This window comes from Conger conger, chromosome 16, assembly GCF_963514075.1.
Source record: "Conger conger chromosome 16, fConCon1.1, whole genome shotgun sequence".
In the NCBI taxonomy this organism is placed as follows: Eukaryota; Metazoa; Chordata; class Actinopteri; order Anguilliformes; family Congridae; genus Conger; species Conger conger.
Window position 1 is genome coordinate 35122186 of NC_083775.1, and position 135150 is coordinate 35257335.

At 45.0% G+C, this 135150-nt stretch overlaps 4 protein-coding genes across 15 annotated transcripts; 2 read left to right on the plus strand and 2 right to left on the minus strand.

Moving 5' to 3' along the window:
- Nucleotides 1-22788: 22788 nt before the first annotated feature.
- LOC133114192 (uncharacterized) lies at nt 22789-76395 on the minus strand. The gene is made up of 26 exons (XM_061223360.1): nt 75588-76395; nt 73445-73522; nt 71832-71897; nt 54224-54375; nt 51732-51816; nt 50624-50831; nt 48980-49397; nt 45602-45737; nt 44838-44951; nt 43485-43541; nt 42985-43053; nt 42795-42884; nt 40900-41009; nt 40142-40379; nt 39878-40078; nt 38727-38858; nt 33433-36960; nt 31828-31975; nt 30982-31087; nt 29776-29935; nt 29117-29224; nt 28706-28792; nt 28423-28588; nt 26810-26883; nt 26336-26389; nt 22789-24609 (listed from the first exon to the last, which is right to left on the minus strand). The coding sequence occupies exons 1-25, from the start codon at nt 75708-75710 to the stop codon at nt 26357-26359; spliced, it is 6687 nt and encodes a 2228-aa protein (XP_061079344.1). The 5' UTR covers nt 75711-76395; the 3' UTR covers nt 22789-24609; nt 26336-26356.
- LOC133114270 (DCN1-like protein 3) lies at nt 74539-89758 on the plus strand. Of its 9 annotated transcripts, none has more exons than XM_061223511.1 (4): nt 74539-74623; nt 83790-83865; nt 85596-86156; nt 87769-89758. In XM_061223511.1, exons 3-4 carry the CDS (start codon nt 85717-85719, stop codon nt 88274-88276), a joined length of 948 nt encoding a protein of 315 aa, XP_061079495.1. In that variant the 5' UTR covers nt 74539-74623; nt 83790-83865; nt 85596-85716; the 3' UTR covers nt 88277-89758. The 9 variants fall into 9 exon arrangements, with proteins under 9 accessions (XP_061079495.1, XP_061079492.1, XP_061079491.1 ...); XM_061223508.1 differs by having other exon boundaries at nt 74540-74623; nt 85593-86156; XM_061223507.1 differs by lacking the exon at nt 74539-74623 and adding an exon at nt 75961-76056 and having other exon boundaries at nt 85593-86156.
- Nucleotides 89759-92377: 2619 nt separating this feature from the next.
- Nucleotides 92378-119450, minus strand: LOC133114399 (dual specificity mitogen-activated protein kinase kinase 3-like). 3 transcript variants are annotated; one of them, XM_061223735.1, is made up of 12 exons: nt 118952-119450; nt 109622-109688; nt 109094-109142; nt 104923-105036; nt 103740-103859; nt 102079-102195; nt 100435-100486; nt 99464-99591; nt 97094-97171; nt 96047-96186; nt 95619-95664; nt 92378-93935 (listed from the first exon to the last, which is right to left on the minus strand). In XM_061223735.1, the coding sequence occupies exons 1-12, from the start codon at nt 118971-118973 to the stop codon at nt 93849-93851; spliced, it is 1020 nt and encodes a 339-aa protein (XP_061079719.1). In that variant the 5' UTR covers nt 118974-119450; the 3' UTR covers nt 92378-93848. The 3 variants fall into 3 exon arrangements, with proteins under 3 accessions (XP_061079719.1, XP_061079720.1, XP_061079721.1); XM_061223736.1 differs by lacking the exon at nt 118952-119450 and adding an exon at nt 114375-114513; XM_061223737.1 differs by lacking the exons at nt 92378-93935; nt 95619-95664; nt 96047-96186 and adding an exon at nt 96193-96750.
- A 9011-nt stretch (nt 119451-128461) lies between these two features.
- LOC133113946 (transmembrane protein 11, mitochondrial) lies at nt 128462-133440 on the plus strand. Of its 2 annotated transcripts, none has more exons than XM_061223110.1 (2): nt 128462-128601; nt 132468-133440. In XM_061223110.1, exon 2 carries the CDS (start codon nt 132475-132477, stop codon nt 132982-132984), a length of 510 nt encoding a protein of 169 aa, XP_061079094.1. In that variant the 5' UTR covers nt 128462-128601; nt 132468-132474; the 3' UTR covers nt 132985-133440. The 2 variants fall into 2 exon arrangements, with proteins under 2 accessions (XP_061079094.1, XP_061079093.1); XM_061223109.1 differs by lacking the exon at nt 128462-128601 and adding an exon at nt 129048-129162.
- The last annotated feature ends 1710 nt before the right edge of the window (nt 133441-135150 follow it).

Here is a 135150-nt window from a genome sequence, read left to right on the forward strand (position 1 = left end):
TGGGATAAAAGAGTAACCAGGAAATGAACTTTGTATACAAAGGTGTTGTATGGAGTAAGCTTTACCCTCTGTAGCTGCATACAATTTATCTTTATTTCTTTGTGGATGATTCTGGTGGCACTGTCCCATACAGGGGTCAAACTTCCACTTATCACAGATTCTAAAATGAGAGGCTCGTAATTTGGGAGATAGAAATTAGATCAAAGATTGAAAATATTTCTATTACAATATTTCAGAATCAGAATCAGAATCGCTTTATTCGGCAAGTAGTTTTCACATACAAGGAATTTGCTGTGGTTTCTAGGTGCATGCAGACAACAAAGAATAATACTAAAAATAGAAACATACAGTCAGGTCCATAAATATTGGGACATCGACACAATTCTCATCTTTTTGGCTCTATACACCACCACAATGGATTTGAAATGAAACTAAAAGTAATGGGACAAACTAACAATCATAACTCAAACTTTCACTTTTTAATACTTGGTTGCAAATCCTTTGCAGTCAATTACAGCCTGAAGTCTGGAACGCATAGACATCACCAGACGCTGGGTTTCATCCCTGGTGATGTGCTGCCAGGCCTCTACTGCAACTGTCTTCAGTTCCTGCTTGTTCTTGGGGCATTTGTCCTTCAGTTTTGTCTTCAGCAAGTGAAATGCATGTTCAATCGGATTCAGGTCAGGTGATTGACTTGGCCATTGCATAACATTCCACTTCTTTGCCTTAAAAAACTCTTTGGTTGCTTTCGCAGTATGCTTCGGGTCATTGTCCATCTGCACTGTGAAGCGCCGTCCAATGAGTTCTGAAGCATTTGGCTGAATATGAGCAGATAATATTGCCCGAAACACTTCTGAATTCATCATGCTGCTTTTGTCAGCAGTCACATCATCAATAAATACAAGGGAACCAGTTCCATTGGCAGCCATACATGCCCACGCCATGATATTACCACCACCATGCTTCACTGATGAGGTGGTACGTTTTGGATCATGAGCAGTTCCTTTCCTTCTCCATACTCAATCATTCTAGTACAAGTTGATCTTTGTCTCATCTGTCCATAGGATGTTGTTCCAGAACTGTAAAGGCTTTTTTAGATGTTGTTTGGCAAACTATAATCAGGTCTTCCTGTTTTTGAGGCTCGCCAATGGTTTACACCTTGTGGTGAACCCTCTGTATTCACTCTGTTGAAGTCTTCTCTTGATTGTTGACTTTGACACACAAACACCTACCTCCTGGAGAGTGTTCTTGATCTGGCCAACAGTTGTGAAGGGGTTTTTCTTCACCAGGGAAAGAATTCTTCTGTCATCCACCACAGTTGTTTTCCGTGGTCTTCCGGGTCTTTTGGTGTTGCTGAGCTCACCGGTGCATTCTTTCTTTTTAAGAATGTTCCAAACAGTTGATTTGGCCACACCTAATGTTGCTATCTCTCTGATGGGTCTGTTTTGATTTTTCAGTGTTTGGATCTCATATTGAGAGTTGACAGCAACAGATTCCAAATGCAAATAGCACACTTGAAATGAACTCTAGACCTTTTATCTGCTCCTTGTAAATGAGATAATGAGGGAATAACACACACCTGGCCATGGAACAGATGAGCAGCCAATTGTCCCATTACTTTTGGTCCCTTAAAAAGTGGGAGGCACATATAGAAACTGTTGTAATTCCTACACCGTTCACCTGATTTGGATGTAAATACCCTAAAATTAAAGCTGAAAGTCTGCAGTTACATCATATCTTGTTCGTTTCATTTCAAATCCATTGTGGTGGTGTATAGAGCCAAAAAGAGGAGAATTGTGTCGATGTCCCAATATTTATGGACCTGTCTGTAGATGGTAAATGGTTGGCATTTTATATAGCGCCTTTATCCAAAGCGCTGTACAATTGATGCTTCTCATTCACCCATTCATACACACACTCACACACCGACGACGATTGGCTGCCATGCAAGGCACCGACTAGCTCATCAGTAGCATTTGGGGGTTAGGTGTCTTGCTCAGGGACACTTCGACACAGCCCAGGCAGGGGATCGAACCAGCAACCCTCTGAGTGCCAGACGACTGCTCTTACTGCCTGAGCCATGTCGCCCCAGTCTGGGGACATCCTATCGGGACACTATTATGTTAAAAGTAGATTTATGTGTCATTTTGACCCCAAACATATAAGTTATCATAAAATCTTAACATTACATGAGGGTTAAAAGGAGACCTGAAGGTCAGACTGACTGCCCCTGAGGCAGCAGTCTAACTTGATCCAGCTGACCTTTGGATCAAGAATTTTTGGTCCCTTTTCCTTGGACTGTGGTGTTAGATTCCAAAGCAAAAGTATAAGGCAGGGACTGTGAATAATCAGTACTCTGTGTTCTGCAGAAGGGAACTCCATTCACACAAGATGTACTGTACTATACATTCCTACAGAGGGGCAGTTCTTATGCATTGATATTATTCATATCACATCCCAGTGTTTAATTTCAGTGAACATAACAAAGGATGATTTGCGAAGTCGGTCACCCAAATAGTGAATAAGTGAATTAATGAATAGCTAATACTTATACTTGATCATTAATGTATAGTAATCTATGTTTAACATAGATAACATTAACATAACATTAGCATAACATTAGCTCTGTACTATACAGAGCTAGCCAAGAATAAACTCTGTGGACCCAACTACATTACATTACATTAATGGCATTTGGCAGATGCTCTTATCCAGAGTGACAGACAACAAAGTGCATACCCATAACCAGGGATAAGTGCGCTGAAAGAGCCTAGAGGGAAGTAGAATTTCAACTGCTACCAGTACAACTAAGACCAGGGCCTATTTGATTGTCTGATTTTTATTTATTTTTTGGAAAATCGCAATACCGCAACACACAAATGTATGAATCAACTGCTTAACACGCCAAACACAACTAGCAATCATCCTAGTACACAAGCAAAAACACAGGTAAATACGACAGTTAAGGTTTACAGGGAGGTAGGGAGGGACAGGGAGAGGTGCAGCTTGAACAGGTGCATCTTCAGTTTGCGCTTGAAGATGGCAAAAGATTCTGCTGTTCTGACCTCCATGGGGAGATTGTTCCACTACCGTGGAGCCAGAACAGACAGTAGTCGTGAGCGGGAGGTGAAGGTTCGGAGAGGGGGAGGTGCCAGGGTGCCTGTGGTGGCTGAACAAAGAGGTCTGGCAGGGGTGTAGGGTCTGATGATCTTGTGGAGGTAAGCTGGGGCAGACCCCTTAACTGCTTGGAAGGCTAGCACCAATATTTAGAATTTGCTGCAAGCTATGACAGGCAGCCAGTGGAGGGAAGTAAGCAGGGGGGTGACATGTGAGTGTTTGGGAAGGTTGAAGACCAGACGAGCTGCTGCATTCTGAATATGCTGGGAGGCCAGCCAGGAGAGAGTTGCAGAAGTCCGGGTGGGACAAAACCATCGCTTGGACCAGGAGCTGGGTCAAGTAGGGGGTGAGAAAGGGGTGGATTCTCTGAATGTTGTATAGGAGAAATCTGCAGGACTGGGTCACCACCGCAATGCTCTCGGAGAGGGACAGTCTGCTGTCCATCACCACACCAAGGTTCCTTGCACTGGGTAATGGGGTCAGTGAGGTATCCCTTCGGGAAATGGAGAGATCCAGATGGTGAGAGGTAAGAGCAGGAATTAAGATAATTTCAGTCTTGCCTGGGTTGAGCTTTACATGGTGGTTGTCCATCCGTCTGGATGTCACTCAGGCAAGCAGAGATGCGGGCTGAAACCTGTGTGTCAGATGGTAGGAATGAGATGAAGACTTGGGTATCGTCAGCATAGCAGTGGTAGGATAGAGCAGTGAGAGCAGTGAGAGCAGTGATAACAGGGCCAAGGGAACGAGTGCAAAGAGAGAAAAGAAGCGGGCCTAGGACTGAGCCCTGGGGAACTCCGGTGGCAAGGGGCCGAGGTGGCGATACCGTACCAGCCCAGGTAACCTGGAAGGAGCGACCAGAGAGATAGGACTCAATCCAGTCCAGGGCTGTGCCACAGATCCCTGTTGCTGACAGGGAGGACAGGAGGATAGAGTGATCCACAGTGTCAAAGGCAGCAGAGAACTAAACTTTGGATAGATAAATAATGAGATGTTTTCGTGCTGCTTGAATAGTCCAAGTCAAGAAAGATGCCTGCTTTTGTTTCCCCTGTCGTGTTTTAGTCGCCACTGCTAACTACAAGGACAATGTGTATGTCTCTAATGTTACTGGACTGACTGGATTCTACTGGGAAAAGGGGTGTGCTAATTGCAGTTTTGATGGATCCAGTCGGCAACATGCAATAACGCTTGTTGTGCTGTATAATAAGGCACCACGGGACAAACAGTACACAGGTTCTTGCTTTAATTTCTGGCCAATGTACACTGCATTGAAATAAAAAGTAAATGTGTAAAAGATTTTCAACTAGTTACTTAGCTTCCACAGGGAAGTTGAACTGGACTCAACAAATATACCAGTACAAATATCAAATAAGCCAGCAACATTTTGGTTCTTAGAATGGTATACAGTATATGGTACAGTGCTTTAGTATAACTCACTGAAGACAAGGGTATTTGAAAAATATCTTGATTTACAATTTTACTCATTGCTTTCTGTTTAAAAGGGTTTCCAAATTACTCATCCGAGTTAGCCCAGGGAAAGTAAATTGGGTAAAAAGACACCCAGTAAAAGGACACTCCTTGTTCAATATACATCTGCTGACTGAAAAATCTATCTGTCTAGCTCGTTTGTAGCTATTAAACAGGAAATGTGTGTAACATTAATTACATTATATGTAATATATCGTTCTTATAAAGTAACGTAATTGTGCGTTATGTTGCTTATGGTATTTAGTGATTACCTTTCCTGTAAAGTGATGCAAGTGTACGCATTACTGATATTAGATTATTAATTTACTACTTTGGTTTGTATTGTAGGCTTAGTATGTTGTTAGACTGCCCAGTTAAGTACTGCATGATGGTGTATTCGGTTTGTATACTAAACAAGCATTTGTTGTTTGTTTTGTAGACCACACACACACACCTACGCACCTTCCTTAATTCATTAAAGTGGATGAATTAAACCCCTCCTTGTGTCCTTACCGACGCACCGTGGCGACGACCACCCCCACACCTGAACCCCCATAAAGTCACCTTCAAAGTGGTCCTTCGAGCCAGATTGGGGTTGTTACCATGGCAACGCCAGAGCGCAGTCCCACCGCCACAGGCTATCCAACCAGCCCGACCATCAGAACCCCCAGCCGCAGGGCAACCCAAAGGCCTGCTTACCTGAGACTATGAGGTTGAGTATGGAACCAGGTCAGTCCAGCATTCACCTTGGGTTGAGTTGAGCCCCTCTAGCCGCCACTCAACCCCGATACACGACGTTCAGTCAAGACCACCCAGTAGCCTCATGTAGCTGATCGTTGAGACAGCCAGACAGCAGAGCGAGACAGTGAGACGCCAAACAGAGCTCCTTGAACAGGTCCTGCTAAAGGGCACTCCCCGGCCCTCCACCCAGCCCTCGAGAGCTACATCCCGGCAACCGTCACCTCGGCCCCCTTCTCTGAAATCAGTGGGAAGTACACAGCCGAGCCCCGACGAACACCAGTATCTTCTCTCACCCAGGGCTATGGAGCGACCAATGCAGAGCACCTCAATGCCGCTCATGAATGAGCCTGCTACCCTCCACCACCTCCAATGAGCCGCACAGCGTCCCTGCACTCACGCCAGCATGATGCATACGATAGTACTCCATCCCACCTCAACGATGCTGCTGACCTCCTGCAGCTACCACCACTTCCACCAACGCTGGAACGAAGCCAGCTTCCCAACTCCACCTGTCGCCCAGTGACCCTACAGCCAAAGGTGGTGTTACGAAACGGAAACCCAACAATGTAACAAAGACAAATGGGTGAAAAGGTTCGTAACGTTTAACACACAACCACAGTAATATGTAAAGGCGTGACTGAAACGCAACACGGGATTTATCGGTTAAATAATCATTTAATATTTACAAGTTAATGATCGTCTTAATCCTAAGCTTAAACCTATAACTCTAAACTATAAACTATTTACAGAGCCTCACCAGGCAGTCCATACAGCGGTCCAAGGTCGTCCGATGGTCGGTTCTTGCAAGTCCAAAAGAAGAACCGAAAACGCTGGGCTTGTGAGACTAAATAAAGTATTCTATAGTCTTGATAATTAATAGCTAAAAGTGGTAAACCTAAATAACCAAAAGGGAGAGCGAGAAGAGAATATGGCTCAAAGTAGATGAGTCTCAAGAAGATTATTCAAATGATGATTCGTATGGTGATTCAAATGGCGATTCTGATGAGATGATGACGTCCAGCTGTTATATAGTCGTGCATCTTTTAATCCCACGTCGCGATCCCTCGTCTCCGGGCGTCGTAAAGGCATCCTGGTCTCCGCAGCATCTGCATGGCCAGGTGGTTCCTCCGCGACGGTCGTCATGGACATCCACCAAGGCAGGTCACCCGGCAACAGGATGCACTCCTACCTGTATAGGGAAAAACCAGCACGCGGCAATACCCAGCCAAAAACTCCAAACAGTACCCTTAAAATTACATCCCTAGATCTAACCTTATAATACACTGGGATGTAACAGTGGAAAATCTGCAAACTGATCAGCAGTACTATAACCAACAGGCTATGCCAGCTCAGCTGCCCAGCCCCAGCTATCGCCCAGCAACACAACAGCCAAAGGTGGAAGATCTTCACACTGACCAACAGTACTATGGTCTGCAGACACCACAAGCCCAGCTTCCCCAAGCTAACCATCTTCCACCCACTAAACACCACAACCGTCCAGTGGCAAACCATTACAGCACTACTGACCCAGCCATCAGCTCCAATCTGCGACCAGACGCTCCATGGTACGTCCCCTTCCACGCTTACCACCATGTGGAGGGACCAACCTTCCCAGACTTTGAAAGGGAAGACCGGGCACAGTACGTGGAGCTCCGCCTGACACTGAATAGCCTCCTTCATGAAGGTCAGTCTGAACAGTACAAGTATTCCCTTCTCTTGAACCATGTGAAGGCTCCAAATGCTCACAGACTCGTCCTCGCCCAGGCGGAGTCATCCCAGCCCAACACCAATGCTCTACAGGCACTGGATAAAAGGTATGGACGACCCTACCAATTTGTCCTCAAAGAAATCGAGGCCCTGGAGAACTCACCCCCCGTCCGCGCGGGAGAAGAACAGACCTTCGATGAATTCTCCCTCCGCGTGCAGGCTATCGCAGGTATGCTAAAAGCCTTGAGGGCCGATGGAACAGAAGAGCTGTACAGCAGATCCAACGTGAAGCGCCTGTTGAACAGATTACCCCAAAGCCAACAACAAAAGTTCAGGAGACAACATAACAGAAGGTACCCCGGGCAGCCAAAGACATCACTCATTGAATTTGCAGACTGGCTGCAGTCCGAAACAGAGTGCATGGAATTCGACCCGACAGACCGGTCTACCAAGAAAGACCAGAAGCCTGACAAAGAACATAAGCACCACTCCCAGAAGCGCACGACTACAATCATGCATGGAGCAGTCCAGGCCACCTCTGAAGCACAGCCCGATAAGAGTTCATCAGCCGCACCAAAATCAAAGGGACGGAAAGGGAGAAAGGTATTTTGCCCTTACTGCAATAACACCACCCATTACCTCAGCCAGTGTACTATGTTTGCTGCCCTCAATAAAGAGCAAATTGTCAGCTGGATCAAAGAGAACAAACGGTGCTGGAGGTGTGCTAGGGAGCACATGGCCAAGGACTGTGACCTAAAGAAGCCGTGCCGCATCTGTAATAGACAGCACCTTTCAGCTCTACATGACGTCAACCAGCGGAGCGACGAGAGCAAAGAGGAGAAAGAGAAACGACCGAGTGAGAGCCCAGAGACAACCTCCTCCTACTACAACGTTAGCTCAGAGACTCGATCAGCCTTGCTGTGGTAGCAGAGTGCTCCTCAAGGTCGTCAAAGTCCTCCTTCACTCTGGACAGAAGACGTTTGAAACCTACGCAATCCTGGACGACGGCTCAGAGCGGACTATTCTGCTAGCCCCTGCTGCCCAGCACTTAGGGCTGAGAGGGCAGTACGAGAGCCTGAAATTGCGGACTGTGCATCAGGAGATCAAGACACTCCTGGGTGCCTCTGTGTCCTTCTCAGTATCTTCCGTCAGTCAGCCACGCCAGCAATACCAAATTCAGAGTGCCTTCACCGCCAACCAGTTAGCGTTGGCAGAGTATACCTACCCGGTGTCTGCTCTACAAGAGAGATACAGCCATCTCCCAGGGCTACCCATACCTCATCTCCACAAAGCATGTCCCACGCAGCTCATCGGTTCAGATCACCCAGATCTCATTGTTCCAGTCCTCACCAACCTCAGTTGGTTCCCCAGCTACAGACCTGTACCGCCAAGTAGAAAGACTCTGGCAGCTGGATACCCGGCCATACCTGTGAGAAGGAGGTAACCAGGTCCAAGCAGGACCAAGAAGCGGTGAGCATACGTTGATACGCCACACCACTCCTGCATGTCACAAACATGCCAAGGCTACATGCTCCGAAGGAAGCTGTGATGTCCTATCTCCGTAGCACAGAACGTCGGCTGACTAAAGACCCACAGCTAGCGGCCATCTACAACAAAGAGTTTCAGAAACTAGAGAAGGCAGGCTACGCTACTAAGCTTTCCCCACAAGAAATTGAGCAGTCCCAAGAGTCATGGAACATACCCCACCACATGGTGTCCCACAACGGCAAAAACAGAGTCGTTTTCAATTGCTCCTTCACTTACAAGGGTGAGAACCTAAACAACCTCCTTCTCCCAGGACCTACATTGGGATCCTCTCTCCTAGGAGTTCTTGTCCGGTTCAGAGAACACCGGGTGGCGATCAGTGGAGACATAAAGTCCATGTTCCACCAGGTTCGCCTCCTGAACAAAGACAAGCCGCTCCTGAGATTCCTATGGCGAGACGTGAAGCCGGGAAATCCCCCAGAGGTGTACAAGTGGCAAGTCCTCCCATTTGGCACCGCATGTAGCCCCTGCTGTGCTACATTTGCCCTCCAAACCCACGTCCGCGGTCACAGTGGACCAGACAATGCGGTTCGACACGCCTTAGAAAAATGTTTCTACATTGACAACTGCCTGCTGAGCACAACCTCCGAAGACAAAGCCAAATGTTGCTGGCTCTTGGAGGGTTCGAGATCAGGCAGTGGGCGAGCAATGTGCCTCCGGTGGTCAACCACCTCCCCAAAGACGCAAGGTCAGAGAGTGCAGAGTTAGGGATCTCCGAGTCACAGGCCGAACCTCAAGAACACGCCCTCGGGTTGACCTGGCACTGCTCATCTGACACCCTGCACTACAGGCACCGCTCCTCAGCATACGAGGAAGAGACCATGCGCAACATCTATCGCGTTCTCGCAAGCCAGTATGATCCTCTTGGATACATACTCCCCTTCACCACTCGAGCCAAGGTCCTAGTCCAACGACTCTGGGCCAAAGAGAAGGAGTGGGATGACCCCCTACTGCCCTCCGATCTCCTGGACAAATGGAATGCTTGGGAAGAGGAGTTGCAGCACCTATCTGAGATCAGCCTCCCACGGTGCTACACAAACACTGATGTGGATGACCCTAATGTGTGCAGGGAGTTGCCAAGGTCCTAGTCCAACGTCACCTTCACAGTTGTTTAGTGTTCCGATTAATGATGCAAATGTGTGACTATTCAGAAGCCTAGCCTAATACTTGATATAATTTAGATTGTACTGGACTTAATAAAATAAAATTGCAGATCAAGATATTTAAAAATACTTTCCTGTGAATAAATTCAGCATAAGCATTATCAATGCTAGCAATGTACAATCAAGAACAGGATGTTGCATGAAAAAAAGCTGCAAAACAAATTAGTGTCCGCCCAACTGAAATTCTTTTAACCTGTTCAAACTGTATGTTACAAAGGGAAAAAAGATTTTCGCAGATGCCACATTTTTATGATGACTAGAAACCACTGTCAACCAATGTTTTTCCGTATTTGGATACTACAGCAAACATTTAAGCATGGCTTGAGCTACTTCTTAACAAACGACTTCCATTCATTCATAGCCTTTTTGTATGTCGTTGTGGCATCCCAATCATGACCTCAGTCTGAATTACTGACAAAAGTGTGGAAACATACTTTGGATATGTCAAGTGAAGGGTGTAGTAGTAGGCCATCAATGTAAGCATACCTTTGAAAACTTCTTCCAGGGGACTCACAGGGTAGTTACCAATTGCGAGAATGCAGGCACTGCCGTCGTATAGCAGGACTGGAGAGGACAGTGGGTGTTTCTCAAGGTACTTGTTGGGATCCTCATTTTCCTACAGATTGACCACATGTGAAAAATTTCAGGATGTGGAGTTTAAAAGAGTAAAAACAATGTGGACACTATACAACCTAATTCTCACCTGAAAGGACATGAATTAGTGCTTCACTGGCTCCTCCGAGACATTTTGGTGGTGGTGTTGGTGATGGGAAGAGTGATGGTAATGCTTTCAGAAGGGCAATGGTGAAATCCGCTGGGTGGAAGCAATGGCAGGACAAGAGAAAACTCAATATGCATTGAACCTTACAATAATACTCTACTTCATAGAACTTTAACATTCAACATGGCAAATTTATCACATGAAGGTTACTTCAGTTAACAGCATGGATGAACGGCAAAATGTAACATCGTAACCTCCTCTTTCATTCACTTTATATGGGAACAGATGAATCTGTAGAGACCGGGCATGACCCTTTGGTTCAATTGTTACCACCTGAAGAGAATAGCATGGAAGAGACAGTGGGGTTTCCAGTCCATATATGTCAGATGCACCATGCACATACTCTGCACATGATCTGATAGATTACTATGCAGATTATAATACAGAATATACCTCCACGCATATCCACAGGAATGGGGGGATTTAGGACCTTCTTCCACAGACCATAGAATTGGACATTGGTACAGAAGGTCTCCCATCTTTTCTTGGCATCATCAATGTATCTCCTGTTGGCACCACCAAGGATACGCCCAAGCTCGTCAACTGCCTACAAGACAAAATTTGGCATACAGCAGATTTAATTATTTGGTGTCTGTACTGTGATCAATGGACAACAGCTAAAGGACAATTCCGGCGCAAAATGAACCTAGGGTGTGTTAGTACATCATTACGAGTTTGAACAAATGCAGGGATTTGTTTTTAACATTGGACATAGACAAGACGGCAAAAATGTCTGCTTCAAATGTTTAAGGGTGCAAAATGACTTTAAAACATGGATATGCATCCATAATCTTGGCTGGCCTGTCTTCTTCCTTTGTTGGATCAGAGTCGATAAAGGCCCGTCTGGCCTCAAACTCCAAGTCCAAAATTTGAGCAACATCACTTCCATTTGGCTTAGACTTGGGTTTGCTGTACATGGTCTGTAATGTCTGATAGTGCCTTGCTTGTGTTTTGTGGCTGTCCTGGTCTTAACATACAACACCAAAGAAAAGGCCAAATACAAGGACAACAATTATACATGCCCCTAGAAAGGCTTTAAAAATTTTTTTAAAAAGGGGTACATGATAACAGGTCTTTACAAACAAAATCTTACTGTGGTGGAATATTTTAGCACTCATTTACTTCTCTATTGGCATACCTGGACTGAGCTCATTGTTGCCATCATCGCTGTCTGGCAGCATTACAGTTGAAGCAACCGAAAATTGGTTGAAGCTGTTCAAGCATTACTGTCAGCTTCAGGACTGGATTCAAAGAGAGACCTCTTAGGTACCCCCCGTTGTGGCATTCGTGTGGCACCTTTTCTTGGGGACTTGATGTTTTGCTCACGCTTATACACTCCAGAGTACACAGTCAGCTGTAGGAAAGAAATGTTTGAGTGATTACTCCTCCTTCCACAGCCAAATCCCACTACATTATTTGAAAGAGAAAAGGCACTTACATAAGGCAGGTCTGATGAGTCACGCAGCATAGGGTAATAATCAACAACAACAATCTTCTCAGCCACTGCCCGAATTTCACTGTTTGAAGGGTACATCTTGACATGAACTACTGGCACGGAGGATTGCTACCATGCTGGTTACAGTGTTCCTTATCAGTCTGCAAAACAGGTCTGCACTGTGATGCTTTCCCACTGCGGAGCAGTTCAAGTACTGGCTCCGAACCATGTCAAGTTCTGAATCTGTGTATACCACATACTCAGGAGGGTCTGGCATTTTTACTGTTTTCAGGTGAAGGCTTTTGGGGTTGGAGGAGGTCTGTCTTGGCAACATGGCAATTGTGGATGGCTGATCGATGGCTTCACTCAGAGAATTCTCTATGCTATTATGCTATTAAGGGTTACAGTGTGGTGTCAGAAAAACATCATATATATCAGTTGCTGGTGATGAAACTAAGTAATAGCAGTGTTTCCATCAACAAAATTCAATGAAGTCACAAAAATGATTAAAAAATGTCACATTTTGGGCTGTAACCACCATTGAAAAGTCCATTTCTATGCAAAGATTTTTTTCTTAATTGGGATTCTCAGTTGCCGTGTGTACAAGACCATAACCAGATAAAAAACGGGATGCGGTTAAATTTGCCTAAATTTGGAAAAAATGTATTACAGGAACCCTATAATAATAAGTAATTTTATCAAGCTGTACGTGCATCAGCTGGCACTGAGGGAGTGTCATTGGTAGACATCAGCCATGCCTCTTTACTGTAATCAATCAAAAACTTTCAGTGGGTGATAGGGTTGTTTCACTATACCAGTATTAACTGTTGATCCTCTATTAGTTTTGCCAATTCTCCTACAGACCTTAAAACAGCCAGGGTCTCTCTAGCCATGTATGTGGACATTTACCTTTGGATGAATGCCATCCCACAACTTCTTTCTTCCCATAAAGTTCTGCGGTCCAGGAAAAAGATCTAAAAGATCATCCCGAGAGAGGGTTTTTAATACCCCTTCATCAACATCAGCAGCTTTAAAATTACAGGAAGAGGAAACACAATCAGCTTCACATTAAACCATGATTTTTTCAATTTCTCATTTTACAGCAACTTGCCTATAGTACTCATAAAATGCCATAAATGCCCATTAGAACCAATTAAATGCCCCCCCATTCTATGAACTATTAGCCCAACAGGGCTATGGAAGTGATCCAAAGCCCTGTTGGGCTAACAGTTCACAGAAATAGAAAATTAAACTAATGCTCGATGATCTATTAGGTTGACCTGGCTAACGGTCATTAACAAATTTTATGGGGGCCGCAAAAGGTGACCTTGACCAACAGGGCTATGGATGAATTTACACCAAACTCTCCCTTTAACATTAACATTATTTTGGGATCCACTCCCTATTTGAAAATATGTCTATTTTCCATGAAAACCATTGTATTTGATACAATAAAAATACATTACAAAACTGCTCTCTATGGCATCGGGTAGGGTGGGACATGTGTCATTACAAGTTTATATCCCATCTAGATTACGTAGGCTTTTTAAATAAATCATTTAGGGCACTACGGACCCCTACCTAGAAGGAACAGGCAAGCAAACATGCTGTAGTATTAAATGTAAGTTAAGGTAAATCTTGAGGGGAACCAATTAAAGGAGAAGCATGATCTATCAATGCAACAATACATTTCATGAATATTTCATTGATAGATCATGCTTCTCCTTTAATTGGTTCCCCTCAAGATTTACCTTAACTTACATTTAATACTACAGCTTATTTGCAGAGATAAGCAGCTAGCCTACTTTGTGTAGTAGCATTACTGGGGATGATTATAGTTGCATCCGTTATCCACGACTTGCAGCAAAAGCTGTCTAGCAAACAATAGTACCATTCGGTAACGCACAGGAGATCAAAATAAATTTCTGACAGACTTTGCGTTCTACCAAAAAAAAAAAAAAATCTAACCCTTCTCTCTATATCGGCTTTTGAGCAATATTTTCTGTAGGTTGCATCCTGCACGTTCCTCCACGTTGCCAGCCGAGCCCGCACTCACGGACTTGTTTAAACTTCTCTAGCCTACACGCAGTTGGATTAGCATGCACCCACTAATACTTTATCTAAAACAAATACATTTTACCTTGTAACACAGAAAGTGTTGTGTCATCCAAGTCAGCCACTCAGTAGCAGTTCTCCAGCTCGGAATATCCTTGTCCAAACAAACGGATCAAGTTCAGAAAAGCTCCTCTGGGTTTAGTTACCTAGCATTATTTGCAAATTAGCTATGTGGATGGCCAGCTAGCCATTGAGGCTTTTTTTAACTGTAGCTAGTCGTTACCTGATGAATGTAGATGGAAACAATATTCTCAGTGAAACAACATAGTCCTAAAACAATTTTGCACGACAAAGCAGCATTATACTTACGTTTAAATTACATTCAGTTGAAATTGACGATAAATGTTCCTGCGTGGTCAGTCCGTTGAGGCGCCGAAATTTCTCATTACCGACGTCATTCAGATGTGACGGACAGGCGCAGAAGAAATGATCAAATTATAAATAAAAAAATTTTTTCCAGAGAATCTTGAGGATTGTTTGTGGATGCTACGTTGTCTTATATGTAATATAATATGTCTTATATATACATGTTTTTGGCTTAATATCCATTGATGATTAACCAATCAGGAGATAAGGGGGAAGGCTAAACAGGAAGAAGGGTAGCCAGCACAGGGAAAAATCTGGAACCGCCAAAATCACTGATCAACCCCGTCAGAAGACATGTCGCTGTGGCGCTGCATGATCTGTATCATCTTTGTTGCTTTTAATTTAAAGAATCTTCTTAGCCACATTAATGTCACACATGGTCGTAATGCAGAATTTAGGGTTTTCTGTGGGATTCATGGCTGTGAGCAAGAGTTCAGAGTTTTTAACTCATTTTATCGTCACCTGAAACGAACACATCCCCTGTATTATGTAACATCTGGATGTCCACCATTTGGATGAAGAACGACACCCACACCAGCACCACCTTTATTAGAAGACTTTGGCGTATCGATATTTGGCAATTCTATGACTCCTTCCATGGACAGCTCCATCGAATCATCACCTGACCTTCCTCTCGAACTTGGAACACAGGAGCCACCAGAGATGCCTGAGACCCAATCATGCAATGCAGTAAGTTTGCAGTTGAGCCCAGTTCTGCTATCTTGTCTATGTGTGGGGGAGTGTGATGTGTAGAGGTTGTTAGAATTACATATGAAATTCATTGACAAATTGTATTGGATCTAAGCACTAAGCAGCATAATATAAGCTATCAGTTTACACTTTGAATAGTTGATTTAAAGTTGACTTGCTAAGTGGGATTTAAATTTAAAATCCTATTTGGAACTACAAATGGTCAATAGCATAGTATAGCCTAAGTGGTATTTGTGTGTGATTGATCAGGGAGAAGCTGCAGCTCCAACATCTGTCACCAGGCCTGACATTGCCAGATCTGCCGCAGCTTTTGCCATAAGTGTTTCTGAACAATGCCACCTGTCACAGGTAAGCATTTCCAGATGTCAGATAGACTGTACAATAGTTTATTGGATAGGCTAAAAATAATGGCAATCCCTTGTAACAACTTCAACTTAAAACTTCACCGAGGACTGTCAACAACATCATCACAGGGGTACAGCAATATCAAGCCGCTCTCCTGGAAACACTGAGGAATAAAATGAGAGAAGTATTTCAAGAACACACCGGGACATCTACTCAGCTTCAAGATGTGGCACTGGCTACATTTGATAATTTCATTGATCCCTTCTCCACGACTGCATATGGGCAGGATAGAGCTATTTCAGAACTTTTCAGTCCAGTCAGTCCAGAAGAAGTCATAGTCTCTCAGACAATTTGTTGGGTCAAACAAGGCAGTTCAAAAGTTATGGCCATACGAAACACAGGTTTTTACTATGTGCCACTAATTGAAAGCCTTAAGCAACTTCTTTCTGATTCGAGAATCTTTACCATGTTGAATGCTGTACCACCAAGAAGCCGAGAGGGATACTTATATGACTTTGTTGATGGGGATATTTTAATAAATCATCCATTGTATTCTATGAAGCCTAATGCATTGCAAATAATTCTGTATACAGATGAGATCGAAATATGCAATCCCCTGGGTTCTTAGGCTAGACCAAACAAATTGTTAATGGTTTATTACAGCAGGTAATATTGATCCCAAATTTAGGTCTAAATTAGCAGCAATACGACTCCTGGCTATTGCAAAAGCTGAATATGTGTTAAAGTGGGGTGTTGATGCTGTTTTACAAAGAATTCTGAAAGACTTGGATTTACTCTATAATGGCGTTAAAATTGAAACATTAAATGGTCATATGGACTTATATGGTGCTGTGATAGCTGTATGTGGAGACACACTTGCCCAACATGAGCTTGCTGGGTTTAAAGAAGGGGTTGGTTTTGCATATCGCAAGTGCAGGCACTGCGAATGTACTTTTGAGGATAAGCAGACAAGTTTTGATGAGAATGAGTTTGTCCAAAGAACTCAAGCGAAGCACATTAGACAATGTTTTGAAATAGATAAAGCCAGCACAGATAATTTGAAGGCCCACCTCAAAACCACTTATGGAATAAACAAAAGGAGCAGACTTATTGATTTTCCTGCATTTGATATAATCAAACAAACTCCTCAGGATATAATGCATGTAATTTCTGAAGGTGTCGCACCAATGGAAATTAAGCTTGTGTTGAAAAAACTTATTTTGTCAGGAGAAATAGAATTAGATGCATTCAATTTGGTTCTTCAGAATTTTCCTTATTCACCTCTTGATATACGTGATAAGCCTTGCCCTATCAGTGTGACCACTTTGACTGCTAATGACAATAAATTGAAACAATCATGTGGGCAGATGTTAATACTTTTAAAAATACTACCTTTTCTTTTGAGAGATGTGGAAATAGTACAGATAGTACTTGCTCCAGTAATTTCTTTACAAACAATAACACAGCTCAAAATTATGATCGAAGAACATTTGAATCAATTCAAATACCTTTTTCCTGAGAGTAATGTAATACCTAAGCATCATTACATGTTGCATCTACCAAGTCAAATCAAATCCCTTTGATAAGATGCATGTGCATGCAAAGCAGTTATTTTAAGCAGTGGGCTTCAAAATTGAATTTTAAAAATGTTTGTAAGTCACTAGCTAAACATAATCAATTCCTTGAGTGTTGTCAGAATGAAATTGGCTGTGAGCATCCTATATTTGCGAATGAGAGAGAAGAGGTTGTCTCAGAGGTTACAAATCTACAGTATATTCAGGCTAAATTTAGAGACTTTTTGGGCACGGAGATTTCAGAGAATGTTGTATCAGTTAAATGGCTCATCCTTAATGGAAAATAAATACATAAGTGGGAAGTCTTTGATTATCACTCACATGGAAGATCATTTGCCAGTATTTGGATTGGTGAAAGGCATTTTTATGGTAAATTCCTCTTTTTGTGTTTTTGAAACTATACCATATGAAACTTTAACCTTTGACAAAGATTTGTGTGCCTACAAAGTGACAATTCCCGCTCTTGCCCAAGCAACAGAAGTAGTGCATGAGCTCATTGAGCATACCTCATACCTCATATACCTCATATACCTCATATACCTCATATACCTCATATACCTCATATACCTCATATACCTCATATACCTCATGTTTCTTTCAAAGGAAGTGTGTTTGTCCCAATAAAATATAATCTTAGTGACATAATTGCTGATAGAAATGGCCCGAGCACTTCATGAGATCATCTATATCTGTCATGATGTGATAATTGTTACTTGGTAGTCAGATTTTTTTTTTTTTTTTTACGCCTTTACACCGGCAGAGGAGTGGAAATCAATCAATGGGGTTGTGGTTCTTACTTTTAAAGAAAAAATTAATAAATATCAGTTCATTACTTGCCAAGTGGCAACAAAATATGTAGTGTGAGTGTAACTCCGTTACCCTGTTAGCCTACTTATGTAGTCACATTTTGTTTCAATGCCGTTTCCTTTATGTCAACCTGTTGAGGATCAATCCCTTTGGGGTTGTGGTTCTTACTTTTGAATAAAATTTGTATTTTTCTTAAAAGAAAATGCTGTCACTCTTATATCAAGCAAGTCTGTATCACTGGATCTAGAAACAAGTTGGTGTTGCAGGGGGAATATATGGTAAATGGATTTTATCTTCTTTTAAAGTAAATTGCCAAAATTTAAGATTTTCTGACTAGTTGAGTCATGGAAGAAATATATGTGATAATTCTTAAGATAATACAACCAAATCAGAACTGGTAAGTAGATAATAAATCTAAAAAGAAGATGAATAACTTGATATAAGTTTTTAAATCTTGGCAAGATTAGAGAAATTTGCAGTGCAGCAACTTGCATTAAACATAAGCATGTACTGTAAGAGAATAAAATTCATTTTTCAGTTGCAACAGTGGGCCACACATTTTCTAAATTAAATTAATCAGCAACTACTTGAGAAGCAGCAGAGGAGAGACTGAATAGACTGGCTATACTTTATATTGAGAGAGTCAGAGCTTGGGAACTGAACTTGGGAATGGGATTTCTGATGATTTTTCACAAGGCAAGGCTGCTCGGATGCCCTTCAAATGAGTGAGTAGACCAAGTGCTTTACAAAGTTGTATGGGTTCAGATGGGTGCGCCATGCCAACCTGTTATAATAGAGTTGGCCCACAATTGTGCCTCTCGATACAACAAAACTGCCATGCTAAACAGTAAGCCTTCATCCTTAAATTTCAGTTAGGGATAACGGCAATCCACATGCTGTTTCTTAAAGTGAAAACACAAGATTTTCATGCTCCAAAACTATGAATAGGGTGGTTGACGGTGTGTTGTCTAAAACAGGCCATAGGTGAACCCTTTTGATCTTGACAATTGCTTTTTGTGGATAAGAAATGGTGATGTATGGGGATTCTTGTTGTAGTTCCCATATTATTAGCAATTTTGGAAATTATGCGTATTTGACATCTTGGTGTTGAAGATTGGGGGATATTGACTACGTATTGCCCTCTGTAGCTTTTGAGGTTTGAAGAGGGTCAAAGTGGTAAAGGGTGGATTTTATTAAAATATGATTCATAGCTCGCTAAACTTTGTGAGTTTTTGGCTGCAGCAAAAGGTTACTTGTTGCCTAGCTATGTGGCTAGCAAACTCCTGTCCCCTGCTACAGCCCCTTAGAAACAAGCCATGGTTGATCAGTTCTTTAATACGTTTCACTGCCTGCTCACAACAATGCTGAGATCAAAATTTATGCATGAAGCATGCTCATTAGATTTGAAATTGAAGCCCAACTGATGCACTGAAAATATTTTCCTCAATATTATTTATTATTATTGCAACTCTGCAACCTGACACACACACTAAAACAGATTCACAGACATGGATTAAACCTAGTTCTAGACTACTTTATGTTTTGAACTATGGCTTCATTTGTGTCTGTGAAACTGGTCCTTAAAACTTTTTTCTGAGAACGTAAAAGCAACATTATCTGCAGCAAAGGAAAGTGGACACAAATATTTACAGTGTAGTCTGATGGAAAACTCTCATATCTCATGCCAGTTATATATGGTCTACACATGTGGCTAATTGTATGAATTAGCAGACACTTTCAGATTTTACAGGGCCAGTTTCACAGGCTAGTTCTGGAATTTTGAATAGCGATTCTCCATACTAAGGACTCTCCAGGACTAATCTTTGTCAGAGAAACTGGTCCATAGATTCAGTGGTGTAGGAGAGCAAAAGTCAAACCATTGGGCGGTTCCTGGGAGACATGCAGGACCACGGACAGCAGCACAGTCAGACTACAGGCAGGCAGTATCAGATGTGTTTGAGCCCCACCCACTGCCACCTGATCCCACTGTACATAGCATTTTAGGTTCTTAGGACGCTTTCTGAAGGTTAGTTTTGGTTCCCAGAACATTCAATTTGTCAAGTTTTCTATGAGTTCTTAGGACATTTTTATGCAATGTTTCTTAATGTTCTCACAACGTTGCAAAAATGTGATATGAACGTTCGGTTACCTCACATTTTTTTGGTGCAAATGGGGAAAGTTTCAAAAACACGTTACATCACCAGAATGTTATTTTTGTATTGTTGCAGTGGAACATTCTTCGAACCTACAGAAAACTTAACTGAATGTTCTCAGACTGCCATCCTTGGTTCTGATGCCATCAGGGCTGTGTGGTATATGCTTTGCCATGCACTGTATTTACACACTTAACCGAGGAGACCTGCCAGGCAGGAAATTTCTCACTTCATCAGAAAAAAGAAATTCAGACTTGTCGTCCAAGTTTAAAAATCCATTGTCTCTCACAAAGCCAGAACTGTATCTGAGCAACATGAGGCCAAAGCTAAGCATTCATGTTTTGGATAAAAAATTCATAGAGCAGGTGCTGACAAATGTGTTTGATTTCTCTATTTTCTGTGCAATTATTTCTTTCAGATTTTCATATTTTTGACATAATGCCACCATCAAGCCTCCTTCAACCCGCCACTTCCAAAAGTCCTACCCAACCAGCCCATCAAAAAAACAGCCACCCACATTATCTTTTAAACTGCAGTGAACTACACAACCGCAATCTGTCTACATGATAAAAAATGCAACATGTTGACGACTGTTTTCATCTATGCAATACGTTGTGTCTAATAATTTGTTATTTAGCTTTATCCAAAGCGACTTGTAGTTGATTAGACTAAGCAGGGAACAATCCCCCTAGAGCAATGCAGGGTTAAGGACCTTGCTCAAGGGCCCAACAGCTATGTGGAATTTATTGTGGCTACACCTGGGCTTCAACCACCAACCTTCCAGGTTCCAGTTATGTACCTCAGCCACTAGGCCAGAGGTCACCAACCCTGGTCCTGGAGAGCTACTGGGTCTGCTGGTTTTCACTGTTACTCAGCACTTAATTAATCAATTAGAGCAGATGATTACACAGCTAACTCACCTCACCTGTTTACCTGGGTCTCAACTTGGTGCTGATTTTAAGGTGAAACCAAAAACCAGCAGACCCAATAGCTCTAGGGTTAGGGTTAGGGTTAGGCCCACAGGCTGCACCCTACAGTGTTGTTTCTTAAATGCATATTTGGATTTTTACACATTTGTTTATTGAGAAGAGGCTACAGGGTTTAACTTTTGGTGATTTTAGAGATGAATGAGCACATCTCATTCTTTAGCTTTTGCAGGTGCGTGACTAGACTCTAAAACCAACAGGGTGGGGGCTTGCAGCTGTCATTTCAAAGGTTGCTTCCCAGAACCATTGTGAAATGGAGGATTGGACAGAAGGAGACAAACAAAATATCAACTGGAGAGATAAATGTGACCTATCAGCACAGTTCTATCATACTCTTATTATCCCAACTTGCTGTCCACATTCATGGCATGGTTTTGTTCTTTCCCACATCAATGTCCTGAACCAACAGGCACCGACCTGGTCATAGAGCTCTCACTAAACATAATCTCCATCATCCTGCACAGCCGTATTTGCTCATTGCAGCGCGCATTCCTGTCACAAGTAGACAAGCTCAGCACATCCTGCAAGGGAGTAAGCAACAACAACATAGAAATAACAACCTTCTCCAAACTTTGAGGAAACAGCGACACCTGCAGGCAGACCTAAGATATGCAACGCAAGGACTCCTGCAGGCTCAATCACTGAAACATAGATGCAACTTAGGGACACACATACGACATGGAAAGTGATGTCGTCTTGGTCACGAAATGAAACCATCTCCAGGCTCGAACCCCCACAGGATTTGGCGTTGAATCAAAATCCAGTCCTGGTTTTCCTTTCTCTCAGGTAATTAGTGCTACTGATTGGCCAGACTTCACACCTGACACCCAGGTAAAGGGAAAGTGGAAAACCAGCAGTTCTTGGCCCTCGAGGAGCATGGGTTGCTCATTCCTGCAATAAAGCTTTACGCTTGTGTCAGAACAATCAAATTCAACATATCCATGAGATTTGGATCTATGGTAATCAATTAAAAGATGTCCAGTTGGGGAACGGCGTGTTTAACAATAAAAAGAAACAGCAGACTTTTATTGTGGGCAGCCATCTGCCCTTTGATACCAATAAGTAGATACAAAAATAATAGTTTCCCTGAGTATTTTTTCCATCGAGTTCAATGGGAAAATGTGTCAGGAGAAACAGTTATTTGCATATCTGGCAGCAGCACGATGGTTTGAGGCTCATTTGGACCCTTGGACCCTTGATGACTTTTAACCAACAAATGTGTTCCATACTGTATCAGCATAATTTACAGCTGAATCTAGTCCTACCCCCCAATTCCCATAGAGATCCATTCAAACGCAAACAGTTTTAGTATCGCTTGTAGGCCAACCTGAAAATGAGATATAAAGATGATTTTGATGGCTCACAGATATCAGTCATAGAATGTCTCAAAGGATATGCAAAAATACAAAATAATAAACATGACTACTTTCATTTACATAACAAATATTGTGGTGCCCTGAAAGGGGGGAACTATGTATAAACACTGCTATAATTTCTACATGGAGAAACCAAAATGCTAAATAAATGATGGGTATTTGTCCCAAACATTACGGAGGGCACTGTATATGTACATATATGTATAGCAAGAAAAGTAATTAGGTTGACTTTTATAAGAAACGTTACAAAGCGGAAACAGTGTGGTTCAGTCTATAGGGTGGCCGACACTCAGCCCATAAAGGAACCCCTTTGCTCTGTGCTTTACCCGTCTGATAAAAGTGAAAAACACATAAGGAGGTCAGACTGTCTGTAGCCCACTTAATGATGAAGACCATTACAGGTTTAGGTTCAAAAAAAGCTACATTTATTCATAAAGTTTTACATTCAAACCACAGTATATTCATATGTATAGTGCAAGTGAGCAGGACACAGCTTTAAACTGAAGAATAAAAAATAAAATCACAAATAAATTATGGCAAACAAATATGTACAAGGTATGCTCAGAATACTGAACAGTGCATTTTGATGCAAGATCTAACTTAATATTTAACTTAGTGTTTTTTTTTCCCCTCCCCGATTAGGAAGAGACAATATAGTCTGGAAGTACAGAGTAACAGACTCCGGTGAGAAGTGGTCAGCCTGGCGAGGAATGGCACTGCCACTCAAACCTCTTTTTAACTGACACAGAAGGAAGCACTTGAAGAAAACCTGAAGTGCACAGCATGACGTCATATGTGAGAGGGGCACAATTTTGATGGCGTAGCTCCCGACGGGGCAGTTGGTAATAACTATGAGGTACTACCCTACTAGCCATTTCTTCAGATGAGTATTAACTGCCTTAATATGTACTTTTAGATCAGCGTGTATTCCCTAAATACCACGTTTGGCAACCTGTGTCAATCAGGAAGATAAGTAACGTCAGTGTTCATCTCAAAAAGGGGAATGCCAAAACACCCTTATCAATGCTGCCGAATGGAAGAATGCGTTGAAGTGTATTCGTCCGTTGGACTGAATTCAGTTACAACTAACAGTTACAATTAAACCGAAGCTTTAAACACAAAAGCCTTTTTACACATTTACTTTTTCTAAATATTTACATTTTGGTGAAAGAAAAAGGATCAAATCGGATAATTTATATTACAACAATACACCAGCAATAGTTTTGTTTTGCTGTACTTAAACTGCAACAGATCTCAAGAGTTTATAATTCAAATATGTTTTAGCATATCTGCTGCTGCTTTGTATCCTTGACAGACGCCATTCCCTCATGTTTGTAAGGGTGCAACCCAGCATAGGTTAATCAAGGACTGTAGAGGCAAAGAACCAAAAAATATGAAAGTGACCATCGTGACAAAGGCAAAGTCAAAGGCAAAAATAAATCTTCACCAGTACGCAGCCAAAATACAGAAACCTGTGCACATTCGTCCATGAAACACAAAGATGTACCGCCGGGGGAATGATGGGGTTTAACTGGAAACCTGCTCTACACGCCACACGTCAGCAGTCTTCCCTCATCCGTTGAAACGGTCATATAAAAAGAAAACGTACGCTTAAAATGTGAAAGGAGAAGACGTCAGGGCACTTGTCTTTTCTGCAGATGACGAGGTCAACGTGAATGCACAAACTGCCTTTGGGCCTCTGCGGTGCCACAGGCTCTGGAGCTCGGGAGGAACAGCAGACCCCAAAGACGGGTGAGGACAGGGAGCAGGGAGCGGCCAGTGGGGAAGGGAATGGAGAATTTGAGTCACTTTCATGACTAGAAGAGACGAGTGGTCCAGCACATCAGTGCAGGCCTGCCCCCATACAGGGCTCTTCGGTTGCTTCTCCTAGACGCGCGTCGGTGGCCTCGTTCCAACAGCTCATTTCTCTCTTCTTTTATTCTTTTCCTTGCTCATGACCTGGAGGTCCGCCATCTTAAATGTTCCTTCTAGGAGCTAGAAGTAGAATTTAGGAACTCCCAATCTCGCCTTCGAGTCAAGAAACGAGAGTGCGTCGTTTACGGAAGTTTTTCAGAAAAAGCGTGAGGTATAAATGATATACGTTTTTCTCCTGAGTCACTGGCAGCACGTCACGCTGAGGAGACGAGGAGGTGCTCATGTTCTCCAGGAGTCAAACAGCCTGCCGCGCTCCTCCTCCTCCTCCTCCAGGTCCTCCTTCAGGCTCTGTGACAGAGACAGATGATGGTATCTACAGATGGAAAAGGAAAGTCCAGACCCGCACATGCTAATCATCCCACAGCACACAGAATTACAGTGGTGCTAGAAAGTTTGTGAACCCTTCGGACCCTTAGAATGTTCTGTATATCTGCATACATTTGATCTGAAATGTGCCAAAACTTGAGTGAACCCAGTTCATCAAAAAAAAGCATTATTCTTTTATAATTTATTTATTGATCAAAATTATCCAACATTAAATGCTTTGTTGCAAAAAGTATGTGAACCCCTCGGATTATCAGTTCATTCAAAAATTGGAGTCAGGTGTTTCAATCAATGGAATGACAATGATGTGTGAGTTAAGAGGTCCCTGCCCATATTAAAAAAAACATAAATCTTCACTATCAAAGTCTGGCCTTCACCACACATCTTTCTGGAAGTATGCCATGGCTCGATCAAAGGAGATTCCTGAGCAGCTCAGAAAATGCTGTCGATGCTCACCAGGCTGGAAAAGGTTACAAAACCACCTCTAAGCAGTTTGGGCTCCACCACTGTCAGGCAGATAGTTTACAAATGAAAAAATTTCAACACCATTATTACTCTCCCCAGAAGAGGCATCCAGCAAAAAATCACTCCAAGAGCAAGGTGTATAATATTCCAGGAGGTCACTAAGAACCCCAGGGTAACATCTAAGGATCTACAGGCCTCTCTTGTGTTGGCTAATATCAGTGTTCATGAGTCCACCATCAGAAGATCACTGAACAAGCATGGTGTGCATGGCATGATAGCAAGGACGAAACCACTACTCTCTAAGAAGAACATTGCTGCCCGTCTAAATTTGCTAATGACCACGTGGATGAGCCAGTAGACTATTGAAACAATATTCCATGGACGGATGAGTCCAAAACAGAACTATTTTGGTTTAAATGAGAAGCGTTATGTTTGGGAAAAACCCCCCCAAAAACCCCCACTGCATTCCAACAGAAGAACCTCATCCCCACAGTGAAGCACAGTGGTGGTAGTGTCACTGCCTCGGCACCAAGATGGCTTGCCATCATCAACAGAACTATGAATTCTGGATGGTACCAGCAAATACTACAGGAGAATGTCAGGGTATCCGTTCGTGAACTGAAGTTCAACAGAAGATGGGTCATGCAGCAAGACAACAACTCTAAATACCAAAGTCAACCAAAGAATGGTTAAAGAAGTAATTAAATGTTTTGGAAGTCAAAGTCAAAGGTTATTTCTGCTCGGGGGGGGGGGGGGGGGGTCACACCTGGTACAAAAAGTAAGGGTTCGCATATGTTTTCTCAATAAATAAATTCTAAAAGAACAGTGTTTTCTGTTATACTGGGTTCACTTTATCAAGTTTTAGGATTTTTGATCAAATTTATGCTGATATACAGAAAATTTTAAAGGGTTCACAAACTTCCGAGCACCACTGTATCATATTCCCTTTCTTTAATTTGAAATGAGGCCTGGAGATACAGACTAGAAACAAAACAAACAGTGACATGCATGCACACACAGTGGAAAAGTCACACAAACAATAATACTGCTGTTCCGTTCTTGCTGATTATTGCTATTGCCTCATTACTTTTATCATCGTTATTATTACTAGACTTGCTCGTAGTCCAAATGTGATGAAGTGGCTTGCTCTGTTTAATAATAGGAATGCTCTCTTTTTTATGTGAGGGTCTGTGCGATACCGTACCTACACCTCAGGGAGACTCACCTCCCCATACCCTGGGGCCAGTCAGCCGCTCCAAGAGACCTGTTCGACGTCACACTGCGGGGGCATTACATTACATTACATTACAAGGCATTTACCAGACGCTCTTATCCAGAGCGACGTACAAAAGTGCAGATCAAACACAGGAACAAGTGTGAAGAGGACCCGAGAGGACAGTACGGTTCCGAGTCCTAGCGTGACCATACAGATACAATCGGAACCCTTGAAGAATACATCAACTTCCAAACTAGCATACCACGGTTGGCAGCTAGAATACCCCGAGTACAACAATACAATAGCTAATACAAAAATATGTTTTCTTACAGTGTAATTATCCAACATGTAATCACACTAGATCACCTCCTAAAACCTTCACAGCGTAAGTGCGCAACAACGGATAATGGGTCAACATACAACAGGGACACCCCGATAATCGATAAGCACACAGTCACCTCTGCTTAAAGGCAAACAGCTCACCTTTGACCTGACTGCTCTCAGGACCGAGGGCTCCTTCGGCAGAAAGTCTGGACTGCTTTTAGATTTCAGTATGTCTGGAGAGACCAGAGAGAACATAAAATCAACATCATCAACCTGCCAAAATAAACACGCCTGTCACCCATCTGTGAAGCAGGGTCGCGACGCTGGACTGCAATCTTCAAGACTTTAAGAATCGATGCTGCCGCAATACTCCACCGCCAGGTGTAAAATAGGCTTAACACCCAATGATCAGAAGAGTAGCTGAAGGCACAAGCCAGGTGTAATAGGACAGAAGGCCCTTAGAGTCTGAAATGCTGGGGGACATTCATGTGTAGTTAGAGTGACCCTTGCCCCTGCTGTGGGCTAGAGTACCACTGTGTGTCAGCGTTACACCTCTGTAAGCCTGCAGTCGTGCAGTTCAGCGCAATAAATCAACCTGCTTTTCAGGGGGAAACTCCCGAGTAGGAGGGTCCAAGGGGAAGGAGACGATTCAAAATGGCGACTGCAAACCTCTGTGACAGTGCTAGTGGGTGCGTCCAAATGCGCAAAAAATGCATCCTCCTTTTCTCTACCTGTCCCCTTCTTCTATCTGGAAGTATGGGGGGAGGAGATGAGTGGAGGATGCATTATTTCAGTATTAGGACGGTATTTGGTCTTGTATGTCCACTGGCATTCCCTCACTGCTACAGGAAATGCTGCTAGCGAGATGGCGAGATAGCGAGCATAGCGCTTTTCTCATACCCAAAGTGCTTTACAGTGATGAGGGGGAACTCGCCTCAACCACCACCAATGTGTAGCACCCACTATGCAACGGCAGCCATTTTGTGCCAGAATGCTCACCACACATCAGCTGAGGTAGAAAGGGAGAGATAATGTTTTTTTTGCCAATTAAATCAGGGGATGATTAGGTGGCAGGTTGAAAGAGACAGGTTGGGAATTTAGCCAGGACACCAGGAAACTCCCTACTCTTTGCAAAGAGTGTCATGGGATCTTTAATGACTGCAGTGAATCAGGGCCCCGGTTTAAAGTCTCATCTGAAAGAAGACATCCCCTACAGCACAGCGTCCCCATCACTGCACTGGGCCATTGGGATTTATTTTACCAGAGGGAAGTTCGCCCCCTACTGGCCCAACAACACCACTTCCAGCAGCAACTTAGTTTTCCCAGGAGCTCTCCCCCTTCCAAGCACTAACCAAGCCCACACCTACTTAGTTTCAGCCATTCAGCAGGAGCAGGGTGCATGATGGGTATGGCTGCTGGCTATTGCCCCACACTCCTACAGGAAGCGCTGCTGCCCCTCACTCCCACAGGAAGTGCTGCTGCCCCTCACTCCCATAGGAAGTGCTGCTGCCCCTCACTCCCACAGGAAGTGCTGCTGCCCCTCACTCCCACAGGAAGTGCTGCTGCCCCTCACTCCTATAGGAAGCGCTGCTGCCCCTCACTCCCACAGGAAGTGCTGCTGCCCCTCACTCCCACAGGAAGCGCTGCTGCCCCTCACTCCCACAGGAAGCGCTGCTGCCCCTCACTCCTGTCCCTGATAAAGGAACTGCTGCTCCACACTGTTACAGGAAGTGATGTGCCAGCGCAGTGTCAGAGGAGGGATGTGATCTCACCGTACGCTAGCACAGTGGGCGGGGCCTCAGCTGCCCGCTCTCCCAGGGCCCCCGTGACTGTCCTCAGCTGCTCCTTCAGCTTGCTGATGTCACAGCCCGCCTTGGCCCGAACGATGCTCAGCTCTGTGAAAGCGTCTGCATACTTTTTTGCGGCATACTTCTTATCCTGGTCAGAGCACACAGAGTACACACAGTTCACACACAAAAGGCTCAGCTGGTGTTTTTGGTAATTGTGGATGAAAAAAAGGTTGCACTGGCAGGGGTCAGGGGTCAAGGGTCGTACCCTCAGCACAGCCTGCAGCTCATCTTTCAGAGAGTGGATTTCCTGTTTGAGGTACTGGATTTCTGAGTCCTTCACCCGCAGTAAGACCTGCATAGAGAAAAAACAGAAACATAATTGAATTAATAGACCTGACAATAGGCATTTTCTCCCCCGAGCCCTTGCAGGGGAAATGGCCAGAATCTTTGATTAAATATTTAAAGCTTGTGAATTATTACTGCTTTTGTGTTTATGCCGTGTGGGCCTTGCCTGTGGGGCAGACTGTGTGAAAGACTGGAGGGAGGTGGAGGGTGTGTGTGTGTGTGTGTGTGTGTGTGTGTGTGTGTATGTCTGTACAGTGTGTGTGTGTGTGTGTGTGTGTGTATGTCTGTACAGTGTGTGTGTGTGTGTGTGTGTGTGCTTAGGCTGCAGTACCTCCAGCTCGTACAGGTCCTTGCCCTGTGTTTGGAGGGCTGGGGACCCCTCCCCACTGAGACAGGAGCGCATGCGGGTGATCTCCACTGTCAGGCGGTTATTCAGCTCCTGGCCACGCACAGACACAGACATAAAAATCCACACCCCTTCATTTCTGAAATGTTCACAAACACTCAGAAGGCACACTGTACATGCTGCCTACAGAAGGCACACTGTACATGCTGCCTACAGAAGGCACACTGTACATGCTGCCCACAGAAGGCACCGATAATGTGTATGAAGGTGACGGAGACGCTCCAATGACAGTGCAGAGCAGCATTCATCAAAGTGGGCACCATGGAGGAAAAAACTAAAACAATAGCCATCTGATTATCGTTAAAACTATTGTTTTCTAAATGAAAGTGGAGAATTTGAATCTTTGTTTTAGGTCTCACATTTTCTAATTAACAAAAACAAAAAGTCTGTGTTTCCCACCGCATAACTAAAAAAGATTTTGAACAATATGTCAATGTCCTTTTGTGTTATAGATGAGATATTATGATATTGTGTGATAATACACGGAACATATGCAAATTATATTCAATTTATGGTAATTGAAATCAGTCGGTCTGAAAATCCGGCTATCCTGTATAGGTTATGTATACGGGAGCCTGGCTTGCCTGGATGTGAATGCTGAGCTCCTGGTTCTCGCGCTGGCACTGGGACAGAGCCTGCTTCTCAGCCTCCAGACCACGGGTCAGGTCTGCGTTCTCCAGGCACTTGTGGGAGTACTGCTCCGACAGAACCCCCAGCTCCCGCTGAACAGACTCCACCTCCTCCCTAAAGGACAGTCACACAAAGAGCACTACACTGCAGGGGGTCAGCACATAAAACACACACCACACGCACCAAACACATCACACACAAACACTATACATGTACATCACACATGCATGCACACACACACATCATAAATGTATGTCACACATGTGCATCACAAATGTGCACGCGCGCGCGCGCACGCGCACACACACACACACACACACACACACACACACCATACATGTACATCACACACACACACACACACACACATGTACATCACACATGCACACACACATGCACACACACATTGCACATGCGTGCACACACACACACTTGCAAAAACATACACGTAATTACATGTAATTACAAAAGTAAAGTAATTAGAACTGCAATAAGTACCTTGGTTTGTTATTTATTGGTCATTGGACTTCTTACTCATTTATTGATTTGCCTCTGTACTCCACAATTTTAAATTTTATTTTATTTTTAAATCACATGGTTAAAGTGCACGTTGTCATATTTTAATAAAGGACATTTACATTATACATTTTGGTTTCACCATGAATAAATTACCACAGTGCTTATATATAGCCTGCCCTATCATAGGCACCATAATGTTATGTAACTGAAAGTAGTCATGTTTAGTATTTTGTTGCAAATCCTTTCCATGCACAGTTGCTGGCTGTCTTCTCTGGCGACACTATGCCAGCCCTCAATCCCCATCACTGCAGGTGATAATGTGGATGAACAGTGTGGGGAACGTTGTGATGCTGCAGCTGAGGATGTGGGGAATGTTGTGATGCTGCAGGTGAGGATGTGGGGAATGTTGTGATGCTGCAGGTGAGGATGTGGGGAATGTTGTGATGCTGCAGGTGAGGATGTGGGGAACGTTGTGATGCTGCAGGTGAGGATGTGGGGAATGTTGTGATGCTGCAGGTGAGGATGTGGGGAATGTTGTGATGCTGCAGGTGAGGATGTGGGGAATGTTGTGATGCTGCAGGTGAGGGTGTGGATAAACAGTGTGGGGAACGTTGTGATGTTGGGGTTTCTGAGCCACACACCTGTACTGCTCCCTTAGTTCCTGGATGTCGGCGTTCCCCCGGCTCAGCTCGGAGCGCTGGGATTTTTCCAGCTCCTCCCGGTGGGCGTTCTTCAAGGCTTCAATCGCTGCAGGAGGGGGCAGGGAGACTGTTACTATCTCTAATGGATCTTAGAGACAGTTTAAACCCTTCTCGGATAAGTCTAGCTTAAACCCAGGTGTTGTATGACGAAAATTAAAGTGTTGCACAATGTTTTGCATTCATGCTTCAGCGACGGCCTGTGAAGGCGGTTCTTTTGTCTCTATGGTAGCAAGATGTCAAACAGCTGATGGCAAGCCTATCCATGACCATGAATTTCAGAGTTCCATCTGGCTGTCGAATCAGCAGTGTGACTGAAACATAACAATTCCACAAAGCAACACTGAGAAAAAGTGTTGAACCGCAGCAAAGTATAAATCAGACTTCAGTGTTATGTCATTACCGCAGTGAATAGGCTAGCCCTACGGCAAACCCGTTTCTCATCTGATCAATACATTACATTACATGAATGGCATTTGGCACACGCTCTTAGACTAAGCAGGGGTTTACTGCGGCTACACCGGGGATCGAACCACCGACCTTGCGGGTCCCAGTTATGTACCTTAACCGCTACGCTACGGGCCGGCTACTACGCGACAGGCCGGCTGGTCAACATCAGGAGTGTTTACGTATTCCAGCAATACAGTATTTTAATGGTTTTCATGTTGTCATTAACAGCCTATGTAAAAAAACAGTTTATAATCCGTATAAAATGGGAGTTCCTCTGTATTTAGCTCATACACCTTGTGATGAGCTGTGTGGGGCTCTCCGTCACGCGGCTGATTTTACCGGATATAGTGGCTGCCGTCTCCTCGGCCAGCAGCCTCTCACGCTCCTCCAGGAGGTGGGACACCTCCCTCTGGTGCTGCCGCTGGATCTCCTCAATCAGCTTCTGGTGCATCTCCTCCATCGCGGTGAAGCCTCGCTCGCAGGTAGACTGTGGGAGCGGGGCAGGGTGGGACAGGGGCAGAGCCAGTCAGCTTCAGGTCGGTCAGTAGCTTTGTAACGTGAAATGATTCTAGGTCTGGAATAGTCTTGAATCTTTCACCGTAGTGAAAGTCACCTTGGAATTCACTGCCTTTCAAATGAATTCAATCATTCATTCATTCATTCATTCATTCATTCATTTCACTGCAATGGTCTGCAATGCTCCAAGAAGTCTGCTACACTGGTGATGAGTTGTATATATGCTTTTGGGGTTATCCAGGACTTAATGTCCACAGTGCTTCTCAGTAAAGACAGAGCAGTGAAACCAGACACATCATAGGGAATCATCTGAAGTCAAACTGAGAAGGGGCGTGTAATCTGGATGTGTAGGGTAATGTATGTACATTTTCAAAACATAAAGCTGTTCAGCCTGGAAGTCAAATTTCTCAGTATTTTTTGTAGGCTAAGGAAATGATATTTGCAGTTGATTGTGTAGTTATTTTTGTAATGTTGTACAAAGAGGTTTAGTTTTCCTAATATCCTTTGATTGACTCCTGATTTCTGGAATTTATGCAAAACGATCTTCTCTTAATTTGTCCAAGTAGATATGTATTGCTGATGGCTTAAAAAAAGAAAGAAAACAGCCAGTATTAATAGTGGACTAACCACTGCAACCCACAAAAAAAGCTCAACTACAGGGATAATCAACTCTAGCCCTCCAAATCCAGACCAGGGGCTGTATTACAGAAATGTCTGAAATCCTATTTTATCTGCAATTGTACCATGCCATTTTCTTTTAGGACCCGATTTAAGAAAATAGCCAGAAAATAGAAAATAGTTCCTTTTCCTATCCAGATAAAAAAAAAATGTATTACAGAAACATCCTAACGTGCCAAAATCCCAACTAAACTGTCCTAATGTCATTGTTAACCAATGGAACAAACGGTTAATGTTAATTTAAAAAGTCGCTAAGGCCAGCAAGCTGGCTAACTAAATTACCATAATGGCTGTTCATTAATTAGGCTATTTTTTAAATAGTGCTTGAACCTACAGTTACCTTGTTTAAAATAAACAGCAAATGACAACACTAATGTATTTTAATTGTGAAGGCATGGGAATTCAACAACTAAAATAGTTGTAATTATACTTATAATTTAAGTTACCATTTCGCTTGGCATTTTGACCAGGTTTATGGTTAGATAGCTAGCTTGAAAATGGTAAAATGAGGCACCTGCCATCGCTGTGATTGACATACCGCTAGGACCGGTATGTACACATAAGTTGAGACAGGGACATGTCACCTCCAATATTTTGGTAGGAATTGCTAGACAGTTAGCTAGTGTGCATGTGAAACCTGTGAACCTGTAAACCCAGCAGGGTGAGTTGCTGATCCCTGCTTCTCTGCTTGGTCTAACAGAAACCATCAGGTGGAAAATAGGGGAGGATAATAATAATGAATAAAATAACCTTTAAGTTCTCCAGGTCTTTCTGGTAGTTCTCCTTCAGGCTGGACACGTCTCCCCCTGGGCTCCTGTTCCCCAGCTGGTCCTGCATGGAGTTCACCTGCGTCTCCAGCTCCTGGATCCTCTGCCTCAGCATTGCCATGGAGTTCAGCTCCAATGCACCAGTTTCCCCAGCCTGCCCCTCAGCAGGCACGGTCTGGCCACTGGGTGGCAGGGCCCGGTCATGGGGGGGCGGGGCCAGCTCAGGGAGGGACAAGTCTTCGGGGTGCCTGGCCTGCAGGCTGTCTGGGGCGCCCTGCACCGTGTGGAGGGTCTGCACACGGCCCTGCAGCTGTTCCACTTCCTCCCGGTGGGCCCGCTGCAGCTCAGCGACCCTCCTCTGGAAGCGGGCCTCCAGCTTGCGCACATGCCCCTCGTGGCGGTCCTCCATTCCCTCAATGTCCAGGAGGAGCACCTCCAGCTTGTGCTGGCAGTCCGCCATCTTGTCCATCAGGCTCAGCTCGTTGTCGGTCGTCCTCTGCTCTGCCTCGGAGATCTCCAGCTCACACAGGGCTTTCAGCTCGTCCGCCTCCGCCCGGCGACGCTCCTCCAGCAGCTCGCGCTGCTCCTCCTGCTGAGAGAGCTCAGTGATGTATTGGGACACCTCCTGCCTCAGGGTCTGGTTCTCCTTTTGGAGGCTGGCCATTGCCTGGGAGAGGCTCTGGCATTCCTCCTGAAGGGAGTTAACACACCACTCATGGATGCCGCCTATGCTGTGGCCATTCTCCTGGCCTTGAAAACCCATGCTCTCACAGGCTTTGTTACACTGCCTCAGGTCCCTGGCAGGCTTGTAGTGCTTAGCACAAAATACATTGACCAAACTGGGGTGTAAACTGCCTGGTTCTGTCTCATAGGTGACCACCATCTCACGAGAGAGATGCTGGAGGACCTCTGCTTGTACCTTCAGCTCAGTGGCTAGTCTCTCCTGGCCAACACGTGGGGAATCTATGGCTTCGATGCTGCAGGTGAGCACGTCTATCTGAAGATGCTTACTGATGATCTCCTCTGCTAAGTCACGAGCCTCCTCCACCTTGATCTGCTCAAAATAGGGGTTGAGCTCCGGAGGACTGTTGTCAGCCAGCGCCGTTCCCTGTCTGCAGGCAAGCCCCTCAGAGAGCCCCTGACCCAGCCATGCCTTTTTTGAGGCCCTGATCACCTCTTTCAGTGTGACCTCCCTGCATTCTAAGTTGGCACGTGCTTCCAGCAACTCACTCCGTAGCTTTTGGAACTTCTTGTCATAAAAGGACTGAAGATTGTGTATGGAGTTGGATTGGGTGCAGGTGCTGCTTGAGTCTCTCGCACTCCGGATCAAGTCACCCGGCTCTCCACTCTGGACCTCTAGCTTCTCCACCTCGTCCCAAAACTCACATTCCAGCATCAGCTTCCGAACCAGAACATCAGCATACACGATCGCCATGTAACTCTCATCACCCGTTTTTAAGTTCTCTGCTTCTTGATGAATCTCCCTGAGGCCCTGCAAAACGTCTGTAATTGGGTTCTGCATTGAATAAGCCATCCTTTTTAATACAAGAGCCTCAAATTCAAGCATCTTGGCAGACAGCTTTATTCCGTCCAGTCCGGAAACCTTGTTTTCCTTAATTTGCAGGTTCTGAGTTCCTTGGTGATCCAGCTTCCATTCCTCCAGACAGACCCCTCCTTGTCTGATGTAAAGAGCAGCGTTGAACAACTCAGCCTCGATCTCCGTCAGTACGTGACACTGCATTTCGGCACTACATTCCCGATGACCTCTCAAGATGGCCTGGACCTTCTCCCTACTGAGCTCCAGGCAGGCTAAAGCCTTTGGATATGCAGCATGTTCTAGACCAACATGGCAGCTGGTTTCCTCGGTGGAAGCGTGCCTCTGGTCCAACTTGTCCTGGAGTTGGGTGGAGAGGCAGCGCACTCTGGACATGCTCTTGCCAAGTTGCGAGCGTAGCTCTTCCTCGAGCTCAGCCAACTGGGCACACTGCTCCTTCATGGCCTCTGACTTGAGGCCCTCCTGCTCCTCCAGCTTGTGAGTGATAGCAGTCAGTTTCTCCTCTGTGGAGTATAGTTTGGTCTCCAGGGCGTGGATAACGCTGATGAACTTCTCTGTGTCCACGGCACCACCAGCAGAGGCAACGGACTCAAACAATGGCTCAGAGGAACCATTCTGTTCTGAATGGTTGTGGTTTATCAGTGGGGGGTCGCTGACGTTTCCGAAGCCTTCTGGGTGGGTGGAATCAGTCAAGAGAAATTGCAGCGCTGCGTCAACCGGCAGGTGGTCGTCCTGTTTGCTTGAGCTCCCGTGGAAGTTAGGTTCTCCCTGTACTGTGCCGTAGTCCCTCTGAAGGGCAGTGTAAGCCTGATGCATGCTGCTGAGCTCCTGCTCCAGCCCAGCGATGCGGCTCTCTGCATCTGTCAGTTTACTCTGGAGGTCCCTCTCGGCAGCACACGGCTCTGTGTTCTCTTGCCCGACCCCGTACATGAGCACCGCTTCCGCCTGCAGCTTGAGCTCCGCTGTCTCCAGACGGCTTTCCAAGGCCGCCATTTTCACCAGGGCCTCACTGAGGTCCTTCTCTTTCATCTCTGCCTGCCTCTCACACATCTCCTTGACCCCCTGGATCTGCTCTTCCTTCTCACAGAGGACCCCGTTGATCCTCTGGAACTCCTCGTAAAGCTTCTGGTAAGACTGGTCGAGGCTGTAGTAGTCCGTCTTTTCCTCCTGGAGGCGGGACTGAAGTTTACTCACCTCATTGTCCGCTGCAGTGATCTGGTTGAGAAGCTCCTGGCAGTGGCAGGCGAGCTGATCCTTCTCGTTCTTCAGCTGTTGGGTCATTTCCGTCAGGTCCTGCACGGTTTCCGTCCCGGCGGTGAGCCGTCCCTCCAGACGATGCAGCAGTTCGCAGCGCTCTCCCTGCAGCACCTCCACCTGCAGCTCCGCCGTCCGCAGCTGCTCCTCCAGCCCGCGTCTCCTCTCCTCAACCTCCGCAAGCCGCTCCGTCAGGCTCCGCCTCTCCTCGCCCCAACTCTCATCTGGGAGGTCCAGCCTCTCCTCCTTCAGGCCCTGCGCCTCCTCAGCAGCGATCAGTCTAGCCGTCACCTCCGACAGCCTCTCCTGGAGCTTCTGCACCTCCTTCCCGTGGCCCTGCTGCAGTGCCTGCTGCCGCTCCAGGTCCCGGAGGGCCTGGGTCTTCTCCAGGAGGCTGGTCTCCACACACTTCAGCCGGTCCTCGCTGTCCCGAATCTGGGCTTGATGGGTGCGCTCGCCGTGCGCCTGCTCCTCCCTGAGGTCCCGGGATCGCTCGCGCTCCAGGGTCATCTCCCTCTCCCTAGCCAGGAGCTCGGCGGCCGTGCGGCTCAGCTGGGCGCGCAGGGCCTGGATCTCCGCCTCCCTGAAGCCGCGCTCCTGCCGCAGCCCCTCCAGCTGCAGCTGCTGGTCCCGGGTCAGCTGGTACAGCTGCCGGCAGGAGTCCGCACACTCCACAGAACACTGGCGTGGAGGCAATTCACTCTTTAAGGAAATCAGTTAGAAATGGGATTAGTGGGGATCAGAGCCACACAGTGCTAAGTGGCCCATATTTGGGGATCAAAGCTAATTGGGTGAAAATCCCCTTTTCTTACTCAAAATGCTACAGGTTCGATTTACTTGAAAGGTTTTGAAAGTTTTGCGCTGTGCTTTTCTTTATGGTTTCACGTGTGAAAAATGAAAGGCACAAAAATTTAAGAAATGGAAATTAAGTCATACCGAGAGTATCCACAATCCACATCTTTGTAAAACAATATCTACTTAAATCAGGGTTAATGGCAAAATGCCTTAAAGCCAAAATGCTGCATGGTAAAATTTGTGAAAATAATTGCTGAGAAATATAAATATGTTAAATGAGGGGAGACCATGTGGCGCAGTTTGCAGGGCAGCGAAATCTGTGGTTGGGTGATTGCCCACCATGGTACTTCCTGTACGGTGACCACATCTGTAATCCTCATTTCAATAAAAAGGTCAGAAATACCCACTCTCCTTTAAAAATAGTTAACATATCATACCACCTGAGCATTTAAAAATAGGCACAGACTGAAAATTTGAGCACAACAAAATTAGTGAATCCAAAGGGACAAGCAAGCAAGATGTTAATGAGATTAATCAATATAAAAAATGCACAAGAAAAGCACAGCACATATATCGGCTTGTTGTTTTCCAAATTCACAGAGATAAATCTTAATACCAATCAAAGCATTTCCCCAAAGATGAGACTTCTAAGAAATTAGGCTGGATAATGCATTTCTGACATTTGATTTTTTCCAACTCCTCAGTTCAAAGTGACTGTAAAGGTAAATCTTTCAATGGCTTCAGACTACAGTGTATAGGGTTATCATGGTATGCATTAAGTATCAGCAACAGCAGGTAAATCAATTGTATTGCAATATGGAAAATGACTGGGATACACATGGTCGGTGGTTCTAATCCTAGTGTAGCCACACTAAGATCCACACAGCCATTGGGCCCTTGAGCAAGGCCCTTAACCCTGCATTGCTCCAGGGGAAGACTGTCTCCTGCTTAGTCTAATCAACTGTATGTCGCTCTGGATAAGAGCGTCTGCCAAATGCCTGTAATGTAATGTAATATGGACTGACACTTTTTATTAGGTATTCATGACATCCAGAAATACCTCACCTAATGGCTAATAAATGATTTCGGCTCATTGCATAGCTCCTCCCATAGTTTCATGATATTTGCATACAGATTATATTTTATAGAGATTTGTAGGCAGACCTTTTGTAAGCAGCGCAGTGGATGACACAGTCACTGGATTTGAATCCCAATTGGGGGCTTTCTGCGTTAAGTTTCAGTTTCTCGATAGGTGCAGCCACGTTCGGCACACGTTTCTTTGTTTGTCTTTGAAGAGTTCAGGCAGTCCTGACCACGCCCACACTCTTTTCTTTCCAATGCCGATTTCGTCTGACTTGAAACGTGCGTCATTATAGTTATTGACAAATTTCAATTGATACAAGGTTGTTGAGTAATGGATACACCTATCTGAGATAATTTAAGGTTATCTATAAGGTTTAACTATTTTCAGCCCCTTTGCAGTCACTTGAACATAATTTCAGCACAATATTACAATATATAGCATATCTTCATGAACACAACTGAGCAGAAATATTAATTTAATAAATATAATTAATGAATTCAATAAATATGTTTGGAAAACTGCATAAACGGACACAAAATGGATAAAGGAGCTTTGCTAGTAATGGTGGGAGAGACGCTCCCCCTCGTACCTGCAGCACGCAGGCCTCCCTGGGGCTCTGCTCCTGCGACTGCACCTCCTGCGGGAGGCTGCTCTGCTCCTGAGACTGCACCTCCTGCAGGAGGCTGCTCTGCTCCTGCTGCCAGGACCGCTCCTCCTGCATCTGCACAACGAACACAGTTCTGATGAGCATTTTACATTACATTACATTACATTATTGGCATTTGGCAGACGCTCTCATCCAGAGCGACGTACAGTTGATTAGACTACGCAGGAGACAATCCTCCCCTGGAGCAATGCAGGGTTAAGGGCCTTGCTCAAGGGCCCAACGGCTGTGCGGATCTTATTGTGGCTACACCGGGATTAGAACCGCCGACTTTGCGTGTCCCAGTCCTTTACCTTAACCACTACGCTACAGGCCGCCCCCCTACAGCACTCCCCATCATCCATCAGGGCCGTTTCCGCTGATGCACGCAGGGTCTCGGCCCGCTGCGGTGTCTGGGCCACATCGCAACAGATCTCTCCAGAGACTAGTAAACCCTACTGGCCTCGTGATTTGTCCTGAATTCTGTGTCCTGCTTTTTGGCACGTCCATTACTTTGGGAATGCTGGCTTTGGCAGCCATTAAGGTCCGTGATAAATGTTGTCTAAATAATGAAAAAAAAAAAAAAAAAAAAAAAAAAGAGAGGAAATTCTTGCTTAAATTATTTAAAGTCCAGGATGCACTGGAGGGGAATGAAGCACACCATTATTCTGGAAGTTAAATGAAGAGACAACGATCATTCATCTTCCTCCTTACGGCTGAATTCATTAAAGCCAGCAGTATTCGGTACATTAGTACAACTACATCCTTGTGGAGCAGAGGCCAGGCTTCCCTTACATTACATGGAGTCCTTTGGCTGACGCTTTTATCCAACACGACTTACAGTTGATTAGACTAAGCAGGAGACAATGCCCCCTGGACAATGTGGCTTTCATGCATGGATCTTATTGTGGCAACACTGGGGCTTGAACCACCAACCTTCCAGGTTCCCAGTCATGCATCTCAGCCAATAGGCTACAGGCTCCCCGGGCTTGATTGAGAACGCTATAGGGATGGTAAACACAGGGCTCGCTGGCTGTGGGTTCGAATGCTATATCCAGTGTAATGAGCGTGGACTGTGCTCCGTAACTGAGCGGTACCTGGTTGCCTGTTAGGGCTGGCTGAAGAGGGGGGGTCTCGGGGCCCGGGTCTGGGGCCATGGGGATCTCCTTTTCCTCCCGGAGGAGCATGGTTTCCACCTGGAGCCAGTGCTGCTCGATCTCCACCCGCACGTCTGGGCCCTTTCCCGGAGACTCGGAGCCGGACAAGGGCCCGCCCGACCCCCCGCCCCCCTCCCTGCCCTGAGAGGAGGAGGAGGAGGAGCAGGAAGAGGATTCAGGGGAAGTGATGGAGCCGCCATCCACATAGTCAGTGCAGTCCCGCGGCTGTCCAGCAGGGGGAGCCGTGCGATTCTCCGGCGCCAGTGCCAGGTGGAGTTCCGCCCGGTCACCGCCACGCCGCCGGTCCCGGAACCTCTTCCGCTGCTCCGAGCCACCGCCACTCCCTGCCCGGGCGCTTACCCCCTCCGCAGGGCTCTCCGGCGAGGGCTGGGGGCACGGTCCAAACGCAGCGCGCACTTTGGCCTTCTCCTCCGGGAGGGTGCTGTCACACGGGAGAAATGCAGTTGTTCAACTGACGAGCTTGATGAGCTCTAACAGGACAAACGCCTTAGCGTCATAGAGGGATATATATAGCGGCATAGAGGGATATATATAGCGGCATAGAGGGATATATATATATAAACCTTTATTTGATAAAATTAGCATAAAATTTGAAAATCACAATTATGAGACCATTACAATACAATACTATACATACATATGTAGATATATACAATTCAAAGTGCATTACAATACACACAGTATGACAGAACATAACACATGGCAACAGTGAAATAAACACAACAGTGTTACAGTTGCAGCAAAACATGGGAACATCATTCTCAATTTCAAATCGTTTAAAGACATGAAAGAGAATCAAGTTTGAGCTTGGCCTGCAGCTTGTTCCTGGACAGAGGAGGACTGGGGACAAAGAGCCGAGAAGAGAAACAGGAAGCGCATTTCTAACGACTCAAAAGGCAGGAAAAAAAGGTTCACGTGACGATAACAACATCCAGTCTCACCGGGTGACGTCGGGGGCGTTGGAGGCGTGCACGTTCTTGGCGATGGCCTGAATCCAGTTACGGCGGATCCCCGAGGTCATGGCGCAGAGGGTAAACGCGCCTTCTTTCGTCTAGACACGAGGGGGCGACACCTCGTGAACCAGGAACACACCAACACACAAGCCATCCCAGAAATCTGCACACAGCTTATCTCTTGATGGCCAATTCCATGATAACTGATGGATATTCGGTTGATGAAGCCCAATACAGCTACATAAGAGACTGAGAAGAGTCATTTCCTCCTGAGAGTTTTAAAGCACATTTTACATTACATTACATGGCATTTAGCAGACGCTCTTATCCAGAGCGACGTACAACGAAGTGCAGATCAAACACGTTAGTACAAGTGCGAAGAGGACACTCTTATCTAGCTGTGTTGGACCACTAAATTGTAGTACTCGGGGTATTCTAGCTGCCAACCGTGGTATGCTAGTTGGTAAGTTGATGTATTCTTCAAGGATTCCAATTGTATCTATGTGGTCACGCTAGAACTCGGAACCGCACTGTCCTCGAGGGGCCTGAATGAACTTGTTCCTGGATTTGATTCGCACTTCATTGTACGTCGCTCTGGATAAGAGGGTCTGCTAAATGCCATTAATGTACTGTAATGTTTTAATGACTAAAATATCCTGCAGTTGTAATGCAGGTGACAGTGGAATTGCTGTTATGATGATATAGAATTGACGCATATAGTGTGTTCCAAAACCGACACCAGTGCATAGAGAAAATAATATATACTGTGGTTTGAGTGTTTAACAAAGCATACTTCACACGAAGACAGACAGGCAAACAGCCAGACGGTTCAGTAGTCTTTGTCTTGGGGGATGCGTCAGGCCACACATTGGGAGTAGGGGTGATGTTACATGCGCGCCCCAACAAATTCACACTCAGCTGCTCTGGTAATTTGGCCGCAAGCATAAAGCATGCCTGCTGTGAACTCCAGCTATGACCAGTTCCCAAACCCAGCTTGAGCTGGTCAAACAATGTTAAGCAGGGAGCTGGTCTGTGCTGGTCAACCAGCTACCAGCTATTTCAAAACCTAGCTTGAGCTGTTTTTTTCAGCAGGCATAGCTCGCTATAAGGACATTTCAGTGTTCTATTCTTTTTGCGGTGACACTGGAGATTTCACTAATGAGTCAACAGTTTCTGGTCTCAAAGCCATGTCTGCCTGCAGCATTTCAGAAATGCCATTTCTATTTCAGGAAAGGGCCAAAGGGCTATTACAGGTGACCTTTGACCCCGCACATAGCAGGGAGGGCTCAACCCCGGTTACCATGTGGCTGAAGGCTGGTCAACCTCAAATGAGTAACGAGACCTTCAGAGAGCTCCTGAAGCCCCCTTTCAAACAGACAGGGACCCCCCTGTCACATCATTCACAAGTTCACAATCAAGTGTACGAAAGGTTACTGGTTTGAGTAGTGGCCAAGGTACGTGACTGGGACCCGCAAGGTTGGTCCTTCGATACCTGGTGTAGCCACAATAAGATCCGCATAGCCGTTGGGCCCTTGAGCAAGGCCCTTAACCCTGCATTGCTCCAGGGGAGGACTGTCTCCTGCTTAGTCTAATCAACTGTACGTCGCTCTGGATAAGAGCATCTGCCAAATGCCATTAATGTAATGGAATGTTTGTTGATAAACGTGTTCCTATATATAGCTGATATTACATTTGTTATTTAGCTGACTCTTTTATCCAAAGCAACTTACAGTTGATTAGACTAAGCAGGGCCCAATCACCCCTGGAGCAATGTGGGGTTATGGTGGCTACACCGGGGCTTGAACCACCAACCTTCCAGGTCCCAGCCATGTACCTTAGTCACTAGGCCCTGCAAATGCATGTGAAGATTCTGTTCCACTCACGTGGACTTGGAACCCGTAATTCCTCTGCACTGGGAACTCAATGACATCATAGCAAGTGGACAGGTCTATCTCCCCATCCAATTCGCCAGCCTGAAACGGTACAAATGAGTTACTGGAAGGAAACAAGAGGACCAGCATTTTGCTGAGCGTGCACACAGGAAAGGAGGCAGGAGATGCATCATCTGCTCACCTCCTCTGCAATGGAGTCCCTGAAGAAGCGCAGGCCCTGGTCTGTGAGAACAAACCAGTGCTTCTTCCACTGTGAGAGGAACAGGAAGGCAAGAGGCTTTAAAAGAAAATCGTTGCCATGCACGGACGCACACATGCACACACACGTGGGCGGTGCACACATGCACACACATGGCTCAGGCAGTAAGAGCAGTCGTCTGGCAGTCGGAGGGTTGCCGGTTCCTGAGTGTCCCTGAACAACCTAACCCCCAAGTGCTCCTGACGAGCTGGACGGTGCCTTGCATGGCAGCCAATCACCGTCGGCGTGTGAGTGTGTATGTGAATGGGTGAATAAGAAGAATCAGTTGTACAGCGCTTTGGATAAAGGCGCTATATAAATGCCAACCATTTACCATTGACACACACACACACACACACACACAAAAGAGCAGGCAATATACATACACACTAAAACTCTCACGCGGACACAGACACACATATATATCCGAGACCGATGCTTACAGTTCCGTCTTCCTGCAGTTTAGTCATCCATCCTTTCTTGAAATTCAACAAGTCGGGCTGAGAAGAGACCATAATGCAGCACTGGTATTAAGAACACTGCTCGGACAAATAAGACGACACAGTGTGAGGCCACATTGCCACCACAGAACACCATAGTATAAAATAACCATTTCTGATGGCCTTTTAGCCCTTGCACACAAAATGGAAAAAATAGAATAATATGTGGAATGCATTGTACACACAGAAACCAGGAGAGGTACCACAGAGCTCTAGTAATCACACAGTCCACCTAAAAGGAGGCGCAAAATCAGCATGCAAGTAAAAAGCTCTAAATTATAATGATCATTTTGTATTATTAAAATAAAAAAGCAAATGGAGCACAGCTAAATAACTAATGAATGAATAGATACATCCAGTAAAATGACTAAAAGTAAGCATCCTACACAAAAGAGCAAAAACAGCGAATAAATTAAGACATTAAAAATGATAAATAATTGCAAATATAAAGTTAAGTGTGGTAACCAGGCACACAGCGTGAATGAGAACTGGCTTGGTTGTATAGGCTTGTATAGGCGAGTGAGAGTTTCTTTACCATCAGCTTCACTGGACAAGAATTTCACCTGCCTCTGCATTCCTCACAGTTAACAGAACCAAACAACAAGCTGTACCAACCCGTAAGACCACACGACACAGTCTTACCAACACATTGAGGCAGCAATATAAATACAACTGAACCAATCAAACCACCAAAAATGCCCTTGATTAGTTAGATCAGGTGTGTGGGTGTGTGGGTTCTTGGTCACAACAAAAACCAAGTGGGTCCCGAGGACTGGAGTTGAAAAACACTGCCTTAGAACATCTTCTTACATTGCGTGCAATTCCATTAGCAAAGAGCACCTTTGCAATTTAAATGAGATTTTTGCAACCCTTTAACCGATCTGGTCATATGCTATATCCTACCTTGTTTCGGTTCGGCTTCATCGGACACAAGAATTGGGAAGACACCCACAGCCTCTCACCACACAGCAAATTCACCCAGACCGGACCACACTCCCACCGCAGGCACAAGGCATGCACCCGTCTATTTATACAGCGAGCGGTTCTGACAGTCGCAGCTGCTTCTTACGAAAGCTATAATCTCCTCAGCGCAGAAAAACACAATAGCCCATTTTCCAGTCTGTTACCATGGTTATATACAGAACTGCACAGGCTTCAGTAGCCTGAAGTCAGGAACTTAGAACGTCAACAACCTTGACCTCAGGTGCTCTTTAGGGCAGGGGTTAGACAATCCTGGTCATCTAGTCTTACAACACTGTAAAGTTAAGAGCCTGACAGGTCCGAAAAACAACGGACCGTGATGGAGGACTCCTGGGCCTTCCGGTCGAGGGATTTTGTTCGCCGGTTGCTGGACAGAGAAGACCAGGAGACATCAGGCATGGAGCGTTCAGCAGCGTCTAATGACACCTCCTGTAGCAGCCACGGAGACAGAGAGAGACCATCAGCCAGAGAGAGAGACCATCAGCCAGAGAGGGAGACCATCAGCCAGAAAGAGAGACCATCAGCCAGAGAGAGAGACCATCAGCCAGAGAGAGAGACCATCAGCTAGAGAGAGAGACCATCAGCCAGAGAGAGAGAGACCATCAGCCAGAGAGAGAGAGACCATCAGCTAGAGAGAGAGACACCATCAGCCAGAGAGCGAGAGACCATCAGCCAGAGAGAGAGACGAGACCATCAGCCAGAGAGAGACGAGACCATCAGCCAGAGAGAGAGACCATCAGCCAGAGAGAGAGAGACCATCAGCTAGAGAGAGAGAGACCATCAGCTAGAGAGAGAGACCATCAGCTAGAGAGAGAGAGATCATCAGCCAGAGAGAGAGACCATCAGCCAGAGAGAGAGAGACCATCAGCTAGAGAGAGAGACCATCAGCTAGAGAGAGAGACCATCAGCTAGAGAGAGAGAGATCATCAGCCAGAGAGAGACCATCAGCCAGAGAGAGAGACCATCAGCCAGAGAGAGAGAGACCATCAGCCAGAGAGAGAGAGACCATCAGCTAGAGAGAGAGAGACCATCAGCCAAAGAGAGAGACCATCAGCCAGAGAGAGAGAGAGATACTGCACCTGGTTCTTGGCGAGGTGGCGCCTCTCGTTTCGGCCCTGGCGGGTGGTAATTCTGGAGCAGGAGGAGGAGCTGGTCTCCACGTTGTCCACGTTGTCCCCCTCCAGCGACTCAAACTTCTCGATCACCTGGGACCTCCTGGCAAAGGGGAACCAACACACAACCAGCATAAGACACTAACACCACACCAAACATCTGGCACACAATGGGAGACTGTTCTTCCCCAAGTGATTCGGATACAAAGGAGTAATGAGCCGGTCCCAAACATCTCCCATTCGTACCAAGTGAATTAGTCCAGTGGCCTTTGACTCATATGGTAAAAGAAAGCCAAGGCTAGCACTTCCGATGGCAGTGGGATACACAGTGAAATAGGACAAAGAAAGCTGCTAAGCATGCTGGGAAGAAGAGGGTGCTTGAGCACTGCAGTCTGGAGAGGTGTGCGTTACAGTCCTCAGAAGCAAATCCAAAGAGAAGTCTTTTAGACCCTCATATCAATCCCTCTATTGAGGCTCTGAAGGGGAACATGTATGTGCGTGTTTGTGTCTCTGAGGCAGAGACCAATATACACAGAGACTGAGAGCAGGAGCGCGAGTAAGAGAGCAAGAGAGCAAGACAGCAAGAGAGCAAGAGAGCAAGAGAGCAAGAGAGCAAGAGAGCAAGAGAGCAAGAGAGCAAGAGAGCAAGAGAGCAAGAGTGACTGAACCAGAGAAAGAGAAAGTGTTCCTTGCTCAGATTTGGAGGAGGAATGAAATAAGCAGGATTCAGCAGGGCAGGGCAGCAGGGCGGGAGGAGCAGAAGCTTTGAGGTTGGGGGCAGGTTTCCCCAAGACTCCTAAAAGAAAATAAAGACAAACAGAAAAACCAAAGGCCAAACTGAGGAAAGTCTGAGATGACAACAAAGGACAGTACTAAAGTATCAACGAGAAAAAGCAACATTACTTCAAATGACATGATTAGGAAAAGCAAAAATCGTAACAGTTCTTTTGGGGAATAATACTTGCGAGGGAAAATAAGGGAACATGCCTTTAACCAGTAATGATCTGGGTGGTTTAAAACAAATGGGTTGAGTGGGAAACTGGTGATACAGGACATTTCATGTAGTTCTAAGAATATGTTCTCATGGTAACTTGTTTCATGTACAGTTCTGACTTTTTAAACAAGTAACATCCTAAATAACCACCCTGAATGCCACCAGACGATGGGACTAGTTCAGGGGTTTCCCGACCTTGTCTGAGTGTTCCTGTGTACGCTGGCTGTGTTCCGGTGTACGCTGGCTGTGTCCTGGTGTGCTGGCTGTGTCCCGGTGTGTGCTGGCTGTGTGTGCTGGCTGTGTTACAGTGTGTGCTGGCTGTATTACAGTGTGTGCTGGCTGTGTTACAGTGTGTGCTGGCTGTGTCCCGGTGTGTGCTGGCTGTGTTACAGTGTGTGCTGGCTGTGTTACAGTGTGTGCTGGCTGTGTTACAGTGTGTGCTGGCTGTGTTACAGTGTGTGCTGGCTGTGTCCCGGTGTGTGCTGGCTGTGTGTGCTGGTTGTGTCCCGATGTGTGCTGGCTGTGTGTGCTGGCTGTGTCCCGGTGTGTGCTGGCTGTGTTACAGTGTGTGCTGGCTGTGTCCGGGTGTGTTCCTGTGTCCCGGTGCATGCTGGCTGTGTCCCGGTGTACGCTGGCTGTGTGTGCTGGCTGTGTTACAGTGTGTGCTGGCTGTGTCCCGGTGTGTGCTGGCTGTGTCCCGGTGTGTGCTGGCTGTGTTACAGTGTGTGCTGGCTGTGTCCGGGTGTGTTCCTGTGTCCGGGTGTGTTCCTGTGTCCCGGTGCATGCTGGCTGTGTCCCGGTGCATGCTGGCTGTGTCCCGGTGTACGCTGGCTGTGTGTGCTGGCTGTGTCCCGGTGTGTGCTGGCTGTGTTACAGTGTGTGCTGGCTGTGTTACAGTGTGTGCTGGCTGTGTCCGGGTGTGTTCCTGTGTCCCGGTGCATGCTGGCTGTGTCCCGGTGCATGCTGGCTGTGTCCCGGTGTACGCTGGCTGTGTGTGCTGGCTGTGTCCCGGTGTGTGCTGGCTGTGTTACAGTGTGTGCTGGCTGTGTTACAGTGTGTGCTGGCTGTGTTACAGTGTGTGCTGGCTGTGTTACAGTGTGTGCTGGCTGTGTTACAGTGTGTGCTGGCTGTGTCCCGGTGTGTGCTGGCTGTGTCCCGGTGTGTGCTGGCTGTGTCCCGGTGTGTGCTGGCTGTGTTACAGTGTGTGCTGGCTGTGTTACAGTGTGTGCTGCTGTGTCCCGGTGTGTGCTGGCTGTGTCCCGGTGTGTGCTGGCTGTGTCCCGGTGTGTGCAACATGTTTCTTTTGCGTCATTCCACGACAAATCTACCAGAGGAGTGGGGGTGACCACTCAAATTTTGCTAAAACTTTGTGTAAATGTTCTATATATGTTCAATAGAGAACACACAAAACATTAGCTTCATTGAATTTGTCGTTCAAGAGATCAAAAATCATCTCTAGACTTTCTACCTTACCATGTACTTCAATATTCAAGACCCAGTCTGCCTGGACCCATCTTTGGCATTGTATAATTTAATGAATTACTGTATCTATTTGACTTCATTTTGATCTCGAAACAGACAAATTCGATGAGGCTAATGTTTTGCTCAAAGTTAGTGTAAATACTCTTTATATATTAAATGGTCATATTCAAAACATTAGCCTCATTGAATTTGTTGTACTCGAGAAATGAAGTAAAAAACATACAGTAATTAACTAACATTAAGTATAATTACTTAAGTATATACTAAGGATATACTTAACTATATACTATAAATATATATTGTGTGTGAGCGTGTGTGTATGCGTGCGTGCGTGCGTGCGTGTGCGTGTATGTGAGCGTGCGTGCGTGTGTGTGCGTGTGTGTATGTGAGCGTGCGTGCGTGTGTGTGTGTGTGTGTGTGTGTGTGCGTGCGTGTGTGAGCACGTGTGTGTGTGTGTGAGCGTGCGTGCGTGTGTGTGTATGTGAGCGTGTGTGCGTGCGTGCGTGTGTGTGTGTGTATGTGTGCGTGTGTGTGTATGTGAGCGTGTGCGTGTGTGTGTGTGTGTGTGCGCGTGTGTGTGTGTGTGTGCGTGTGTGTGTATGTGAGCGTGTGTGCGTGCGTGCGTGTGTGTGTGTATGTGTGCGTGTGTGTGTATGTGAGCGTGTGTGCGTGTGCGTGTGCGTGTGCGTGTGTGTGTGTGTGTATGTGAGCGTGCGTGTGTGTGTGCGCGCGTGTGTGTGTGTATGTGAGCGTGTGTGTGTATGTGAGCGTGTGTGTGTATGTGAGCGTGCGTGTGTATGTGAGTGTGTGTGTGTGTGTGTGTGAGTGTGTGTGTGTGAGCGTGTGTGTGTATGTGAGCGTGCGTGTACCTGCGCTCCAGGCCGAACAGCCGGGCGACCTCCTCCCTCCCCGGGCTGCGGGCCCGCTGCTCCAGCCTCTTCCTGTGAGCGCTGAAGGCCTGGCGGTGGCTCAGCCGCTTGGCTTTGGGCACGTCGGCCAGCGAGGCGTAGCACATGGGGCCTCCCCCGCCCTGCCCAGTGGGCTCGCCGACCAACCCGACCTCGTCCTCACGGCTGGGGACGGTCGCGTCCACCTCGGAGTCCGGGGAGGTTAGGGAGGTGAAGGAGGGGGAGGTGCAGAGGGAGCCCAGGAGCTGCGGGGAGGTGAGGGGGTCGGGGTCGGGGGAGGTGTACCTGGGGGGCGGGTCCGGCTTGATCTTCTCCAGGGAGAAGTACCCACTCTCCACACGCTTACTCCTGCCTCCACTCAGGGAGCCCTGCTTAGGGTCTGCAGGAGAGGAGGGGAGTCCACATAAAAACACTGCCCACCACTCTCACCTTCTGACCCCATCCTGAGTAATACCCTTCCTTGCCTGCAGAGGGCACACTAGGCCCGTGAAATGGCACACATGCCTAGATGCGTTCTTCGTTCCTGGTCCTGGAGAGCCGCAGGGTGCGCTGGCTTTTGTTGTTACTCAGCACTTAATTGATCAATGAAAGCAGTTAATTACGCAGCTAACACACCTCATCTGGTTTCTTGGGTCTGAATTGGTTGCTGAGGAGGGAAAAAAATAAAATAAAAATCAGCACACCCTGTGGCTCTCCGGTACTAGGAATGAGGATCACTGCTGTAATAAGTAGCAGTAAACAATAAAAAGTAACATTATGGCATATGGGCAAAAAACAACAGAAGTAGGTGACCGGAGAGTATTGATCACTGAGTACCAGATACATTTTTTTCAATCTGACCCTGATGGGGTCCCGACACCTTGTGTAAGGGCCAACTCTCGTTACGCTGCCCAGTCACCACGGGTGGCCAGTAAATCCACCAAAACCCAGGAAACTGTAGATTGCCACTTTAAAGGGGATTTTCCATGTGGGATTAAGTGAGCTAGCCTCGCCATCTTGGCGCTCCCCCTGCAGAACGCGTCCCTGCAGACGGGTGCGTGCGTGAATCCCACGCAGTTACGCCATTAGCACACGCTAGCTGAGCAGGGCGGGGACTGGAGTGAGAACTGCCGCTCTGACACAGTTCAGCCTCCTCAACGCCCATGAGCACAGAGACACACTCCAGAGTACTGATACAAATGTAGTGTAGTGGTCAGCACTGTCGCTTTCTACGGCTGGTAAAGTATATTTGATCACAGTTGTGATCTGGTCAAACCAGTGACCACAGTGCAGTCAGTGTGCAAGCCTCAGCCAATGCAGCCCAGTCCTGGCTCTCGCTCACTCCCATCCTCATGCAAGCGGCTAGGCATACACACTCACACAACACAAAACACACATAGAAACTCTCTCACACTCTCACACTCTCACACTCTCACACTCTCACACTCTCACACTCTCTCACTCTCTCACTCTCTCACTCTCTCACTCTCTCACTCTCTCACACTCTCACACTCTCACACTCTCACACTCTCTCACTCTCTCACTCTCTCACTCTCTCACTCTCTCACACTCTCACACTCTCACACTCTCACACTCTCACACTCTCACACTCTCACCAGCCCTTACGGTCTCTGAGCGATCCTGAAGAGGAGGAGTTTTGGGGCAGGGGGCCGTGCTCCAGCTGGTGCAGACAGGGGGCGCTGTGGCTGCAGGGGACGGCCGTGGGGCTGCGCTGCTCCTCACATTCCCCCCTGTGACTGCAGGGGGCGCCGCCGCCCTGACCACCGTTACAGATCACCATCTCCCTGGCTGGGCCTGGATCCTGCAGGACATCCTGGAGACAGAGTCACAGCGAGATCACACTCAGACAGGCGAGTCAGAGAGAGGGTCGCACTCTGGAGAGTCAGAGTCAGAGTGAGGGTCACACTCCGGAGAGTCAGAAAGAGGGTCAGAGTGAGGGTCGCACTCCGGAGAGTCAAAGTGAGGGTCACACTCCGGAGAGTCAGAGTGAGAGTCAGAGTGAGGGTCGCACTCCGGAGAGTCAGAGTGAGATTCGCACTCCGGAGAGTCAGAGTGAGAGTCAGAGTGAGGGTCGAATTCCGGAGAGTCAGAGTGAGATTCGCACTCCGGAGAGTCAGAGTGAGAGTCAGAGTGAGGGTCGCACTCCGGAGAGTCAGAGTGAGATTCGCACTCCGGAGAGTCAGAGTGAGAGTCAGAGTGAGGGTCGAATTCCGGAGAGTCAGAGTGAGATTCGCACTCCGGAGAGTCAGAGTGAGAGTCAGAGTGAGGGTCGCACTCCGGAGAGTCAGAGTGAGAGTCAGAGTGAGGGTCACACTCCGGAGAGTCAGAGTGAGAGTGAGAGACACACTGAGGAGAGTCAGAGTGAGGGTCGCACTCAGGAAAGTCAGAGTGAGAGACACACTGAGGAGAGTGAGAGTGAGAGACACACTGAGGAGAGTCAGAGTGAGAGACACACTCAGGAAAGTCAGAAAGAGAGTCAGAGTGAGATTCGCACTCCGGAGAGTCAGAGTGAGGGTCAGAGGGTCACACTCCGGAGAGTCAGAGTGAGAGTGAGAGACACACTGAGGAGGGTCAGAGTGAGATTCAAACTCCGGAGAGTCAGAGTAAGGTTCACACTCCAGAGAGTCAGAGTGAGGGTCACACTCCGGAGAGTCACACACAGAATCAGAGCAGGTGTGGGTTTGAGGTGCGTGTTTGCAAGGCGATGCGGTACCCGAGGAACAGGGGTCTCCACCTTGCGTTTCTTCTTCAGGTTGTGCTTGTTGGCCCTGGGGAACACCAGCAGACTCTCCTGCCATCTGCAGGTCAGAGAGGGAATCATACACTCACTAAACTCACATATGACACCTGGATGGAAACACACAGATGCATTTAAAAAGTAGAATAGTCCAGAGTGGCTATACCGGAAATGGCAATTGGACTCTTCCATTTTAGATTATAGGGGTGTTACAGGTATGTAAAGATATGTGCAGTTAGGGTAGTTGGATGTGTTGTATAAAGAAAACCCACTGAGTACCAAAGTTATTTCTTTCTAGAAAAGCTGACTGAGGATGTAACTTCAAAATATCCAAAGTAGAGGGCCGGTTTAAATGTGATGGGTCTAAATGTGCCAAAAATGGCCAAATGTAATATTCCATGGATCCTTTAATATTTTCTTGAGGCTGCGGGCAAAAAGAAAAAAAATAAAAATAAAAAAATTCTCAAATGGCTCTTCCAGTACTAGAGGTTGCTGCCCCTGTTCTGGTTAAAAGCAAGGTGTAGTATTATAAAGTATTATAAATTACTCAGTACTCATATCCAGATATAGATTTCACGACCACTTACACACCCCTGTGTTACACTTGTGAAAGGTAAACATGTTTGTTGAACATATTTCAATAGGAAGCAGGACTACATCATACATATTTAACCAAGAAGACGGTAACAAGAAGAGGAACAAGGGCCAGAGGGCATCTTGAAAGTGCATGTCTCGAGCTTGCTTATCTCCAGGGAGATAACGCACCCTGGATTTCTGTCACGTTAAGGAGGTCCAGTGTGCGGTTCCAATTGTTGTATCAGCTCAGGAGTTTATGAGTCACAATCATGTTCAGTAGGGTTGGGACAGACATTTTGTGAGAGTTCAAGATCGTTCTTATTTATTTATTTATTTAACCAGGTGAGTCCCAGTGAGATGGTTATCTCTTTTACAAGGGAGCCCTGGCCAAGGGAGGAGCAAGCAGAGATTACAACATAACATTCAATACAATACAAAAGCACAAATTAAATTACGCATTTATACAATCTCAACAGCTGCAGACCTTAGTTTTTAACATCTGAAGTAAACTTAAAACTCAGAATCACACACAGGGATGAAGTGATCCAGTTGAATATCTTTCTGGAGCCGATTCCAGGAGCATGAAAACTAAAAGCCATCTTCCCAAGCCATTCGGCAGCTGAGGACATTCAGAACGCTTCCCACGATCTCTGACCAGCAATACAACCCATTGGTACGGAGGGAGAGACACTGAAGGAAAAACTTCAATAGCAGGGAGACAGGAATGAGGAATACGTCTCCCTGCTATTGTGATATTACTACATACGTGTGTCCACAGAGGGACCCACCCTGTCCGCGTGACATCACAGACCGATCCGCTTCGGTTAAACCTTTATTGGCAGTGCAATTTTGTCTGAAGGCGTAATTGGGAGGGCCAACATGCCATTGTTTTGGCAGCCTGCCAGGACGTTAGCGGGGGAGGGGGTGATAAATTAGAGCACTGTATACGATATATAGAGAGACAGCGGCACCAGTAGAAACCAATGGGGAGACTGCTACCACTACACAGGCCAGCAGTTTCACAAATATCAAACCTCTGAAAAAATCCTGAAAAAAATAATAAAGAATACGTGGCATAGATTGAACATCAGTATACAAGCAGAAATATTTTCCATTTACTTTCAATAAAAGGGAAAATAGGCTTTTTTCATGAAAATATAGGTATCACTAGGAGGCGACTGGTGAATTGGCTAATAGCTTGAAAGCAGGCCCCGTGGGCGATCGCGAGACACGAAACAACCGCCCAGCATCAGAGACAACAATCGATGCTCCCACAGCTATGGTGTTCTTTTCACAGTGTCCTTCAGATGCCAAACTGTCACCATGCCCTGCTTTACTGGCAGACACTTCTTCTGATTGAGAGACAATAGGAACATACCTAGAATCAACTCTAGACCTTTTGTTAGCTTTCTTGGGCATGATGCAACACATGATGCAACACACAAGAAAAAAAACAAACAGCCGAGCAGCCCGATGTCCAATTACTTTTGGACTATGTATAAAAAGGGCTGCAGTTCCGACAGAGGTCTCCCAATATGGATATAACTACCTTCCTGCACTTTAACCCTTTCAGTCCCAAGAGTGCAATAACGCACTCTCAACCTTATTTTTATTTGGTTGAAAAGGTATGACTGCTATACTTTTGTTCTTGCTATACACCACTGTTCTGAGCCTCGATTAAAACCCTACCAAATTTTGGGATTTGGATGGAGCCACTTCATATCGGGCTTGGGACTGAAAGGGCTAACTTCGTATTCAGGCTTGAATTTCAAACCCAATGCGCTGCAGTACAGAGCAAAAACAAAACTAATATCATGAAATGATAAATTGAAAATTGAAAATGACGGACGGCAGCGTACAGGCGTAGATGCGGACGCGCAGCGCTCTCTCACCCGTGGATGGTCTCCCTGTCCTCGGCGCGGATGAAGTGGTCGCGGTCGGGCGTGCGGATGACCAGCGAGTGCCTCTGGCCCGTGTGGGGCTGCCCGTCCAGCACCGCAGAGCAGCGCCGCATGTCGATGGTGCCCTGGGGCAGGGTGCAGGGCTGCCGGGAGACATGGGACATCAGGTACATAGAGGGGCAACTCTGCTGCTCTGAAGCAGCGGGGCGCATCGCAAAGCAGGATTACCCAGTTAGCTGGATAAGTTCACTGAGTAAAACCTGTGTTCCAGTTTTTCAATGGTTCTGGGTTTTACTCCGTGAACTTAACCAGCTAACTCAGTAATCCTGCTTTGTGATATACCCATTAATCAAGGTCAAGTTTATTGATATAGCCTAGTTCAGTGGTCTCCAGTCCCGGCCCTGGGCCGCTCCTGGGTCTGCTGGCTTTTGTTTTCCCCTTAAAATCAGCACCCTGTTGAGACCCAGGTAATCAAGTGATGTGAGTTAGCTGTGTAATCATCTGCTCTAATTGATCAATTAAGTGCAGAGTAACAACAAAAACCAGCACACCCTGTAGCTCTCCAGGACCAGGGTTGGAGACCACTGGCCTAGCTCATTTCATGCACACAGAAATCCAATGCGCTTGACACAAAATCCACACATTCATACGCACATACGAATATTAAATCAATTAAAATGTTTTTTGTTTTTAAATGCATAAATACAAATTTACATTAAATGACTTATTTAGCTGATGATTTTATACAAAGCGACTCACAGATGATTTGACTAAGCAGGGGTCAATCCCCCATGGAGCAGGTCCCAGTCAAGCACCTTAGCCGCTAGGCTACAGGCTATACATTGAAAAGCAAACGCACTAGTCAAAAACATGGGAAAAAATTAAATAAAATAAAAAATAAGGTTTTGAGCCTACTATTAAAAACAGCAAGAGTTAGAGCCCATTTTATGTACTGCAGAAGGCTGTTCCAGCACCTGCGTGCATAAAAGCAGAAAGCAGCTTCACCAGATATCGATTTTACCCTCAGAACTATGACAAGACCAGCACCAGACCTGGTCGACTCATAACCATTAGGTTTTGACACGTAGGTTCATGTTCGTGAAAGCGGCTTGTCTTCTCCCCACCTCCCTCTCTTTCACACAGCCTGCTTCATCTAGTGCTGCTTCGGGTGAGACACACACTGCACACACACGCACACACACACGCGCGCACATGCACAGACGCACACACACTGCATAAACACACTGCATAAACACACACACACACACACACTGCACAAACACACACACACACACATCCCACCTCCCTGCAGTCTTTCACACAGTCTGCCTCAACCAGCGCCCCCTTCTGGTTGAGACGAACGCACTGCATAAACACAAGCAGTAATAATTCAGAAGCTTTAAATGTTTAATCACAGGTTCTGGCCATTTCCCCAGCAGGTGGTCAGGGGAAAAAGAAAGGAACACAAGGGAAACACTGGTCACCAAACACAGGTCTACACAGAAGCCACTTCTTTTGAATGCAAAGAACAATACTCCTTCCTGTATCGCAGATTAAACCAGCCTTCTACAGAGCTACACAAAGCAGTAAGTTCCACAAGAGCCACCAGCTGCCAGCTATGTAGCCGCCTACCGCACTGGTAAAGGCTGGCTACTTTTGTGGGGGGGGGGGAAATGTGCAGTAACCAGCCGCTTAAAACAACGTGATGTTGACTTTTCAAACTTTTAAACCGAAAACAAACAGCAGTATGCTCAAAGCTGACTGAGACTCGCTTGCTTCACGAGTCGGCTTTTTGGAGGTAGGTTAACTTTAATTACACTTTTAGAAACTCACAAAGGTAGTTATTTTGACGGTACGCCCCAGTAGCCTCCCCATGTTCTATGGCAGGTCATTTTGAGCAGAGCTGCAGCCCCTCTCTCTGAGCCCAATAAAGAGCGCTCACTCCTGTCCCAGCGTCCTGAGCTCAGCAGGGCAGGGTGGCAGACGGACACACAGACGCAGGCTGCTACGGCAACCCCAGAGAGAGGCCAACGATCCGCTGCCTGGCCTGACCTTTCTGCCGATCGGCGTTTACTATCGCACGGCACCGCCGGCCAACAGTGTGTCCAGATAGCACTTAATGGTGGACCTTTTCGACTGGAAGAAAATAAATAAATCAATCAATCAATCAATAAAAAATAAAGAAATAGGAAAAAGCTCCTAATGAGCTGGGGGGAAAAACAGGGGAAAAGGTCTCTGACCTGAAGCTGAACTCCGGCCGACGGTTCGGTGCGGACCCGTTCCTGCTGCCGCGGCGGCCAGGTAAATAAACGAGGAAGGCTCACCGTCAGTCAACCCGCCTAGCCTCACCACGCCCAACCCCCCACGCCCTACCCCCCACGCCCTACCCCCCACGCCCTACCCCCCACACTGCCAGCCAAACAAACAGAGCTGCACCACGCCAGCCCAAGTCCACGGGAAGGCTCATGCAAACAGGCTGCACTTTGCATGTCGACTCAAAAAAGGCGAAGAACAACGCTTGCGGACAGGCGAGTGAATGTGACTTCATCGCGAGCGGGGGCTGGGGAACACAGAACCAGCTCTGAAGACCCTCGTAAGGACCTGCACGTCAACCATTCCTATACTACCCGTCTGACACCGATGTCTAAAAATGCACAGGTACATCTGTGAAAAGCAGCAATGAATTTGCATAGTTTGCGCTGCGGTTGAGCATACTGAATTTGACTGTACAAACTAGATGTGTTTTACAAATAAAGATGCAGAAAAGTAAAAAAAAATAGTCCACTCAGTGAGCATTTTACTAGGTAGACCTGTACACCCACTTGTTAATGCAAATATTTAATCAGCCAATAATGTGGCACCAGCTACATGCATAAAAGCATGCAGACATGGTCAAGAGGTTCAGCTGTTTTTCAGACATGTTTTTTCAGATGTTAGAATGGGCAAGAAATGTGATCCATTTGTGTGACTTTGACCATGGAATGATTATTGTTGCCGGACAGGGTGGTTTCAGCAACACAGAAACTGCTGATCTCCTGGGATTTTGAACAGTCTATAGAGTTTGCAGAGAATGCTATAAAAAACAAAAAACCTCCAGTGAGCAGCAGTTCTGCAGGCAAAAACGCCTTGTTAATGAGAGAGGTCAGAGGAGAAGGGCCAGACCGGTTAAAGCTGACAGGAAGCTCACAGAAAGGTGACAGTAACACAAATAACCACACATTACAACAGTGGTATGCAGAAGAGTATCTCTGAACACACAACGTGTCAAACCTCTAAGTGGATAGGCTACAGCAGCAGAAGTCTAAAAAATAAGTCTAATAAATACCTAATAAAGTGGCAGAGCTTGCTGTGGTAGGCTGTAACCGAGCACAATAAACGGCCCCTAAAAGCACAGCCTGAAGGGGAAAGCACGTCGGGTTAGAGAGGCCAGCGGTTCATCGTTTCCCCGCCCGCACGGCTGCGGCCCTGCAGGAGGACCTTGCTCCTCGCTTCACACACACATTTTAAACAGAGGCGGAAAGTCCAGGGGTCAGAAAGTAAGAGCCGTGCCAGTGCCATACGTTTCATTCACCCATTAACCAAGCCAGCTGATTACTGTCTCACACACTCACACGCATACACACACACACAAGGCACCAACCAGAAATTGGGGGTGAGGTGTCGTGCTCAGGGACATTTTGACACACCCACCGCGGGATCGAACTGCCAACCCTCTGTCTGCCAGACGACTGCCCTTAGCTCCTGACGAGGAGAGATCACTGACCGAGAGGTCGCACTGTCTGTATTGTTTACCGTCTGCAAACACAGGCAGGCACGCGTACACACACCCTCGGCTCATTCTGGACTAGCTTCCACCGCTCCCATTCCCGGACTCTATCGTATCAGGGTGTCGCGAAAGTTCCCCGTCCAGCCCTTCCTCCTGCCACCGGCCCCACCAGGACTCCGTGGCGTAGCCGTCACTCTGTAATTCGGGCGGGAACACGGTGCCTCACCAGCGTCTCCTGCGCTGGCCTGTGTGGCCTCGAGCCATAGGCATTGGCCAGGTCCAACCACAGCACCAGATCTCTGAGGAGATGTGCGAGAACGCCCGTGCGCTCGAGACAACCAGGCACCCCTGGAATGGCACCTTTCGCCACTTACGTGTCGATTTATTTATCCGCCCAGGAGGAAATCAGCCTGTCGTTTCGCTCCAATGCTGAAGGAAACCTTCACATCACCACGGAGCAGAGACGATTCTGAACTGGCTGTTGTCCTCCTCTTTAAGAATACACACCCATTCAGCACATCCCAACTGCTGTGCTACTCTGCCTCTCCTTCAATGACACAGAGTGTCACAGAAGGGGTTGTTTAGGGCGAACCCTCACTATTCTTAGTTGTCAACCAGCCTATTTCTGGCAGTCAGTGGTTTCTCCAGGTAAACAGCTGTCATGATAAATCTATAAAGAGCTGTAATAGCAAAGCTAGGGCACATCACCACTGATGTAATCTGCGGTCATCTGGTGTTTCAGATATTACTTCATAAATGTTGAAATAATGGCATGGATTAAAATGTTTCACCATAAAGTAGGCATGCAAACAAGTTTACAGATGAAAAATATGATCTAGAGTGTAATTGCTTAAAGCATGTCATTGCAATATTGTTTCACTTTAAACATGCCAGTCGGGGTTATGATTCATCATGAATCCTCATGCATATACACTCAACAGGGTCAGCCAAACACACTCACAGGGATCAGAGAGATGAGAGAAGATCACACGGGGTGGGCATTCAGTGTGAATTCCTTAAATTCTTCACAAAGAAACTTCCAATGGAGGATAAAAGATGAATTTTTTAAAAGTCAGTGTCTATTCGGAGCCATTTCAAGCCCTAGAGGAGCCTATTGTTCTTACTGATTTTTATGGTTTAATTATAAGTGAGTTCTATTGTCTCTTATTGGGTTTATTGATTTTATCGATTGACTATTTATTGATTGTTTTATTATTTTACTGATGGTTTACTGATTGGCGCATATATAAAAGAAAAAAAGAAAATGGGCTGAATGGCATGTTGCCATTGCTACGTTAAAGATATTCATTACACAACATAAAAAATATTGAATATTTATGTTTATGTTTATATCCTTCCTCCATAGGAGAAGGCAAGAGCAGTCATCTCAGAATAACCTGCTGGACCCCCACCAGTCCGGCTTCAGACCTGGCCACTCGACGGAGACTGCACTCCTCTCTGTCAATGAGTCCCTTCAGGCTGCACGAGCTACCTCTCTCTCCTCTGTCCTGATCCTTCTTGATCTTTCTGCGGCGTTCGACACGGTCAACCATTCCATCCTCTTGGCCTCCCTGGCATCTACAGGGATCTGTGGCACAGCCTTAGAGTGGATCAAATCTTATCTCTCTGGCCGGTCCTCCCAGGTGTCCTGGGCTGGAGGGGTGTCAACCCCTCGCCCACTTGTTACAGGAGTCCCCCAAGGCTCAGTCCTCGGACCCCTCCTCTTCTCCATCTACACAAGATCCCTTGGCCCCGTTATCTCTGCTCATGGCATCTCCTATCATTGTTATGCCGATGACACCCAACTCTTTTTTTCCTTCCCCCCATCAGACACACAGGTCTCTACCTGTATCTCCACCTGCCTGAGAGACATCCAGAGCTGGATGGGCAACCACCAGCTAAAGCTCAACCCAGGTAAGACGGAGGTCATCTTCATCCCTGCTTTAACCTCTCCCTTCTCTGATTTCTCCATCTCACTAGGGGATACCACAGTGACCTCATCCCCTAGTGCAAGAAACCTTGGAGTGGTGATGGACAACAGGCTATCCTTCTCTCAGAACATTGCTACGGTGACCTGGGCGTGCAGGTTCTTCCTGTACAACATCCGGAGAATCCGACCCTTTCTCACCACCTAGCTCCTTGTTCAAGCAATGGTCCTGTCCCACCTGGACTATTGCAATTCTCTGCTGGCTGGCCTTCCAGCATCTGCCATCAGACCCCTACAACTGATCCAGAATGCTGCAGCCCGTCTGGTATCCAATGTTCCCAGACATTCACATGTCACCCCCCTGCTCTGCAACCTCCACTGGCTGCCTGTTATGGCTTGCATCAAATTTAAAACTTTGGTGCTCGCATACCAGGCAGTTAAACGATCAGCCCCTGTATATATTCAATCCCTTATCAAGACTTATACACCAACAAGACCCCTCCGTTCTGCCACTTCGTGCCGTCTGGCGCCTCCTCCTCGCCACACCTGCACCTCACGCTCGCGACTGCTGTCTGTCCTGGTCCCACGGTGGTGGAATGACCTCCCGGTGGATGTCAGAACGGCAGAGTCTCTGACCTCCTTCAAGCGCAGACTGAAGACCCATCTCTTCAGGCTACACCTTTCCCTCCCCAACTCACCACCATGATTAGCCTTAGACTGTAATGGCACTTATGTATAGATTGTATAGATATTGTTACTTGTATAGGTATTGTTATTTTTGTATTCTAGCTGCAATTGTGGTATGCTAGTTTGACAGTTGATTGTACTCTTAAAGGGTCCTGATTTTCTGCATGTTTACACTAGGACTCGGAACTATACTGTCCTCTCAGGTCCTCTTTGCACTTGTTCTTGTGTTTAATTTGCACTTTGTTGTACGTCGCTCTGGATAAGAGCGTCTGCTAAATGCCATGTAATGTAATGTGGCAGTCGGAGGGTTGCCGGTTCAATCCTGCCCTGGCCTGGGTGTATCTATATGTCCCTGAGCAAGAGCAAGACAAGAGCTAAGCCCTAAATGCTCCTGACGAGCTGGTTGGTGCCTTGCATGGCAGTCAATTGCTGTTGGTGTGTGAGTGTTGAGTGCATGACTGGGTGAATGACAAGCATTAAAGCACTTTAGATAAAGGCGCTATATAAATGCCATTCACCATTTCAACATCAAAGGAACTTTTTGCGTACAAATCCGCACCCCCTCACAGGTGAAGTGAAAGAGAAAGGCCAACTTCAGCAGAGGTAGAGGGAGAGGGAATGGCAGAGGGGAGGAGGAACCATCTTCAAGTCAGAAGAGCTTTTGTTCTGCAGAATCATGTATTTGAGCAACGGGGCGTGGAAATCACAGACTTGAGGTTGGGCAGGGAAACTGAGACACGCGATTGCAGTGTTAGTGTCCTGTGATTGCCCATGAATCTCCATCCTTGTCACGCCCACGGCTGATCCTCGCCTGCCCTCATCCCAGCCACGGGACTGAGCCACACCCAAATCTGGGGCCACAGTGACAGGCGGGCGGATGTTTCCAGAAGGGAGGCGGATCTGCACTGTGCCGTGCGTGAGCCAGAGCTGGCTAGTGTAAACTCCCCTCCCTTCTAGCCGCCAGCGGTGAAGCCCACATCTCCCTTCCCTGGGTCATAAGCCAGTGGCGAGCTGGGCAGCTGAGATGCTAGCAGCTAAATAGCCTGTCTAGGACCCAGAAGGTGGGCAGTTCAAGCCCTGGTGTGGCCAAAGCTGTTGGGCCCTTGAGCAAGGCCCTTTACCCCGCACATAGTCTAATCAACTGTTAGCCACGTTGGATAACCGTCACAGGGCTGGGTTTGTAACTGCAGTAGTACGTAGTTGTAATAGGTCAGATGATAGACAGGGGGAAAAGAACAAAGGTCATTGTACCAGATATCACAGGAAATACTATGACTGCAGTGCATTAGACAGTAGTGTTGACACAAGGGCTTGTAAAAAAAGCGCCCAGTTTTAATGCAGGGCAAGGTTTCGGTTAAATAACTCCAAACAGCAGGTTGTTTTCGGGCCAATGGGAAGGGACAAATCAATGAATTGGTGGACTTGGACAAATAATATTGAAAATATTTTGCAGGTAGACGTAAACTAAAAATGACAGATTTGGACTGTCCTGTCTTTTTATGCAGCCCTCACAAATAACTGCCACTTAACTGTCATTGCAAAGAGTAATGTACCATATTTGACAGCTCCCTGAAAACATGCAGAGAGGCCTTCAGTATTACATTCGAAACGTATTTCATAATTCCAGTTAATACATTTACAAAGCTTTCAACATTTGAAAGAAAAAAGCCCTCTTACTTTTCTCTTCAAATGATTCCAAAGATAGCTCTACCACATATCAGTCACAAGACAAATCCCTTTATTTTGTTGCCGAAACTTCCTTCAAGATCTAGACCTCCATCATGGTCCCTTTCAAAATTCTCATACTTGAGTTTATCCATCCATCCATCCATTATCTGAACCCGCTTATCCTGATCAGGGTCGCAGGGGGGCTGGAGCCTATCCCAGCATACATTGGGCGAAAGGCAGGAATACACCCTGGACAGGTCGCCAGTCCATCGCAGGGCACACACACCATTCCCTCACACACTCATACCTACGGGCAATTTAGACTCTCCAATCAGCCTAACGTGCATGTCTTTGGACTGTGGGAGGAAACCGGAGTACCCAAAGGAAACCCACGCAGACACGGGGAGAACATGCAAACTCCGCACAAAGAGGCCCCGGCCGACCGGGATTCGAACCCAGGACCTCCTTGCTGTGAGGCGGCAGTGCTACCCACTGCACCATCCGTGCCGCCTACTTGAGTTTATGAGGAACGCATTTATAGCAAACCAAATTCCAGTTCAGCTATTTGTTCTGATAGGCCAAGGGGTGAAATCTGTAACTTCAGCCACACTTAGACACGTTAGACACGTTGCCTATAATCTTCCCTTGCTTACTGAATCACTCAGTATAATTTAGAACTCCCACCTAACTCCACTGACTGAAGTGGACAGCATAGATACTATGCGAAGAGCTGCTTTCCGACAGGTTACTGTAAGTGGACAAGTCGTAATTTCGGTCACAGTAACGTCAGTCACACTACATGTAAGATTACTGGAAAAATTACTCTTTCATAGATGTTTTTATTCTCTGAATGTTAGAAGGGATATGATTGTATAAGTCACAATTTCCTACTTCTAGTAGTTTGAAGACAATTTTCAATAAAATATAACTAAAAATGTTTTGTACGTCTATTGTGACACCAGTCATGCTCCAAACCTACTACTCAACACAAAAGAAGTGCAGAGCTAATGATGAACTGGCAACACTTCCATGGCAGGCAAGAGCCAAGGAAAGCTCACATCAAAACTTATAAAGATAAATAACGAATAACATTGGCAGCTGCGCAGTTCTTTTTCCATGATCCCAGGATTTGTAACGTCAGTCATGATGGATTTGTCTGAAGGCGTTTCTTTGGCGAGAAGAGCACAGCTATAGGTCAAAGCGCACAGAAGTGCACAGCTCTCATCAAGAGCGTTATAATTCCTCATGTTCGGTCCGTGTGTCCACACCACCACCAGTATGCCGACTGTCAGACCACTAAGACATTAGTGCCTGCAGTCTGGTGCTTTATGAAATAAACTGCTGTATAATTGCACCAGCAACAAACTCAGCAATAAACGACAACTAAATCAAATGCAGAGTTTCTAAGTGCCACCATTGTTCTGTAGATCGGCCAGTTAACAAGCATCCCCGCCTAGTCTCATCGTCGCCAAACAGAGTGGAACATTGGACAATAAAGGCAAAAAATAGCCCAATGCCGCGGTGAACAACGTGGCTAGCTGAATAGCAAAATAAACAAGTCTTTTCTTGTTACATATGTTTACACAATTCTTGTGTAAACATATGCATGTCATTCTATTGTCAGATGAGTTTGCCAGTATTGTGACCAAGTGGCACCCTTACTAATCCCTGACTGGAACAGGCAGAGTGGTAGGCAGTGGATTGGAGCGTTGCCTCAGTTCATAAAAATGCAAACAAACACCAGATGGGATTTAAAAGGACAGTGGTCTCATAAAAGCTCATCTTGTGACATGTCACACCCCATGGTTCAAACATTAGAGACTACATCCTTAAAGAAGAAGCAAACAGTCGGCAGACAGCCAGGAAGCTCTGAGCGGCCTACGCCTCTACGAAGCAGCACTGCTCATTCGTCACTGCTTTACGGAGCAACTGTGTTCGAACTGAGCCGGCAGTGTTCGAACGCACTCCCAACTACTGTGTCCTCAAAATTATTGTTGTTTTCGCGCCATAAAAAATTGCCTAATGTTCGACAAATGAGCAGTGCTGCTTTGTAGAGGCGTAGGATTATTATTTTTTATAACCTTTAGGTAGGTAGGTAGTTGTAGTTACTCATTGAGCAAAAGCCAGAATATTGAGGTCTAGAGGGGTGGACATCTAGCTTGAGTGCCGACTAACTTATATCCCGATAGCAAAAACCCCAATATAGCTACAGGTGATGCACCCTCAAAGAAGAATGTGGAGGAGCAACAGGAAATGCAACAAACTCTGTTAGATTATTATTATTATTTTAATATTTTCTTATTGTGAGGCGTAATGGATATACAGCATAGGGGTAATGGATAAAGAAAGCATCGGGGTACGTCACGCAGTCTGCAGTATGTTTTGTGGACACTTCCATTTTTTGAGGACAGGAGTTTTGGGAACGTGCACAACAAAACCCTGTAAATACATACGGCTATATAGTCAACACTACATTTAGGGAAACGCATCACCTACTTGACAACGTCCTCATCCAGTGTACTCAAATTACATATGTAATAGTAAGCAAATAAGCCATTTCAGCCACTGCCATGGACATTTGCCACCCCAACAGGAAGCAGCAGACAGTCAGACAGTCAGTCACTCAAACAGACCACCAGTTTGTCTGTCAGTCACAAACAGACAGAGTGACTCCTGCCATATTAGTCCTTGCAAATTATATACACTCACTGAGCACTTTATTAGGAATTATTATTTTATAATTGTTTACTTTATTACTTATTCATGCAATTATCGTAGGGCAGCAATGCATAAAATCATGCAGATACAGGTCAGGAGCTTCAGTTAATGTCCACATCAACCATGGACTGATTGCTGGCGCCAGATTGCTGGTTGGAGTATTTCTGTAACAGCTGATCTCAGGGATTTTCAGGCAAAACAGTCTCTAGAGTTTATTCAGAATGGTATGAAAAACAAAAACCATCCAGTGGGTGGGCGTTCTGCGGACAGAAATTGTCTTGTTGATGAGAGGTCAATGGAAGAGGGCCAGACTGGTCAAAGCTGACAGGAAGGTGACAGTAACGCAAATAACCACACATTACAACAGTGGTATGCAGAAGAGCATCTCTGAACACACAACCTGTCAGACATCTCAATGGACAGGCTGCAGCAGCAGAAGACTTAATATGTCTAAAAACATAAGTCTAATAAGTGCTTATATCACATCCAGAAAAGCAGAGGGAACCTGATGGGTTCTGATAGCATTCAGATCGAATAATCCACCATATTACATGGTAAACCGTTTAAGCTCAGGCTTATGTGTTCACTGGATTAGGCCTGTGACCTTTCTATTCCCCGTTGAGTGTCAGGTCTTCAGAATAGGCAAATGTTTAGTACTCAGGTGCAGTGACTAACGGAAACTGTGCCCAGACTAGGGTGACCAAAACAGGATCATCGCTGCCCTGCACACAGCAACATATATCCTGGGCCATTCCCAGGCCATTTCAAATGAAATGTAAGACATTTGTGTGGTGGTATGCAATGATAGGGAATAGAAAGTTGTCTGAACTATATTCATGACCTACAGCATCGTTCTCTCTCACCGGATGTATTCAAATCTTTTTATAGGCGAAAAGGGCTCTCATAAGACGACAAAAATGTGTTTAATTCTTGAGATAAGATGCCTTGAAAATGGCTTCTTGTGAAATAAAATATCACTTTTAAGTCGCAATATCTTCAAAATTGCAAAAATGAACGTTTATGACACCTGACTTGAATTCTGCACACAAAGTACTCCCAAGATACCAAATATCTAATGATCTGGAAGTTTGCTCGTAGAATTATGGGCATTTTTGCAGATATCGTGCAACCAGGACATTTTTAAGTGATGGCCCCCTATATTTTTAGAAGGCTACAGCACAAAAAATAAGCAGCGTATGAAGATCAAATTTTCTGGATTTCTACTCCTCATCAGTGTCTACCACCACACAAAAAATTGAAGAGATGCTGTGGTGCACTTCATTTCAGTTGACACGGAATCGCCCTCCATTAAAATCACAAAACGACTCCTACTACCCGCTCAGTTAGAGTCAGAGTCAGCTGAGTGCTGTCCTTCCTTAATTAGTTTCCAACGGCAGACTCTTGGGACAGCTGTGGCTGAAGGACTCAACACTCATGACCTTATGGACGTGACAGCAATGGTCAGAACTAAAGTGCTCTGGGTCATGGCAGTGCTCTGTGCCCCACAGTCCACACACACACCCCCACGCCATGCCACACCAAACGCCAAACCCCACCACGCCGCACACCGTACCCCACACCCAAACGCCACACCCCATAGCCCTCACTCTACACCCACACTCATTCCGACTTAACGGATAGCATTCTCTGATTTTCTCACTCATGATTCTTTGCCCTTCACACAAACCCAACACACACACACACACACACACACACACACACACAATTTTAAACCAAAATGAAGAATAAGCCAATGGCTGGCTAAAACAAGACAGACAATCTAAGCCTGAGACTTGCATTGGGTCCTCAGGGACCCTCAGCCACAGAACAGTGTCTGGATCACATAAACATGCATAATGTGCATCATACAGCAAGTTAATTCTGCCCACGTGGTCAAATGTATGTGCAATCATACCCCTCAGCCAATCACCACAGGAAAGGTCACCGAGCCCTCTCTCAACAGCCAATCACATCCCTCCCTTTAGCGAACCTATTTAGATTACGTTCTTATGAATGGATAAAAACTTGCAATTTGGAATTACGGAATATAGGTCTCATATTAAACAGAATATCTTATCTGTATATGCTAACGCACAGCATGGGTAGACATAGTCATGCTAAAGTCCCAGATACTGTCCCACATCTTAGAAATGAAAGCTTATCAAGTTCTGACATTGATTGTGCAGAGGGGCATGATACATTTTTGTAATAGTCAGTTCAAAATTGCCTCCAGTTTGGCTCCTGCCGAACCCTTTTAACCATGCAACTTGCCCAACAGCAGTGCGGATCTTATCCACTAGAGGCTTAAACAACCAACCTTCCGGGTCCCTGGTCGATTTACACAGTGTTTGTTTGTTTCTTCTAGAGCATAAGGTTGGGCAGGAGATGGGAGGGTCAGTCATATAATTCCCAGCCAGATAACCAAACAGTGAGTGTGTTTAAAAAATAATAATAATAGTAATAATATCTTTTCTTTAAAAAATCATGCAATGCACACCCAAACGGCTTATTCAGCTGGAAGGGTAAGAAACTCACTGGATTTATACATTTTTTAAAAACATATTTAAAAATGGTTTCCCTTAAAAACCTTTATCTGTCTGACAAACCTTGTGTAATAACATAAAATTGCATAAAATAGCATAATAGGGGACCTTCTTTAGCTTCCTCTTAAACCAATCAAAACCAGATTTATAAATAAAGCAGAAAAGGAATTGTAATCATGAACAAAATAGTTTGAAGGAAAAAAGTTTCAAACAAAGCAGTAAAAGTGAGGATGTAGACGTGCTAGACGGGACACAATCGCTGGGAGACCGACGACAGGCTGGTCTTAAGTTCAAGGGTCAAAGGCTACTGTTACAGTGCAATAAAAAGCCCCATCTACATACCAAGGCACACAGAGGGTGTGGAAACAGCAGCTGTCAGATTACACTGACTCTGAATGCTGTCAATCATTAACAATTCAATCGCAACCCATTATTTCATTCATCCACCAACGAGTCAAAACCAAAACATTTTTATCATATTACGGTCTAGTGTAGGGTTCATCAGTCCTGGTTCTGAGGAACCACAAGATCTGCAGGCTTATGTTATGTGATATGTGACTCCACACAGCGTTAGAATCTGTGCACTTTAGAATCAGTGGTTTCAGCAAACATCCTTCCCAAATGAACAATGGCAATCCAGAATAATCTCAAAATATCCCCACGGAGACAAGTTAATTAGAGAGACCTCTCTATTTTCAGCAAGGCAATTAATTTGTCCCAGGAATTCCGAAAGGAACGGCAGACCTACATTAGTATTAATGTAGATACCTAGGATGGATTGAGCACATGCAATTTACAGTTCATGTCTTTCAGAGTGCAGTTCCCCATAGAGGTGTGCCAAGCATTTACCTTCTGATACACTCTCACTCTCACCATTCTGAAAGTGCTAAAATGCATCCGTAAAGATTGATGTAATGAGTGTGCAAGCAGATAGCACTCAGGACAGGGCAGTCTGTAACCCAGTGGTGAAGGTGCTTGACTGGGGTCTGGAAGGTTGGTGGTTTAAGCCTCAGTTTAGCCACGATAAGATCCACACAGCCGTTGAACAGGGCCCTTGAGCAAGGCCCTTAACCCCTTAATGCTCCCTGCTTAGTCTAATCAACTGTCGCTTTGGTTAAAAGCATCAGCAAAATAACAATTTTAATTATTGGGACATATGGGAGTTAATTCAGCTATTATTACTTTGGCTGATATCTCTGCGTGGATGACTTCCCATCACCTGAAGCTCAACCTTGCCAAAACTGAGCTTCTCTACATCCCTGCTAAATCCTCTCCGTCAATCGACCTCTCATTGACTGTTGAGGACTTCGTAGTTTCCTCCTCCCGTACGGCAAAGAATCTTGGGGTGACTCTTGATAACTGCCTCACCCTGGCTCCGCAAGTATCCTCCACTGCCAGAACCTGCAGGTTCTTTCTGTATAATATACGCCGTATCTGTCATCTCCTGACTGAGAAAGCCACCCAGCTCCTAGTCCAGGTGCTCGTCATTTCCCGCCTGGATTACTGCAACTCCCTCCTAGCCGGTCTCCCAGCGTGTGCCATCAAGCCCCTCCAGCTGGTCCAGAATGCTGCAGCCCGCCTGATCACCAGTCAGCCCAGGTCGGCTCATGTCACTCCGCTTCTCATTGGCCTCCACTGGCTTCCTATTGCCGCACGCATCCGTTTCAAGACCCTAGTGTTGGCATTTCAGGCTGCTAAGGGGACTGCCCCACCTTACATACAATCCCTGATCACTCCCTACTCCCCAGCTAGACCACTCCGGTCTGCCAGCTCTGGTCGCCTTACGGTTCCCTCTCTACGTGCACCTGGCGGTCGAGCTGCACGTTCACGCCTGTTTTCCGTTCTGGTTCCTCAGTGGTGGAATGACTTGCCTACCACTGTCAGAACAGCAGAATCCCTCCCCCTATTTCGACGCAGACTCAAAACCCACCTTTTCAAACTCTACCTTAGTCCTCCCTCCTGATTTCCCCTGCCCCTCCTTTCTGATATCCCTATCCTTGTCTAACCCCCCCCAAAAAAAAATTAAAAAAATGCACTTCTGATGACAACTATGTTTAGAACAGCATTTCCTGTGTATTTTGCTAGTTTCTGGATGTGATGCTCTGACTTATGGTAGAACCTATGCACTTGTAAGTCGCTTTGGATTAAAAGCGTCTGCCAAATGACTAAAATGTAAATGTAAAATGTATTATCTTCCCTATAATAGCATTCACATTAAAATTCTTGGCAGTCCGAGTTGCCCATTGTTTTGGCTAAGGGTCAGAAGATCTCAGTGACAGAGAAGGTGGGGTGGATGATGGGGAATGTTTTACAGCGGTACAAGAGATGTTGGCACAGACCTCTGAGGTAGAGACAAACTCACCATAGGGGCAACTGTTGTAGGAAGCACATACTCTTATACCGTGAAGTCCATGCAATACTTAAACACTGCAACACTAAATCAACCAACCGCTAATATCAATCAAAAGGCATCATGAAAAGCCCATAAGTGTAGAGGAGTTTGCAAAATATCCTGATATATATCCTATATAACTCAATAATTCCTCGACAGGATGTGATGGTGGTTTTCCTTATTTTGGCATTTTATTTTTACCTGTAGAATGTAAAGTGCCATATTGCAGCAGGTGAAAGACAGACACTGGAAACACTCTTTTCGGCAGGAGACAGATCTGGGGGAATCACGATACATTCCTCAAACAAGTCGTTTACCCGTTTACCTCTTGTTAATGATGACACTTCTGCCTGACACTTTGTGAAAAACAACATGATGCATAATTTAGCGTCTTACATTTTCCATCTGGCAGCTACTAGAAACACAGTCCAGTGTTCCCACCACACATTACTTCTGCAGCAGTGGCAAGGCTCAGCTGCCATTCATTACGTGAATGTATTATTAGGAACATTAGAGATGGCTTTCTAATTATATTTAAACTTTAACATATAATCCATGTAACTATGCAGAACACATTAGCTTTGAACTACCAATGCAATAACGCTCCAACAAGTCCATACACAACTCAGAATAAAGTTGGGTTGAGAACAAGGATGTGAATATTGGCAAGGTCAAAATGGACCCAAAGAACTGCATACCCTCTAAAACAGAGGTGTCCAACTCCAGTCCTGGAGGGCTGCAGTGTCTGCTGGTATTTGTGGTTTCCTTTCAATCAGCAGCCAATTAAGGCCTAGAGAACAAGGCGTGTGGACACTTTAGCCAATTAAAGACTTTGAAATGCATCTCTCGTGCTGAAACACACCAAAAACCAGCAGACACTGCGGCCCTCCAGGACTGGAGCTTGACACCTAATAAATAAAATAAAACAGTTGTGAGATGACCATTTCTGGTGAATTCGAAGGTAAAAACAATAGAGCATAATTCAATTGCTTGCAGCGGTTGTGAGAAGCTTGTAGCGGTGGGCTGCTATCGCTATTTGAATGTAGCGGAAAACAGCACTCTGTCTGCTTTTTCTTAATCCTGGGGTCAGCTTGTGCAGTAACCTCACCATATCACCTTAAGTAGGCTAGGTATGCCGTGACCAGAACATTTCCAACACAATGCCTCCCCTAATGAACATATTACACTCCGGCGTAGTACCTCACTAGAACAGTACCAATGCCAAACCAGCTGTAAGTATAAATTCATGCACTATTTGTGAGAGAATTCGGATTCATACTGCGAAATAGAAAGCCTCACACAACAGCGCTCCTTGAGGGAAAACCACTAATAATAACCCTTAAATTGGTTTCTCCAAAGTGACAGCAAACATGGTTCAAAGCTTTGATTTGAGGCATTAGGAGAGTCATGGGACTCCCACTGCCTCAGAATACCCAGAATGCAGCACGGCCGCGGGTCTGAAGCGTGCGTACGAAGCGCCCAGAGGATCCGGGGTTCCACACACAGCCCCCAGACTTACATTCTGCCCTCATCTCTAGTGTTGGGGTCTGAAGCGTGCGTACGAAGCGCCCAGAGGATCCGGGGTTCCACACACAGCCCCCAGACTTACATTCTGCCCTCATCTCTAGTGTTGGGGTCTGAAGCGTGTGTACGAAGCGCCCAGAGGATCCGGGGTTCCACACACAGCCCCCAGACCTACATTCTGCCCTCATCTCTAGTGTTGACTCTTTGTAAACAAAGGCAGCAATGCTCAAAACGCTGTAAATTATCAATGTTTGAATATTACACAAGGGCGCTATGACAAAGAAAGGAACTCACTCACACACACACACACACACACACACACAGCTGTAAACAAATGATTTAACAGCAGGAAAACACACTAATTTAGCACTTACCATCTCATCGAGCGCATAGTGCAATAATCCATGCTCGTACAGGATGAAGAACCGTCTCTGCCACTTCTGCGCGGGAAACAAAAACAAGACCAATCAGATGATGTCGCATTACGACATGACCAATCAGATCCCTTCAGATCTTTACAAGGCCAATCAGATCGCCTTTACATCTCAACTAGGGTGACCAAATCCACAATCCACATGTAGAACAGCAGTTGATTAGGCGGGACACTTTTGGGACAGTATCTATTTTTTGAATTATAAATAGACATGCGTTTTCATTTTAAAATGCGTGCATTTACAGGTACAGGATCGGCAAGTCAGAGGACGTTTGGATGATTCTGCAGGACACTGATTTTCCTGCTCGTTCAGTGACCTGTTACCATCTTTTCCTTGTTTTATGCAGCGATATGCACTGGTGTTACATTTCTAACCCCCAGTTACCCAGGGCGGCCATTAATAACATATGAGGAAGTGCTTTGTGCTCAGGCAGCAGGGAGCCTGAATGGAGGCTCCTCCACCGGGCCCAGGGAAACACTATCTGCAGGAGGGCTATTAAACATTTAGGGAGCTCCCTATGTCTGGCTTAGAAAACAATCATATTTTAACCTACAGGGATGGAAAATGGAAAATAACACGATGATGGCGACGGTCTCTTAAAGTGAGGAGTTCTGTCGACGGTCTCCAGTCACAGCTTCTACAAAGATGGTACTCCGGGCCAGTTCAACAGCAGCCATTTTAGTGTAGAGGAGTAAGGCTAGTGTCAGCAAATAGGTCTCCTCCCTTGGCCGATTTCCTCCATTCAGCAGCATCCCTCGCACACGGAATGTTTTAGGGCAGGGGTGGCCAACCCTGGTCCTGGAGAGATGCAGCGTGTGCTGGCTTTCGTTTTCAACCTAAAATCAGGATATCCATGCCCTAAAACAGAGCCTAACAGATACCAGACCATAGAGCAAAACCATGCCCTAGAACAGAATCTTGACAGATACCAGACCATAGAGAATATCCATGCCCTAAAACAAAGCCTTAACACATACCAGACCATAGAGAATATACATGCACTAGAACAGAGCCTTAAGGGACACCGACAAACACTAATCCTAAACTTCACACTGACAAACAGGAACATTGTAAAGGCCAATTCCTTAAAACAACACTGCGCGTTCACCTGAAGGTGCTTCGTGTGAGACCCTCTATGGAATTAACAGACCGTCTGAAAGGTCTGAAACGTCAGGGCATCTTTCCCACCCTCTAAAGCAGGTGTGGCCAATCATGAGCCATGGAGGGGTCGATAGCATGCAGGTTTTCATTCCTGCCTGTAACTACACCAGACGATTTCACTAATGAACACACTCAACCAGAGAGGATGGAACTAAGTGGAGCTGGTGTAGTACTTGGTTGGAATGAAAGCGTGCATACTCCCGGCCCTCCGTGGCAGGTTACCGGGCTCCCCCGCCCTAAAGAAGCCCTCCCCTGTATTGAAGCATGAATCAGTTCAGCGTGATTTTGAGTGTTACAGTAACACGGTCACGGTTGCCTGCAGTTCGGTCATAAATCATTCAGATTTATCAACCTGGTTGAACTAACCGTCAGTCAAAATACATTTAACTTACCCGAGATCTGAACCCAGGATTGTCAAAGTTAGTTCCTTCAGGAGCCAGAAGCAGCCAACCTCCATATATGGGTTTTGCCTAAAGTAAATGACAGGAAAACACGAACCACATTAAAGATTCTTAATAATGGAGAAAAAAGGCTCCATAATAACCAACGTTCCTCAGTTTTTCCAGTCTCCAATTCAGCAGAGTAATGGAAGTCAATAATAAATAAAAAAAGACAAGCTTGTTATGAAGAGCAATGTATTCACACTGGTTGAAGCTGGCAGTCAGTAAGACACTCTATATTAAGGCCCTTGTCATGTTCCCTGATGAGCTTCATCCAAATATCCCCGCTAGCCCTGAGATGGCCAATTCCTGAAATTTCTGAAATCACTGGATCCATCCTCTAAACATGAACAGCATTATGATTTGGGGTTGCTTCAATTGGTCAGATCTTGGCTCAGCAACATTATGTGGCAATAAAATGAAGTCAGCTGAGGACCAGAATGTATTAAATGACCAGGTTGTCCCATCAATGGATTTTTTTTCTTCCCTGATGGCACGGGCATATTCCAGGACGACAATGCCAGAATTCGTCAGGCTCAAATTGTGAATGAGTGGTTCAGGGCGCATGAGGAATCATTTGCACACATGAATTGGCCACCACAGAGCCCTGACCTTAACCCCATTGAAAGCCTTGGGGATGTGCTGGAGAAGACTTCACGGAGTGGTTTGACTCTCCCGTCCTCAATACAAGATCTTGGCCAAAAGTGTAATGCAACTCTGGTCGAAAATAAATGTTGTGATGTTGCACAAGGTTGTCGAAACAATGCCATGGCGAATGCGCGCCGTAATCAAAGCTAAAGGCAGTCCAACAAAATATTATAGTGTGGCCAGGCAGTGTATGTTGCCACCGCATTTTCCCTTTCAGAACAATTACCCAGTGCCCTGAGCACTTTCAATCTATGATATGAATCCAAATAATTAGCCTCTGTTAAACTCAAAGAAAGCCCGCAGAAATATATTTAATTGTGCAATGCTTGGGTGGAAACGTCACATCCGTAACAGCCATCATAAGGTAACTAGTCCAGGGAAGTTTGTTTTGGGGGACGTGAGCATGAGCAATCGAAAGTCTTTTTTACAACCGTATGCGAACCACTCCTCTTTCTACTTCAGAGGAGTCAGCTCTCTACTACGGTAAACAACATGACGGTGCTGCCACAAACATGGTTAATTTAGACCAGGGTTGCATAACAAGGGTCAATCCATTTCAGAATTGTGCACCAATTCCTGCTCTTAAGTATTTAATTAGCTCAAATCATATCTTGATCTGGCATTTGTTTCAACACCAGCTGCAGTCGTGGACTGCAAGTGCATCCTAAAGATTTCGTGCTCAAGGAAAGTAGTAAACCAGCATACAGAGCGGCCAAAAAGCTCAAACTAATTGGTTGGAGCAAATATCGGCACGCAGAGTTCTGCGCCACTGACTTTACTTTTCCTGTCAAACTTTCTTTGTCAGTAAATTAAACAAACAGGAGATATCCATTTGTTCATCCTGTCGGCAGTGGGTCTGCTTATGTATCCAGTCTATAGCCTACAATACAGGTCAAGTTGCAGTGTCTGCATTAATGCGTCACTGAAACCATTATAATTGGTAGGCCTATAACGCCCATATTCATTAATTCAGTTTAATAAAATAATCCAGTTGCTAGTAATGTATTTAACCCGTATAATTGTAGTCCTTAGCCTGTATACTTAATCTTTAAAAATCTAGAACATATTAGCACAAGACAATGCTCCGATGCCACCCAGTCGCCCAACAATGCCTGTTTGTTGGGCTTACTCTCAAAAACTACTAATTATGCGCCGTTTCAGTGGCTAACATCAGGCCTAGAATAATATCCATTATTTCAATTAAGTGCAGGGTCACATAATGCAAAAATAAATAAATAAATAAATAAATAATCAAGCCTGCGACCAAGCGACTGAAATAGCGAATTCGCACACAAGCGAGAAACAAGCAAAATGTCATCTTTAACACTGACCCACATTCAAGTGAGTCCATTAAATGCTTATGTAGATCCATACATTTAAACGAGATTGCCCTTCATTCATGTCTATAAGACGTCCTAAAAGTTCAAACGTCAACATACACATTTACCTGGCTTAAATCTTCGGCGTTCAAGAAATGAGACTCTCTGGGTTTAAAACAATTCTGACATTTACTTTTGTTGAAAATATTGGCTTGAAACTTCCGACAAGCATTGTCTTGGGAGGACATCATTGGGAATGTTTTTGTAATGATGAAAAGCCAGTAGATTGTCACCGTTGATAACTATCACAGAAAATTCAAGTTAGTAAAAGTAGTTTCCAAACCGCTAAGATGCTTCCAATGTTGGCGGTTCCCATCATGTAACCATGTGCTTCGTAAGCATATAGGCTACGGTGCTCTTTTCCAGGTGTTCTGCTGGCGAGGAAATAATACGAACGCAGCACAAATCCAGAGAGAAACCATTAGAAAAGGCGACTTTCTATCTAAGGAGCGAGCAATGCAATTAAAAAATCCAACTGAAGCCTGTAACCGTCCCCGAATTCGTTCTGCTTGCAACCGTGGCTCCGTGATCTAGCTGGTAACTGGAGTTGTTTACTTATTTCCTTTGCCTGGGAAGTGAAGTTTTTTGTTGTTAGATGATGTCGGTGGCAAAACTCCCCTCACGCTTGTGTTGTACTCGCGTGCCATGCCTTTCCATGTTCTCTCGGGCGAAACACAACACGCAGACTAAAATGCACAGGTGACACTTCAGCCGGTCAAAAGGTTCTGGAAGCGTCCTTCAATGGAGCTAGTGCGCAAGCAATCGCGTTTTTTTAAAGTTTTTTTTACGTGCAATCCACTGCTGAAAAATCGAATTATTCAAAACAGAAAATGTATTTCCGTAACTCACATGGGATGTCCTGCTAGGCTACCCTAACGTTACATGTTTTTGTTACTTCAAGTCAACTTTAAAGGTAGCTTACACCACGGTGTGGTGCGGTACGAAAGCACCAGCATTAATGCATGAATCTTCATTTTGTATGTGTTTAAATCTCTATTCATTTCAGTATTCCTAATTCTGTCTTGTACCCGTTAGCACCCACGCGCTCACGAATGTGCAGGTTAGCCGATTAACTTTCGAAATTTCTGGTCCACCTTAAATATGTAGCGCTGTTGTGTGTTTATGGTCTTCCAAGGCTGGAATTACACCTGAGAGATATACAAGGAGACGACTGTTCCATCATCCAAATTAAATAAATACGCAACAACTTTTTCTGGAGCTCGTACAGCTTTTCAACCTCGACTATTTCTATATTAAATCTTTCTCAAGACTCGTACGACGTGCGTTTACTTTGGTTTCCCAAGAGGATGTGTTACCATGCCGCTATCTGGGTTATGCATTTACATAGATGCATTAACAGTCGATAGATATCGACGTCGACACGTTTACTAAACATCTATTTTAATTAATGTTGGTGACACTTAAGTGACACACCCACTGTTCGTTTGGAGAGGTTTAAGCAGATCGGACATTTATCATCTCGACGATGATGCTTTTAGTTTTTACATCACTGCATATGCAAATTATTAGTAAACACACGACTTTAGGTTGCTTATCAAATATAGTCTTGGACGTTTGGTGTTTACGCTACTGCCCGCAAAATGGGCTATCCTAGATAAAACTTCTGAGCAAACATGACGGGGAGAGGGTTGGTTCAGGGGGTTGTTGATGTTAATTTTCAGTGTCAAAATGGTGTAGTTGACTAGTTGAGAAGCCATGTTTTACAGCATCGTTGTCACGAAATACTTTTATTTGGACTTTTATATGTGCTGATTTATATGTAGGGTATATGAAAATAGGCTGTAATACATTAGTCATTTAGCAGACGCTCTTATTCAGTGACGCGCAATAAAGTGCACATCATAAGTGGGATGTTAGTTTCATACCACAGCCCTTAGCGTTTCAGTTGTGGTTTTCCGCTTTCAATTAAATCTGAAGGAATAAATATAAAATTTGATTTGTCAGTATTTGTTTTCACATTAAGCGGGTGCTGATGTTTAAAGGCATTGCCTGGTTACGCTTTCGTAGCTCACTATCGGACCATGCAAGGCAAATTAATGCGAATGATTTGTCGCCCTCCCGTGGCAGTGAAGTGATAATAATGCATGGCTTGTCAGGTGAAAATACCACACGTTTAGTGGTTGCGGCGCACACCAGTAGTGAAGTGTCTGCGGATTTTGTGAGTGAGGGTTGTGATTACGAAAATACGCAACAGAAATTCGAGTGAAGTAGAGAAGAGCCATCACAGTTTGTTAAATAGCCTATAGGAAGCTGAATCAAAGATTTAGTTCGCCGCCTGTTTGATTTCTCAGATGCGTCTGTTCTCAGTGTTTGCAAGAAGGGCATTTGGACAATATACGATAAAGTGCTCAGTCAGTATTGAAACTAATGGAAATATAGCCATTTTGCGAATAACATTGTCCACTCACCATTGCTATTATGAACTTGTCGTTCAAAATTTGGAATTTTACTGGAGCAAATTATCAATTTATTAAATGTTTATTTTCATGTTGATGAAACTGGATTGCTTCTCTTTTAGAGGCAAAAATGAACTTCCTATATGGTCCAGTGATGCTTGCCTCATGAGGAGCATACTAATGCAAACTAATTAGTAGATTGCATCATTTTTCCAATTCACCGCACATCAAACCTCTGCATATATATATATATATATATATATATATATATATATATATATATATATATATATATATATATATATGCAGAGGTTTGATGTGCGGTGAATTGGAAAAATGATGCAATCTACTAATTAGTTTGCATTAGTATGCTCCTATATATATATATATATATATATATATATATATATATATATATATATATATAATTCTTGATGTTATAAATGATCTGGACCCAAGCAGGAGACAATCCTCCCCTGGAGCAATGCAGGGTAAAGGGCCTTGCTCAAGGGCCCAACGGCTTTGTGGATCTTATTGTGGCAACACCGGGGATCAAACCAGTCACCTGGTAATCTGAGTGATTTTGTGATGAAATAGCAATATTGATAACAAATTTTTGAAAACAAAATTCATGAAAATCAATTGTAACACAAATACACATGTAACATTATAGCAAATAGGTGAGACCCCAGTTTTGTGATAAAAATACAAGTGATATATAGCTAGTAAGGAAGTAAAATCACTACTTATTTTAGAATGTGGATACAAATTATGTCTTATCACCGAAGCAAAATAGAAATGTATGCCTTAATGTTGCTTATTGGAAACCCCACTGGGGATTAAGAAGCAAACAATGCCTCTGCATAGACAGATAGGCCCAGGTGCAGTATAAATAATCATAAATAGGCCTGGCCATTTCATTGCACACTGTTTAATTTGTTAATGTTGCTACCTTTTACTATTACAAGTGTTAATGTCACATTTGTTAATGTTGCTATTTTTTACCAAACAAGTTGAATTTCTCGAAAATCTTCTATTTCTGAGAAATTCCACTTGTCGCTTTGTTAATGACGACTGCCGCTGATGACGTTATGAGCTGGCAGCTGTGGACGCGATGCCGGAAGTGACGCAGGGCAAATTCTCAGTAATGTCCACTAAATAGAAAGGTACAGAAAGAGAGAGAAAGCATAAAGAAACTCATTATTGACGTCCAGGTCAGTCCAACTTATTATACTGACAACACAAATCACGGTAAGGTTTAGGCGCTATAATCGACGGCAGAAGTGGTGCGCAACTGACATTTCATAAAGAGGGGTCTAGTTTATTGCTTAAGCTAGCTATCGCGAAAGCTAGCTAGCTGGCTAGTTTGTTAGCTGGCTAGGTATTTTATGTCTGTGCTGTGGCTGTTTTTGTTGCCCAACCTGCGAGTTTACGCTTAGGACGCAATGACCGTCTATTCTGCAACAATAACTCCATCATTTTAAAAGGTAAGAATGTTGGAACATAAGTATGATGTCTTTGTTTCACATTTGGTTACTTTTTTTATTCTCCAAGATTCTGTAGAGTTTGTTTATGCCAGTTATGCTTTGAAACTCTGTTAATGATTCTATTCACGGGGTTTTTATTTTCAGTTTTAACTGTCTCGCCAGTTGACTGGTATAATCGCTCTTTTGCGCCCCAAGCTATTGTTCTTACTAGTTACTATCGCTAAGAACGCTAACGAAGACGCACACTGCCAGCTTCAGTTATTATAAAATCGAACTAACTTGTGTTGTTTGTTCTGCATTTTCGGCGCTTACAGCTGTTGGCTATTTACTCGAACTTAACTGAATTAATCATATTTAGAAATCGAGATTGAAACACACATGAACTGTATGGAGATGGCATGCATCACTTCAATATTGCTGGAACATCCATGTACGTCAAATGTTTATTCTAATACATTTTCACACCATCATACGGTGACATTTTAACAAGTGAACGCTATTCCCCGTTGAAGCGAAACGATTATTGCTGTGGAAAGCTGATGCGAAATGCCTTGTGAAATAGCTAACTTACTGTGTCGGTGGGCCAACTCCTAGAACTCCTACCTCGTAAGCAGATTCTTTCTCTTTATATGGATGGATGTGTTGCGCTGGTGTACCAGAATGTGTTATGGGTTTGATCCCCCCCCCCCCCCCCCGTCGTATCAAATTAAGTTTGAACAAACAACTCCCTGATGTTTTGTCATATAAGATCATTCTGGAGACAGATTTCCGTATTCAATCTCTCGCAAATGTGGTCCAAGAACGTAACTTTGATAAAGTAAAGGCACAAGCCATGATCACGGTCAGCATGACAATGCTACATTTAACTGTATTGATATATTATATTTTAATATTTTAATTTTAATTTACGGTTGATCAATATTAAATGTTTTATTAGAATATTGATTCCGGATGAAAGACTGGCACCCCGTGGTGTTGCAGCATAGCTACCTCTTCAGCAAATCTTGCCCCAACATGTTCTATGGGAATTACGCCGGTCCTGTCCGGCTGTTTGAATAAAACTGCCGGCCTTGAAAACTTCAACACAATTATTTTTTCCCTCCAACCTATCCAGATTTCATGATAGATTCCATGATAGATTCCAGCGAATGAAGCCCCATCACAATTAAACGAATAGTGATAATATACGTAAATGATAATAAATAAAAACGTAACGGTCACTAAACAGTAGGTTTCTCTTCATTTTAGAAAAATATGAAATGAAAGCGGGGAGTGGAACAACCGAACACTGTTTTTGCGTAATTTAAAAAATATACACTCACTGAGCACTTCATTAGGAACACCTGTACATCTGCTTATCCATGCGATTAGCCTATCTAATCGGCCAATCGTGTAGCAGTACAATGCATAAAATCATGCAGATACGGATCAGGAGCTTCAGATGTTCCCATCAACCATCAGAATCGGGAAAAAATTTGATCTCAGTAATTTAGAACATGGAATGATTGTTGCTGCCAGACAGGGTAGTTTGAGTATTTCAGAAACTGCTGATCTCTTGAACAATATACAGCGTTACATTACAAGTTATCTTGGCTGATGCATTTATAATAGGCGGGGGCATCTTGGAACACAGTGTTACAATGTGCCCTGGCTGTACTAGTTGTACTGCTGCAAGGCTTACAGTTTCTGCTTGCTAGTGTCATGTGCCGAAACTATACTATACTATACTAACCCACAAGACAGTGATTTAAATTACATATATTTGGAGTCTGTAGTGTTCACATGTTGTCAGTTAATGGGAAAAACACTTTGGTGAAAAAACATTACTTTCATGGTGTGAAAACACAACTCTTGATGAACTCTTCATTGTTTTCAAATTGCCCTGCCACTTACACATAGGTTGTTGTAATACATGGGTGAAAACAAGCCTGTCATTCTTGCGCAAATGCAACCATGCAAAATCCCCATGTTTCAACATGCCCCATGTTAGTTTATGCCCTGGTTTTCCCTACTTAGGTTATGAATGAAGATAAAACCTACAAGTCATAGTCAAATTGAATGCCCCCAATTAAACCTATAGCCTTCCCACACAGGGAACCTCCATTTTGCAAGGAAAGCTCAACAGAATGTAGCCGATTAGGTGTAAAGCTGCTGGTACTGCTGCTGTGCCGTATCGGAGGCATCGATTCAATGGGTGTCCAATCAGATGTCACTGCTGAGTGAGTTCATCCAATCGTACGTCACTGCTGAGCCCATGCATCCAATCGCACGTCACTGCTGAGCGCGTTTCCCCCTCCACTTAAAAACCCTGTGCGTACAGCTAACTCATCGATCAGGGATGATGGTCACAGATTGACCCATCTATTCCCTTATTTAAATCGCCAGATAAAAAGGCAAGCGTCCTGTCAGTGCCCCTCATCCTGCCCAGGTAACATACCCAGAGCATTAACTGACCCCAGGCAACTCTGTGCTTTTTCCTTGCTTCCATTGCTGGGGAGGGAGAGTTTGCCAGGCAACGGCAGGAGTACAGCTAGGGGCAATTTAGACGCTCAGATGAACCCAGCCTGCAAGTCTCTGGACTGCGGGAGTCCCCACAGGGACAGGGAGAGGACAGGCGGGTTCCACACGCGGAGTCTCGGCCGGGGGACGGTGCTGCGCGCTGCTCCTCCCTCCACGCCCGCCGCGTTCAGGACACGGCCGCTGTTGAGGGCGCTTGCGCTCTGCTGCTGCCAGCACTCAGCAGGGCCGCCCTCGGCAGGGCCGCCCTTGGCCCCCTGCACCGCCTCTCCTCTGCGGAGCTCTGAGCACCGGCTCGCTCTTTTCCCGGCTCGGCTCGTGTCAGTTTAAGGGAAATTACTCGATCTTTAGACTTCTTTATGGGTTTGGTTTGTACAACACCTGTCCTAACTTCATATACCTGTAACACCCGATACCGATATGCCGATACCCTAAAACGGAGTCCAATTGCCATTACCAGTATAGCCACTGTGGACTAATTCACTTTTAAAACTCCTCTATACACCCTTGATCAACTTAAAACATTATCGGTTAATAGGGTTTATTGTTTTGGTATCACTATAAATGCTACTTACAAATACAACTATTCAGGGGATTTATTGAAAAGAAGGCATCAAGAAATGACCGTATTACAAAACATTCATACTGTATTTCGCAAGTTTAAACCTATCAAAAAGACTTCTTCTTTTTTAAAATTTATTTTTATTTTTTTTGCTGTAAACGTGTTTGTATGCCTACTTCTGCAGTGAAACATTTGAATCCATGACATTACTTAAACGTTTATGAAGTAATATCATTTTGGCTTAAGAAACTGGTGGGAACGAGTGTTCTGCTGCATATGAAGTTTGAAAAAAAATGTGATCTGCGTTGCCCGAATCGTGACATCATCAGGGTATATATCATATATGTCAATCAAATATCCCATTGGAAAATTGTCGACGGCCACAAATTTGTCAGTTTAATTTAACGGTTCGTTTTCAAAGTTGGCATACCAGCCGTTATGGATCAATGCAAAATGGAATACTTCCGGCACCTGATTGGTTAGACGATACTTTAAGTGAATTAAATGGAACCTACTCTACCCACCCCAGAATGCATTTTATGAAAACATTTGTAGAAGGCAGAGCCAGGCTGACACAGCAAGTGCAGTTATTCTTTAAAGGTCTTTCATTGCCCATTTCTAAGGTAAGTTGGTTGCACTGTCCCCCAATTAAACCTATAGCCTTCCCACACAGGGAACCTCCATTTTGCAAGGAAAGCTCAACAGAATGTAGCCGATTGGTTGACTGGTGTAACTTCTTCGGTTGCCCAATTCAGACTGATATTTTATTATTTGTTGTAAGAGTCTGGCGCCTGGGTGTGGTTCAGTCCACCAGCCTTTGCCTGGGTGGGGGAGGGAGCCTTCGAAGATTTCACGGAGCATGTACAGCCCATGGATAATGAGTTTCGGGGGGTGGAGGTGGAGAACACACTCACCTCTGCTGTTACCCTCAGCTGTGAGACTGGCAGGACCATTTGCTTGCCATTCCTTTCAGGTGGTCTTGTGCCAGGGATGGTCACAGGCGCTTCATCTGGTTGTGGAAGCAGCGGACCGTACCATGGAGTCAGAATTTGGGGGTTTGGGCCGTACATGGATGGACCACTGTGTGGCACTTTGTGTTTGTCTCCGTGGCCTATATTGCTCAATGGATTCACCTGTATAATTTGAGATTCCTTGCCAGATATTATGCTATGTGTTTATGTCGACTCGAGCAGTGGACTGCATCAGGCCTTTGGAAAGCACTGTATTCTGTGGAAATGTGTTCAGCAGAAAGGAGATGAACTTCAAGCCCTTCTTTCTGTTCTTCAGTGTCGTGGACGTTCGGCACATTGCGCTAGAGATGACCCCTCCTGCCCTCCAGACCCATCCATTCTGAGACACTTCTGTAAGTACCTTTGGTCTTTGAGTTGTTAGCTGTTCCTTACTAAGGTGAAAACAAGTTGTGACCGACTTATTTGAAGTATTGAACGGTGTGAAGTAGTGAACATATTTTTATTCATATTGTTATTTACTGTATACATACTCTAACATGATTATGAATTATATACAGAAAGTCGTTGTATATAAAGGGTCTTTTCACATTTACAAACTCTATTGATTTGGATATAGTTTGAAGAAGGACCGTGCCACGTGGTGTTAATTCAGGCTTAAGCCTGGAGGTGTTTTGCCGTAACTGTGTGTAGTCATCGAGTCACAGGGTTGATGAATGTGTTTTCGGGAGATTGATGATGCGCTGTTGTTTTCCACTCCGAGGCGGTAGAAAGAGGAAGCGGAGCGGCCGGGGGCTGTCTGTGGTCGCCGTGAGTCGTTGGCGGCTTCAGGAAGCGGGGCTTGAATCACACAGCTTGAACTTCCTGTTGCAGAAATGGCCAGCCGAGCTCGTACGAGCCGAGCTTCCTGTCCTCTAAATAGCGGTTTTAAATCTGGTAACTCCGCGTTGCATTGCGCGCGGTGCATATCGAGGTCATAGAACAAACAAACAACCAAGCAGCTCAGATAAGGTACAGTTCACATACGATCGGTTGTAAAGCCGTGAGCATAAGTCTAGTACACAAGGTAGATAGGCCAAGTCTGTAACTACCATACCGAGACATCTGCAACCTCAGGAACTACTGTTCCAAGCCAAATACAAATTTAAAAGTCCTAGATTAAGGTACTAAATACAAGAGGGTAAAGATAGAAAGAGACGGGTGAAAAACAAGTGACAATAGATTAGGGGAGTCTCGCAAAGGAGTCAAGGTACAGTGATGAGTCTCCAGATTGCGGAGAAAATAGCCAGCGAGTGAGCAATTCTTATGGGGTAACTGTAGGACGGTCTCTATAGTAGCTAGTAGTTTTATGGTCCTGGCTGAGCTGGTGAATAAACGGAAGGGAATGCATGAGAGGAAAGGAAAGGAGGGGGAGGTGTGTTGTGATGATAATGGTGTGGGTGGGTTTTGGGCCGGGGAGTCACACTTGACATGAAGCAATCTTTGATTAGTCACCGTGATGTCGAAACGGACCGTTTGACTAGTCGGTGGTGGTGTGGCAGCACACAAATCCCTCCACCAACTCACCTGAAGCCTCAAGAGCAGAAGACGACATCTGTTGTCTGCCAGGGAATGTTGAAGAACGTGGTTTAATCCTTCCACTGCGAATCATCCAAATCAATGCAAGTGTGGAACTGGCTTTGAGGATCGTTTCAGCATTGGATGGATGTTCTGGTTGCGCATTGACATTCATCTACTGACTGAATTGAGCTATGATGTTTGAAATCCATCCCAGAGGTTGGCATATGTTGAGTTAAACCTCTGGGTTATTTGTGTTGACTTCTCCCACAACATTGAGTGATTTTTCTGTGTTGGGAGATAATGATGATGTTTTTTTTTTCCCGGGAGAGACATTTAAAATTAGCAGGATGTCGAAATGAAAAACATGGCATGGCTCAAAATGCCAAAAGTCCATAACTTTGTAAGGAAAAGCCGTACAACACAGCCGACGTACAACAAAGTGCATATCCATAACCAGGGATAAGTTCGCTGAAAGACCCTAGAGGGAAGTACAATTTGACCTGCTACCTGTATACCAAAGATAAGGACGAGGGCCAATTTTATTATTTTTCCCCCTCCCCAGCAGCAGATGGAATGTTGAGTCGCGCGGCGGGAGCAGGGCGGCAGCAGCGGGCCGTCCAGACCTGAGGCTCGGCGGGTTTCGGCGGGCGGGCGCGGTGGCGAGGGACGGAGAGAGACGGAGAGACATGGGCCAGTGCGTCACCAAGTGCAAGAACCCGTCGTCCTCGCTGGGCAGCAAGAGCGGAGACAAGGACCCCGCCGGGAAGGCCCACTGCAAGAAGGGCGGAGTGATCGGAGGAGGGGGGGCAGGAGGGGGCGTCTACAAGGAGGAGGCCAAGTCCCCCTCGGACCTGCTGGCCAACGGCACCAAGAAGATGGAGGCGGAGGGCCGGGCCCCGTGCCCGGAGGACCCGCGGAGGGAGGAGGCGCCGGCCGGGGACGGGGAGCGCTTCTCGGTGCCGCGCATAGAGGAGCTCTTCGGCTGCTACAAGGACGAGGAGGACGATGCCATCCTGGAGGAGGGCATGGAGCGCTTCTGCGACGACCTGTGCGTGGATCCGGCCGAGTTCCGCGTGCTGGTCCTGGCCTGGAAGTTCCAGGCCGCCACCATGTGCAAGTTTACACGGTGAGTGTGTGTGGGGCGTAGCCACCATGTGCAAGTTTACACGGTGAGTGTGTGTGGGGCGTAGCCACCATGTGCAAGTTTACGCGGTGAGTGTGTGAGGGGTGTTGAATAAAGCTGAAATCCCTCCTGTAGTCTTGAGTGATGTATCCTGCCAGCGCCAACCCGGCCTACCCAGAAGTCTCTGCGTGCTGCTTCCTGTGAGCAGCGAGACATGTTAGACAAGCCTGTCACTTGGAAAGTCCCAATAAAGCTCACCCCCCCCCCCCCTTTTTAGTCAAAATAGTATTAGTGTGTCCGAAACCATAGCTGTATAAAATAATGTGCCATTTTACATACCTGAGCCTGTAACACCCCCATTATCTACAATGGAAGAGTCTGATTGCAGTTACCAGTATAGCCACTATGGACTATTCCACTTTTTTATCAGGGTGTAACCTTAAACAAAAATGAAATAATCTGTTAATTGGGTTTTAAAATTTTATTGTAAATTTGTCAATTAACATTCTTTATATGTTATACGTTAGATATTGTATATTAGGATTATATTAGAGATTAATTAAATAAATTATTTCATTTTAATGTATTGTTCCTATTCATCGTATTTCCCTCTTGTACTGTATTTCTTTAAAAATATTTAATGCTTCTGCCCATTTATTTATCTTATTTTAATTTATTGTGAAGCACTTTCTGTTCAAAGGTGTATGAAATGAGTTCTATAAATAAAGGATGACTGATTGGATGATTGATAGGTTTAAACTTGCGAAATACAGTATGAATGTTTTGTAATACGGTCATTTCTTGATGCCTTCTTTTCAATAAATCCCCTGAATAGTTGTATTTGTAAGTAGCATTTATAGTGATACCAAAACAATAAACCCTATTAACCGATAATGTTTTAAGTTGATCAAGGGTGTATAGAGGAGTTTTAAAAGTGAATTAGTCCACAGTGGCTATACTGGTAATGGCAATTGGACTCCGTTTTAGGGTATCGGCATATCGGTATCGGGTGTTACAGGTATATGAAGTTAGGACAGGTGTTGTACAAACCAAACCCATAAAGTTCCAAAGCTAAATCTTTCTATTAAATCTGATTAAGGATGTAACTTCAACATATTCAGAGTGGAGGGTCAGGTGACACTGGTTTGTGGGCAGGTATAAATGTGCCAAAAATGAAATTGAATATTCCATGGGTCATATCTCAGCTAATGTTACTGCTAACATGTTTAACTTTCCCATTGTGAAAAGTTATTCTCAGATGACTCATTTACAATTAAAATGACAGTAAAAATGTTTGTATGATGATGGCATACGTGTGTAGTGTTTGATAGGTGGCCTGTAGCGCAGTGGTTAAGGTAAATGACTGGGACACGCAAAGGTCGGTGGTTCTAATCCCGGTGTGGCCACAATAAGATCTGCACAGCCGTTGGGCCCTTGAGCAAGGCCCTTAACCCTGCATTGCTCCAGGGGAGGATTGTCTCCTGCTTAGTCTAATCAACTGTACGTCGCTCTGGATAAGAGCGTCTGCCAAATGCCAATAATGTAATGTAATGTAATGATTTCGGACTCATTCTCTCCTCATCTCTCTGTTCCTCCTCCCCCCCCCCCCTTGCAGGAGGGAGTTTGTGGAGGGCTGCAAGGCGCTCCGCGCGGACAGCCTGGAGGGCATCTACGCCCGCTTCCCCAGCATGCTCCAGGAGGCGCGGGCGGAGGACGGCTTCCGCGACCTGTACCGCTTCACCTTCCAGTTCGGCCTGGACTGGGACGAGGGCCAGCGCTCGCTGCAGCGCGACATCGCCGTGGCGCTCTGGCGCCTGGTCTTCACGCAGGACTCGCCGCCCGTCCTGGAGCCCTGGCTGGACTTCCTGACGGAGAACCCGTCGGGCGTGCGGGGCATCTCGCGCGACACCTGGAACATGTTCCTCAACTTCTCGCAGGCCGTGGGGCCCGACCTCAGCAACTACAGCGAGGACGAGGCCTGGCCCAGCCTCTTCGACACCTTCGTGGAGTGGGAGGTGGAGCGCAGGAAACGGGAGCAGCAGCAGGAGGAGGAGGAGGAGGAGGAGGAGGAGGAGAAGAGGAGGCACGTTCAGGGTCCCGAGGGGGAAGGAGCTTCTCCGTGAGCCACTACGGAGCGTCGGGGCGGGACAAACTACACGAGCCAGGTCTGCGAAAGCTCGGATGAAGATTAAACGTTATTGTTGCTACTAGTGTGATCATTGTGGTTATGATTATTTGACCTTTTTTTTTTTTATAAAATAAAAGAAGGGGTTTTGCGATGGGAGTGTGTTGACTGGGGGGGGGGGGATGTCTCCCCAGCACCCTAATTTGCCTTGTGTTTTACGAAAGGGCTCCAAAATATGGTATTGTTTGTTTTCGTAGGCACTTTTATTTAAATTATTATTATTATTATTATTATTTGTATAAGGTGTGTAGTCCCTTTTTAAATCAAGCCAGCCATTGTAGACCATTTCTTCCCCCACCCCCACCCCCACCCCCACCCCTGGTCCTGGGGTACTCTGTATGCCAGGTTTTGTTCCATTCAAGCTGCTAAAGCCCCACACTCATTAACGTTCCCTTCCTGGTTTTTCTAAAACGGCCACATTTTATTTTATTTTTTTATTCCCTAACCCCCTTCTGCCTCCTGTGGTCAGCTCTCTGTGCTAACATTTAGCAACGTAATCCGATAATTATGCAACAACATACGTCATGTTGCGTGCAAAACCATTTTGCAAGCGGCACTTAGACCCTAAAATATGCATACACACAAATCAAAAGCTCCAGGGTGATACGAAAAGCTCAAAAACACACCAAAAATATTCATGTCAACTTACGGTTTGTGCGATTGTTTTCCAGCAGTTATCGGGGTTGAATTGGGTTGAACTGCACTTGCAAAACAAGGCGGTGTGGCTGAATTCAGAGCGTTTCGCTGTAAGGTTATGGGCAGAGGAGGGAAACCAGTTGTTGTACGCTGACCAGGATTTGATGGCAGACCTGCTGGAACTAAAGCTAACGTAGTGCTGACCCCCCGGGGTGCACTGGATCAAAGTCCAGAGTACGGCAGGTTGGGGGTTCTGCTATGGGGTGCACTGGATCAAAGTCCAGAGTACGGCAGGTTGGGGTTTCTGCTATGGGGTGCATTGGATCAAAGTCCAGAGTACGGCAGGTTGGGGTTTCTGCAATGGGGTGCACTGGATCAAAGTCCAGAGTACGGCAGGTTGGGGTTTCTGCTATGGGGTGCACTGGATCAAAGTCCAGAGTACGGCAGGTTGGGGGTTCTGCATTGGGGTGCACTGGATCAAAGTCCAGAGTACGGCAGGTTGGGTTTTTTTTGGTTTGTTCCCCCCCCCCCCCCATTTTTTCCACATAAGTCCTGTAAGGCCTTTTAGCATCATGAACTGCAGTACCGCAAAGACTATTGTGTGCGTGTGTGTGTGTTTCTTTTTAAACTGAGGGACCCTGTAACCAGAAAAAGTGCAGTTTACAATTTAAGTGCAGTCCAGCATTCATGCTGGTTTTATTCCGTTTTTTTTTTTTCTCCAGTTTCCCCTTTTTAATAAAAAAAATGCAGTGGTTTATAATAAAAAATAAATGGTGTTAATCTATTCCTGGAATGATTGGAATTCAGTTATGAAACAAGAAAATATTATTTGAAATTGTCTTCCTTGCATTCTCCCAGGTTTAGTTGCAGGGATTTTACGAGGATTTAACAGGCCCTCCTGTTTCTGAAGACGACATGCCTGCTATTCTTTCGACAGTAACCTTAAAAGATTTTTAAAATCTTAAAGCGTTCCTGGGCCATTAGTCAGTCAGGCTATCGGTGGTCCTATTGATAATTTACAACAAAATTATTTCTTAAAGCAAAGTTGTTAGTATGATCTACTGATGTAAATTAAGATTTTCCATTAACCATAGCCAAAGATGCACTCTTTGAAATCCTGCATATTTTCCATAGCTGCTATAGCGTCCCCTAATGGCCGACATTTTGGTATGGAGTCAAGACATAAACATACACACTGAGTTTCATAATGATTGGACGACTGCCAAAGTGATTGGCTGTTGGCGGCCATGTTTTTTTAAGATCTTTTGATCTTTGAAAACCCTGTTGGAGACTTGCACAGAGATCGAAGATACTAAATTTCAACCTTATTAGTCAAAAGGTTGACAAGTTATAAGAATTTAAACACTGGATTTTTATAGTTGCACCTATTGCCCGAGTGGTGCCAAAATTGGCCTGTCACTGAGGAATCATGGACTACATTTGTGGGCCAAGTTTGGCATCAAGGTATAGGGTTCACGTGTAACAACGGTCTTAGAAAAAATGGCCTCGCCCACAAACACTAATTGACCCGTCATGGACACACAGTTTCGAATAGGAAACAGTGTTCAGTCCCAGCATACTCTATATCATATTTGGTGAAGATTAGACTAAATTTATGGAAGAAGCAAAAAATTAGTTTTTCAAATCATTTTAAATGGTTGGAGTATTTGGCAGACGGAAATGAAATTGGGAATATACATTTTGTTTGACATAAGCCAAAGAATCATGGGGAAAAAATCATTTAGATTCAAGACCAAACGGTCCAGGACCAAGGTGCAGGGCAAAAGCGTAAATGGCTGTTACAGCGGTGGTGTACGCACTGCACTGTCTTTAAAGGAGCTTTCCCATCGTGTTTCACTTCAATCAAACTTGCGTCATTCATTTAAACATCATTTAAAAGTTTGATTTTCACTCACTTTCTCAAAAGTTTTTTTGTTTCTTAAATTACAAAAATACCAAGGAACTGACACACGCTGTCATCATGAGTGACAAACTGTACATTAGATACAGGACACAAGGCTCACTTATTAGACCCATTTGAGATGATTACTTGAATAAAATGAATATACAAAAATAAAAAGTTACAGGAAACTAAACTGCGATCACACTGGAAAACATGAAACAAATGTTATTAGACAATCACACTATGGGTAAATTTGCTCGTTCTTCAGATAATTCTGTAGCTCAATTGCGATTTTCATGAAGCCCTTTTTATACTATAAAACTTTATACTATAAACAAAAACCTTGCATTCGCATGGGCTTTTCTGACCTCTTCAGTCTGTTTCCTTTAACATCCAAGGAATTCAGCAAAGCACAAATTCCACTGAATTTTTCACGCCAAAATCACATTTCTTTCAAGCAGCATTTACATCCTTTGGTGAATCATTTGATGATACACTTTGTTCTCACAAAAAAATAGAACATTCTCTTTTTTAAATAGAACGGTAAAAAACGGAAAGCATGACGGGGAACAGAGTTTTAGCCTATATCGGCGAGCTAAAAATGCGAAAAATGTCTTTTTAGGAATCAACATCCCATCGTATTCAGCATATCGCAATATATTTAAACAATGACAAACATACATTGAAACCAGACTTCAGCCTTCACCGCTCCATTTAACAGGGAGCAGAAACATCCGCTTTATTTTAGGTGAAATGTGCTCTGTAACAGAGCACGGACACAACTACAGACAGGGGGAGGGGGGGCCTAATGCTTCACTTAACAGACCTGGGGCACTTTCAATCAGAAAACGTTACTTTGGTTTCTGTGTTGAGCAATACATTTCCTCCCAATGGTGTGCAGCATTTAGCAACTCAATTTTGCTCTCGAAGGAGAGGGCCAAGACTAAACCCCTTGATCCGTTTCACCGATCCAGCACGGTGGGAAGCTCTGTTCCCCAGGGGGACGGTGATCTGGGTGTTTAATTACTTTTTTCATTAAATCAATTATTACAATTTACAAAATATGTTTTGTGTTTACTTGGCTTCCCTTTGGCCATTTTCTTGCCCCTAGTTCCACCCATTGAGGGAGGAGAAATACAAAGCGATAGAAGTAGGTGTAGATGAGGGAATCTGTAGCGTAGCGGTTAAGGTACATGACTGGGCCCCGCAAGGTTGGTGGTTCGATCCCCGGTGTAGCCACAATCCACACAGCCGTTGGGCCCTTAAACAAGGCCCCTGCATTGTTCCAGGGGAGGAGTGTCTCCTGCTTAGTCAGACTGGGAGAGTCCAGTCCCAAACTGAACCTAGACCTAATCCAGGAATTCCACTGTGTCTACCTAGCCTGGACATTCAATGGGGGTGGTGTGGAGGTCAGGAACTGCCATCACAGAAAATTGCACAGGAAAGGTGACAACACCATTAGAAAAAGACTGACATAAAGACAGAGACCTGTACAACATATTCTGGACAAATCCATCAAAACCATTTATTTGGCAACTTCCTTTTTTACATAGAAGTACTGAACCTAATTAAAAAGGCATCTTCACAACAGCCACACATAAGGTATATTCTATTTCGGCCCCCCTCCCACAACCTAAACATTCATCCCCAATGACAGATCCCCAACCCGAATCCCAAATGTCCCTGGTCTCATGGGCCTCCTCACAGGAGCAGGTCATCGGCACGGAAGGAGGAGAGAGGGCAGAGAGAGCGGAGAGAGAGAGAAGCTACACACTCGTCACTGTGTGTGTGTGTGTGTGTGTGTGTGTGTGTGTGTGTGTGTGTGTGTGTGTGTGTGTGTGTGTGTGTGTGTGTGTGGGGTGGGGGCGGAATGTTCAAAGAGGAACAGCTTTGGTGAATAAGCCCAGCCACAGAACTTGCACTGGGAGAGGTATGGTAGCCCCTAGCTACGCGCCAGTGAAAGACAGCCTTTAATGAGACGCACCCCTGGTACTCACAACGACAGAAAAGCAGCGCACGCCCCCCCCCTACTGAGCGCGCTCGCGCCCCCACGTTCGAGGAAATGTCGCACAACCGAATCTCAGTAAACGCAGAGACAGCGGTGAGCGGAAAGGAAGCCGCGTGCCCCGGCGAGCCTTGCTGGTAGCCAGGGCTTTAAGGCAGACGGGCTTGTGCATAGCGGAGAGGCTGCAGCGAGCCAAAACTGCGGACAACCGCGCACACGCACGAGACCTCCAGAAGAAAGTGCCGAGTCAGCGACCGCGTCACTGAACGGGCCGGGAGGAGCGCGCCTCCCTCCCGCTCGATAGATATCGACCACGTCGCGCGCTCGCGGTTCAATCAGTGCCGTTAAAAAAAAAGTTTCTACTTTAAGCAGCAGAATTTCACATTTAAATTCCCTCGAGACTGGCCCACGTACTGTAACACGACGACGCAATACAGTGCTTTCTTCCGGACTCCTGAGATATTTTCAACTTGAAAGTCAGCCCCTGGTACTTGTATGATAAAAATAATCGCCATCTTTGCCTGGTATATTTACTCAAGCCGGCTCACAGAGGCTTACAGCAGAAGAGTTTGCGAATGGAAGCGGAGGCCAGGCACAATGCATTAAGGGTAAAAAAATAAATAAATAATAAAGGCAAAGAACCCTAACGTGTGTTCGCAGTATGCTTTAACGCCGTTATTGCTTTTGGGAATCCTAAGGACAACTTTTATTTTTCTGTCATTTTCATGAGAAGAAGAAGCTGAATCACACATTAGTGATTTTCATACAGGTCAGAGTTCTCATTTGCCCCCCTGTGTACCGAATTGTATTCACGCTTACAAAAAAAAAACGAAAAAAAAAGAGAAAAAAAATATTGTTTCCGAATGTTGTCTGTCGTGGGTGGAACCTCCCCGTTCCGTCTCGGGAATCTCGTGAGGAACAGGAACATCGCCGCTCTAATGGAGACTGGAGGGAGGTAGAGGGAAGTCACTTCTGAGCGTCGGCGAGAATCTCTCCCACAAAAGAAGCTACGTCCGTTTCCTTGGATTCGTGGATCTTGAAAAAGGGCTGCTCCTGTAGAAACCAGAGCAAAGATAGATTCTTCAATCTAACGGCAAAGCGCTTTGATTTAGACGCCTCTGATTCAACGTTTTAGCATTTTAGCCACCACCAGACTCCAAGTGCTCTCCGTGAAGCAAACAAGCTTGGTGACTGCAATCCTGACCTTCAGGAGAAGAATGACATGTTATATCATGTGTATGACAGTGCTATGTCAGCCTTATGGGGAGGGGTTAAAGTAAAATGTTACCCATGTGTCTAACCGTATGGAAAAACATTAAGAGGTTAAATGCAATCTGCTTTGTATATCGTTCAATAAGCAAACTTATCTCGTGCATGGTTATTAAACTCTCTCTACAATAAACACCGATTATGTCAGCCTATATGCCAATTCTACATAAAACGTATTGTTTAAAATACTCAAGAAAAATAATGTGTGGTATTTGTTTCGGTACTAGCGTCATTTAGTTTTCATACAGGGCTGAGCGCTGTTCATGGTTCTGATATCTAACTTGACAGTGTTTAAAATTTTTTTTTAAAAAGTTTACCTCACTTACCACTTTGGAGGTTCTAGTGTGGCGTTTGCCTTTCTGCTACTCTGTAAAGCGTCTTTGTGACAGTTGTCTGCGCTACACAAATAAAACTTAATTGAACTGAATTTAAACAGTCCCCTCAAAGTATTGGAACAGCAAGGCCAAAACCACAAGAGTTCAAAATGTCAGCTTTTATTTCCTGGTATTTACACCTAGATGTGTTAAACTACTTAGAACATAGCACCTTTGGTATCAGACCACCTGATTTTTAGGTGAGCAAAACTATTGGGACAGAGAGTATTTAAGTAAATGAAAGTAAATAAAACTTAATATTTGGTAGCATCTGCCTTGGTTGCAATAACTGCATAAAGCCTGTGGCCCACTGACATGACCAAACTGGTGATTGTTAGTGTCTCGTGCGATGCTTTTCGAGGCGTTTACTGCAACCTCTTTAAGTTGTTTGTTTCGGGGGGGTTCTTCCCTTCAATCTCATCTTCAGGAGGTGAAATGCATGCTCAATTGGGTTAAGGTGTGATTGACTTGGTCAGTTTAAAACCTTCCACGTTTTCTCCCTAATGAAGTCCTTTGATGTGTTGGCACTGTGTTTTGGGTCATTGTCTTACTGCATGATGAATTTCCTCCCAATTAGTTTGGACACATTTCTCTAAGTTGGCAGACAAAATGTTGCTGCTACCATCATGAGTTACATCATCACTAAAGATTAGTGAGCCCTCTCCAGAAGTAGCCATGCAAGCCCAAGCCATGACACTTCCTCCACCGTGCTTCACAGATGAGCTTATATGTTTTGGATTGTGAGTGGATAACTTTCTCCATGCTTTCGCCTTTCCATCACTTTGGTAGAGGTTAATCTTGGTCTCATCAGTCCATAAAACCTTTGGTAGCATATCCCTTGCTTGCAAGAACCGCAACCCCTTGACATCACCAAACTGTTGCATTCTTCTTCAAACTCAGTTGTCTTCAGTGTGTAGCAAAAACAAAGGAATTGACCCCGCTGTTCCAGTACTTTTGGAGGGGACTGTATCTAGGCCTGATGGTACAGTGCGTGTCTGAGCGTGCGAGGGGGGGCTGTAAGAAAAGTCCTCAACGGCGGCCCGTCATAGCTCGCTTCCGCCGCTGAACACTACGGCCCTCCGCCCAAACTCACCATGAGCTCCAGATAGCTCAGCCTCTCATCAGCCTTCTTCTTCAGGCTACGAAAAGAAACGGAACGACCAGATCAGGATGAGGAGAACTGTGTCTCAGAGTCATTCTCGATACAGGACATAATGCTGAATTAGGCCTGCACATTAGAGTCAGTTACAGCTGCTTCACATCCCCATTTAAATGCATTAAAATTTAAAGGCTCATTTAAATGCACATTTTCTTCAAAAGGATTGTGTGGATTTATTTGGACGTTTTGATACTTTCACAGTGCTTTTATAACACCTTCAACTCCTTTAAAACCCGCAAGCCAAGGGAAATGTCATTTTCCACAATATAGGACCTTTAAAGTACAAACTGCAGCAAGGGACTAACTGATGTTAATAACAGGTCAAAATGGCCTCTAGATTGGGGTGGGGCGACGGAGCTCACCAGTGTGTGCTGAACTCCACCAGCTCCGGGGAGAACTGGTCCGCGGGGAGCTGGGGGGACGGCTCCTCCACCACCTGTTTGAGCTGCTGAAAGGGCGTGCCCCAGGACTCGTACGGGAAGTGCAGGAGGGCCAGCTCAATCTGAGGGGCACAGGTCACCAAACGCACCCAGTACCTTAACTGTAGCGTAGCGGTTACGGCACACGACTGGGAACCACAAGGTCAGTGGTTCGATCCCACGGTGCAGCCACAATAAGATCAGCACAGCCGTCGGGCCCTTGAGCAAGGCCCTTAACCCTGCATTGCTCCAGGGGAGGATTGTCCCCATGCTTAGTCAGACTCTGGATAAGCCAAATGCTATTAATGTAATGGAACGACTGCATTTATGTAGCGCTTTGGATAAAATACAATACAATGCTATACAACTGATGCCTCTCTAATTCACCCATTCACACACGCTCACTCGCCAACCGTGATAGGCCGCCATGCAAGTTACCAATCGGCTTGTCGGGAGCAAATGGGGGTTAGGCGTCTTGCTCAGGGACACTTCGACACATTGAACCGGCAACCTTCCGACTGCCAGACGACCGCTCTTACCTCCTGAGTTAATGTCACCCCACAGTAGGGCAGGACAGGTTACAAGGCGTTGATTAAATGCTTGAAAGCGCCAGCAAAGGTGGCCATTTGGTTGTCCATGTTCTTATTCTGTGTTTGAACATGGACAAGTGCTCTAAGGGGTATGTCGCATAGCCTAAAATAAGTGGCTGAAAATGAAGTGTTCTCCTTTCACACAGGGAACGAAATGTTTCTACAGCCCTGTTGTGGCGTTATTCAATAGATTAAAACATCACGTGTGTGCGTTTGTGGGTGTGGGTGTGTGTGTGCGTGCGTGCATGTGCGCGTGTGTGCTAGCGTGTGTGTGTGTGTGCGTGTGTATGTGTGTGTGTGTGCGTGTGTATGTGTGTGTGTGTGCATGTGTATGTGTGTGTGTGCGTGTGTATGTGTGTGCGCGCGCGTGGGCGTGTGTTTGGAGGCGAGCAGGACTGACCAGTGTGATTCCCAGGCTCCACACATCTGACTTGACGTTGTAACCCCTCTGATTCAGCTCTGGATTGATCCGCTCTGGCTGCAGACACAGAAGAGCCCCCTCAGATAACTGACCCATTCATGCACACTAACGCTGCTACACTCCTTAGCTTATCGCTCAGATAACTGACCCATTCACTCACACTAACGCTGCTACACTCCTTAGCTTATCGCTCAGATAACTGACCCATTCACTCACACTGCTACACTCCTTAGCTTATCGCTGATAACTGACCCACTCACTCACACTAACGCTGCTACACTCCTCAGCTTATCGCTCAGATAACTGACCCATTCACTCACACTAACGCTGCTACACTCCTTAGCTTATCGCTCAGATAACTGACCCATTCACTCACACTGCTACACTCCTTAGCTTATCGCTGATAACTGACCCACTCACTCACACTAACGCTGCTACACTCCTCAGCTTATCGCTCAGATAACTGACCCACTCACTCACACTGACGCTGCTACACTCCTTAGCTTATTGCTCAGATAACTGACCCATTCATGCACACTAACGCTGCTACACTCCTCAGCTTATCGCTGATAACTGACCCACTCACTCACACTAACGCTGCTACACTCCTCAGCTTATCGCTCAGATAACTGACCCACTCACTCACACTGACGCTGCTACACTCCTTAGCTTATCGCTCAGATAACTGACCCACTCACTCACACTGACGCTGCTACACTCCTCAGCTTATCGCTCAGATAACTGACCCACTCACTCACACTGACGCTGCTACACTCCTTAGCTTATTGCTCAGATAACTGACTCATTCATGCACACTAACACTGCTACACTCCTTAGCTTATCGCTGATAACTGACCCATTCATGCACACTAACGCTGCTATACTCCTTAGCTTATCGCTGATAACTGACCCATTCATGCACACTAACGCTGCTACACTCCTTAGCTTATCGCTGATAACTGACCCATTCATGCACACTAACGCTGCTACACTCCTTAGCTTATCGCTCAGATAACTGACCCATTCACTCACACTAACGCTGCTACACTCCTTAGCTTATCGCTCAGATAACTGACCCACTCACTCACACTAACGCTGCTACACTCCTTAGCTTATTGCTCAGATAACTGACTCATTCATGCACACTAACGCTGCTACACTCCTTAGCTTATCGCTGATAACTGACCCATTCATGCACACTAATGCTGCTACACTCCTTAGCTTATCGCTGATAACTGACCCATTCATGCACACTAACACTGCTACACTCCTTAGCTTATCGCTGATAACTGACCCATTCATGCAGACTAACGCTGCTACACTCCTTAGCTTATCGGTGATAACTGACCCATTCATGCACACTAACACTGCTACACTCCTTAGCTTATCGCTGATAACTGACCCATTCATGCACACTAACGCTGCTACACTCCTTAGCTTATCGCTGATAACTGACCCATTCATGCACACTAACGCTGCTACACTCCTTAGCTTATCGCTGATAACTGACCCATTCATGCACACTAACGCTGCTACACTCCTTAGCTTATCGCTGATAACTGACCCATTCATGCACACTAACGCTGCTACACTCCTTAGCTTATCGCTCAGATAACTGACCCATTCACTCACACTCACGCTGCTACACTCCTTAGCTTATCGCTCAGATAACTGACCCACTCACTCACACTAACGCTGCTACACTCCTTAGCTTATTGCTCAGATAACTGACTCATTCATGCACACTAACGCTGCTACACTCCTTAGCTTATCGCTGATAACTGACCCATTCATGCACACTAACGCTGCTACACTCCTTAGCTTATCGCTGATAACTGACCCATTCATGCACACTAACGCTGCTACACTCCTTAGCTTATTGCTCAGATAACTGACCCACTCACTCACACTAACGCTGCTACACTCCTTAGCTTATCGCTCAGATAACTGACCCATTCACTCACACTAACACTGCTACACTCCTTAGCTTATCGCTGATAACTGACCCATTCATGCACACTAATGCTGCTACACTCCTCAGCTTATCGCTCAGATAACTGACCCATTCATGCACTCCAACGATCCTATATTCCTTAACTTATCTCTCGGATAACTGACTTATTCTCTCACAGCTCTCATCTCTTATAGCTCAGAGAACTGTATTCACTCACTCCATCACAGGCTATACTCCTTAGTTTATCGCTCAGAGAGCTGACCCAATCACATACTCCAACACTGCTACACTCCTTAGTATATCGCTGAGATAACTGCATTCACTGAAGACACAAACTTTGTAAGGCAATGAGACTACAGCCTGATGGCAAAATTCTTGTGGGAAATTTCACTCACTGCCATGTAAGGCTTGCAGCCAGCGTCCAGCGTCTTCGCCACAGAGTCCACCAGGTAGCCACTGATCCCAAAGTCACACATCTTCACGCGGCCCTCTTTGTTAATGAGAACGTTGGAGGGCTTCACATCTGACAGAGCGAGCATTCACAAAGCAGACAAACACACACATAACAGAATGTGTTATCTCACAGTCCTAAAAACTGTTCACCCACCTTTTCATGTTTTAGCATCTACGACCACAATGTACAGTCCTGTGCGAAAGCCTTAGGCACCTGAATAACATTCTGTACAGATAAGATTCTTTCAGAAATAATTCAATGAAAGGTCCTAAATCAACATACTATACATTTTACTTACATTTTAGTCATTTGGCAGAACAGTTAAAAACTGAATCAAATCAATATTGTTTGTGACCACCCTTCGGCGTTAAAACTGTATCACTTCTCTGCTGTCCTGCAGTTCTATAAGACAATCAGCAGGGAGGTTGTTCCAAGCAAACTTGCCACAGTTCTTCTGCAGACTTTGCTTGGCTCCTTGCTTCTGATCAAGCCTTGATCAAGATTCTATGTAAAAAGTAGTCAATTGCTTACAGAAATACATTACTTTAAAATTAAATACAAAAATGTCTCTGTAAAATTAAATCTTTTGGAAAATGAATATTTGGAAATCTCAAATGTGTTCTTTTATACTAACACATCATACTATTATACACATTATACTAACACATGGGGGCGACATGGCTCAGGCAGTAAGAGCAGTCGTCTGGCAGTCGGAGGGTTGCCGGTATAAATGCCAACCACACACACAAAAAAATAAACATATATAATAAAGTCTAGGGTGCCTAAGACTTCTGCACAGCACAGTACTGTACATAAAATAACCTAAAAACTTGTCCATATTAAACAGTAACGCCAGTAATAAAACTAAGGCTCGAGCAATACCGTACAGAAGCACCAGAGGGCACCACTCACCTCTGTGGATCACTGACAGCTTACTGTGTAAATGTTCCAGAGCTTTGACAATCTGGAAAGAGAGGAGGTGAGAGGTGAGAGGTGAGAGGTGAGACAAAAACAGTCAGACAAAAGCACTCGTAACAGAATGCAACATGTGTGGTGTTACGCACTGCGGTGTTTGGGTACAGGGCTCATAACCTAAAGGTCGGACACAGCTGATATACCCTGGAGCAAGGCACAGTATTTGGATGCTTCAGTGAGTATACTCATTTATACATACATTTTATTAGGCATTTACTTATTTTTTAGACTTCTACTGCTGTAGCCTATCCACTTAGAGTTATGATGCGCTGTGTGTTCAGAGGTGCTCTTCTGCATACCACTGTAATGTTGTTTGTGTTACTGTCACCTTCCTAACAGCTTTGACGAGTCTGGCCATTCTGCTCTGACGTCTCTCATTAACAAGGCATTTCTGTCTGTAGAACTGTTTTTTGCACCATTCTTTGCAAACTCTAGAGACTAGTGTGTGTGAAAACCCCAGGAGTTTCTGAGATAATCTGCCAACAACAATCAGTCCACGGTCCAAGTCACAGTGATACAGTTTCCCCCATTCTAACGGTGAGCAAGTCGCTCTGGATATAGCACCTGCTAAATTCCAGCAATGCATGTACACTCAGTCATCCCTTTATTAGGTAGACCTGTGCACCAGCTTGTTTTTGCAATTATCTAAATAGCCAATCAATTGGCAGAAACAAAATGCATTAGAGCATGCAGGTGTGGTCAAGAGGTTCAGCTGTTTTTCAGGCCAAATGTCAGAATGGAGAATAAATGTGATCTCAGTGACTTTGCCTGTGGAATTATTTTTGTCGGGGGGGGTAGTATCTCAGATCTCCTGGGATTTTCATGCACAACAGTCACTAGAATTTGCAGAGAAAGGTGCGAGAAAAAAAAAATGCATCCAGTGAGCAGAAACGCCTTGTTGACAGGAAGGTGACAGTAACACAAATAACCACACATTACAACAGTGGTATGCAGAAGAGCATCTCTGAACAGACAACGCATCATAACTCTAAGTGGATAGTCTACAAGCAGCAGATGACAAATTCTAAAGTCTAATTAAAAAAATTATAATCATAAGTCCTAATAATACCTAATAAAGTGGTCACTGAGTGTATAAGAATGCACTACACATTTTTGTAGCCAAGTCTTAACCGTCATTTAGAAATTGTCAGGTTGGACAACTGATATTCATGACAAAATATTAACGTGAAAGGCAACTGGAAGCAGCAATTCAACCCAACTCAACGTTTCAGCAAAAATGTAATGCCGGTCCAAAACCTGCTGGTATCAATCAGACTGCAGGGAGAGTATCTGTGGTTGAGAACTTAGCGACTACTAACAGTCGGAGGGTTGCCGGTTCGATCCCGCCCTGCGTGTGTCGAAGTGTCCCTGAACAAGACACCTAACCCCCAGTTGCTCCTGATGAGCTGGTTGGTGCCTTGCATGGCAGCCAAATGCTGTTGTATGAGCATCTGTGTGAATGGGTGAATGAGAAGCATCAATTGTACAGCGCTAATTGGATAAAAGCGATATATAAATGCAGACATTTACCATTCACATTTACATTAGTAAAGTCTGGATGAGACCCAGCCAGATACGCACCGAGACGGCCATTTTCCCCAAGATGTCCTCCGGAATCCGCTTCTCTTTCTCCACTACTTTTTTGTAGAACTTGTCGAGAGAGGTGTCCATCAGTTCCATGCAGATCCACACGTCGCCCTGACAACAACACGGGTGCACACGCAAGTGGTCACGGACAAGCCGATAACCGCAAATGCTCACTGAAACAGCACACGGTATTCACTCAAGTTGACCTTCGTTGCATCTTTGTTCGGCATTTTTTATAAGCAACACTGCATTTTTCAAACATGCATAATAAGACATTTATTCAGTGGAGCATACTGTATATACCCATCTCATATACAGAGGCTTCAGAGAGTATTCTGAGCCCTTCACTTATTGCACACTTTATTGTGTTGTACATTTAATTTAAAATGGACAAAATTGCCATTTTTGTCCATCAATCTACACTCAATAACTAATAATAAGTGAAAAGTAAAATGTAAAAAGTTTAAATGAAATATCTCTAATTTATAGAAGTATTCAGACCCTTAATTGCCTTAAAATGCTATTTGGCAAACTCCAAGCAGGCTGTCACCTGCCTTTTACTCAATAGTGGCTTCTGTCCGGCCATAAAGGCCAGATTGGAGTCTGTTAGAGTGAAGGTTGGGTTGTTGGTCACCTCCCTGACCAAGGCCCTTCTTGGCTGTTTACTCCGTTTGACCGGACAGCCAAATCTAGGAAGAGTCCTGGTGGTTCTAAACTTCTTTCATTTCACAACTATTGAGACCACTGTGCTCCTGAAAACACTTAAAAGTTTTAGAACTGGTTCTATATCCTTGTTCTGATCTATGCCTCGCCAGTTTCATCAATTTAAGGTCTACAGAGAGTGCCATGGCTTGGTTTTTGTCCTGACATGCAGTGTGAATTGGGGGACCTTATATATACAGGTGAGTGCTTTTCTAAACTATGTCAAATCAATTCAATTTGCCACAGGTGGACTCAAATCAAGTTCTATAAAACACGTCCAGAAAAATTTGACAAACAGGAAACACCTGACCACAATTTGTCACAGCTGTGTCACAGCAAAGGGTCTGAATTGACTTCCTTAAATGAGAGATTTCAGTTTTTGATTTGTAATAATTATCAAACATTTATCAAAACATGTTTTCACTTTGTCATTATGGGGTAATGTGTAGATTGATGGCAATGCTATCCATTTAAAATCTACAACCCAATAGTGTGCAAAAAGTGAAGGGGACTGAATACTTTCTGAAGTCACTGTAGCTCTTATTATTACACACATTTAACACAATTTCATAATTTACATCAGTGGTCTCCAACCCTGGTCCAAGAGAGCTACTGGTTTTTGTTTTCATCTTAAAATCAGCACCCTGTTGAGAACCAGGTAACCAGATGAGGCGAGTTAACTGTGAAATCAAAACTTTTGCACTTATGATGACGACTATATGTTTAGAACAGCATTCCAGGTGTATTTTCCTAGTTCTGGATGTGATGCTTTGACTTGTGGTAGAACCTATGCACTTTGGATTAAAAGCGTCTGCCAAATGACAAAAATGTAAATGTAAAATGGCAAGGAAAAACTCCCTGACTAACAGGAAGAAACCTTGAGCAGAACTGAGCTCAGAGGTGGAGTCCAACAGTTTCTGGCTGGCACAGTCAGGCCGGGGCATAGGTCTTACCTCCCGGAACAGGGCCCCGTAGAAGGTGACAGTGTAGGGGCAGTCCACTGTCCGCATGGAGATGTCCAAATCCATCAGCAGACCCTTCTGCTCCTTAGTGTTGACTGTTGCTCTAATCCTCTGTAAGCACAACATCACATCATCCTTCTGGGCTTCAAACAGCAGTGTCTGTTAAACTGAAAGCCATGCTTCCTGAAGTCTTCCAAAAATAACCTTCAGATGTATAGATGTTTCACTCCAACCCTAACAATGCACACCTTATTCAACAGCTAGATATCTCAGAGCTGATAATCAGTAGAATCAGGTGTGCCAAACTTGGTTGAAATGAAAACCTACAGGGCAGGGGGATCTCCGGGAACAGGGTTGGGCAGCCCTGTACTACACGGTTCAAAATGACATTGATTGATCCGTTTATCCATTGCACACAAATATTCAGGCATTTATTCAGTCGTGACTGATTAAGTACATTTGTGATATCCTTTAGGAAAAAAAGTATTTTTTTTGTATGGGTCCTAGACTAATTCTACAATGGCTATCTTGTCAGATAGGCTAGTCATTTCTAACACCCCAGTGCACATGGGGACAAATGTAGGGCTTTTGATGCCGACACATTATTTATTTTAGATTTGTTTGTGCATGCATTATTTAGAGTAAAGCATTCTGTACTCTCATCCAAGGTTCAATCGGTCTGGAAATCATTAGGTTAAATTCACTGTTCCAGCCTGGCAAAAAAAAATTGTTAAATGCACAATTAATTGTTAATTGCATTTTTTAACTACCACTGTGTGAATATAATGTGCTGTGCTTTAAAATGTTAACACATTTTCTCATGGATTTCTTCAAGGAAGCGATTATGGACAGTTTGCCAGCAGCACACCCAGACATTAAAGATACAGAGCAGTCCGTATGTATTTGGACAGTTGGTTCAATTGCAGCTCTTTTGGCTCCGTAGTCCGGCACACTGAATTTGAAATAAAACAGTAAATGTAAATGAATAATGAAACCGAGTTGAATGTAGTACTTCATTTCTTCTTCTGTTTATTTGATCACGTTCCCTCATTTCCAGGAAGCCCAAACACGGCTCAGCTAGTTCACATGCGCGCCTAATCGTCTGCATTCCTTCTGACCCACAGCGATAGGTGCGGTATATGAATGAGGTCCCCGTGGGGCGTGGATCTCTTACCTTGACGGCCATGATGGTTCCGCTCTGTGCGTGCCGTACCCGCTCCACGACTCCGTAGGCTCCTCGGCCCAACTCCGACAGGGATACCAGGTCATCCGCCTGCACCTCGAAATTCTGTGGAGAATGGCCTGGGTTATTCCACACCTTACGTTACGTTCTTACCTTCAGATGTATTGCACATGGGGGTAACTGCAGTCACAAAATTACAACCAACGGAGCTCTAAAAGTGCATAATATTAAATCCAGGGACCCCCACCCAGGTAATGTGGGGTACCCCCATCCTACGTTTGAGATGTGCCTACATTTGTGCCTACCTTTGTTCAGCGAGAAATGATGGCCAGTATCCATTTTCATCATGAATGAAAAGCAGTTTTGTATTTAGCATTTATTCTGCTCCACTGAAAATGTACCGAACAAAGAAGTCATACACCTTGAAGAGAGAGATTCATCTTTCACTTTTGTTTTTAATATTTTCTTTTGGAGTTTATTTTCACAAATCTTTTTAGACCTGTTCAGAGAAAAAGCGACTCTGATCACTGGCCTAAATGATTTCTAGTTCTTAATCCAAAACGCAAAAGCTTAATAACCTACATTGTGAGTGCCACTCGGCTAAGGAATTCTGGGAAGAGCCCAGTGCTTTATTTATCTTAAGAGTACACTGTGTAAAAGAGGGGAGGCGCATCTGGCCCCCGAAGAGAATGGCAGGGGAACACAGTGTTCTCTCACAAGCGATTTCCTGTTTAAACGTCACATTCGGGCATGACAAGACCAGGGCCCAGTGCACCATGGGAATACTATGCGTCACTGTGCACAGCTCATTACAACTTAAAGCGTGTGTAATCACTCGCTACGTGGTGCAGAGTGAACGCACATGAAATGCTTGGCACGTGTACTAACCGTGAGTTCAGACTCGCATGACAACAGTGTTGCCAACACACTGAGGGAGACTCGTATTACTCCAGCTCTGACCTCCTCCACCCCTCCCACGTTTTGACTCTGGCTTGGGAAGTATAGATATTTTTGGATATCTTGGGAGATGCGCATTACAGACGCAGGCCCAGTTATTGGACACCACCTTCAAATCAATAACTGCATCCCTTATCAGAGAAGGTGAAACAGCCAGCTTTTCGGTCTGAAAACCTGGCTTAACACGCAATGGACCTTGGGGCAACAACAGAAAAATTTCATTCCAGAGAAATGCAGAAAGAAAAATGCCCAGAGCGCTACAAGCCACCAAAAAAAAGGAAGATGAAATTGGTGCTCTACAACCAGGACCGAGCAATCATATGAGACTCCTGACCCGGACAGCACAGGGACTAGCCCGAAATAAGAGACGGTGGGGCACACAGAGCTCAAGAGAAACGCGCACTGTTAAAAAGGGGCCGGTCAACACAACCCTAAAAACTCTGAAAACACACTGAAATGTAAACCTCTTCGAGGACCAGCCCGTCTTTTCCGTTTGTCTGGGAGCTGGCGTCCTCTCAAAGCCCCGCTGCCAAGTTCCGACCGGATCAGAATTCCCAAGCCTGGTTCAGAGGCGGATTCCAGCTCCCCGTCAGGAAACACACACGGCCCCGGCGCTCCGGCCCCATACTCCTGCACCTCCTGCACCTGCAGGCCCTCACAGCTGCCCGATTCCATCATCTTCAAGCCATTTCTTTGAATTCTGCCTTACATTACTGGCATTTGGCAGACGCTCTTATCCAGAGCAACGTACAGTTGATTAGACCAAGCAGGAGACAATCCTCCCCTGGAGCAATGCAGGGTTAAGGGCCTTGCTCACGGACTGACCAACGGCTGAGCGGATCTTATTGTGGCTACACCGGGGATCGAACCACCGACCTCGCGGGTCCCGCTTATGTACCTTAACCACTACCCGACAGGCTTACCAGATAAACCATCCTCTTGCTTTACTTCAAAGTGTCTGTGTGTCCGTTTAGCGGTAATAAATTTCCTAGCAAGAAGACTCCACTCCTGACGTTGAGTGCAAACCACTGACACTCCCATCTGAGCATCAGCCATCCAGTAAAACACTCAGCATAGTGTTGGCAGTATAAATAGGGTGAGTGGCACAGCAGTGAAGGCTTTGGACTTTAATTCAATGCAGCTACCCACTGAGAGTTGAGGAGAAGAGGCTCCCATGGGGGCAGGGTTTTTGGCGGTGAATCCTCAGCAGTACATGGGGGACTGAGAATAAACAGGGTAAAATTGCCCACCAAATTGTGAGAGAATGGGGAAAACATCTGAACGAAATGATATACACTCACCGAACACTTTATTAGGTATTTATTAGACTTCCTATTTTTTAGACTTCTACTGCTGTAGCCCACCCACTTAAGAGTTATGATGCGTTGTGTGTTTAGAGATGCTCTTCTGCATACCACGGTTGTAATGTGTGGTTATTTGCATTACTGTCACCTTCCTGTCAGCTTTGACCAGTCTGGCCATTCTCCTCTGACATCTCTGATTAACACCATTTGCACCATTCCTTGCAAACTCTAGAAACTAGTGTGCGTGAAAATGCCAGGAGATCAGCAGTTTCTGAGCTGCTCAAACCACCCTGTCTGCCACCAACAATCATTCCATGGTCACATTTTTTCCCCATTCTGATGGTTGATGTGAACATTAACTGAAGCTCCTGACCCGTATCTACATGATTGTATGCATTGCACTGCTGCCACACAATTGACTGATTAGATAATCGCATGATTAAGTAGGTGTAATAAAGGAAAAATGTTCCTAATAAAGCGCTCTGTGAGTGCATATATAAAATAAACTCTCCCAGAGACAGCCATAAATAAATACAATAAACACACAAGGCAGAAGCATCCAAGTCCCAGTTCTTTTCCATTAGCAGTCTGACCAACCACTACGCAAACAGGCCATCCCCTAAATGCAGTGTTCCCTGACACAGTGCACTCTGTAGAACACGTACTGACGCACTTTGTGGAATACGGTCCGCTAAGTCACCGTCACGGAGAAAAGCACGTTAACTTTCCGAGCAACAACGCGGCGATATTACCGGGAAAGACCCAGTGAGGTTTGCCCGAGAGAGCGTTCGGTTCTGCACTGCAGAGAATCCCATCCTGACTGACACATAAACGAGCTGTGACTACAACCGCAAGAGAAAATCGGCACAACGCTGGAAGGTTCAACTGAGAGTCACTTCCTAATCTCAGAAAGATCTCCGTTCGAGTGCTCACTCCCCCATAGGGATGGACGGAATCCGCAGGTGTGCAGTGCCTATGTTACAGCCTTATTCCAAAATTGATTCAATTATTTTATTTTTCTCAGAAATCTACGCACAATACCCAATAATGGCAAAGTGAAAAAGGTTTTTTTTTTTAAAGAAATTTTTCCTCATTCATAATTTGAAATAAAAACTGAAATACCACACGTACGCAAGTGTTCACTCCGTTTACTTGGTACTTTGTTGAGCCAACTTTGGCAGCGATTACAGCCTCAAGTCTTCTGGGGTATGATGGCACAAGCTAGGCACACCTGTGTTTGGGGTATTTCACCCATTCTTCTCTGCAGATCCTCTCAAGCTCTGGCAGATGGGGAGCGTTGCTACACAGCTATTTTCAGGTCTTTCCAGAGATGTTCGATTGGGTTGAAGTCCGGGCTCTGGCTGGGCCACTCAAGGACATTCACAGACTTGTGCCGAAGCCACTCCTGCATTATCTTGGCTGTGTGCTTCGGGTCGTTGTCCTGTTGGAAGGTCAACCTTCGCCTCAGTCCTGAGCGCTCTGGAGCAGGTTTTCATCAAGGATCTCTCTGTACTCCATTCATCTAGTGTCTGGTATCCTCCGTTGTGCTATCGACACAATCCTGTCTCAAGAGGTCTACGGACAATTCCTTCGACTTCACAGCTTGGTTTTTGCTCTGACATGCACTCTCAGCTGTGGTATCTTATATAGACAGGTGTGTGCCTTTCCAAATCATGTCCAATCGATTTGATTTACCACAGGCGGACTCCAATCAAGTTGTAGAAACACCTCAAAGATGTAATCACTGCCAAAGGTGGCTCAACAAAGTAAACGGAGTGAATACTTATGTACGTGTGGTATTAAAGTTTTTTTATTTTAGGTCAGCCGTGGTGCCTGACACCTCACAGAATCAGCAAACGCTCAAAATGCAACCCCGTTTCAGGAAGACAACATCTACCCACCTTGTCTCCAATGGTGATGAAGGTCCTGGAGTCCAAATTACGAGGGGGCCTGTAAACAGACGTGGTTACCGTTGACCATTAGAAATGCGTGTTGCTTGTATCAAAGAGGTGCAAGAATGGACTGGAAATGATGCGATCCAATGACACAGACAGTGGGCCTTCTGAAGTGAGTCTCTCAAAAGAGGAAATGGGACTATGGTCATATCTTGGAAAGAGGAGATAAGGTGTCACGATGTGAGTTCGGAAAGTCCAAAATTCCCCTGATAGGGTAGAAACTGCCAAGAAGGACAACAGGAATGGAACCAGCTTGCAGAGATAATGGCACAAAAAACAGAAGCACAGCTCAGACACACTGCTTACATTAGCTCAGGATTGTTACTATATTTTCGTAAGCAACAAAATGAATCGGCCATTCATGTAGATGTCATACCAGAAAGCAGAAAGAAACTGATGGTTCCACTCAAAGAGCACAGCTTCATAAGCTGCTTGAGCCGTGGTGAAGCCTGTAACTGAAACAGATATACTCACACTGGGTCAGGCTGAGTGGGTTGGAAAACCGCCTCTGGGATCGTGAGTCCTGGCTTTTTCTTCTTTCCTGTGCAGAAAAACACGGGTCAGACACTCTGGTCAGTTTTTGACAGGAAAGCAAAGACCTATTTGCCTAGAAATCCGCAGAAGGTCAGCAAATGACATTTGCCTGTACGGACCCCCTTCAGTGAAACGAGCAGGGCTTCTGGATTGGCTGACAAGCTAAAAGCCATGTCAGACACAAACTCAAGCATCCCGCAGTGGTTGTGGTTCACATGGATGAGAAAATATTCTGCGGACCTGGTTCAGTGTGAGGAGACATCATCCACCGCACAGATTGCAGATTTAAATATAAACACAGGCTTGTGTCCCACACAGGTCTACAGTAAAGACAGGCCTGTGGGCCCAAACTATCCCACACAGGTCTACAGTAAAGACAGGCCTGTGGGCTCAAACTATCCCACACAGGTCTACGGTAAAGACAGGCCTGTGGGCCCAAACTATCCCACACAGGTCTACAGTAAAGACAGGCCTGTGGGCCCAAACTATCCCACACAGGTCTACAGTAAAGACAGGCCTGTGGGCTCAAACTATCCAACACAGGTCTACAGTAAAGATAGGCTTATTATAAAATGTAAGAAATTGCATTACATTTTTACATTTAATTATAGTTTGGAGGGGAATGCTCTTATTAGAACCCTAGAGGGTTTCAGTGCCACGCAGATAAGAACTTGGACCTTGCAGAGTAACACACACAAACAAAAGCAGCAATGAAACCGTACTGGCAAATGGGACGCCAGTGATAATAAAACAATTACACACAACTGCGATAACTATGAAGAACAGCTTACATGGAACTAATCTACTTAAGACATCATAGGGAGGTAGGCAGGGGTGGGGAGAGGAGCAGGCAATGGCACCTGCCAAACAATAGCGTCTGTTGCCAGACGTTTCTGCCGAGCGTGATCCCCACAGATTCTACGTCTACAAACAAAGCCCTGATGACAGACTCCGCTTCCGACGGGACGACCAAACCCCTGCTCACTGCATAGGACCCTTACCTAAGAGCAACCCCCCCCCCCTCAGTGACAGGTAGGGATCGAGGGCTGTGACACCCTCCTTCTACATGGGAGTCAGCTGTGAAGACAGCCTTAGCACTGCAAATCAGCAGCTCAATTACTCTAATTACACCAATTACTCCAATTACTCCAATTACTCCAATTACTCTAATTACTCTAATTACTCTAATTACTCCAATTACTCTAATTACTCTAATTACTCCAATTACTCCAATTACTCCAATTACTCCAATTACTCCAATTACTCCAATTACTCCAATTAAGCCAGGACTGTGACTGCAGGCAACGTCCTTCCGCAAAAACTTCAGTGCCTTTTCAGGGGAGGGCAGACATGACCCACGCGTCTCCTCCAAAACGCAAGGTGCCTCCAGCTACGTCTTCTCACACCAAAGCCTGCCGCGCAACTCACAGAGCGGGGTCAGAGGAGGACCATTGATTTGAGCAGTTCCATGTCAATTCAACACACTTTGGGACCGCATCCTCACAGATATTAATTTGATTTGGTGAGCTGATATAGCCTTATAAGAGACCCCTGGAACCAAAATTACACTGTTAATCTTGGAGACATGGGTGAACAAAGTTTGGGCAAATTCACTTGACACCATGACTTCGACATGTCTCTCCATCTCCGTTACTGAAGGTCATAGATAAATGGTTCTTATATTACTGCATATGTCTAGCTCTATCTACATGTTTACCCCAAAATGAAAGGTAAAAGAGCGAACCTTCCCGTTTCCTGGATGGCCAGTTGACACAGCATGCACAAAACGTTCTCACACTGCTGCCCTGCAGTGTGAATGTTATAACATTCACAAAACATTCCAATAACTTTGTGAGGACGTTTTTCATTGGCTGGCAGGGGCCTGAATAGCACAGCTCTGCCACACAGAGCTCCATGTCTCCGCCCTGGCAGCCTACCAGAGGCTCAAAGCAACCACACACGCACACCCATCAGAATCCTGTATTTGAAGCGCACACGTCTAGGGGAAGTGAAACAGTACACACAGGACTGCAGCCAACAAAAATAAAATTCAGGTTGTGATACTGCAGTCAGGGTCATAGAGGGAAACGCAGACTCTCCCTGTTCCGAACACCAAGCTAGCTCACCATGTTCCGAACAGTGACAACAACTTTCATGACAAATAAATACGAGATTACTCCCAGAACAGCTTTGGTTTTTGCGCGTGTGGGTAAAGTCTAATTCCTTCCGTTTTCATAAAAGCGGCCACTTCCCCCCGCTGATTGTAACACTGTGAGCCTACGTCAACTAGCATTACAATTTTCTGTTCAGTAAAACACTGATTACAGCAAAGTTGTGTGCAACACATTGGAAGGACCTGGTCTTTTTCCTGTGCGCATGAAAGCATTCATGCAGGCTAGTACAAGATCTAGGGTCCAACACTACGCACACCTTTCTCTCCTCTCCATTAAAGAATACAACAGAGAATGCAAACACCATTTTCAAATGCATCGCACAGACACGTGTCCCCATTTTGTCCCCCCCCCCCCAGTCCAGAGCCTCCATTTTGCAGACTGTGGTCTTACCCCATTGTGACATCACGCTGTGGTCTTACCCCATTGTGACATCACACGTCATGGCATCGCATGGCCACAATCCCAGGGAGAGGCTGTTCAGCACCACAGTGAAGGAGTACCAGCTTTAGCATGCCCAGGGGCCCGTTTCACAAAGCAGGATTACCGAGTTAGCTGGATAACTGCACCGAGTAAAACCCAGATTATCCAGCTAATTCTGTGGTGGAACAGGGCCCAAATGTGCAGCTTTAATTAATGCGCACGTCACACTTAGTTGCACAGCGAGAACAACGTGACCTTTTATCAGTGTTCACATGTACAATTCCAGAAAGGGGTGACCTGGAATGCGGAGCTCCAGAACATGCAAACCCAACGGCTTTAGAAACCTTTGGCGAGATGAGAATGCCCGCGTTCAACACGGTAGGGAAATGCGTGGCACTTCACTGAAAAATGCATGGAATTACTCAGCGATGCCAAAGAGTGTCAGACCAGTTCAAACATACGCCTTTCCGTGCTGCGACACGTCAATGCTCGCGGGGTGGGGGGGTGGGGGGGGAGAGAGAGAGGAGAGAGAGAGAGAGAGGAGAGGGGGGAGGGGAGAGGGGAGAGGGGGAGAGAGAGAGGAGAGAGACGGAAAGAGAGAGAGAGAGGGGGAGGGGAGAGGGGGAGAGAGAGAGAGGGGGGAGGGGAGAGGGGGAGAGAGAGGAGAGAGAGGAGAAGGGAGGGGAGAGGGGGAGAGAGAGGAGAGAGAGGGGAGAGAGAGGAGAGGGGAGGGGAGAGGGGAGAGAGGAGAGAGAGAGAGAGAGAGAGGGGAGGGGAGAGGGGAGAGGGGGAGAGAGAGGAGAGAGAGAGAGGAGAGAGAGACGGAAAGAGAGAGAGAGAGGGGGAGGGGAGAGGGGGAGAGAGAGAGAGGGGGGAGGGGAGAGGGGGAGAGAGAGGAGAGAGAGGAGAAGGGAGGGGAGAGGGGGAGAGAGAGGAGAGAGAGGGGAGAGAGAGGAGAGGGGAGGGGAGAGGGGAGAGAGGAGAGAGAGGGGAGAGAGGGGAGAGAGGGGGAAGAGAGAGAGAGAAGGGAGAGAGGGGGAAGAGAGAGAAAGAGAGGGAGGGAGAGAGCTGGAAGTTGACACAGGCAAATGAAAGGAGGGGAGAAAGCGGATTATGAAAGCAGTGATTGAGAGACGGCCGAACGAGAGCGTGGGCACGGAGCGACCATGCTGTCCCTGTCCTTCACAGCAGCAGGGCTCTCAACGATGTGTTCAATAAGAGGTGTTAGAAACCCTGAGCAAGGATAGGAATGCACCTTTCTGAAACCAGACGACTTCAGCAAGGAAGCGTACGACTCACCGTGGTCAGGCTGGCACTGCAATGCAAGCTCCTCTATCACGTTACATGTCATTTGGCTGACACTTTTATCCAAAGCGACTTACAGTTGATTGGGAATTGCTATGATATGAGGCTGTTAACATGCAAGCTCCTCTGCATGACTGTTAACATGCAAGCAGCTCTGCATGACTGTTAACATGCAAGCAGCTCTGCATGACTGTTAACATGCAAGCTCCTCTGCATGACTGTTAACATGCAAGCTCCTCTGCATGACTGTTAACATGCAAGCTCCTCTGCATGACTGTTAACATGCAAGCAGCTCTGCATGACTGTTAACATGCAAGCTCCTCTGCATGACTGTTAACATGCAAGCTCCTCTGCATGACTGTTAACATGCAAGCTCCTCTGCACAACTGTTAACATGCAAGCAGCTCTGCACGACTGTTAACATGCAAGCTCCTCTGTGAGAGGCTAACATGCAAGCTCCTCTGCACGACTGCTAACATGCAGCTCAATACGAGGCATTCTGCAGAATGCACGGCGTTTAACATGCATCCGTCTCGCCACCGATGCACGTTAAACACCACGCATTCAGCAGAACGCTAAACGATCTCCGTTTCCAAACACGACTTTCCTCCGCCTGACAACCCGCGACAACCCCCGCGGCGGGGGCCGCCGGCGAGATCAAACGCTTCGCCGGCAGCTCTCGGCGTTTCTCCCAACGCTCCCGTTACGCCGGCTCCCTAACCCGGAGCGGGAGAGCAGTCTGGGGAACTAGCGCGTCGGGCCGAACGGGTTCAGCGAGGGCACGGCGCACATACCTCCTCTCTTCGCCATCGGGTCGGTGATGCAACAGGCGCGCGGCCTCCGAGAGGAAGTGTCTGGCGGTTAGGCGGACTTCGCTGCGGAACACAAATCCGTTGTCCCGTGCTGAGCTGGGAATTTCCGACGAATCCCTGCCCACGCCGGCACTCGCCCGCCCCCCCCCCCCTTTCTGCCCGCAAGCTTCCGTACGCTCCCGACCTCCTCGCCGCCAGTCGCTTAATAACCCTGTCAGCCCCGAGCCCAGCGCCCAGCGCCTCCGTCCAAACCCCGAGAGGGGCTTTCGGTTTCGAAAATGAAGGAAAAGTTGAGAATTTCCAGCGGGGTTTTAATAGGGGCTCGAAACGAGCGTTGTCTGAAGAGTTATAAGGGCTAGAGCGCCCTGCGGCTCTCTGGGGATTTCACGGTGGTTATGCGCCAGTGCGCGTTCGGCACTCTTGGAGCTGAAAGGGTTACCTCCGGCTCGACGGGTCACACTGAGCGCGCTCAGGGCGTGGGGTGGGGGGGTGGGGGGTGGGGGGGGGTTTAGGTGACCGCAGGGCAGGAAGCGGAAGCACTGAGGGTGGGTCCTGGCACACCACCCCCTCTCCTCTCCCCCGCGCCAGGCTGCAGTGTTACCGAGAAGAGAACAGAGCCTCTTCCGCTGTTCACAGTGGCACAGGATCCTGGCCTTGCACACCAGAGAAGGCGTAATCCGTGCTCTTATGTTTACAGGATTTTAAAAAAGCAAGCTACAAAAACTATGCAGCTGACAATAAGGGATGCGGAAAATAAAACTGCAGGACAGTGTTGTGGGTGGCCCCCCTTACAACAGGGAACTACGTTATTTTACATTCATGGTATTTGGCAGACACTCTCATCCAGAGTGACGTACAGTTGATTAGACTAAGCAGGAGACAATCCTCCCCTGGAGCAATGCAGGGTTAAGGGCCTTGCTCAAGCTGTGCAGATCTTATTGCAGCTACACCGGGATTAGAACCACCGACCTTGTGGGTCCCAGTCTTTTACCTTAACAACTACGCTACAGGCCGTCCCTCAACTACAGGAACTACAGCTCAGAGACCCCCGTATCAGCAGTGCAGAGACCCCCGTATCAGCAGTGCAGAGACCCCCGTTTCAACAGGGTTAGGGTTAGGGTTAGATTAGAGGGCCAAAAGCAGCCTGTAGCATAGAGGCTAAGGTGCATGGGACCCGGAAGGTTGGTCGTTCAAGCCCCGGTGTCGCTGCGAAAAGATCCACACAGCTGTTGGGCCCTTGAGCAAGGCCCTTAACACCACATTGCTCCAGGGGTATTGTCCCCTGCTTAATCAACTAAGTTGCTTTGGATACAAGTGTCAACTAAATAAACTTATTTATTTATCATCATTATAAAGCAGAGGAATCCTCTGGTACAGCACTGCCCTTGGGGCATTTGGGCTCTCTCAACCTCCCACCCACATACAAAACAACCGCTCAGACACTATCCCTGCGACCGCTTTTACAGCACTCTCTGCTTTAGTTACCATGACCACACACACGACTATCCAATCACAGACAAAGAAGAAGAGAAAGAAAAAAAAAGAAAAAGTAACAGGAAGGACGTCTACCTGCCCGTGTTTGTTTAGCACAAACAGTGCGGATCGGGGTTGAGCGGTGCCTGCGCTCAGAGCGCTGACACAGGTGTGGGCTCGGGAGAAAGGAGAAGGCATTCTCCATTTCAGTCTCGGTATCGCCGACATGGCAGGCTCTGCCCGCGGCGTGACATCCTCTGCCCGCTCCGCACGGGGCTCTGCAGACCACGTACTGCCACCTGAACGTCCGTGCATTTACGCCAAACGCAGCGCGCGCAGCGTACATTCAAACTATATTCGCGGAGATAAACAAAGTGTCTGCACTGAGCTAGTATACAAGCACTGTGTCTTTCTCATGCAATTCTAAAATGTTTAAGGGCATAAACATCGTCTTGACTTCGTCAAATGGCGGCCATTTTGGTCCCCATCTCCGCTAAAGTTTGGCGCGAGCACAAAAACTGACCCCAGGGAAACAAGCCAGCTGCCTTCCCTGCAGGCAAAAAAAAAAAAAAAAAGGCTTTGGCGTCCCCTTGTTCTTTTCTAACCCTAGATATCTTGAGAAGGTCAGACCTCTCTTTCCTCTGAATTCCATTTTGGCTTTTACTGCCCGATCTGCTCTGACAGCCGTACACATTAATGAACTTTTACGACCAAGAAGTCCCTCTGTGGCTCGCTTCCCTCTCCGTGCCATCTGTCACGCGGGGAAAAGGACAGGAGATTACAGACCTGCCTCGGGCACTCACGCCATATACCTGAATCTCTCTCACCCTCCCTCCCTCCTCAGCGTTTGGAGAAATACAGTGCGCTCCAGAATTATAAATATGCACAAAAACTGCTGTTAAATATTGAATATTGACAAAACCTTTATTTTCCAACATCTGTTAAGTTGCGCACTTCATTAATGATTCAATTGAATCAAACAAAGTCTTACATTAAAATACATAAAATTAAATATATGATATAAATATAAAAAAGAGGTTCCATAATTATTGCCACCCTTAGTTTAATAATTTGTGCAAACACGCCTTGCAAAGATGACAGCCACAAGTCTTTTCCTATAATGTGTGATAAGGTTAGAAAACACATTTGGAGGGATTTTTGACTATTCCTTTATGCAGAATTTTTCAGAATCATTGATATCCTTAGGATACCCCCCTCTCTTCAGTTCAGACGGGGTTCATGGGGCTCTCATCTGACCATAGCACAGTATTAATTCCAATTCCAAGTTTGGCAAACTCCAGATGCTTGGTTTTGTTTATTGTGCTCAGTATGGCCTGTCTTCCTGCCACCCTTCCAAAGAGTTTGTTGGTATGGAGGTGACATTTTTTTATTGGACTTTTTCGGGAGAATATAAACTTGCGTCCCCTTCTTGACAAGTTTGCCCTTACAGTGCCAAATCGTATGTTTAACCGTTTACGCATTTTTTTAATTCCCATTACCCGACTTGTGATGGTGAACATCTATGTATTCTGAATTGATAATTATTTGGCTTTTCCCATGCTGACTGTTGCATGCTTGTTACTTCATTTTATAATATTAAACATTTTTACAGTGAAACAGGAAGTGATGTAATTACAATATAGTTATAGTTGCTTTAGACTGAAATCAACTAAATTAAAGTAAGATGATATTGCCAATTTTACTTTGTTTGATTTTATTTTCAGGAATTGTTGGGGGCACCTGTGGTTGTCAGAAAAAATTAGATTACCAAAAAAACATGGGCGATATGAAATAAAAGTATGTCATTTTCCCGTATGTTTGAACACGTTCATGTTGTTTATTATACGCAGCTTTTTCCTCTAATCTTTTTTAAGATCTGGAGCCAAAAGCTAAAAAAAACATCATGTTTGCGGCAGGAGGTTACCGAGGGCAAACAAAATGCCCATCCTCGACCCGCACGTATGCATTTCCCTCCCTCCATTTAGAAGTTACTTCCTCTGACATACAAAGGTACACATTCACACAACCCGATACATGCTGCCGATTCAAGAGCATCTCTATCCTGAGCAGCTTCAGCAGTAATTAAAATGACATACATTTTCTGGACTATTTCGTCCATGTGTCAGAAAGTTATTTACTGACGGGGAAACTCGTCATGCCCATCAGGACCAAGAAGGCTATCAAGCGTTTTCTTTGCATTCTTTGATTCATGAATGCGAATCAATGAAAATAAGTCCACTATTGACTGCAATCTAAAGCAGTGTTGTAGCTAGCTACATTTTAATTAAACTAGATCATCTTTCAAATCAACCCAAAAAAGATCACCATAACTAGCCAAGTTAACACGTCCGCTATCGACTCTAAATGTGCATGAAATTAGCTGCGAGGAGAAAATCGTAGAAAAGGATTGGTTCGACCCATTCATTCACCGATTTTCAAGTGCATAGCGACCGCACGCAGTTCCGGATTCGGTCACTGCCCTTCTTTGGCACAAAACAAGCTAGCCTGCAATTAACGTTAATCAAGCAAACAATCTACGTTTGGCAAAGTATCATTATAAAGACTCACAAGATATCTAAGCACTTTTATTTCACTTTCAAATGTTAAGTAATAAAATGTGACAATCTGCGTTTGGATTTACTTGACATCGCCATTCAATTATGAACCTTTAACAGGTTAGCGAAGTTACTTAGCTTCCGAACTTATGCTCTCTGTCTTAGCTAGCTAGTGATACCATTTACAGAGCTAAGTTAGCTAAGATTGTACTTATTCGTGGGATTCAGAGATGAAAACTCGAGAAACGGACTCTGTTAACAACATAACATAAGTTGCATTAACTATAAGCAGCTAATCATCACACCTTTGGTAACTAGAAAAGCTGCTGGAAAATAGCGATATTGCTGGCCGCATCTGGCTATCTAGAGTTAGCCATAAGCAAAAACTGACAGCTAGGAAGCTAGCAAGCACAAGCACATTTTAAAAAGCACAAGCGATCAATTTGCCACTTGGAGTTAATGTTGAGAGTCAGCAGGCAACTAACTTAAGTCAAGGCCGTTTTTTTTTCGGCTAAAACAAGCATCACTTACCGGTGCCTCTTGGCAGAGACATGTTGAAACAGCACGCAGAGTTGTGCAAGACGTTTTGGAATTCACTTTGCAGAACCTCGCTGTGTTGCACACGAAATGCACAATCAAGCTCGTTTCCCTTTAAAATAACGTTCTAAAATAACGTTTCACTTGTGCACGTGTAGCTAAATCCTCAACAAACTCGCAGAAACTGTGCCAGTATTGTTTCGTCAAGGCATTCAACTTCTGCCAAAATGTAACGTTAAAACTGCAAAGATCCACATTTCCTCAGGAACAAGAAAATACCAGATCTGGTGGTGTCAGAAATAAGTCAGCTTGCAAGCTTGTTCCCTCTGTGTTCTGCATCTACAGTAGACTCTTTAAGAAAGTTTACAAATCATATTAAATCAACAAAGAAGAAAAAAAAAAACAGTGGCTCAACTGAAGCAGCTAACAACCTCAGTGCAAAACGAAGTTCGCCCTGCGACTTCGTTCGTATCCCTCACTCAGCGACTGGATGAGTAACTGATGACGTCATGGCATACCACGTTAAGACACTTCTCAAAATAGCAACAGGGGGGAAACGGCGTTTGTCCAATCAGAGCTTGCGAAGAAGAGCAGAGCGCGCCCCACTAATGCTACGTAGTACACTGTAACCTCCGAGGAACGCCTGAATAGCCACTATTTCCCCGTTGAATAGTCCCTCGCATACCAATCCCCTTCTCCAAATCTTGCGTCGAGATCTAACAATGTTTAGAGTTCAAGGAAAGGCAAACACCATGACGAAAATAGGTCTTTAAAATTCCATAGCTACAGTGGAAAGAATGAAAGATTTCCAGCTCCTCTGGGGCAGTAGTGCCTTCAAACATTTTCCAAATCTGAATAAGAAAACATTCCCTGTATTTAAAGAAATGTGTGCCTGTGACAGAGATGTTTAACCTTCAGATAATATTTTGGGTCTATTTGATCCCATTCAGCATCTAATATATCTTAAAAATCAGTTAACCCTTGCTCAAGGGCCCTACGGCTGTGCGGATTTTATTGTGGCTACACTGGGGAATGAACCACCAACCTGCCCCAGTCATGTACCTTAGCCCCACGTGTATCACTGAGCAAAACTATACTGATTTCCTGTGTAATAATTCCACAAAAGAGAATAGTGTAAAATGTGCTTTAGGATGATTTCTTGCATTACTGAAATGTACAGTGCCCTCCATAACGTTTGGGACAAAGATCAATCTTTTTTTTTCATTCGCCTCTGTACTTGACAATTTGAACATTGTAATAAAAAAAAATCTAATGTTGTTAAAATGCACATTGTCAGAAGGTCATTTTTATGAATTTAGGTTTCACAATTTAGAAATGACACTATGTTGAAACCTAGTCCCCTCCATTTCAGGGCACCATAATATTTGGGACACAGCAATGCTATGTAAATGAAAGGAGTCATGTTTAGTCTATGATTCATGGACATCACCAGTTGCTGGGCGTCTTCTCTGTTGATGCTCTGCCAGGTTTGTATTGTAGCCATCTTTAGCTCATGCTTGTTTCTGAGCCTAGTTCCCTTAAGTGTTCTCTTCAGCATATGAAAGGTGTGCTCTATTGGGTTCAGATCGGGTAATTGACTTGGCCATCAAGAACTGACAATTTTTTCAACTCCTTTGTTGCTTTAGCAGTATGTTTGGAATCATTGTCTTGCTGTAGAATGAGGCGCTGGCAAATGCGTTTTGAGGCATTCGCTTGAACTTGAGCAGATAGGATGTGTCTATACACTTCAGAATTATTTTTGCTGCTACCATCAGCAGTTCATCAAGAAGATAAGTGAGCCACTGCCTTCGGCAGCCGTACATGCCCAGGCCAAAGTTTGCCAAGTTAATATTCGTCTCAGCTGTCCACAATACCTTTTTCCAGAACTGATTGCTCTTCTTGGCAAACTGTAACCTTGCTATCCTGTTTTTGCGGCAAACTAGTTATTTGCATCTTGCAGTGTAGCCTCTGTATTTCTGTTCATGAAGTCTTCTGCCTTTAGATAAATACAGTGCAGTCAGTAAGTATTTGGACAGTGACACATTTCTTGACATTTTTGCTCTGTACTCCAGCAAACAAATGGTTGAAATAAAACAATCACTATTTGCCATAGTATTGGGGGGGACTATGTATAAAAAGGGCTGTAATTCCTACACGGTTCACCTGGTATGGATGTAAAAACCCTCCAATTATATCTGAAGGCCTGCACTTTTTACCACATAGTGATTGCTTTATTTCAACTGTTTGTTTGCTGGAGGACAGTGCAAAAACAAAAAGATGTGTCAGTGTCCAAATACTTAAGGACTGCACTATATATATTTTCAAGGTTATTGTGCCCTTTTCTCACTTTCAGCACCTGTCCCTCAAGAGGATGTAAAAATATGGATTACTCCAGAGGCGCCTGCTTTGTTTTTCGTGATTATTGCATGACTCATTCACTATCAAGGGTCATCTGAGTGCTTGCCAGAGCACCCTCAGCACGCACCAAGCACACAGTACACTGCGACAGGGAGTGGGTACACAGTCCATTCTCCTCCAGATGCTCTGTTCCTCAGAGCACCTTTAAAGGGAATTTACAGTGTGTGAGATTGGCTTCTTATGATCTGACTGGTTATAACCAGTGTTATGTTATCAGTAGAATGCAATGCCACTCTCTTAAAAGCATATGCTGCACCACACTCCCTCATATTATGTTAAGAATAGTTTATGACTCCTTTTATGTTTGGGTCAAATTGACCCAAACAGTTTTAATTGAAATGTTGACACTTTGTGTGTCACCTTCTTATTGTCTCCCAAATGACGAGCCTTTCATCCATAAATATGAAAAATCTGAGAAACTCATTTTAGAGGCTGAGGTACAGTAAATGAAAGTTTGGCACCTGTACAGGAAAGTGTCACCAGAATCACCCGCAAAGAAATCTGAGATAAAAATAAAAATCGTTATATATTTTCTTACATTTTATACAGCTACAGTAGCTAGACAACACCATTGGATTGCAAGTTTGACTTCTGAAAACATAGCATTATGTTTATTCAATGTGTATTGTTTAATCCCACCAAATTAGAAAATTAGGAAAATCATACAGTATCAATATTTTAAAAGGGTTAACTGGTTTTTAAGATATATTAAATGCTGAATGGGGTCAAATAGACCCAAAATATAATCTGAAGGTTAAACATTTCTGTCACAGGCACACATTTCTTTAAATACAGGGAATTTGTTGCTAATTTTATGGTTATTAAAGGATAAGATTTTCAGGGAGGATTCACATGTGAATAGATACATTTCTTTATGTTTATTTTTTCATCATTAACATGAATATCAGTTTTTACATTGTGGTATATCTATCCTTGAGTGCAGTGCTTGCATATGCCATAGGAAATAGTTCCAACAAAAATAAGATTAGATGCAACTTAAAGGTACAATAGGTAATTTTGGACTTCTAACCGTCAAGAGAGGAATAGCAGCAACAAACACCTTCAAACTACAACAATGTTTATCTGTCCCCTTCTCTGTAAACAAGCTGACATTGATGCCATTGGCTGTACCAATTACAAACATTTTTCAACCAATGAGTTAGAATTATTGTACAGCTGTACAATGTCTTGGTACAGAGTTTTGGGCTGTCAACTGTATATTTTGAATTTAAGGACTATAAACACGCAGAGCGTGAGTCAACATGTCAGTGAGCCTTTTTCAATGATAGGAAGGGATGTCGAATGGCGTTGTAACAATGTTTTAACACAAAAATCTTACCTATTGTACCTTTAAAAAATGTATTAGTTCATATACATGCAGTATGTACAGTACAACTTTGGGAGGCATAGTGTCCTGTATTTTGTTCCTTTAGACCACAATCCCTGAATGCCTCTATACTAGTCATTGTAAAGCTGGTAAGTCATCAGAAACTTCTGGAAATATCTAAAATGTCCTTCAGTGCACATAGAATATATGGGCCAATTGAATAACATACACTAAAACTAAAATATCTACAGCAAAAAAAAAAAAAAAAAAAAAAAAAAAACCCAGGAGGTGAACTATCACTTTAAGCTCTCCATTTCCTCTCTTAGACTAATGGTCCTCACTCCTGGTCCTGGTGAACCACCCTTTGCTGGCTTTTTGTTGTTAATCAGCACGTATTTGATCAATTAAAGCAGATAATTACACAGTTAACTTGCCTCACCTGGTTTCTCAATTGGTGGCTTATATTCAACCGACAACAAGAACCAGCACACCCAGAGGCTCTCCAGGACCAGGAGTGAGGACCATTGCTATAGGCTCTTATGCCATTACTGTTGTGTTGTATAAGTGGGCAAAAGAAGGGCAGCTCCACTGAGTGCCTGGCTCTGGTTGGGTGAAGCTGATGGTTCAGCTCTTAGGCAAAGGGAAAAGGCAGCACGACATGGTGACTCTATTTCAAAGCATTTCACCAGAGCAGTCACAATGAGCACTAGCTGCAAAGGGACAAAAAGAGGTCCTTCCACTTTCGCAATCCCATTTATAACAGTACTGTGCATATTAGTTCCTGAAAGAAAAATACGGCAGACGGTAAACACATGCACGCACATTCATGTGTGCGTATAGGGACATGAGCCTGAGGATGTGCACCTTATTCGCCACCAGGGGTCAGTGGTGTGCGTTGAGATGCTGTCACAGTGACGGGGTGATAAAAGGCAAAGAAGAAACACTTCCCATTTATGAAACGAAATGAAACCAAGGAGAGGTCATACAGTGTAGCATGTAAGGTGGTTGATTCTCAACCCATATTAAATATAATACACATATACTAATCTATCATGTGGCCAGAGGTTTCATTCCCCATTACAGTACTTTTTCTATCTGTAATCCTCTCTAAACCCATCTGAAAAAGCAAGAATGAAATAAAGATAATCTTTTTATATTAACCAAAACGTTCAAGTTGGTCTCCTCTGACCACAGCACCTTCGTTCAATCATAATTTAAATGACCAAATGAGACCAAAATTGAGAGATTTGGTCAGATACAGTATTGGCATGTTTGGCGTCGAAACAGAGATGCATAAAAGGAGAGGCACCTCATACCCATGGTGAAATGCAGTGGTGGGTCAGTGCTGTTGTAATATCAGAGGTCCAGCAGCACTGGTTAAGAGTAATGTTATAATGGATTCCACCAAGTACCAGGCATGTTGGGCTGACAATCTGGTTGCCTTTACCACAAGGCTGAGACTTGGCTGTAGGGGGACTTTCCAGCAGGACAATGACCCATAGCATACCTCAACATCCACACAGAAATGGTTCTGTGACAACAAAATCTATGCTCTGAAATGGCCGTCTCAGGCACCAGACCTCAAGCCAAAACCTGTGGGATAAAGAGACGGGGGCAGTTGATAATTGCAAACCAAATAATGTGAAGGATTAGTTCATTATAATGTGAAACACTTATATTTTACAAAAGACAATGTCATGGTGCTTTTTAAAAAATGATTAAGCACTGGCAGACACAATCATCAGACCAGAACCCAACTTTTACCCTGGACCTACAACGTCACATGAGGTAATTACAGATGTCTTAAGAAACCATGCAGACTGGACACCTACAGTCAGGTCCCTAAATATTGGGACATCGACACAATTCTCTTTTTGGCTCTATACACCACCACAATGGATTTTAAATGAAATGAACAAGACTTTCAGCTTTAATTTGAGGGTATTTACATCCAAATCAGGTGAACGGTGTAGGAATTACAACAGTTTGTATATGTGGATCCCACTTTTTACGGGACCAAAAGTAATGGGACAAACTAACAATCATAAATCAAAATTTCAATTTTTAATACTTGGTTGCAAATCCTTTGCAGTCAATTACAGCCTGAAGTCTGAAACGCATAGACATCACCAGACGCTGGGTTTCATCCCTGGTGATGGTCTGCCAGGCCTCTACTGCAACTGTCTTCAGTTCCTGCTTGTTCTTGGGGCATTTTCCCTTCAGTTTTGTCTTCAGCAAGTGAAATGCATGTTCAATCGGATTCAGGTCAGGTGATTGACTTGGCCATTGCATAACATTCCACTTCTTTGCCTTAAAAAACTCTTTGGTTGCTTTCGCAGTATGCTTCGGGTCATTGTCCATCTGCACTGTGAAGCGCCGTCCAATGAGTTCTGAAGCATTTGGCTGAATATGAGCAGATAATATTGCCCGAAACACTTCAGAATTCATCCTGCTGCTTTTGTCAGCAGTCACATCATCAATAAATACAAGGGAACCAGTTCCATTGGCAGCCATACATGCCCACGCCATGACACTACCACCACCATGCTTCACTGATGAGGTGGTATGTTTTGGATCATGAGCAGTTCCTTTCCTTCTCCATACTCAATCATTCTAGTACAAGTTGATCTTTGTCTCATCTGTCCATAGGATGTTGTTCCAGAACTGTAAAGGCTTTTTTAGATGTTGTTTGGCAAACTCTAATCTGGTCTTCCTGTTTTTGAGGCTCACCAATGGTTTACATCTTGTGGTGAACCCTCTGTATTCACTCTGGTGAAGTCTTCTCTTGATTGTTGACTTTGACACACATACACCTACCTCCTGGAGAGTGTTCTTGATCTGGCCAACTGTTTTCAACTGTGGGGTTTTTCTTCACCAGGGAAATAATTCTTCTGTCATCCACCACAGTTGTTTTCCGTGGTCTTCCGGGTCTTTTGGTGTTGCTGAGCTCACCAGTGCGTTCTTTCTTTTTAAGAATGTTCCAAACAGTTGATTTGGCCACACCTAATGTTTTTGCTATCTCTCTGATGGGTTTGTTTTGATTTTTCAGCCTAATGATGGCTTGCTTCACTGATAGTGACAGCTCTTTGGATCTCATATTGAGAGTTGACAGCAACAGATTCCAAATGCAAATAGCACACTTGAAATGAACTCTAGACCTTTTATCTGGTCCTTGTAAATGAGATAATGAGGGAATAACACACACCTGGCCATGGAACAGCTGAGCAGCCAATTGTCCCATTACTTTTGGTCCCTTAAAAAGTGGGAGGCACATATAGAAACTGTTGTAATTCCTACACCGTTCACCTGATTTGGATGTAAATACCAAATTACTCAAATTAAAGCTGAAAGTCTGCTGTCTCTGCATATATATATTCTTTTCATTTCAAATCCATTGTGGTGGTGTATAGAGCCAAAAAGATTGGAATTGTGTCAATGTCCCAATATTTATGGACCTGACTGTATGTAGCATCACTCCAGCTGGCATGAACTAAGCTCCCAAAAAAACTGCCTTCTTACTTTATTATTTAACCAGTGGTGAGACATTATCAGTAGCCTAATTTAAAGGAACACACAAACATTTTGGGAAATTTTTTCCTACTTACCCAGACTTGGTTGACGAGATGTTCAATTTCATTTTTGTGCATTCACTGGCTCGGTTTATGTTAGCATAACTTGTTAGCTTAGCATAAACACTTGAAGCCTATAGGAGTTTTTTTTAAAACAAGGTATAAAACAAGGGGGCGGCCTGTAGCATGGGGGCGGCCTGTAGCGTCGTGGTTAAGGTAAATGACTGGGACACGCAAGGTCGCTGGTTCTAATCCCGGTATAGCCACAATAAGCTCTGCACAGCTGTTGCATTGCTCCAGGGGAGGATTGTCTCCTGCTTAGTCTGATCAACTGTACGTCACTCTGGATAAGAGCGTCTGCCAAATGCCAATAATGTATCATGTGTATTTGAAATACACGGCCGGGAAAAAATGTTTTCAGACACACATGTCTTCCGCTGGATGAGCGCAATGCAGAAGGAAGTAGGTCTACCTTCAGAAGGTGCGAGTTCACTACGTCAGCACACTCAAAGCTCGGGCACATTCAATCATAAAAAAACGTTTTTCTATGGTTTGTGCATTGAACGAGGTTTCCTCCCAACGGTCTGCAATGTTTTTCAACAGCTTTCAGGTATGTTTGTTTCCGTTTGGTGGGTGTGTCGGGGGTGTAGCCCAAATCAATAATGAAGTAGGCCTTTGCTTCTAAGCCAGAGAACGTACTACTCAGACGCCATAGGAGCAAACCATACTATGTCAGTCAGTCCGCCCACAGTTTGCAACAGGATCTTTAACATGCCACCATTTCTGTTTAAATCAACATTTTTCCATGTTTTGGCAGGGCTGAATATGACCCTGGTGAATAGTACTGGTAAAGAGATGTCCTCATTGGTTAATGGTACTGGTAGAAAGATATCCTCATTGGTTAATGGTACTGGTAGAAAGATATCATCATTGGTTAATGGTACTGGTAGAAAGATATCCTCATTGGTTAATGGTACTGGTAGAAAGATATCATCATTGGTTAATGGTACTGGTAGAAAGATATCCTCATTGGTTCATGGTACTGGTAGAAAGATATCCTCATTAGTTAATGGTACTGGTAGAGAGATTGCCTCACTGGTTAGTGGAATATTGGGATACAGCTCTCTGGAGCTGCTACCACAGAGTGATAAATAAGGGTGGGAAATGGGTACTGCATTTCTGTAGCGGCTGGGGTCCTTGCACAGCCAACGGACCCCCCCGCTTCCCCCCCTCCCCCCCTCACCGGTTGATCGGGCACCCACAGGTCTCCTGAGCTGTACATGAAACATCTGACCCTGGCTCACGTGTGCGAGCATGACTAGCACACTGCACAGTGATAGGAAGCAGTGTATTTGTATTAGCTATTGTATTGTTGTACTCGGGGTATTCTAGCTGCCAACTGTGGTATGCTAGTTTGGAAGTTGATGTATTCTTCAAGGGTTCCGATTGTATCTGTATGGTTACACTAGGACCCGGAGCTGTACTGTCCTCTCAGGTCCTCTTCGCACTTGTACTTGTGTTTGATCTGCACTTCGTTGTACGTTGCTCTGGATAAGAGCGTCTGCTAAATGCCATGTAATGTAATGTAATGAAGAGCATCATATGCAAGATTAATAGCGGAGGCAAAATAAACAAAGGTATGCTATACAGTGAAGTCCATAAGTAATTTGGACCATGACCCGTTGTTTTGGCCCTGTACACAGCTCATTGGTTTTGAAATTAAACAATGAATATGAGGTTAAAGTGTAGTCAGTCAGCTCTTGTTTTACATAGTCCCCCAATTTCAGGGCACCATAATATTTGAGCTGCTTCTGTTTTTATCTACAATCCAGACTTTCACAGATGTAAATGAGCAATTGTGCTGTATGCAGTCTGTGACTGTAGCTGGTGCTTATACACATATCAAATTTAGACATGATTGAGCTAATTAAACAATTAAGAGTAGAAATTTCCACAAAATCCTGAAACAGATCGGCCTTGCTGTGCACCCCTGCAGTAAAGGAATCCTCCCCCAATCGATTAAGTTTGATTGAAAGTTAAATGTAATAATTGAAAACTACATTGATTACAGAGGCAAAACTACTCAACTAATTATATACTAACTATGTTACATCTCCCTCTATGAACTATATTTAACCACATTAATGCATAATTATGCAATAAGGCACATTACAAGCATATGTTTTCACCGTAAGTTACGCAATATACATTCAGGGGATCGAACGAACTGCACGTGTTACCAGAGTCTGCGCTAGTTACACCACTCATCTGTTCAGCTCAGTGTCACCGCAGTTACCGCACAGTTGGAAGGCTTGCCTGGCACATTATGGGTGAGTATTTTACTTAACATATCGCCGGAAGAATTACTCAGACCACTTGATACCGTTAGGAAGGCATCTCTCAAAAAACAACCGCTGATTAATCTTAAATAAATTACACAACCCGCTCGTCACGTATTGTCTACTCGTTTGTCCTACTCAGTTCCCCCTAGTGGTGTCCTTGCGTTCGATTGGACATCTCAGAACATTGAAAACACAAACACGGTAAGCGCAGTGCATTCTTATAAAATACCATCGGAATAAATGTTGTGCTGAAAATAAGATACATTTTCAATTAATACGTACTTAAATACCGTTCGACTTGTATGTAATACACATGAATACATTGCATAAATGTATATAGTAATGGAACATGCCCTGCGCGTAAGCACGATGGGAAACCTAGTTTGTCGTGCTATTTTTAACTATTAGAGCGGCCAATCGTATTACACGTATTAAACTACGTTACCAACAATGCACTGCCGCCCGTTATGATGACAGCAACGGTGTGTGTTGAGTCTCCAAGATGGCGGCGTTCGGAAGGAGGCGCGGTGTCCCAGTCAACAGGGAGAGGTCAGTGATACTTTAATATGCCCGTCAAGTGAACTTTTAGCGCAGAACTCTTTGCAGTCGTACTTGCACCTAACGACGATAGTCAAATCTGTTATCAGAAGAATTTGCAAAGTTGACGTTGGTTGTGAATCTTCAGTATGTTTGGTTGTGTGGGTCCTCGTGTTTTGATTTACTTGCTAACATTAGCTAGCCAGATAATATTATCTAGCTAGCTAGTTTATATATCGCTAGTTACCTAATAACATAGTACGACATGTGATACGACTCATAATGTTGGCTACCTTGTAAACTAACGTTATATTAAGCTAACGTTATATGTAGACATCAGCGATGTCTAATCGCTTATATGCCCACATGCTAAGAATTCCAATGGCAGCTAACTTAAGTTGGAAAACGAAACATTTTGAAAGTACACTAGCTGGCGACAGCTAGTTAATAATTTCACGTAACAAGACCAAAAATCATAAACGCAAATCTAAGAAACATACGCGTAGCTTGATTGATCTTGATTGTCGATTCAACTATCTTTGTATGCTGTGTTTGCTAAATAGTTTTAGCGACCCTCTACCAGATTTGCCGCCTACCTTAGTTCATTATGCTAGTTTGTTAATGACCCATCTGACTTAACTTAATTTTAGTCCACCAAATGCTAGCCGTAAATCTGAGTTTTTATCTGTGTTTAAGTCGTATGCCCAACGCTGACTAGGATAGAGGTCAACTTTTAACTTACTTTGAATCAAACTATTAAAACGTCTTGTCATTCAGAATATGTATCTCTACTTTGGTCTTGTTTATTTACTATGGTGGATGTTGCTTGTTTGCAATGCGGTGTATTAAAGAGGTAAAAGTATATATTTGGCTATTGTTAGCCAGAATGGTAATTCTGAAGGCCTCGTAACTTGGCTAATTATAGCTATCTTACGAGCTATCTACAACTTGATTAACCAATGATTTCGCTAAATTTCTATCTCTTGGATAACTTAGTTACAAGGGAATCTTTTTGCTGACTGTTAACTTACACTTTATTCTAGTAAGAGAAAATTATCCAGAAACATTTGTCGGGAAATTTTAACACTAACCGCTAACAAGGTAGAGGGAGGTAACGTTAGCTAACTTTGTGAAGCTGTAACTACAATGGCTAACTTAGCATTCATACTTTACGAGATGGCTAACCTTACCTAACGTTAGGGTGCCAGCTGCATCATGCAGCCGTGGTCTTCAGCCGTTTGTTTTGTAGCGAGCTGGTATCACCTCTCACCGATAGATAAAACGCGTAGCTATCTAACCCCCGCGACATTCATATTGTAACCGCACCATAGCCCCCAGGATAAAATACATATTTCTCTGCCAACATTCCGGGTGTGCCTTCCATTGACTTGGGCAAATGAAGCGCGTTTATTACTAAAAAGTGATTACTTGGGTGGTGTTACTTCACTCAGAAAGTAAATGGCGACCATAGCGTTTCTCAATTTATCGAGGTAAAACAAACAACAACAGTGACAGCCATGTATCGTAGACGTCATCTCTGGGTTGGTGTAATAAATTCATGGTTTGAGTCTGGCGTATTATGGATGAGTGGTTTTATCTCGACATTTCATGGCAGGACGCATTCACAGGACTGTCAATATGACGTCTGGCTGTTAACATTGTCGGTCCGTCGCCTTAAATCCCAAGAGGTGAGCCATAACGTCCTAAATGTTTTGTTTTTCTAGACGTTAATATTATGATATTGGTTTAGATGGCAATATACACAGTTCTGACACTTTCTCTTGTTTAAAATGGACTTTCAATGTTGGTAACTACCTTCCTGATTTGATTGATCAGATTTCATGTAACATCGATATTCTAAAAGCACAAATTTGAAGGAATTAATCTGTGCCTTCCAAATGAAAATTGTGAAGACCTTTCATTTCTGTGGCGCAATAAAAGCGATTTGAGATTTGGGGTACATAGTTAGGCATACAGGTATTGTTCAAAACCGGTAATGGTTGCGTTTTATAGAGGACATTTGTCCCAATGTATAAGGTGATTTTACTACAGCAAGTTAAAATGACTTTGTATGTGTGCTTTAATTTTTAAAGAGAAATGCCATTCTTTGATTTAACCAAATATGACATCAGGCACCCCACTCTGGAAAGCAAGCAAGCAGTGAAAAAATGTTTACTACATTTTGGCTTGGGTCCAGTGAGGTTTACATTTTGTAAGAACTGGTTCCATCATAGTTATAGCAGGTACTCTGATGAGTATGTTGGGCCTCTGAGAGGAGATTTTTAAGCTGCATATGCATGTTGGAGAAGCCAGTCACATTTTCGAAGGACAATAAAGCTGATGAGGTGAGCAGGAGATTCAATGTGCAGATGGTTTTATATTTCCATATTCATAAATCACTTCCCTTAAATTGGGAATTCAAATTAATTGGCAAATCACCCTCAAGCTGGATGCGATCTCTGGGCAAACAAAATGCATTCTACAAGCACTGAAAATCCATCCACAATCCTTGCTTCCTCAGCATGATAAAAATAAATGTTACAATTATGCATAAATGCCCAGTAATGGGGATAATAAATCCTCTGCTGAATACCCCCACTATAAATTATGCTTTTCATCGTATGGGGAAGTAAGCATTATAGTTTTATTGTTTTAATATGTTATCCATTAAACCAGGATCATAATCTTGGGAAGTTCAAATATTGGCTTTGTGCAGACATAAATATCTGTAAGTATGGGAGGCTTAATAAAAAAGAAGAAATGATAAACTGCAATCTGTCAAAGTATGTTTTTGTCATTGATGGTTTCCCCCACAGATTGGAAAATCATTCCAGTCTCATGACTGTGTGGGGTGTATGGTGGGAGACCCATTCATTTAGCCTACATCAGGATGCCTTTCTTTGCAGCCGTGAGATGTACAACCAGGCTGAAGGCATGCGGCCCTTTTCTCTTGACCGATTCAGAAGAAAAGCGTATTGGCACTGCCGTGTGCGTAGCTATTAAAGCCAGCTTTCTGTTGTGGTGTTTTCCTGTTATTTTGTTCCACCTTTAAGAATACTCGCTGGGCGGTTCTCCGCCTGCTCCTTCAGGTCAGACCTTATTCCCTCCATCTTGGTGTGCGCAGCCCAAAAGGGTGCGTTTCACCGAGAGTGTTTTCTCAATACAAGTACTGAAAATAAGAAACAGGAGCCCAAATGGTGGGGAGGGGGGGGGGGGAAACCTGCAAGCTTTTCACCAATTATTTTCCTTCCTAACCCTGTTTTCCTCTCCTCCATCCCCATCTTCTTTCCTCCCTCCCTCCCTCCCTCCAAAAACAGGGCAGTAATGGCCTCCTCGGACTGCTACATCGTCCACGAGATCTACAACGGCGAGAACGCGCAGGACCAGTTCGAGTACGAGCTGGAGCAGGCGCTGGAGGCCCAGTACAAGTACATCGTGATCGAGCCCACGCGCATCGGCGACGAGACGGCGCGCTGGGTGGCGGTGGGGAACTGCCTGCACAAGACGGCGGTGCTGTCGGGCGCGGCCTGCCTGCTGTCGCCGCTGTCGCTGCCGCCCGAGTACTCGCGCTACGTGGCCCTGCCCGCCGGGGCCCTCAGCCTGGCCTGCGCCGCCCTCTACGGCATCTCCTGGCAGTTCGACCCCTGCTGCAAGTACCAGGTGGAGCACGACGGCCACAGACTGTCCCGCCTGCCGCTGCACACGCTCAGCTCGTCCACGCCCGTGGTGCTGGTGCGCAGGGACGACGTCCACCGAAAGAGACTCCACAACACCATCGCGCTGGCCGCCCTGGCCTACTGCGTCAAGAAGGTGTACGAACTCTACGCCGTATGATCGGCGGGGGAGGATAACGTTACGCGGGGCGGAGAGGGCCATGGGTTTCGGGGGGGGCGGGGCGGGGCGGGGAACACACCCGAGAAACGACGATGACAAAAAAGTGCGGTCGGCCATTTTGCCACTCGAGCATTTTTGTTGTTTCACGGTTCAGAAGACTATAGTGAAAACTAGGGAGTTTTTTTTTTTTTTTTGGTTTTGTTTTCCCCTCTAATTGTCTTTCGACATCACCAGTGCACTTATTGATCTTGTACGTACATGTCCACCCCGTCATTCATACACTAAACTTGTGAATATAGGTAAAAACTCAGTATCTCCCAAGACTGAGAGGACAGCAGTGGGACAGACATGTTCTCAGTATTAACGGTCTGATATTTTTGTCCTTGTAGTTTTATTGTACCCTTTCCTGCTGATCAAAGTCACCTCTTCATTAAACATTAGGATATCTGAAACTCCCTTCACTTTCCGTATGTTGTTTTACTTTACGACGTGAAGTCCGCTCCCAGACTTCTGGAACTGAAGGCTGCAAAACGTGGGGGCCATCTGTTCTTTAACTCTTCCTTAGTGTTAGGAAATGCTCCCACACACCATCCCACACAAATCTCAAGTGTTCCTGCTCAAATGAAGGTCTTGGATCAAAATGTTGGCACCAATACTATTTGAGACTGTGTGCAGGAATGTCTCTCTATACTATTACTCTTATGTTCTCTCTAGCACCTACAATTTAACTGGATTGAACTTTTTTTGTTTAACCATGTGTAAATTATACCTCTTTAGATTCAGCATTTTTGTACCTTGGCATGTTACATTTTTTCCCCTCTCCCCTCAATCAAAGTAAGCTTGTCTTCATTAGAAGAACTATAACTCTTTCCCAAACGATTGGTGGAATATTGAATATTGTGACTGTTCATGAATTGGGGAAAAAAACATTTGCACGTACCAGTCGTGGCCAGGACTGGTCCGGTAATATAGAATGTCATATTTAACAAGAGCTGCCAGTTCAAGGATCCTGTTGGCATTATTCTACTTCCTGTAGACCTGGGGCATTCAGCGGAGAAAGACTGGGAGGGGCCATGTCAATGTTGCTCATTAGTATGTGCCTGTTGTTCAGTCACATTCATTGTGGTCCTGGAAGACATTTCATGCATATTGTACTATTCTGGGGTGTAAAGGGGAATGCTAGAAGTCATGAGACCCTGCAGGATATTCTGTCCAAAGTCAAAAAGTGCAGAGGACATTCCATATGCCGTTTGAATGTTCTAGAGCAGGGGTCGGCAACCCTGGTCCTGGAGAGCCGCAGGGTGTGCTGGCTTTCGTTGTTACTTGGCATTAATTGATCAATGAAAGCCGTTGATTACACAGTTAACTCACCTCACCTGGTTTCTTGGGTCTGAATTGGTTGCTTATTTTAAGGTGGAGACGAAAGCCAGCACACCCTGCGGCTCTCCAGGACCAGGGTTGCCGACCCCTGTTCTAGAGTCTGACTTTAAATGTGAACACAGCATTCATATAGAGTTGGTTACTTCGGTCGGTCATTGATTCAGAATGAGATGCCCACACAAGACATGGTTTCCTGGTCCTGCGGATAGATTCAGGAATGAATTTCACTGAAGCCACGTCACCCGAGACCGGAATGTTGGGCTAAGTCACGATTACATAAAGTAATCCAAATGCCTTCAGGGATACTTCATCAAAGTCATCTAGTTCAGTGGTCTTCACTCCTGGTCCTGGAGAGCCGCAGGGTGTGCTGGATTTGGTTGTTACTCGGCACTTAACCGATCAGTGGATGCAGTTAATTACCCAGTAAACCTCTCACCTGGTTTCTTGGGTCTGAATTGGTTGCTGACATTAAGCTGAAAACGAAAACCAGCACACCCTGCGACTCTCCAGGGCCAGGAGTGAGGACTGCGAATCTATTTCATTAAGCTTTAATGTATGTAAACCATTTATTGGCCAAGAGCAGGGTTGTAGGAGGGGCATTTCTGTGTCCTGTGAGTAGACCGAAGACAGAAGATGCTTTGTAAATTTTATGCTAGTTTGGTCATGAAAGGAACTGCATTTAATCCTTCCATTCTGTAGTTTAGCCTTCTTTCAGTAGCACAACATTCTCTGGTTGTCTTGTTTTTTTTTTAATTGACCCTCTGAAACACCATAACACCAATTTTA

What these genes read in the sequence shown, in the direction of transcription:
- LOC133114270 (XM_061223511.1), top strand. Translation starts at nt 85,717, where the DNA reads ATGGGCCAGTGCGTCACCAAGTGCAAGAACCCGTCGTCCTCGCTGGGC. An exon ending in ACCATGTGCAAGTTTACACG is followed by an intron (nt 86,157 to 87,768) that starts GTGAGTGTGTGT and finishes CCCCCCTTGCAG; the next exon opens with GAGGGAGTTTGTGGAGGGCT.
- LOC133114192 (XM_061223360.1), bottom strand. Translation starts at nt 75,710, where the DNA reads ATGATGTCCTCCCAAGACAATGCTTGTCGGAAGTTTCAAGCCAATATT. An exon ending in ACGCCGAAGATTTAAGCCAG is followed by an intron (nt 73,523 to 75,587) that starts GTAAATGTGTAT and finishes CATTTACTTTAG; the next exon opens with GCAAAACCCATATATGGAGG. An exon ending in TTCAGGATCGCTCAGAGACC is followed by an intron (nt 49,398 to 50,623) that starts GTAAGGGCTGGT and finishes CCTCTCCTGCAG; the next exon opens with ACCCTAAGCAGGGCTCCCTG.
- LOC133113946 (XM_061223109.1), top strand. Translation starts at nt 129,116, where the DNA reads ATGGCGGCGTTCGGAAGGAGGCGCGGTGTCCCAGTCAACAGGGAGAG. An exon ending in GTCCCAGTCAACAGGGAGAG is followed by an intron (nt 129,163 to 132,467) that starts GTCAGTGATACT and finishes CTCCAAAAACAG; the next exon opens with GGCAGTAATGGCCTCCTCGG.
- LOC133114399 (XM_061223735.1), bottom strand. Translation starts at nt 118,973, where the DNA reads ATGTCTCTGCCAAGAGGCACCG. An exon ending in CCCACTCAGCCTGACCCAGT is followed by an intron (nt 109,143 to 109,621) that starts GTGAGTATATCT and finishes GTCTGTTTACAG; the next exon opens with GCCCCCTCGTAATTTGGACT. An exon ending in GTGGAGTTCAGCACACACTG is followed by an intron (nt 95,665 to 96,046) that starts GTGAGCTCCGTC and finishes TTCTTTTCGTAG; the next exon opens with CCTGAAGAAGAAGGCTGATG.